General features: G+C 44.0%; 1 protein-coding gene across 1 annotated transcript; it reads right to left on the reverse strand.

Annotated features, from left to right (window-relative positions):
• Window positions 1-41,479: 41,479 nt before the first annotated feature.
• RAB38 (RAB38, member RAS oncogene family) lies at window positions 41,480-118,589 on the reverse strand. Its single transcript, XM_030199346.1, has 3 exons — window positions 118,340-118,589; window positions 91,279-91,559; window positions 41,480-41,821 (listed from the first exon to the last, which is right to left on the reverse strand). Exons 1-3 carry the CDS (start codon window positions 118,539-118,541, stop codon window positions 41,669-41,671), a joined length of 636 nt encoding a protein of 211 aa, XP_030055206.1. The 5' UTR covers window positions 118,542-118,589; the 3' UTR covers window positions 41,480-41,668.
• Window positions 118,590-144,179: the final 25,590 nt, after the last annotated feature.

A 144,179-nucleotide genomic window follows, 5' to 3' on the forward strand; every position in this document is an offset into this window, starting at 1 on the left:
GAATGGGCTGGCTATAGCCAGAGATTCAAGAAACAAAATAGATCCTGTTTGGAAGACAGGTGTTTTCCAACCCAAAAGTCACTGTTCTGAGCCTGGCTCGTGCCTGACAGCTATTGACAATGCTTGAGAAAAACAGTGGCGTTCCTAGGGGGGCTGACACCCGGGGCGGATCGCCGATGCGCCCCGCCCCCCGGGTGCAGCGCCCCCCCACAGAACAGCGTGACGCCCCCCCCCCGGGTGCACGCCGCTGGGGGTGGTGGTGCCGCGCACCTGCCGGCTCTTCATTTTCATGCTCCCTCTGCCCCGGAACAGGAAGTAACCTCTTCCGGGGCAGAGGGAGCATGAAAACGAAGGGCCGGCAGGCGCGTGGCACCCCCCCCAGCGGTGTGCACCTGGGGTGGACCGCCCCCCCCCCCTTGGTACGCCACTGGAGAAAAATAACAGAAACTTTTAGGAATTCTGAAATTTTAGGGTTTCTCGTGTTGTGAAATGATAGGAAACTGTCTTATATTTCCCATGTTATTTCTGAGTGTACGTCTTTAAAGTATTTGATGTAAGAGAGCGTGATGTTGCAGAAGATTGAAATTTAATCCAAAGGAACAGCTCATAGGAAATCTGATTCATGAATCATTAGCATGGACCGTGATTTTAGTGATAGCACATGTTATGCTTGTTCGCCTTTCCTCTGTTGCCAATCATGCTTTTCAAGCCACAACTCGGGCATTCGGCACTCACTCAGACATACCTACTTTCATATCCAGGACTACACCAGAAGCTGTTTTCTTTAACAAATGTGGAGTTTATTTAGGCCGCAGCCAGGCCTTCAACATTGCAATCAAACATATAAATGGCGAGTGACCGTACTCACCCGCAAATGCGCAGTAGAGACTTTCTTCTCTGTCCCGCCCCCGTGTCAATACGTGATGACGGGGGCGGGACAGAGATGGAAACTGCGCGAAGGGGAGGGAGGGAACTTCCGACGTCACTACCACTCCCCCCACCCGGAGTTGCCGCCGCCGGCCCCCCCCCCTCCACCCGGCCCGAGCACTCTCTTCAGTATTGAACTTACATCGCCAACATGCAGCAGGCAGATCAGCTGAGCTCCCGTCGGCCTTCCTTCCCTGCCTGTGTCCCGCCCTCGCCGACGTTACATCACACGAGGGCGGGACACAGGCAGAGAAGGAAGGCCGACGGGAGCTCTGCTGATCTGCATGCTGCGTTTCGGCGACGTAAGTTCAATAGTGAAGAGAGGGCCCAGGCCGGGTGGAGGGGGGGACCGGCAGCAGCGAGGGGAGAGGGCCTTGGAAAAACCCCATACTAGCCCGTTTTAATGGGCTCAACGGCTAGTTTTACCATAAAACACATAACACCATCAAATATCACTGGTAAACATAACTTTCACCGGAGTACACAGCCCTTCCTTCTTATGTCCCCTCAGGCTGTGCCGTCCAAACACCCTGTTCTTCCTCAGTGCTGTCTGGCGTAGCACATGATGTCACTTGATGCATCCCGTATAATGAGGCACCTCCAACTTTAAACCCAAGCTCTTGGCCCCCTGGCCGTTCAAGCCAGAGACTAGCTGTGTCTCCATTGTTCTCAAAGCCTGCAGGCATACAATTTGTTTACTGTTGCAACTTTCAACAGCTCTTTTCAACACGCATGTAGTACATCACTTCGCAGGTTATCCGCTAAGGTGCCGCGTACCCGGCACTGTCATTGCATAACTCTCGTAGCCTTACGCCTCGCTGCGACACTGCCCCTTATGCACATGGGCGGGTGGGTGGGTCAGCCGTGAAGCCTCCCGCCTGCTGTCCACAAAATGGCACACTTTCCTCACCTCCCTCCTTTCTTCACTATCCCTCCCTACCTCACCCCCTTTTCTTTTTACCCTTCGCTTACCCTTCTTACACTCTATTCTCCACTCCTCTTTCTCCCCCCCACTCCCCCCCTTGTCTTCATGGGCCTTCAGCCCGGTTGTGATCGGCCCCCTTTAAGGGTGGGCCTTGTTATTTTCATTTAAAATCATGAAGTCCTGTGGTACCAAACAATTTATCTCCTTAAAGGATAGTAAACGGCAGTACAATGTGTTCCCCACCGCTGTGAGGGCTCAGTATTGTATAACTGAATACCAGCTTCTTTGCTTAAAATCTGAGCTTCAGAATTTTAGAAACACATTCGTATGTAGTGAGAACCATTTACATGTGTTTATCACATGCAGATGTAAATACCAGTTTCAGAAAGCCTCTGTTTACATGTGTTTATGTTTATATTTTGTCAACTTGCTATATACTACCTAATCCAACCAGTGGGTCAAGGCAGTTTAAAAAGATATGTTTTAAAAACATAAAACAAATAGTTGCAAAGGAATGAAATACAAACTAATGCATGCGTCAAACTTCACCTACCTGAGCACACAGTTATGGAACGCTCTGCCGCGCAGCTTGAAATCGATCTACGAAAGAACGAACTTCCGCATATTACTGAAGCCCCATCTCTTTGATAGAGCATACCAAAAAGATCAACCCATGTGAATATGCACAACTCGCCTATCTAATTTCAGAACTGTTTCTTAATATCTGCTTGTATATTATTACTTTGTTTTTTATCATCATGCTGACCAAGATCATGCAATACTAAATGTTTATTTTACTAACATTCTTCCACTACTCATGATGTATTGTAAGCCACTTTGAGCCTGCAAAGAGGTGGAATAAGGTGGGATACAAATGCAACAAATAAATAAAATAAATAAAAGAACACCAATTAATCGGACAGGACAGAACACAATCATTGATACAGATGAAGAAAAAAGCAGGAGTTAAAAAAAGGGGACCGTATAGGCTGGATTCAGTGCTTGTTGCTCAAAATTTGGCGCTGGAAAAAATTGGCATTAAACAGCATTCTATAAAGGGCATTCCAAGATGGACTATGTCAGTGAAACTGTAAGAGGGAATTATTATTAAGAGGCCCTCGTATCCTTACTAGATGATCTTGACAGATAGGGGATTTGCCTCGGTGTTAGCACTGCTAGATTTCTCAGCAGCTTTTGACACTGTGGATCATGATATCATGCTAGCACGACTGACACAAACAGATATCAATGGAACAGTACTTGCTTGGTTCAGATCCTATCAGATAGGCAACAATCCATAATGTTTGGCAGCAACTCATCACCACCATGGGTACTGACCTGCGGGGTACCATAAGGATCGATACTGTCACCTATTCTGTTCAATATCTACCTCAAGTCACTACCTGAGCTGATTCAGTCAATGGACACTCAGTTCTACATCAACGCGATGATGTGCAGCTAGTCATACTCATTGAACCTGACTCTGAATAAACTGATAACCTGACTAACATCAATTCAATGAATGGGCTAAACACAACAAACTTTGCTGGAACCCAAGGAAAACCAAGCTTCTCTGTGTCCCTAACACAAGTGGATACATTCCTGACATCAAAATCTCTTTTGGGAACTACAGACTCCCCCTCAAAACACAAGTCAAGAACCTTGGGATACAGTTAGGTTCAACATTTACTCTGATTCCCCAAATCCGAGCAACCTTCAAGAGCTGCTTCTACTATTTGTGACAGCTACACTGCTTCTCTCCTTACATCAAGAAGGTAAATCTTATCCCAGTTGTGCATGCCATGATAACATCAAGATTGGATTACTGCCTTCAATGGTCTGACTACAAAGGGCCTGCACCAGCTCCAACTGATTCAGAATGCTGCAGCAAGACTAATAGAAGGTTGCAAGCGACGTGACCACATTACACCATTTTTGCAAAAACTTCACTGGCTACCAGTATAATACAGGGCTAAATTTAAAACTCTATGTCTGATCTTCAAGGTCCTTAAAGGAAATGGCCCCAAGTACTTGAAGAATAGGATGATCCTTTACACACTTCCAAGGACAGAAAAGTCCTCTCAAGGACTATCACTAACCACACCCTCTCCAAAAGACATTACATGATGTGATACCCACAAGCAAGCCTTCTCCGGAGTAGCCCTCACACTCTGGAATGCTCTCCCTGAAAGGCTCCGCTATCTCTACTTCAGGTGAAAGCTTGGCTCTTCAACCAGGCCTTTAACGGAAGAGTCTATAAAATTTAGGTGTACTTTAGAGTATATGACTAGGCATATTTTTTTTACAGTGTATATTTTTCAGGTGGCATTATATAGAATCTAGCCCTTAGTGTAGAAAGTATGTGTGGAATGAATGTTGTCTTTGTTTGAGGTAGGCTTTCCTATTGCTTTTGGCATTCCATAGCTCAATCTTAATGTATTGTTTTTATTATGATGTAAACCACTTTTTTACTCTTTCGTACCATATCTTTCTTTTACTCTTTCGTACCATATCATAATAAAAACATATATATTTTATTTATTTATTTATTTTATTGCATTTGTATCCCACATTTTCCCACCTATTTGCGGGCTCAGTGTGGCTTACAATACATTGTAAATAATATATAGAATTGCCCTGTAAATATATTGTCTGTGGGAGGCGCTACTTGCCATGCCTTATATAGAATCTAGAGGTTAGAACATATTCTTGATCTCACGATGGTATAGTTTGGGAAGGCCTAAAATCTTCACATGTATTCCCCATTTTACAAAGGGAATACATGCGTATGGTGAAAAAATGTCAGCGTTAACCTTTACACCAGTTCAAAGGCAAGCACAGGTTTTCAAAATGTGCTTCTTTCAGTTACTGCTTAAGAAAAGGGATTAAGGCAATCATTCTCATTTAACCTCCCATGTTTTCTTTTCTACCTCCAAAATGAAACCAAATTACAAATTTCAGCCTCACTACTTAATTGACAGCACGTGTGTAGGTTTACAAAATGGATCAGCTATACACGGAAGTGGTGAAAACACTACTTTCGCTTGCAAGTGCAGCTCTTCCATGTGGAAGCTGTCAGGTCTTTGTATTTTTTTTTAACGTATAAAATGGCTGCTTCCAGGGTTAGCTAGCTACGGGGTTCTTTTACCAAGCTGTGGTAAAAAGGGCTCTGCAATAGCAGCGGAGGCCACTTTTGCCATTCGCCGCGGGCCTTTTTACTGCAGCAGGTAAAAAGGACAAACAATGGCATGGCCATGCGGTAAGATTTCACTTACAACGTGGCCGTGCAGAGGGAGGAGCATTTAACGCCACCCATTGAGGTGGCGTTAAGGGTTCCCAAGCTAACCCAGAAGTAACTGGGTAGCATGTGGCGCTGCATGATTACCACAGGGTTAGCACCATGTCAGGAAATAGCTAGCTATTTTCTCTAGCGCTGCAAATGGTGCACTCTGGGGCTGGAAATACCGCCGGCACCTGCGTTGCACCAGTGGTAATTCCAAGTTTGCATGCGGCACACCTGCGTTGGACTTACCGCCGCTCTGTAAAAGGGCCCCTGAATGCATCTGGTGCGGCCCATCTATTGGCTTCCTTTGCTGATGTCCATGATGGCATGGTTTGGAATGGTTTGGGAAGGCCTCCACTGCTAACTCCAGACTCCGTTCCTTTGATCTTGCTGCACCATATGCCTGGAATAGACTTCCTGAGCCAGTACGTCAAGCTCCATCTCTGGCCGTCTTCAAATCTAAGCTAAAAGCCCACCTTTTTGATGCTGCTTTTAACTCCTAACCCTTATTCACTTATTCAGAACCCTTATTTTCTCATCCTCACTTTAATATTTCCTTATCTCTTGTTTGTCCTAATTAGATTGTAAGCTCTGTCGAGCAGGGACTGTCTCTTGATGTTCAAGTGTACAGCTCTGCGTACGTCTAGTAGCGCTTTAGAAATGATATGTAGTAGTAGTCTTTGGGATTCCGGAATCTTGCTACTCTTTGTCCTTATCCCTTATTTGTCTTGTTTGTCCTAATTAGATTGTAAGCTCTGTCGAGTAGGGACTGTCTCTTCATGTTCAAGTGTACAGCGCTGCGTACGTCTAGTAGCGCTTTAGAAATGATAAGTAGTAGTAGTAGTAAAGTAGGTGGGGCGGAATGGGAGCACTAGGGCGCATTTCTGGCTTGTGACACTCCTGGCTGCTCCTGCTGCACAAGCTGGCAAATATGCACTTCTGCGGGTATTGTAGAAAAGACTCTGCATCAGTAGATCTTTTTCTAAAATTTCACCCAAATTTAACACAACCCAACCTGGATATCTGAATTCCAGCTTGTACATTCTATGGAAATGGGACTTTGCAGATGCTGGGAAATGCATTTACATCCTTGCATACATTTGCACCCTAATATTTTTCTAGTTTCTGAAGGACCTCCATTTTTTTCTTTTTAAGTCAGCGCACGTGTACTTTTCTCCTTATCAGTTACTACCGTCTCTTTCATGTGATATGTGAGTTGTACTATTGTTCAAAAGTTGCAAACTTAAATTGATTGAACCATTTTTCTCTTTATGTTCCTATCTTCCCAATGCACTGTGTGCAGATATTTCCATATAGAAGCACTGGGCAACGTTTAGGACTGAGACAGGGTAGATTTCTTTCAACTTTCACACTAAATGAGCTTGAAAAGAAGCTTGGATTTAGAGTTTAGAAAATGACTCAAGTTTGACAGCCGTGGAATGAACTTAGAATTGATTTGAAACCAGATTTTGTGTGAAACTGAAAAGGGAATTGTGTTGCATTTTGATTTTTGCTCTGATATACTTCAGGTTGTAGCTGCACGAAGGACCGATCTCATTTCCCTTCATTTCAGCCTCCTTGTGTAACCTAATTTCCCCACTATTTAGATTCAACTCAAAACTATTCTCAGAGCTAAAGTTTCTCAGACTGGAAGGAGTTTGAAGCATTCAGAAAATACCATATATGCCAATTCATTATTTTTTTCTGCAAGAATTAAATCTGTATCCCATCCGTGTCTCTACAGTGCTGTGGCATAGAAGAGGCATGGTTTTAATACCCTTCTGCATAAGAGCTTACAGTGTGTTCCCCACCGCCGTGAGGGCTCAGTATTGTATTATGGAATACTAACTTCTTAGTTTAAAATCTGAGCTTAAGACCATTATTTTATCAATAGAAATCAAACAAAATAAAACATGGAAAAGAAAATAAGATGATACCATTTTTATTGGGCATAACTTAATACATTTCTTGATTAGCTTTCGAAGGTTGCCCCTTCTTCCTCAGATCGGAAATAAGCAAATGTGCTAGCTGACAGTGTATATAAGTGAAAACATTCAAGCATTACTATGACAGTAAAATAGATACTATTGGACATTCTACATGGAATGTTGCTACTATTGGAGATTCTACATGGAATGTTGGAGATTCTACATGGAATGTTGCTACTATTGGAGATTCTACATGGAATGTTGTTGCTATTCCACTAGCAACATTCCATGTAGAAGGCTGCGCAGGCTTCTGTTTCTGTGAGTCTGACGTCCTGCACGTACGTGCAGGACGTCAGACTCACAGAAGCAGAAGCCTGCGCGGCCACATTGGTGATCTACAAGGGCTGACTTCTACATGGAATGTTGCTAGTGGAATAGCAACATTCCATGTAGAATCTATAGAAATCAAACAAAATAAAACATGGAAAAGAAAATAAGATGATACCATTTTTATTGGGCATAACTTAATACATTTCTTGATTAGCTTTCGAAGGTTGCCCCTTCTTCCTCAGATCGGAAATAAGCAAATGAGGTAGCAGATAGTATATATGAGAGAAACATCAAAGCATTACTTTGACTGTCTGACAGAGTGGGAGGGTGGGGGTATGCATGGGGACATCAAAGCATTTTATTTTAGAAACACATTCGTATGTAGTGAGAACCATTTACATGTGTATATCACATGCAGGTGTAAATACCATTTTCAGAAAGCCTCTATTTACATGTGTTTATGTTTATATTTTGTCAACTTGGTATACCACCTAATCCAACCAGCAAGCCAAGGCAGTTTAAAAAGATATGTTTTAAAAACATAAAAACAAATAGAAAAGAACACCAATTAATCGGACAGGACAGAACACAATCATTTTGATACAGATGAAGGAAAAAGCAGGAGTTAACAAAAATGGGACAGTATGGGTTGGATTTAGTACATGGTGCTCAAAATTTGGCACTGGAAAAAAAACGACATTCTATAAAGGGCATTCCAAGATGGATTATGTCAGTGGCATTATAATTTATGAAAGATGATCTGAAATCTTGCATTTTACAATTACATCTGGCTCTTCCAATCTCTGTGTTATTTTTTTATTTATTTGTAAAGTTGTTATACCACCTTTCATTGCTCACATCGGGATGGTTTACAACAGTCACCCTTCAAACTTGTGGCACCAGATGCATGGTTGGCGTGGATGCTCAATCCCCGCCAGCCAAACACATTCGCTTCTGGAGCCCCTGCCTGTACAAGGCATATCAAAACCTACCATGCATCTAACTTCTCCTTCCTGGGATCCCAACTCTGGAATGCTCTACCTAGATACGTTCAGTCAATTAATGAATATCTTCCCTTTAGGAAACAATTGAAAACCCATCTATTCAAACAGGTATACCCAAGTGAGTTGACTTATCATAAACAAACATAAGCTAATCATCTATCTACCGGTTCAAATAACCACTATCTACAATGACTCAGAAACATCTCCTACCAACCTTCTTACCCTCCAAGCTCTTCCCAACTTCTCCTTAATCGTTCCACCGCCTTACATAAGTACATAAGTAATACCACACTGGGAAAAGACCAAGGGTCCATCGAGCCCAGCATCCTGTCCACGACAGCGGTCAATCCAGGTCAAGGGCACCTGGCAAGCTTCCCAAACGTACAAACATTCTATACATGTTATTCCTGGAATTGTGAATTTTTCCCAAGTCCATTTAGTAGCGGTTTATGGACTTGTCCTTTAGGAAACCGTCTAACCCCTTTTTAAACTCTGCCAAGCTAACCGCCTTCACCACGTTCTCCAGCAACGAATTCCAGAGTTTAATTACGCGTTGGGTGAAGAAAAATTTTCTCCGATTTGTTTTAAATTTACTACACTGTAGTTTCATCGCATGCCCCCTCGTCCTAGTATTTTTGGAATGCGTGAACAAACACTTCACATCCACCTGTTCCACTCCACTCATTATTTTATATACCTCTATCATGTCTCCCCTCAGCCGTCTCTTCTCCAAGCTGAAAAGCCCTAGCCTCCTTAGTTTTTCTTCATAGGGAAGTCGTCCCATCCCAGCTATCATTTTAGTCGCCCTTCGCTGCATCTTTTCCAATTCCACTATATCTTTCTTGAGATGCGGCGACCAGAATTGAACACAATACTCAAGGTGCGGTCGCACCATGGAGCGATATAACGGCATTATAACATCCTCACACCTGTTTTCCATACCTTTCCTAATAACACCCAACATTCTATTTTCTTTCCGAGCTGCAGCAGCACACTGAGCAGAAGGTTTCAGTGTATTATCGACGACGACACCCAGATCCCTTTCTTGGTCCGTAGCTCCTAACGTGGAACCATGCATGACGTAGCTATAATTCGGGTTCTTTTTTCCCCACATGCATCACCTTGCACTTGCTCACATTAAACGTAATCTGCCATTTAGCTGCCCAGTCTCCCAGTCTCGTAAGGTCCTTCTGTAATTTTTCACAATCCTGTCGCGAATTAACGACTTTGAATAACTTTGTGTCATCAGCAAATTTAATTACCTCGCTAGTTACTCCCATCTCTAAATCATTTATAAATATATTAAAAAGCAGTGGTCCTAGCACAGACCCCTGAGGAACCCCACTAACTACCCTTCTCCATTGTGAATACTGCCCATTTAACCCCACTCTCTGTTTCCTATCCTTCAACCAGTTTTTAATCCACAATAGGACTTTTCCTCCTATCCCATGACCCTCCAATTTCCTATGCAGCCTTTCATGAGGTACCTTGTCAATCGCCTTTTGAAAATCCAGATACACAATATCAACCGGCTCCCCTTTGTCCACATGTTTGTTCACTCCTTCAAAGAATTGAAGTAAATTGGTCAGGCAAGATTTCCCCACACAAAAGCCGTGCTGACTTGGCCTCAGTAATCCATGTCCTTGGATGGGCTTTGAAATTTTGTTTTTAATAATAGCCTCTACCATTTTCCCCAGCACCAACGTCAGACTCACTGGTCTATAATTTTCCGGATCTCCCCTGGAACCTTTTTTAAAAATGGGCGTTACATTGGCCACCCTCCAATCTTCCGGTACCACGCTCAATTTTTCTCATACCTTCCTTTTTCTCATACCTCTTCTATCCCGTCTACTCCTTGTTCATTTGTCCTATCACATACCCCCTTTGTTGATTCTGCTATTATTGATTGTATTCTCTTGTTACTATATGTAAGCCGCATTGAGCCTGCGATGAGCGGGAAAGCGCGGGGTACAAATGTAATAAATAAATAAATATGAATGAGGAGGGTTTATTGAAAATACTTGTCTCTGGATGTTGCTATAAAGGGGAGTTAACCTAGGGCAGCACTATAAAGTCAGGATGAAGACAGAGATGTAGTAACTTAGAGGCCAGCACCCCTGCAAGTGAAAAGAAAGGAAACTTTTTTTGGAGGGGGGGGGGGGCTTTTTTTTTTTTTTTTTTTAGATGGAGATAAATTCAGCAGGTAGACAATATTAAGAGAAGAAAGCACAGGTAAAAGTATATTACAATCTGAATCAAACCAGACAATTTGAAAAATCTCTGCTAGCCCACTGGGGTTCTCTTGTCAAATCCTGAATAAGGCATTAGTGAATAAGTAGAAAGGACCTTTTAGAAGTAATTTTGTAAATGTATATATTAGTAAAGAGTACATGCATACTTACTCTAGTGCAGCAAACTTTGATCCTGGGGAACCGGACTCGATTCTCATTGCAGCTCCTTGTGACAGGGCAAGTCACTTAACCCTCCATTGCCCCAGGTACAAATAAGTACCTGTATATAATATGTAAGCCACATTGAGCCTGCTATGAGTGGGAAAGCGTGGGGTACAAATGTAACAACAACATGGAATGTTGCTACTATTGGAGATTCTGTTGCTACTATTTGAGATTCTACATGGAATGTTAATGTTGCTATTCCACCAGCAACATTCCATGTAGAAGCCTGCCCTTGCAGCCGCGCAGGCTTCTGTTTCTGTGAGTCTGACGTCCTGCACATACGTGCAGGACGTCAGACTCACAGAAACAGAAGCCTGCGCGGCTGCAAGGGCAGGCTTCTACATAGAATGTTAAGGAGTGGCCTAGTGGTTAGAGTAGTGGACTTTGGTCCTGGAGAACTGGGTTCCATTCCCACTGCAGGCACAGGCAGCTCCTTGTGACTCTGGGCAAGTCACTTAACCTTCCATTGCCCCAGGTACAAATAAGTACCTGTATATAATATGTAAGCCGCATTGAGCCTGCTATGAGTGGGAAAGCGTGGGGTACAAATGTAACAACAACATGGAATGTTGCTACTATTGGAGATTCTAGATGGAATGTTGCTACTATTGGAGATTCTACATGGAATGTTAATGTTGCTATTCCACCAGCAACATTCCATGTAGAAGCCTGCCCTTGCAGCCGCGCAGGCTTCTGTTTCTGTGAGTCTGACGTCCTGCACGTACGTGCAGGACGTCAGACTCACAGAAACAGAAGCCTGCGCGGCTGCAAGGGCAGGCTTCTACATAGAATGTTAAGGAGTGGCCTAGTGGTTAGAGTGGTGGACTTTGGTCCTGGGGAACTGGGTTCAATTCCCACTGCAGGCACAGGCACCTCCCTGTGACTCTGGGCAAGTCACTTAACCCTCCATTGCCCCAGGTACAAATAAGTACCTGCATATACGATGTAAACTGCTTTGAATGTAGTTGCAAAAACCACAGAAAGGTGGTATATCAAGTCCCATTCCCTTTCCCTTTCCCCTTACTCTTTACAGACTTTATTGGATATTCAAATTGAAACTACAGACATACTTCTGATTTGAAAATGACCTCAGGAGAAACCATGGGCACATATTTATGTTTGCCCATTGGCATGCACAGATTTGTGTGGTTCATTTGCATGCATATGATCAAAATATACACATAAATACAAGACCCTTCCCACCTCCACCGAGTAGCTTATCTGCATGTTTTACCAAAGCCCATTACTGTGGATAAAGCACTGCTTTGAAAATTACCCTGAAAGCTCATACTCAAGGTCAAATTGCTGGAGAATTAATTTTATCTAAAGCATATTATTCAACCATGCATGCACCTTTGTCTGCTTGGGCAATAAGTCTTTTCATTATTTTGCATTCTAATTCTCCTTTAGCCTCTTATGTGTGATCCTTTTCCACAGAGACAGTGGCTCATAAATTAATTATTCAGAGCAGTGCTTCTGAACTGTCTCCTGCAGTCAGTGGATTTTTAGGATCACCACAATGAATATGCATGAGACACATTTGCATATATTGAAGAGGCATTGTATGCAAATCTATATTAGGCACGTTTGTTGTGAGAATCCTGAAAATCCCTGTAGCTATGTGTGCCCTAGGAGAGGGATCAGTACTGATGTAGAGGGTAATTTTCAAAAGCTTTCTGTGGTAAAATACTGCGTTTCTGAAAATTTTTGCAAATATAGGTAAAATAACTCTGAAAATTATTTTCAGAAGTGGAAGTTTGTGTATGCTTTTTTCTCAGACTGAATGGTGCAGTTCACAGAGAGAAAACTATGCACAAACCCCTACAGGGGTAAATCTTTAAAAGGTTACCAAAATTTAGGTGCTAGGATGATGTGTGAATTCTATAATAACAGTTGTGCGTGCAACTACCATTATAGAATGCACCTAACTTTAGGTCTGAGCACTTACACCAGCTCAATGGGTGGCAAAAATGTGAGCACCTAACTGTAGGCAGTTAGGCATGTGAATCCTAGTATTCTATAACCCATGCACATAATTGCCTAACATGCCTCTGACCCGCCCATGTCCCTTCCAGCAGGGGCGGACTGAGAGTGGTCTGGGCCCCGCCCCCAGGTCCAGCTGCCACCAACCCCGGTCCTGCTGCCGCCCCCCTGGTCCTGCTGCCTCCCTCTCCCCCTGCCACTGACCTTTTCCTTCAGTCCTGCACCTAAACTGGCCATCTGACACTGGAACTTCCCTCTGCTGCGGCCTGCACTTGTGGAAGAAGGAAGTGACATCGGAAAAGGGTGGGCCATGACAAAGGGAAGTTCCAGCATCAGCAGCAGATGGTTGATTTAGCTACCGGTGCTCCCACCTGTGTTGGGGGGGGGGGGGGTTCAGGAATGGGAGCACAGGAGGAGAAAGAGCAGAAGGGGACATCCCAGTCCCTGTTCTGTAGAAGAGATAAGGATGTCGCAAATCGGGCACATGGGAGGGAAGCACTGGGCCCCTCCATAGCCCTGGGTCCTCGGGCACTGCCCGGTTACCCATATGATCAGTCTGCCCCTGCCTCCCAAGTCCAGCATCCCCTTGAAGTTGCATGATGTGGAATTTAAGTGCACAACTAATAGAATAGCTACTAAGGGCAGTTACATGCATAACTGCTAATTGTTGTCAATTAAGGACAATTATAACTTATTGATCATTAACACCAATTAATCAGCTCATTAAATTCATAAAAATGAAAGTACTTAAAGCAGACTGCTGTGAGAACTTGCAATATCACAGGATATCAGACCACAGGTCTTTTCTATCACTGATATTTCACCATTAAAAATGAGCAACTATATCACTTGGAGGTTATTAGTTTACAATAGTCATAAAGGAAAAGGCTTAGTGAGGTGGTAAGAACAAGCATTTAATTAGACATCAATCTTTTTTTTTTTAAGAATTTTTTGAGCTCCATTGGTAGAATGAGATATACTTTAAACTGTGAGAAGACTGAACTACCTCCCTTCCAGCACCTAATGTCAATGTATCAAACATAGGGTTGTGCTCTAATGGTGTCCATTTGAAGGTTGAAACAGAATTGAAAGTATTAAGGATCTTTATTGATAAGCATCTATCACTGGACAAACATTGCCAGTTATTAGTTAAAAAGGCTTTTAGTGTACTTTAAAAAATTAAGCCAAATTCGTCACTGTTTTAGTAATGATAATTTTAGATTGTTCGTACAATTGCTCATTTTATTACAAATTGATCATTGCAATGCGTTATATGTAGGTTGCATGGTGGGGCATTTCCGATATGACATCTAAGTCTAACTTTAGATATTTTGCTATAAACGTCCAAAATTCAAGTGTGGTATATAGTCATTCTCTAAACAGAAAAAGGCCTATCTCTTTTTTTTGTTGTTGTTTTTTAATGGCTATTTTCTCGATGTTTTTTGTGTGCTGTAAGTATATCTTTTTGGTCCATTTTTGAAAAAAAGAAAGTTCAAGTGAAAAACAGCACAAAATCAAGCCATTGGGATGTAGGAGGAGCCAGCATTCTTATGGCCACACAGACATTCCAGGAGAGCAATGGGGCACCTTAGAGCAGTGCCGTAGCGAGGGCTAATGGCACCCGGGGCGGGTCGCAGCTGCGCACCCCCCCCCCGGGTGCAGCACGGCGCGACCCCCCCCTCTGCGGCGCACACCCCCCCAGAACGCAACCCCCCCCGGACTGCATTCTTACCTGCGGGAGGGCCGATCCGCCCCGAGTGCATGTCACTCGGAGCTGCGTCGGCCCCGCTGGTTCTCTGCTCTCTCTGCCCCGGAACAGGAAGTAACCTGTTCCGGGGCAGAGGGAGCAGGGAACCAGCGGGGCCGGCATCCCCCGAGCGCGTGCACCCGGGGCGGACCGCCCCTCCCACCCCCCCTTCCTACGCCACTGCCTTAGAGGGCACGTCATTGGACTTCAAATAAATGCTTCCAAGTACACATCTCACTATTGCTCCCTGATCTTGTCTTCTGAGCCCCCCCAAACCCCATTTATCTTATTACATGTCCCTGTGGATTAAGATATGTAGGCCAGACTAAACGTATGTTAAAAAAACACGACCTATTGAGCACAAATCATGTATTGTGAATGAAAACCTACACATGCCCTTGGTTAAACATTGCATTCAAGAAGAACATACTTTTGATCAATTAACATAGTAGATGACGGCAGAAAAAGACCTGCATGGTCCATCCAGTCTGCCCAACAAGATAAACTCATATGTGCTACTTTTTGTGTATACCTTGATTTGTACCTGTCCTCTTCAGGGCACAGACCGTATAAGTCTGCCCTATGAAGAGAGGCTGAGAAGGCTAGGGCTTTTCAGCTTGGAGAAGAGACGGCTGAGGGGAGATATGATAGAAGTGTATAAAATAATGAGTGGAATGGATCGGGTGGATGTGAAGCGACTGTTCACGCTATCCAAAAATACTAGGACTAGAGGGCATGAGTTGAAGCTACAGTGTGGTAAATTTAAAACGAATCGGAGAAAATTTTTCTTCACCCAACGTGTAATTAGACTCTGGAATTCATTGCCGGAGAACGTGGTACGGGCGGTTAGCTTGACGGAGTTTAAAAAGGGGTTAGATAGATTCCTAAAGGACAAGTCCATAGACCGCTATTAAATGGACTGGAAAAATTCCTCATTTTTAGGTATAACTTGTCTGGAATGTTTTTACGTTTGGGGAGCGTGCCAGGTGCCCTTGACCTGGATTGGCCACTGTCGGTGACAGGATGCTGGGCTAGATGGACCTTTGGTCTTTCCCAGTATGGCACTACTTATGTACTTATGTACTTATCCCTGCCTCCCAACCACCAGTCCCGCCTCCCACCACCGGCTCTGGCACAGACCGTATAAGTCTGCCCAGCACTATCCCCGCCTCCCAACCACCAGCCCCGCCTCCCACCACCGGCTCTGCCACCCAATCTCGGCTAAGCTCCTGAGGATCCATTCCTTCTGAACAGGATTCCTTTATGTTTATCCCACGCATGTTTGAATTCCGTTACCGTTTTCTTTTCCACCACCTCCCGCGGGAGGGCATTCCAAGCATCCACTACTCTCTCTATGAAAAAATACTTCAATTGCGATGTATTGTAATTGAACATATCAAAGACAATGGTAGACGGGGCGATATTTCAAGAAATTTGCATCAAAAAGAACAAAGATGGATACATTGGTTACATACTGTGTTCCCAGATGGCCTTAATGGCCCAATGGAATGGGAAGCCTTTTACTATTTGACTCTGTTATTACCTAGGTGGCAGGGCCGTGCCAACAAGGTAAGCGAGGTAAGCACGGCAGGAGGGCGCCGTCCTCTGGGGGGGCGCCCCACCGCGCCATGCTTACCTCGCCCTCCCGCGTCCCAACTGCCCGCCCTCTTCTCCCCCCCCAACAAGATCCCTTTGAAATTTACCTCCGTCCGGCAGCGAAGGCGCACCGCAGCGTCAGTGAAGGAGGCGGCGCTCCCGACGTCTCTACTAGTCTTCCCTTTGCTCAGTGTTCCACCTTCTTCTGACATCAAGGAAATGACGTCAGAAGAAGGCGGGACATTGAGCGAAGGGAAGAGACTAGTAGAGACGTCGGGAGCGCCGCCTCCTTCACTGACGCTGTGGCGCGCCTTCGCTGCCGGACGGAGGTAAATTTAAAAAGGATCTTGGGGGGGAGAAGAGGGCGGGCAGTTGGGACATGGGAGCGGGAGAGCAGCGATCATTTTCACGGGGGAGGGGGGGACGCGCGCGCCAACTGTTCGTCTGCAGGGGAGCGCCACAGACCCTTGGCACGGCCCTGCTAGGTGGTTTTCTATCAGCTTGTTTGGGATCACTATTATGAGTCTTCGACGGACATTTTATTCATTGATTGCTACTTTTTGAATGACGTTTTCTAGATGCAGTTTTTTTGGTTATTTGTTAGTAACCTTTGCATTTTTGATTGTGATTTTCAATCTATTTCAATTTTTTCCGTCTTTTTGTTTTTTTCCGTTCTTTTCAAGGAAATGACGTCATCCATAATATTCCTTCCGGTCCACCTATATAAATAGTTGCCATTTTTTGTTTAGAAAGCATATGATACGGAAGATGTTCACATTCTTGCCTGAAGAAGGAACGAAACAGTGAGAATTCTATGGCTGTCGAGAGAGAGAGAGAAGCTTTAAGAGATTAAGAGACTGATTGTTTGTATATCTTCGCAAGTGGAGGCGCCTCCGGTATGCTTTTTTCCCGTGTTTAAAGCTAAGTACTCCAGTTATTATCGAAGTGTTTTGCAACTTTTTCAGTCAATTTTCTCTTGATATTGTTATTTTTTCTCCTTTCCGATTTACATTTTGTCATCTTTATGCTCTTATATTGTTGACTATGTTAACAATATGGTCCAATATTTAAATTATTAACATCAATATCACAACCTCTCTGTTTTTTTACTACAGATTGTTTGAAGTATTTCACTCTGTAGGTTTTTTTCAGAGGGTTGATGGCCCATGATAAAAAGCCTTATCAGGTGTGTCCACTGAGTTGGTACCCTGGGCTATTGAGGTCTCTTTATTTAAAATTGTTTAATATATGGACATTAGCATAGTCACTCTATAGAGCTATTTAGAGCTTATTCCTTAGTTGCTTAAGTACAAATCAAGGCCAGGTATTCATATGAAGTATCACATACCATATGTTATGAATTTATCTTGTTGAGCAGACTGGATGGACCACACAGGTCTTTATCTGCCGTCACCTACTATGTTACTATACTTTTCTTTGTAAATTTGCACATGAATATGCAAATGAAGGATATGTATTTACTGACCCCAAACAACTTAGAAGTTTTCATGTTTAAGCATTTCTAAATCAAATTCAACTGAATGTTAAGTTTACCATCAAGTCACCTTTTAATTTGTGCAGCCTGTACATCCTTGATTGTGAATCTGAAACTTTGGGGTCGATATTCAAAGCGATTTAACCAGCTAAAATTGGGTCCTGGCCTGTTAAATGGCTTGTTTGGGGAAAACTGGTTTGTGCTGGCGAAAATGTTCAGTTAGCGCCCAACTCAAAACCAGCTAGTTTGGAGGTATCCTGAAGGTGGAGTCAGCACTTGGCCAGTTAAGTGTTGATATTCAGCAAATAAGCGGCCAAGGTAACCACATAAAAGTCAGCCCTATCTTTATGTAGTTTGCCATAGGTGGTTAAGTGACAGAATATCGCATCTAGGGGCCCTTTTACTAAGCCGCATAGCCCAATGTGTGTCAATTTGGAGTTACCGCCCAGCTACCATGAGGCCCGTGTGGTAATTTCATTTTTTACGCATGTCCTCTACGCGCACTGGAAAATATATTTTATTTTCTGATGTGCTGTGAAAATTGGGCGGTAATTCCGACGTGACGTGCGTAGGCGATTACCGCATGGTTAACGCGAGAGACCCTGCCACTAAGTCAATGACTGGCGGTAAGGTCTCAGACCCAAAATGGATGTGTGCCAATTTTTATTTTGCCGCACTTCCATTTTCAGAATTTTTAAAAAGCGCTTTTTTTTCAAGTGTGCTGAAAAATGGATCTGCGTGCGCCCAAAACACGCGCCTACACTACTGCAGCCCATTTTTCAGCGCACCTTAGTAAAAGGTCCCTTTAACTGGCTATGGTTTTGCCGGCTCCGCAAACCCAGAAATTCAATCACGGAGCCTGGATATGACCTGGCATTGAATTTCCAAGTATAATGCTACCAGCTGAATATCAATATCTTGACTTTTCCTCTGGATAATTTGATTTCACTACCCACATACCAGTAGATGGTATAAATTTATGTGTGTACTCTTCATGTGTGCCTGCATGTTTTATGAAATATAGGAATATCAAAAAACAATTCCCGCAGTAATCAATTATAATACCCCTTCCGATCTCAGTGGTGTAACTTGCCAGTATACAGCTAAAACCTCAAGATGTACAACACCAACGTCTTTATCGATCAGGCAGTGTAGAATATACTTTTCAATATTTAATATATCATATTTAACCTCAGTACTAATCCAGTTTTCACCTAAAAATATTCAAAAACCTTTCAAATAATACTCACCTTAGCAATGTTTGAAGTATTGTTGGGTGGGGGGTAACTGTCCGACAGGAGTCAAGTTTCACCCCAGCTATTTCAAGGACTTCCCCCTAAAGTTTAAAGCATCAGCTCACTGGTGTACGTTACTTCCACCCATTCACATGCTATGCTTCATAACTCTTCCTCTTGTGCTCAGACTGTGCTGCTAGGAATGCCTCTTCATGGCATATGCCAGTGGTTCCCAAACCTGGTCCTGGAGACACCCCAGCCAGCCAGGTTTTCAGGATAGCACAATGAATATTCATGAGGGAGATTTCCATTCAGTGGCGGCAGTACATGCAAAGCTCCCTCATGAATATTTATTGTGGCTATCCTGAAAACCTGACTGGCTGGAGTGCCTTCAGGACCAGGTTTGGGAACCACTGGCATATGCATAAGCACATTAAAATAATAATCTAGAGCTCATAGATGGTCTATAAGTCTCAAAAAAAACAAATCTCCAACCGGTTCAAAACTCTGCTGCCCGTCTCGTCTTCCGCCAGGGTCGCTTTACTCATACTACCCCTCTCCTCAAGTCGCTTCACTGGCTCCCTATCTGTTTTCGCACCCTGTTCAAACTTCTTCTACTAACCTATAAATGTACTCACTCTGCTGCTCCCCAGTATCTCTCCACACTCGCCCTTCCCTACACCCCTTCCCGTGCACTCCGCTCCATGGATAAATCCTTCTTATCTGTTCCCTTCTCCACTACTGCCAACTCCAGACTTCGCGCCTTCTGTCTCGCTGCACCCTACGCCTGGAATAAACTTCCTGAGCCCCTACGTCTTGCCCCATCCTTGGCCACCTTTAAATCTAGACTGAAAGCCCACCTCTTTAACATTGCTTTTGACTCGTAACCACTTGTAACCACTCGCCCCCACCTACCCTCCTCTCCTCCTTCCTGTACACATTAATTGATTTGATTTGCTTACTTTATTTTTTGTCTATTAGATTGTAAGCTCTTTGAGCAGGGACTGTCTTTCTTCTATGTTTGTGCAGGTAGTAGTAGTAGTAGTAGTAGTAGTATAGTGACCTCTACTAATCATGTGATGTCTACTAAAGTGTTTTACTTATAAAGAGGAAAAAGCCTCAAACCCAGGCAAATGCTCCTTCTGTTGAACCCAACTTTAGGGAGTATTGCCTGATCATCACTGGCTAAAAAAACCTCTTATATGGTTCTGTGACCCACACAACACTTTCAAGAATTTGTAACAGAGTCTGAGGGTTACTTATCTTACTGCCGTTAAGCTACTGTGCAGTCTGATATGCAGTCGCAGTCTTCTTAATCCCGTCCACGGCCCGACTTCGGCCCAAGTTTTGCCTCCTGCATCAGGGTCCGTAGGATTACCTTTGACTGGTTCGTGACAGTAGGCTCTTTCTGTAAAAGAATATCTTATTAACACCACTAGTTTATCTAATGCCTCTTCCCCATCATTAGATCCTTTCTTACTTAGGATATGCTGTAGTCAGTCTACTACTACTACTTAACATTTCTAGAGTGCTACTAGGGTTACGCAGCGCTGTACAATTTAACAAAGAAGGACAGTCCCTGCTCAGATGAGCTTACAATCTAAAGGACAAAATGTCAAGTTGGTGTAGTCTAGATTTCTGAGTATAGGTGTGATGGTTAGTCTTGTGGTGTTGGGCAAAATGGCGATGTGACTTTTATCCTGTTGACGTCAGACGTGCCTAGCTAGTCTCCTCCCATCTACTGGCTGTCATTGGATCAGCTGACTATAGCGTCAAACTGCTTAGTTCAAATTGCTGGCATGCATACATGTATGTGTGTAAATGGCCACAGAATTTTATGAAAAGCCTTTTCTGTACACATAAAAATCAGCTTTACACATGACAAAAACCATTATAAAATTGTCCCCAGTTTGCACACTAACAAAATTTTGCAGGGTAGACACCTAGGGGGTTGTTTACTAATGCTTAGCGCGAGTTATCTGCAGCAGTGCCCTTAGGAATAAAATGGGCTCTGCTGCAGATAACTCGAGCTAAGCATTAGTAAACAGAGGCGCTAGACAGCCACATGCTAATGATAAAAGAGTCTGTGGTAGATTTGTAGTAAACTCTATTACAGGCTGCAGAATAACAGAGTATTTCATTATTCCAAGCATGGGGCAGAGAGTGCAATGGCCAGATGAGTAAAAATGGAAATACAGTAGCTAGTGGATGTGTTCCAGCAGGGCAGAGGACATTTCCAGAATGAACACTAACTGCATGCTAAATCCATCCTCAGCTAAGCACAGAGAGAAAAGGTTTTTCCATTGTAAAGGGATTGTTGAAGGTTCAATTTACATCTGGATGTTCATGGAATCGTGAGAGAAATGGGCCGAAAATAAAGACAAGGCAATAATAATTATGTGCAAATACTGCTGTTTACATATGCATCTTGCATGCACACAGACATAGGCGCCGACTCCGTGGGTGCTCGAGCACCCCCAATATTTTCCCGGCCGTCAGTCATCCAAAGTTCCGGTTCCAGCGTCCCCAGCCCGACCTACCCGCCCTCTTCTCCCTCAACAGCCCTCCTTGCTTTGCTGCCACCCAGCCAGCGCTTAAAACTCATTTTACCTGACTGAAGTCGTGACTGCAAAAGAAGCAGAGTAGAGCAGGCTCGCCTTCAGCCTTCCTCTAGAAAAATAAAAATATTTTTGTAGTGCCGGAAACGGAGTGCCCCGGGGATGGGAACTACCTCCTGGCTGCTGCGGTAGTCCGGCAGTACTTCCATTTTAGCGAGCGGTAAGTCCGCGTTGGACTTACCGCCACTTAGTAAAAGACCTCCTAAGTGTTCTGCTGACCACTGCTGGTACTATGCCCAGAATTTCAATGCTGCATCGTGTCCAGGCTTTGGCATTGAATTTCTGGGTTTGCAGAGCCAGCTAAAATATAGCCAGTTAAGTGCTAAATTCAGCATTTATCCCCAAATTCTATAAAAGTTGAAAAAAATTGCACCCAATTTGCATGTGCAATTAAATTATATAATGAGCTAATCAGCACCAATAATTGGCTTTTTAATAAGCAATTATTGGCACTAATTAGATTTACTTGGAATTTATGTTGGCAAATTTAGGTGCGGGATCTACACCAAAATTTTATGCATGAGTAAAAAAAGGGGGAACACAGAAATGGGAAGCCCATAGGCAGAATGGGGACGTTCCCAGCATGTACGTGCATGCGGGGCTGGTGGTTGGGAGGCGGGGCTAATGCTGGGCAAGACTTCTACGGTCTGTGCCCTGAAAATGGCAGATACAAATCAAGGTAAGGTATACACAAAAAGTAGCACATATGAGTTATCTTGTTGGGCAGATTGGATGGGCCGTGCAGGTCTTTTTCTGCCGTCATCTACTATGTTACCAAGTTACTATGTTATAGATTAAGGGGGGGATATGCGCTAATTTAGGCATGTACATTTGCACCACGCTTCAGCTGGTGCAAGTGGCTGCACCTAAAGTTAGGTGTGATTCCCAGGCGTAAGTGCTATTCTATAAACCGCACCTAACTTTAAGCGTGGCTTATAGAAAAGCACTTTTTTCCATGCTGATTTTTTTGGTGCCATATATAGAATTCACCCCTAAGTGGGTTATGGGGCACTACATAAAGATAGGACTGAGTTTTATGCCTTTCTATTTATGCAGCTACACCAGCTGGTTAAGGGGTCCTGTTACTAAGGTGCGTTGAAAAATGGCCTGTGGTAGTGTAGGCGTGAGTTTTGGGTGCACGCAGATCCATTTTTCAGCCGCCTCCAAAAATGCCTTTTTAAAATTTTTTTGCTGAACATGGACATGCGGCAAAATCAAAATTAGCGTGAGTCCATTTTGGGTCTGAGACCTTACCGCCAGCCATTGACCTAGCAGTAAAATCTCACACGGTAACCTGGTAATGACCTACATGTGGTAATGACCTATGTGTGTCAAATGTCACTTGGCGCGCGTCCGATACACACGTCTGAAAAATTTTCAGATGCGTGTATCGGACGCGCGCCAAAAATGAAATTACCGCAAGAGTCACATGGTAGCCGGGTGGTAACTCCATTTTGGCGCATGTTGGGCATGCATACAGGGCCGGTCTTAGGAGGGGCGACAGGAGCGGTCGCACAGGGCCTCGCGCCTCCAGGGGCCCAGCGACGCTTCCTGTCGCTCCCTGCCATATTGTCGCTCAGCTGCTTTCCTTCCAGCCGCCCTGCATTTAAAAAGTCACAGTGGCGGCAGCAAAAAATCAGGCTCGCCTCTAGTCTTTAAGCCTTCCCCTTCTCTCTCAGTGTGCACTGATGCAATTTCCTGTTTCCACGAAGGTGGCACAGTGAATGCTGAGAAAGAAGGGGAAGGCTTAAAGGCTAGAAGCGAGCCTGCATTTTCGCTGCTGCTGCCGCCGCTACAACTTTTTAAACACAGGGCGGCTGGAAGGAAAGCAGCTGAGGAAAACTGAGGGCACAGATGGGGCTGGGGCTGGGGTTGGGACCTCAGAAACTCAGGGGGCTGAAAAGGGGGGTAAGTTAAGTTGGGGGCTGGGGTGGGTGAGTCACTGGACATGGAAGGGAGGGCAGAGGAGAATCGCTGGACATGGATGGGATGGGAGGGGAGGGGATGGGTGGGAGGGCAGGGGAGAGAGGAAAGTTGTTGGACATGGATAGATGGAGGGGAGGGCAGGAGAAATGCTGGACATGGGTGGAAGTGAGGGAAGACAGGCAGGAGATGCACATGGATGAAGGGGAGAGGAGAAATTCTGGACACGGATGGAGGAGAGGGGAGGTAAATACATAAGTACATAAGTAATGCCACACTGGGAAAAGACCAAGGGTCCATCGAGCCCAGCGACCAATGCAGGCCAAGGGCACCTGGCAAGCTTCCCAAACGTACAAACATTTTATACATGTTATTCCTGGAATTGTGGATTTTTCCCAAGTCCATTTAGTAGCGGTTTATGGACTTGTTCTTTACAGTGGCGTTCCTAGGGTGGCTGAAATGCTGGATATGGATGGAGGGGAGGGAAGAGAGAGGACGTGAGATGAAGTGAGATGAACATAGATGGAGGGGAGGAGAGAGAGGAGACATGCTGTACATGGATGGAGGAGAGGGAAGAGAGAGGAAGGAAGGAGATGCATACTGACGGAGATGAGGGAAGGAGAAAAACTACACATGGCTGGAGAAAATAGGCAAAAGCTGGGTTCACCACCTCCTCCAGTCAAGTCCACGGAGGACCCAGCTTTTACCTGTGGATGTAGGGCAAGAAATGAAGAAGAAAGGAGGAAAGTAAAGAAATAAATGGAAAGGAAGCCCTGGAACTGGAGTTAAGGGAGCAGATAGAGAACAGCAGAATCAGAGACTAGGACCAACATGATCAGAAAAACAAAATCACAAGACATCAAAGGTAGAAAAAATCATTTTATTTTCATTTTAGTGTTTGGAATATGTCCAGTTTGAGAATTTACATTTGCTGTCTTATTTTGCAATGTATAGAATGTTCTGTTTTTCTGGTATTGTGCTGCATGCAGAATCTGTATGCTAATTTGGTTTGTGTCACTTTGGGTTTACTGGAGCTGTAACAGCTTACAGAAATTATTCATAATGAAAAAAAACCCAAGTTACTTTTCTTCTCCTGTACTGGTGTAATATTTTCAATGATTACTGTTTATATGTGCCATGGCTGGTAATCGGGTGTGGCTAAATGTGCCAACATTATCCAGTTCAGCACACTTTTAGCAGCCAAGTTCATACAAAGTTAATTATGTTCAGTGGAAAATAAAACTGTTGGCTCAGGTTGCTTGCTATCTGAATATTCAATCACTTTCATTATTGCTACCAAGTATTGCATATTAAGGGGATTCATTTTAATTCATTTATCTAGTCCTTACGTGCACATGGTTTTGCTTTTTAAACCCAAAGGTTTCCTAGTATAACATTTTTCATGTTTAAATTAGTTTTAGTATACAAGTTTTGCTTGATTTGTCTTTATTTGAAATAAAAGAAAATGTTTAAAACATATCTTGTCAACAAGGGGCGGGGCTGGGTAGGGGTGGGGCTGGTGGGACTGGGGGGAGCCCCAGCGAACTGGTCTGCACAGGGCCCCGCAGTTGCTAAGACCGGCCCTGCATGCGTAGACACATGGCTTAGTAAAAGGTCCATTATGTGCTGAATATCAGTACTTAACCGCACAAGTACCAACTGTGTCCTTAGAACACCCCCAAAATAGCCTGTTGTGAGCTGGGCACAAACTGGACAGTTTTAGCAGCATTAACCAGTTAAGTGGCACTGAAAATGAACAGTTAGCCCCAAATAGGTAATTTAACTAGCTAGGAGACATTTCTGGCTGGTAAAATCACTTTGAATATCGACCCGATAATTTTTTGTAATGGAATTTTTTTGACCGTGTGTTTCTTTGTCCTATTGTGTTTTTAAACCAGGGGGTATGTTTACTAAGGTGCGTTAGCATTTTCAATGCATGTGCAAATTTAAGGCGTGTTAAATGCTGACGCACCTATACATTTCTATGTGCGCGTTAGCGTTTAACGCACGTAAACCATTTATGCGCTTTAAAAACGCTAACGCACCCATAGCGCCGCTTAGAAAACCTACCCCCAGGTCTTTTTTCTCCATTGAGTTCTTCAATTCTGCTTTTTCATTGTTTTGAAAACTTTTTTTGCAAGCAGTTTGGATTATCTCAGGAGGACACTCAGAACAAATAATATGAAATGTGATTCCTAAATGGATCTGTCTGTGTTAAAGCAGTTGCAGATCTAGGGACTCTGAGGTTATTAGTCACTTCCTCTTTGATATACACTGCTTTTTTCTTTTTATGCTACAGATGGTAGATTGTAGAGAATTGTTATTTTGATATTATTGAGGATTATATAGTTTATCTGCTTCCTAAGGGGCCCTTTTACTAAAGGATTGCCATGCGGCAACCCATCCTGGAACTACCTCCAGCGCAACGTAGGTGCTGGTAGTAGTTCCATTCCATACACAGTGCGTACCATTTCTGGCTCTAGCAGAAATATTAGAAAAATATTTCCACAGGGGGTTACCTGGTGGCATAGGCGCCAACTCCGTGGGTGCTGTGGGTGATCGAGCACCCCAAATATTTCACCCACCGGAAGTTCGTTCACCTACCGGAAGTTTGTTCCCTTCCTCCCTCCTCCCATCGAGTTCCAGGCCCCCTCCCTCCAAATTTTAAAGGTCATCTATTTTACCTCATCAGGGTTAGGGCGGCAGCAGCGATAAAAAGCATGCAGGCTCGGCTCAGTGCTTAGTTGTTTTCCCTTCTCTCTCAGCTCTGGTTCCGCCCTCATTTCCTGTTTCCGCAAGGGCGGGACCAGAGCTGAGAGAGAGAGAAGGGAAAACAACTAATCACCAAGCCGAGCCTGCATGCTTTTTACCACTGCTGCCACCCTAACCCCGACGAGGTAAGATAGATGACTTTTAAAATTCGGAGGGAGGGGGCCTGGAACTCGAAGGGAGGGAGGGAGGAAGGGAGGGACGGCGACCCTAGAACTGGGAGGGAGGGACCGACCCTGGAACTCGGAAGAAGGGAGGGAGGGAGGGAGGGGAGCCCTGGAACTCGGAGGGAGGGGAGCCTGGAACTCGTTTGGAGGTGGAGGGGGATGAGGGAGGGGGGACAGGGGAGAGGGAGGGGGTCAAGGGGGAGGGGGGAATGCACCACCTATAAAAAAAAAAAATTCAGCACCCCCAATCATTTTGAAAAGTTGACTCCTATGCCTGGTGGTAATTGAGCAGCATCACGCTCTGCCTGGTTATATCTGGGTTAGTGGGGAAGCCCTTACCGCCACCTCAATGGGTGGCGGTAAGTGCCCCCCCCCCCAAAAAAATGGCTGTGCGGCAACTGTAAACTTACTGCACAGCCATTTCATTTTTGCAGTAAAAGGGGGCCCTGGCGCGTGGCAAAAATGACCACTGCCGCTAGAGTAGGACCCCTTTTTCCGAAGCTTAGTAAAAGGGCCCCTAAGTTTGTTGATTATCATAGACTCCCCCATGATCCCCCCTCCCCCCCCCCCCAGCCACAACCTCAATCATGAATATATGTAAAAAATACTGAAGAAACTAAGGGCTTGTTGTATAAAGCTGCACTAGCGATTCCCGCGTGGCAATTTGGAATTGTCTTCCTCTCATTTGTCACACAGGAATCACTAGTGGAGCTTTGTAAAAGAAGCCCTAAATCAAAATATACATTGAATACAAGCCAAACAACAAAAAGGATCAGACACCACACTGAATTTCATAGAGAGAACTTCTCAATCACAATAATTGGAGAAAGCAGCAGTAATTAAGTGATAATGAAGAACACAGTGTTCAAACTGGAAGCACTTGTGAATATATGAAGAGAACAATAATAAAGCAGAATTATGAGGCAGGAAATCCCAGAGCAATAAACCTCAAAAAGATTAGCAAAAATTATATTGAAAAAAATGTAATAAAATATGCTAACCAATAATAATAATAATTTAAAAACCCAACTGCAACGAGATGTGAAATAGGGTAGCAAAGATAAACTAAAATCTAGTTCCTGGACTTACCGCCCGACTACCATGTGGCTCTTGTGGTAATTTCATTTTTGGCACGCGTCCGCTAGGCGCATCTGAAAAATGTTTCGGATGCGCGTAGCGGACGCGCGCCAGGTGGCATCTGACGCATGTAGGTTCTTACCGCCCAAATTCTTTACCGCTAGGTCTATGGCTGGCGGTAAGGTCAGAGACCCAAAATGGGCAAGCAGCAATTTTGATTTTGCCGCACGTCCATTTTCGGGGGGGGGGGGGGAAGAGAGGCCTTTTTTTACAGGCAGGCTGAAAAATGATTCTGCGCACACCCAAAACCCACGCCTACGCTACCGCAAGCCGCTTTTCAGCGCTCCTTTGTAAAAGGACCCCTTGGTTTCTTTTCTTAGCACTCATGGGACTATATATATATAATCAATAAGCTAAAGGAAATCTCCTTCTAATTCTCTTAACAAAATAATAAATTCAAGTATGGAGGAGATATATGAAAAACTACATCAGCTTGATTTTCTGACCAAAAAATATACATTAAATAGATTAAAGGAGATGTTGCCTCAAGAAGCCCCCGGCTCTATTGTATATGGAGCTCGTGAGGGCTGGACCGCTTCATCATTGGCAACACCCCCCCATATATGTAAAGCAGCCTATATCCAACATATGTTTTTATTCTTGTTTTCATATAAATTTTTCGCATATGATGGTCGCGTCCAGCATGTAACTCACTAACTAACTAAAGAAGGATCGGACCATGTAAAAGCTAAGTAGCCGATACGTATTAACTTTACGATTGCCCATGGGAGAAGAGGATATTTCTCTGGTAAGTGAACAAATTTTGCTTGTGCTTTCGGAACTTGAAGATTGGGGTTTAAAGGAGGAACTGTAAGTTAGTGATAGGCTGATATCCTTAATACTTTAGCAAGTTTTAAATTACGGAAAAACTCAAAAAACACTAAGATGGAGTCAGCAGTCCAGCAGCGAGAGGGGTGCTATCCAGTCTTTTGCATTGAGTGTCACATGTATGATTATCTCCCAATTGGTGAGGTGTCATATGTGTGTGCCCGATGCAAAGAGCTCCTAGCTCTCAGAGAACGTGTCCGTTCCCTTGAGGCTAGAGTAGCAGACTTGATGGAGCTGAGGGAGACAGAGAGGTACATAGAGGAGACCTACAGGGATGTTGTAGAGAAGTCCCACCTCCAGTCAGGTAGCCCCTGTGCTACCTTGGAGGAGGGAGGTCTCCTAGAAGGAGAGCATCACCCTGGTGAAGTAGGAAGTACTCCTGTAGCCAGGACCTGCCCACCAGGGGATGTATTATCCTTTCGCACCGAGGATATATCTCCAAATGTTGCCCGGGAGGGAAAGGTTAGGACAGCTGTTGTACTTGGTGATTCGATCATTAGGCATATAGATAGCTGGGTGGCTGGTGGACGTGAGGATCGCCTGGTGACTTGCCTGCCTGGTGCGAAGGTGGCGGACCTCACGTGTCACCTAGATAGGATTCTAGATAGTGCTGGGGAGGAGTCCGCTGTCTTGGTACATGTGGGTACCAATGACATAGGAAAATGTGGGAGAGAGGTTCTGGAAGCAAAATTTAGGCTCTTAGGTAGAAAGCTGAAATCCAGATCCTCCAGGGTAGCATTTTCTGAAATGCTACCTGTGCCACGCGCAGGGCCCAAGAGACAGGCAGAGCTCCAGAGTCTCAATGCGTGGATGAGACGATGGTGCAGGGAGGAGGGCTTTAGATTTGTTAGGAACTGGGCAACATTCTGGGGAAGGGGGAGCCTATTCCGAAAGGATGGGCTCCATCTTAACCAGAGTGGGACCAGGCTGCTGGCATCGGCGTTTAAGAAGGAGATAGAGCAGCTTTTAAACTAGAAATGGGGGGAAGGCCGACAGTCGCTCAAAAGAGCATGGTTCGGGATAAGGTATCTTTCAAAGATATCACCATAACAGGGAAGATAGAGTATCCTGATAGTGAGGTTGCAAAAGAGATTGTAGTAGATCGGGTATCTTTAAATAACAATAAAAATCAGACAAAAGATTGCCAGTTAATACTGTCAAGTACTAAGCATGATGTACTTAGGAACAACAAACATAGTTTGAAATGTCTATATGCGAATGCCAGGAGCCTAAGAAATAAGATGGGGGAGTTAGAATATATTGCACTAAATGAAAAATTAGATATAATAGGCATCTCTGAGACCTGGTGGAAGGAGGATAACCAGTGGGACACTGTCATACCGGGGTACAAATTATATCGTAGTGATAGGGTGAATCGGATTGGTGGAGGGGTAGCATTGTATATTAACGAGAGCCTTGAATCAAATAGATTGAAAATTCTGCAGGAAGCAAAACACTCCTTGGAATCACTGTGGATTGAAATTCCATGTGCAAAGGGGAAAAGGATAGTGATAGGAGTGTACTACCGTCCGCCTGGCCAGGACGAACAGACGGATGCGGAAATGTTAAAGGAAATCAGGGACGCAAACAAACTGGGCAACACAATAATAATGGGGGATTTCAATTACCCGCATATAGACTGGGTTAATGTAACATCTGTACACTTAAGGGACATAAGATTTCTTGATGAAATCAAGGACAGCTTCATGGAACAGCTAGTTCAGGAGCCGACAAGAGAAGGAAAAATACTAGACTTAGTCCTTAGTGGTGCTCATGATCTAGTGCAGGGGGTAACGATACGAGGGCCGCTTGATAACAGTGATCATAATATGATCGGTTTTGATATTGGCATTGAAGGAAGTGAAACTAGGAAATCAAGTACGCTAGCGTTTAACTATAGAAAAGGTGATTACGACAAAATGAGAAAAATGGTGAAAAAAAGACTGAAAGGAGCAGCTCGCAGAGTAAAAAACTTGCATCAGGCGTGGATGCTGTTTAAAAACACCATCCTGGAGGTTCAGGACAAATATATTCCACGTATTAGAAAAAAGGGAAAAAAGACTAAACGTCAGCCGGCGTGGCTAAACAGTAAGATAAAGGAAATCATTAGAGCCAAAAAACAATCCTTCAGAAAGTGGAGAAGAGAACCAACTGAAAGTAACAGGACAGATCATAAGGAATGCCAAGCCAAATGCAAAGCGGAGATAAGGAGGGCAAAAAAAGGACTTTGAGAAGAAATTAGCGTTGGAAGCAAAAATACATAGTAAAAACTTTTTTAGATACATTAAAAGCAGGAAACCGGCCAAAGAGTCGGTTGGGCCGCTGGACGAAAATGGTGTTAAAGGGGCGATCAAGGAGGACAAAGCCGTAGCGGAGAAATTAAATGAATTCTTTGCTTCGGTCTTCACCGAGGAGGATTTGGGGGGGACACCGGTGCCGGAAAGAATATTTGAAGCGGGGGAGTCGGAGAAACTAAACAAATTCTCTGTAACCTTGGAGGATGTAATGGGTCAGTTCAGCAAGCTGAAGAGTAGTAAATCACCGGGACCTGATGGTATTCATCCCAGAGTATTAATAGAACTAAAAAATGAACTTGCGGAGCTACTGTTAGAAATATGCAATCTGTCCCTAAAATCGAGTGTAATACCGGAAGACTGGAGGGTAGCCAATGTTACTCCGATTTTTAAGAAAGGTTCCAGAGGAGATCCGGGAAATTATAGACCGGTGAGTCTGACGTCGGTGCCGGGCAAGATGGTGGAGGCTATTATTAAGAATAAAATTGCAGAGCATATACAAAAACATGGACTGATGAGACAAAGTCAGCACGGATTTAGTGAAGGGAAGTCTTGCCTCACCAATCTAATGCATTTTTTTGAGGGGGTAAGCAAACATGTGGACAATGGGGAGCCGGTTGATATTGTATATCTGGATTTTCAGAAGGCGTTTGACAAAGTGCCGCACGAAAGACTCCTGAAGAAATTGCAGAGTCATGGAATCGGAGGTAGGGTATTATTATGGATTAAGAACTGGTTGAAAGATAGGAAGCAGAGAGTAGGATTGCGTGGCCAGTATTCTCAGTGGAGGAGGGTAGTTAGAGGGGTCCCGCAGGGGTCTGTGCTGGGTCCGTTGCTTTTTAATGTATTTATAAATGACCTAGAGATGGGAATAACTAGTGAGGTAATTAAATTCGCCGATGACACAAAATTATTCAGGGTCGTCAAGTCGCAGGAGGAATGTGAACGATTACAGGAGGACCTTGCGAGACTGGGAGAATGGGCGTGCAAGTGGCAGATGAAGTTCAATGTTGACAAGTGCAAAGTGATGCATGTGGGTAAGAGGAACCCGAATTATAGCTACGTCTTGCAAGGTTCCACGTAGGAGTTACGGATCAAGAAAGGGATCTGGGTGTCGTCGTCGATGATACGCTGAAACCTTCTGCTCAGTGTGCTGCTGCGGCTAGGAAAGCGAATAGAATGTTGGGTGTTATTAGGAAGGGTATGGAGTCCAGGTGTGCGGATGTTATAATGCCGTTGTATCGCTCCATGGTGCGACCGCACCTGGAGTATTGTGTTCAGTACTGGTCTCCGTATCTCAAAAAAGATATAGTAGAATTGGAAAAGGTACAGCGAAGGGCGACGAAAATGATAGTGGGGATGGGACGACTTTCCTATGAAGAGAGGCTGAGAAGGCTAGGGCTTTTCAGCTTGGAGAAGAGACGGCTGAGGGGAGATATGATAGAAGTGTATAAAATAATGAGTGGAATGGATCGGGTGGATGTGAAGCGACTGTTCACGCTATCCAAAAATACTAGGACTAGAGGGCATGAGTTGAAGCTACAGTGTGGTAAATTTAAAACGAATCCGAGAAAATTTTTCTTCACCCAACGTGTAATTAGACTCTGGAATTCATTGCCGGAGAACGTGGTACGGGCGGTTAGCTTGACGGAGTTTAAAAAGGGGTTAGATAGATTCCTAAAGGACAAGTCCATAGACCGCTATTAAATGGACTTGGAAAAATTCCGCATTTTTAGGTATAACTTGTCTGGAATGTTTTTACGTTTGGGGAGCGTGCCAGGTGCCCTTGACCTGGATTGGCCACTGTCGGTGACAGGATGCTGGGCTAGATGGACCTTTGGTCTTTCCCAGTATGGCACTACTTATGTACTTATGTACTTATGAAAAAAAGAAAAAAAGAATAAAAACATATGTTGGATATAGGCTGCTTTACATATATGGGGGGGTGTTGCCAATGATGAAGCGGTCCAGCCCTCACGAGCTCCATATACAATAGAGCCGGGGGCTTCTTGAGGCAACATCTCCTTTAATCTATTTAATGTATATTTTTTGGTCAGAAAATCAAGCTGATGTAGTTTTTCATATATCTCCTCCATACTTGAATTTACTATATATATATATATATGAACATTTATACCCCACTTTTTTCCACTTCAAGCAGACTCAAAGTGGCTTACAATGCACAGAAGAATCAGTTACAATTACATTAGATAGGGGAGAAAGAACAGGATAAGAAGGGAAAGGAAAAGGGAAGAGAGACAAGATGGACGGTGGAAATCCAGACGCTGAGATGGCCCAGAGTGGCTCGAGCAGTTCACGGCAAGGCGAAGTTGCAACAGAGACCCAGCTGATCGTGTCCAGTATGTTATTTTATGCACTGCTTTGATCGCCCTGCTTTAACAAAATGTGTATTGGACTGTGTGAATCTACCTATACTCACTGTTCATTTGAGTTCAAAGGTATTTTACAATGCAGAAGACCGTACAATAAGGATAAAAGCATAAAGACATTTATTCATTATTGAATGTCTTCGGCCCTAAAAGATGGTCAATAAAGAATAGCCACAAACTGAAGACATTCTGTATTCAGCTAGTGTAAAGCTGCAGCTCTTTCCACCCTGAATTGGAAATCATTCAGAACTAGCAAGGCACCCATGCCAATGTGCTTTGTCTTTCGAATCACCTTGTCATAATACATTATCAGCTAAATAGCTTTTCTGACCTTCATTGTTCCATGTGTTGAAGTATGAGGATGCCAGAACAAAGTCATAACTGAAATGAAAACAAAGGCTATTCATATTAATTTAGCTTCTCATATTGGAGGCCTTTCTACTAGCCTGGCCTGGGGGTCTATTTTTAATAGCAATGAGTATATTAGGAGTCCTTTTAGCAAGCTGCGGGAAAAAAAGGGCCCTGTGCCAGCAGCAGGGGCTGTTTTTCCCGTGCGCTGGGGCCCTTTTTATCGCAGCGGGTAAAAAAGCCCCCAGACACACATGGCCATTCGGTAAGAGAACTCTTACTCCATGGCTATGTGGCGGGGAGCCCTTACCACCATCCATTGAGGTTGTGATAAGGGCTCCCATGCTAACCCAGCAATAACCGGGCACCACTCGGTGATGCCCGATTAGCGCCGGGTTACCGCCGTGCAAGCCATTTCTGGGGGTTTTCTTTTTCCCCCCAAAAATGGTGCGAGCTCGAGGTGGAACTGCTGCCGGTGGCAGCGTTGGGCTGATGATAGTCCCTGAAGAGCGAGCGGTAATTACCACCGCTGTGTAGGGGGGCCCCTTATTGACTACTCATAGCCAGGAAAGGCTACTTCAACTGTTGCTTCCCAATAATCTGTTAAGGCTAGGAGCAGTGGCGTCGCGAGGGCAGCTGACACCCGGGGCGGCCACCCTCCCCCCTCCGTAGCGCAACCCCCCCCCCCCCCCGCGAGAACATACCTGGAAGGCGGTGAGGGGCGGGAGGGCCAATCCGCCGAGTGCACACCGCTGGGGGTGTCGGCGCCTCGCTGGTTCCTTGCTCTCTCTGCCCCGGAACAGGAAGTAACCTGTTCAAGGGCAGAGAGAGCAAGGAACCAGCGAGGCGCCGACACCCCCCAGCGGCGTGCACCCGGGGCGGACCGCCCCACCGCCCCCCCCCTTCCTACGCCACTGGCTAGGAGTGAAATTTTAGAGCTCAAGATACTGACAACACCATTTTACCCTGGCAGGACCCTCCTAAATGAATGGTTCCCTTTTTATTTACTTGGTGAGGCAGGAATAGGGTAAACTGTGCTTGTGCTCAACATCCAAGTATTTATGAGTGATCCATTCAGAGGTGTTGTGTTGCAGACAAATAGAGCCTCTTTTGGTTTCTCAGCCCTTTGGAATTACAGGACAAGCATAGGCGTAGTTTGACTGTTTCATTTGGGGGGGGGCAAAGAATGGGCGGAGCATATTAGCATATCATTTGCATATATACATATGCAAATGAATATGCTAATATGGAGGAAGGAAATGAAATTTACAGGCAAAATATCACAGATGCACATTTCAAAAAGCTGACACATTTCAATTAATAAATTATGAATAAAATACTTTTATTTACCTTTGTTGTCTGATCATTTAGTTTTTCTATTCGCTTTGATCCCAGTGTCTTCTGTTTTATGCAGTGTCTTCTTTCCAGTAGGCTTCCCTCTGCTCCCCACCCTCCCAGTCCCATCCATCTCTTGCTCCTTCCCTCTGCTCCCCACCCCTCCCAGTCCCATCCATCTTCTGTTCCTTCCCTCTGCTCACCATCCCTCCGTCCCATCCATCTTCCCTCTGCTCCCCACCCCCCGCGAGGTCCAAGATGGTGACTCCGTTTACCCCTCTCTTCCTCCCTCCCTCCGGCGCAGGCAGCAGTCTTTTCCAGCGTTCCTGGCAGCGGTAGTGATGTACACGCTGCCTTCGGTCTGCCCCGGAAGCCTTCTCTTCAAGTTCCTGTTCCCACCTATGCGGGAACAGGAACTTGAAGAGAAGGCTTCGGGGCAGAGCCAAAGGCAGCGTGTACAACGCTACCGCTGCCAGGAACGCTGGAAAAGACTGCTGCCTGCGCCGGAGGGAGGGAGGAAGAGAGAGAGGTAGACGGACACGCTCCTCTCCGTCCGCTTGGCTTCTCTGCCCTCTCTGTCTGCGTCCCGCCCGAAAGGAAATGACATCAGAGGAAGGCGGGACGCAGATAGAGAGGGCAGGGAAGCCAAGCGGATGGAGAGGAGCGCGTGCCTGCATGTGGTTTTTTTTTTTTTTAACTAATGGCGCGGCGGCACCTCGCGTCGTTTCCCCTCGCCCCCCCCAGTCTACGCCTATGAGGACAAGTAAAGGGAAAGAGAATCTTTGTGGGTAAAAGGGGATAAGAAGACTGGAGGAAAATAAAGGGAATAGAATTCCAACCCATAATGCAGCAGATTTGTAAATCCTGAGCGTAAAACCCTTCAAGCTATCCACAGTCCCCGAAAAGCCCTTGCAGTTGTTGGGGCAAAAGTACTAAAATGCTCTGTTAATTCCACAATCTAATTTGCATATGTCAACATAGCTTTTTAAAGCACACGAAATAGCTGGCAAGAGTTTTAATATAAAAATGATGCTAGAAAGGTAATGGATGCAAAACTATGCAAAATTACTCATTACCTAGTAGTGCAACACTTACCATCTGTCTTCTTTGCACGCCAATCATATTGGCTGTTAGTACACACAATATACTCTTTGCTTAGGTATGTTAAGGGCGGATGGTAGAACACTTTCATGCATTAGCCCCATAATTTCGAAGCAGGCAGTACTTTGTTTCCAAGTTTAAGATTTTGGAGGTGATTGTTTTCAGATTAAATCTAAATTACAACTGAAGGAGAGACAGCTTGATCATCTGAAGGACGTCATGATAAACAATGCCCTCTATCAGTGAAGGTATTTATCGCTATTTAAAAATAACGGAATTAAATGATCAGTCAGCTTAAATGATTTCCATTAAATCCTTTATATTTTCTAGTTGTCGTAACGGAACACAGATCATATACATCGTTAAAAAATGTTAAGATAATAAGTGACACATTTTTCATTTATACAGTATTATCGAATCACTGATGAGTTAAGGAACATAAACAAATCATTTTTCTTGAAGAACATTTTAGTTTTATTGGATGAGGTGGGACTGACTGTAGTTTGTATTTCATGTGAATTGAAAGGTTCATTTGCTGTAAATTAATATGCTAATGGACTTTTCTAAAATTCATCAGAAACATGGCCATGGCAAACATTCCGCTGGCACAAGACGCCTCCATATCATATTCCATCAGAAAAGTGTCTTTTTTGACATTTGCCAGGGTACAGTAAATAACTGTCCCTCATTCCTGCTTAATCTTGCACAAATTTAGAACTGTCATCTGTCATGACTAGGAAGGCACTGAGATTTTCAGTGAGTGATGGATGTGGATAGTTGTTTTCTTGTAAGGCCGTCTTCTTACACAAAATTGAGTACTTCGGTCTTGTTGACATAACCTGTCAGATTTATTTTTTTTTTCATCTGTACAAGCTGCAAAAATACATTAGGGCTATAAATCTTAGGTCTTCATATTTGGATGAGGAGAAAATAATGTATGAATTCAGTCTCATAAAGTAAATTGTCCATATTCTTTAGGGGGTCCTGTTACTAAGCTGCGGGAAAAAGGGCCCTGTAGTAGAAGTAGAGGCCATTTTCCCATGCCATAGCGGGTAAAAAGCCCCTAAAAAATGGCTGTGCGGTAAGATTATTCTTACCGCGTGGACATACGGGGGAAATACTTACTGCCATCTACTGAGGTGGTGGTAAGGGTTCCCGCGGTAATCCAGTGGTAACCAGGTAGCATGCAGCGATGCCCAATTACCTCTGGGTTAGTACCACACTCGAGATGGAACTACCGCTGGCAGACATATTGAGCCGGCAGTAGTTGTAGGTTACCATGCAGTAAGCCTGCGGTGGGCTTAATGACGTTTTATAAAAGGGCCCCTAGATTACTTTTTGATAGGGATTCATATTTGTTAGTGCATATTTAATTTGTTGAGGGGCCCTTTTACTAAGCCGCATAAGTGTCTATATGCGCCCAACACACGCCAACATGGAATTAGCACCTGGCTACCGTGTGGTTCTTGTGGTAATTTCATTTTTGGCACACATCCGATGCACGTGTCCGAAAAATAATTTTTACTTTCGGACTGATGTATTGGGTGCATTTGATGTATATAGGTCATTACCGCCGGGTTACTACATGAGACTTTACTGCTAGGTCAATGGCTGGCAGTAAAGTCTCAGACTCAAAATGGATGCGTGGCAATTTTCATTTTGCTGCACGTCCATTCGGCAAAAATTTAAAAAAGCATTTTTACAGGTGCGCTGTAAAATGATTCTGCGTGCGCCCAAAACACACGTCTACACTACCGCAGGCCATTGTTCCATTTTTTAAAATGAATGTGTGAAATTAGTCTAAAAAATTAATGTAAGGTAGAGGGATGCAAATTTTCTAATAACAAAAATGCATTGCCTACTCATCTATATTTTTGTAGTTTTTTTTTCTTGTCTTCTTTTTTTTTATCAAAGATATGTCATATTAAATTATTCATCTAGAATCCTCTGATCTCCTAAATGTGCTGTCATTTCTCTTCAGCATTTTATTCTTTTGTTATTGGTTGTGAATAAGAGACAAATAGGCAGTGTTGTTTATAGAACTAGGTCAAAGTACTTCAGTAAAAGTAAAGATAAATGCATATTTTGTTACTTTAGTAAAAGTAAAAAGTACAATGACAATAAGGGGTCCTTTTACTAAGATGAAGGAAAAAGGGCTCTGCGCTGGCAGCAAGGGCTGTTTTTCCTGCATGCCAGGGTCCTTTTTCCCACAGCCAGTAACCCCCCCCCAAAAAAAAAAAAAAGATGGGGAGCACTAAGGGCTATGGCACCAACCAGGCAGTAACTGGGCAGCATGCGGTGATGCCCAATTACCACCCTGCTAGCCATTTCTAGGGGGTTTCTTTTTCCCCTAGATATGGCACACGCGCAGGACAAGACTATGATTGGCGGCCATATTGGACTGGTGATAGTCCTGAAAGAGCAAAAGGACCCCTAAGTGCCTAATATTATATCAGCCTCATTGGGATTACTTCTCTCTATATGCTACTATATATTCGTCCCAGAGTTGTATTCTCTTTTCCGGAACCTTATCAGCTTCCTTGCACCTACTGTTACTCTATTTTCCACTCTGTATATATTCCTGGAGTTGGTATTCTCCTCTCCGGAATCTGTAAGCCACATTGAGCCTACTACTATGTGGGAAAACGTGGGATACAAATATAATAAATAAATAAATAAATAAATAAAGCAGAACGCTAAAATATGGCCATGTGAGGTTTGTTAGGTTGATGAAATTGATGTTATTTTTAGAGTTTATTTGTACCAATAAATACATTACTTAAATCTCTCATGTATTGTTCACAAGGAAGGGAAAGGGGAAGTTCAGGGAGAGGGAAGAGTAGATGGGGAGTGCTTGGAGACAGGGAAGGTAGGGAGATAGTGCAAGGAGGAAGAGAGGAAGGCAGCGAGTGAGAGGGAGTAGCAGGGAAAGTATAGTGCAGGGTTGGAAGGCAGGGGAATGAGGAGGAGAATGAGAAGGAGAAGAAGAGTTTATGTGTGAGTGGCAGGCAGAAGGGGGGATTGGCAAAGGGAATGGAGAAGGACAAGAAGTGAAGGTAGAGTGAAAGAGAAACTTGCATACCTACAGTCACACACACACAATACCAACATACACCTACCTCAGTTACAGGAGAGAGTACAAGAAATGAAAGGATGGTGACCGGGAAGAGATAGGAAAAGAGGTGGGTGGCAGAAAAGGGTGGGGAAAGCAGGAGGGAGGGTGACATAGAATAAAGAGGGCAAGGACTTCATGAAGGTGGGAGGAACAGAGTGAGTGCAGGAAACATGAGAGTAGCCTACACCCCACCCCTTTTTCTCAGATTCTACATATCCATCTCCCCCACCCCAAACCTCCTCCCAGATACATATCTCTCCATGCACACATTCACATACTCCGAACACACATATCCCCCTTCATACACCTACTCACATGTTCCTATCCGTTTCCGCATACAGTTCAAACTCCTCTTATTGACCTATAAGTGCATTCACTCTGCAGCTCCTCAGTACCTCTCCACTCTCATCTCTCGCTACATTCCTCCCCGGGAACTCCGTTCACTGGGTAAATCTCTCTTATCTGCACCCTTCTCCTCCACCGCTAACTCCAGACTCCGTTCCTTTTATCTTGCTGCACCATATGCCTGGAATAGACTTCCTGAGTCGGATCGTCAAGCTCCATCTCTGGCCGTCTTCAAATCTAAGCTAAAAGCCCACCTTTTTGATGCTGCTTTTAACTCCTAACCCTTATTCACTTGTTCAGAACCCTTATTTTATCATCCTCACTTTAATATTCCCTTATCTCTTATTTGTCCTGTTTGTCTGTCCCAATTAGATTGTAAGCTCTGTCGAGCAGGGACTGTCTCTTCATGTTCAAGTGTACAGTGCTGCGTACGTCCAGTAGCGCTATAGAAATGATAAGTAGTAGTAGTAGTAGTTATCCCCACACGTTTGATTCTTTTTGGGAATTTGTGCACTTGACACTTTTTCGACTACTAGGGGATCTCCGGGTTTGCCTCTCCAGATTGGTGGGTTACAGTAATAGAGAATTTGAAAGTACTCTGCCCTGTTCTTCTCTTAGGGGCCTTTTACAGTAGAGTTACCATGGCCTAGTTGCACACCAATCCTACTACCACTGGCCTTCCACAGGAGCCGACGGTGGTGCCGCCCTCAGAGTGTGCTATTTCTAGCACAACAGGAATTTTTAATTTTTTTTTTTACCGCTGGGTTAGCGCGGGAGCCCTTACTGCCTCCTATATAGGTGGGGGTAAGGCCTCCCCCTGGAAATGGCCACATGGCAAGTGTGCACTTACCGCACAGATATTTCTTTTTTTTTTTTCTTTTACCTGCAGCAGTAAACGGGGCCTCGCTACACACCGATTCTACCCAAGGGCCCCTTTTACCACAGCTTGGTAAAAGGGGCCCTTATTTAATTCATATTTTTCCTTTATTCTCCTCTATGTTATGAGAATTGGACCTGCTAATAGCAGTGGACTTAACAGAATAATTTCTGGTTATTTTCATTGCTTAATACTAGATTTTCTATGATAGCCTTGTGCTTATTTGAATCATATTTTCTGTACAAGTTTTGCTTGATTTGTCTTTATTTGAAATTTTATAAATAAAAAAATTAAAAATATTTTAGAAAAATCTTGTCAGCAAGGGGTGGGGCTAGGTGGAGGAGGGGCTAGACAGGACGGGGGGGGGGGCCCATAAACTCACAAACTGTTTTGCAGAGGGCCTCGCAGTTACTAAGACCGGCCCTGCTTTCCATTTCCATTTCCAGTGGAGGAGTGGCCTAGTGGTTAGAGTGGTGGACTTTGGTCCTGGGGAACTGGGTTCAATTCCCACTGCAGGCACAGGCAGCTCCTTGTGACTCTGGGCAAGTCACTTAACCCTCCATTGCTCCAGGTACAAATAAGTACCTGTATATAATATGTAAGCCGCATTGAACCTGCTATGAGTGTGAAAGCGCGGGGTACAAATGTAACAACAACATGGAATGTTGCTACTATTGGAGATTCTAGATGGAATGTTGCTACTATTGGAGATTCTGTTGCTACTATTTGAGATTCTACATGGAATGTTAATGTTGCTATTCCACCAGCAACATTCCATGTAGAAGCCTGCCCTTGCAGCCGCGCAGGCTTCTGTTTCTGTGAGTCTGACGTCCTGCACGTACGTGCAGGACGTCAGACTCACAGAAACAGAAGCCTGCGCGGCTGCAAGGGCAGGCTTCTACATAGAATGTTAAGGAGTGGCCTAGTGGTTAGAGTGGTGGACTTTGGTCCTGGGGAACTGGGTTCAATTCCCACTGCAGGCACAGGCAGCTCCTTGTGACTCTGGGCAAATCACTTAAACCTCCATTGCTCCAGGTACAAATAAGTACCTGTATATAATATGTAAGCCGCATTGAGCCTGCTATGAGTGGGAAAGCGCAGGACACAAATGTAAGAAAAAAAATAAAAATTACTCCATTCAGTCCTCAGGATCTGGTTTATGAAGCTCCTGTCCTGTAAATGATGAGCCTGCCTCATTTGGTTTAGTAATATTCTTAATATATTTTTTTCTCTTCTGCCGTTATATTGTAATAAAATTCCATATCAAAGACCTTCAACACAAGAGATGAAATCATGATTTATTAAACATTTTTTTCTCATAGATACAACATAAGATAATCCAGGCGGTTGGTGCTATTTTACAAATACTTCTTTTGCCATGATGTGAAATTCAGGGTGTAAATTTCCCATCTCTAAATTAAACATGGGGAAAGAACTGCCAAGCCGCAAACACAGTTCAGTTTTTTAAATTCTTATTTTTTAATTCATGTATTGTTAAGTGAAAAAAGCTTTCTAGGATTTGAAGCAGCCAGAACAACTAACAATCTTGGAAGGATTCATTTGAGGTTTTACAATATCAGGCTCTGCAGACGGTGTGATGTCATTCTCACTTGCCATTATGAACTTCACCAGACATCGGGCGGCTTCCTCAATATTTACGTTTTCCTGGAAAGAAAGAGAAAACAGGATGGAATATTTTTTTTTTAACATGTGCATAAGATCCTTGAAATCTGAACGTTGTCTTGTGTCCGAATAGATACATTTATATCAAAATAATCATGGACAGCACTTAGAACTCAGTCGGGCCATACCAATGCTGCGGTTATGAAATTGAGGGCTCTACATTCGTTTCATTTCATTTCATTTTGTTAATGCTTTTCATTCAGTTTTTTGTTTCATGTATTTAAAATAAACTGTACCATATTGGGGGGAGGAGGTAATTATCAAGCTATGCTAGGGCCTTAAGTCATGTTATTTGCCCTTTAACTATGTAAATACCATAATGCGACTTGCGGTGATACACCACAAGATGTGTTAGGGCCATAAATCAGTTATTTTACTGCCCGGTAGCATCAGGTTGCAGTAAGCAGGTCCTGATGTCATCTCCCCTCCTAACCCCCCAATCCAGCCTCTGACCTCCCCCATCCAGTACCCCCCTCCCCAGAACACATCCTCCACCAAGAACAACTAAACAATGTCTAGAATAAATTCACAGCAACTGCAAAGCCTCAGTATTAATTGCTGGACTTATGCCCAACATCTTCCCATACAGGTAACCAGGAGGCAATATGCTTATCACATGTTAACTGCCTTAGATAATCCAGATACATTTAATGCAACCTACAGAGATGCCATTAACTGTTCTACATTATCTGTACAGAAAGAGAGTGGGAAATGGACCAATGACTCCAGGAGAACGGGAGATAAGATTTCAAAGAACCACTTTATTCAATGACTCGACACAGAAAACTGTGTTTCGGCCAAAAGGCCTGCCTCAGGAGTCTAAAAACAATAAATATTTAAAAACATAAGTTCAAATAAACAACAATAATAAGAAAATTATACATCAAACAAAACTAACAGTATATATATAGTTAAGAGATAGACTAGAGTAAAAGCATATATATATAAAAAAAATATATATATACAAAATTATTAATATATATAGAGACATAATTTTACAAAAAAATATATATATAAATAATGCAGAATGATAAAGGAAACGAACTTATATGGTCTAAATAGGAGATAAAATAAAATAATGGCACATATATATACATATATAATTACATGTCTCTATGTTTGTTTTTTCGTGGGGACTCTATATGGTATATCGGATATAGAGAACATGTTCATATATTATAGGGTGATAAGATATATATATATATATGCTTTTACTCTAGTCTATCTCTTAACTATATATATACTGTTAGTTTTGTTTGATGTATAATTTTCTTATTATTGTTGTTTATTTGAACTTATGTTTTTAAATATTTATTGTTTTTAGACTCCTGAGGCAGGCCTTTTGGCCGAAACACAGTTTTCTGTGTCGAGTCATTGAATAAAGTGGTTCTTTGAAATCTTATCTCCCGTTCTCCCGGAGTCATTGGTCCATTTCCCACTCTCTTTCTGTGCTGTTATTTTTACGTGGGAGTTAGTGTTCATCCACTTAGGTGGATTACTCTCTCCTACATTATCTGCTGCATTAACAGTTAACACATGCTATCATAGCACGCTATCCCACGGATTCTATATATGGCACCCAAAATTGGGTGCTGATATTTGGGCACCAATCCAAAATGTGCCTAACTAAGGGCCCCTTTTACTAAGCCGTGGTAGTCTCTACGCACACCCAACATGTTCCAAAACTGACTTACTGCCCGACTACCCCATGCCTTTTGCGGTAATTTCATTTTTGCGCGCGTCCGCTATGCGTGTCTGAAAATATTTTTGGATGCACATAGAGGACGTGCACCAAGTGGCATCTGACACGTGTAGGTCCTTACTGCGCAGATTCCTGACCGCTAGGTCTATGGCAGGCGGTAAGATCACACACCCAAAATGGACGCGCGGCAATTTTGATTTTGCTGCACGTCCATTTTCGGCAAAATTTTTTAAAAAGGCATTTTTGGTACATGCGCTGAAAAATATTTCTGCACACGCCCAAAACCTGCACCTACACTATCGCAAGCCACTTTTTACTGTGGCTTAGTAAAAGGACCCCTAAATTGGATAATGAGCCAATTAGTGCCAATTGGCAATTTGGATTTGTGTGCACATTTTCCTGCACACTATTCTATAACAATGTTCACCCAAATCCCAAAGTACACATCCCAAAAGTGGGCGTGGCCATGGGAAGAGCATGGACATGTGTACAGTGTTATAGCCTGCAAATAGGTGGGAAAATGTGGGATACAAATGTAACAAATAAATTTATAAAATAGAATATTGGGGATGTGCACTCAAATTGAGCACCAGGAATTACACCTGGTTTCAGCAGGCGGAAGTCCTGACACTGAAATCAACCCTCAATGCTATTCTATAATGGACGCTCATCTCTGAGTGCCCATTATACAATAGCTGTGACAGAACAGTGGATTTTTTTAACCCTTTAAAACTGCCTTATTTCCTGAAGTGTATTTCTTCTAGTGGCCAGCAGGAGGTGCATGTGTTATATTAAAGCTTCTATAGAAACGTGAATGTTCCCTCTTTAGTTTCACTCAGTGAGGAAATAATCTACAGTACAGTGAGCAGTATACTTTTAAAACTTGTTGTTCTGGGCTTTGATTGGCCCAGGAACTCAATTTCATTTGGACTTTACTGGCTTTTCCCCCAGTCTTAGCCCAGGAGAAGAGAGAGACAGATCTCTTTGCTGAGGCCCTGTAATCAGTCATATTTGATAATCTATGAGCAGCGTATTTTCTGATCTTCCCAGGTATTTAGAAAGTAAACAAATGTCTAGATATTTTTTTAATTGATCCATATTTCAGTTACTTGTTATTGTTTCTGATTGTACTTTTTCTGTTCATTATTCAATTTTTAAGACAACAAACAATGTTCAGTTTGTTGACTTTGCCTGTCTGGACTGATAAAGAGTCATGATGGTTTGTGTGTTGGGTCTGTGAGTGCTTTCTGAAAACTGTGGGACCACTGGGAGCCTGGCCTCCAGTAACCTAGAAATCACTGGGGATAATTTGAGAGCGGGAGACTCGCCCAGAGGCAGTTGAGACTCAGTCAGTGGGAAGAGGGTGCTAGTATAGAGCACAAGCGGCAGGTGCAGGTGGACCTGAGCTGTGCTGGGGGTAGACTCTCTAAGTGGCCGCAGGGTAACCCCAGGCAGGAAGGTAGACATTTTGTGACAATTGCATTGAGCATCAATTTTGGTTTTGGCACATTTACTGAATCTAGCTTTATATGTAAAGCTTAGTCCCCACTCATTCCCACCTCATGTTCTCTGTTTGTCAGTTTACAAAGGAATAAGCACATGGAGGGTAATTATATAATAGGGAACCTACTAGAGGTGCTGGTTATGTTGCCTATTTAAGGAGCCTTTTTACTGAACTGCGGTAAAATGGGCCCTGCGCTACTGGCGGAGGCCATTTTTGCCTAGCGCTGAGATCCTTTTTCCCGTGGTGGGTAAAAAGGCTGAAAAAAGACACGGCCATGTGGTAAGATTGCACTTACAACATGGCCATGTGGGGGAGCAATTACTGCCACTCATTGAAGTAGAGGTAAAAACTCCCGCGCTAACCCCATGGTAAATGGGTAGCGCACGGCGCAGCCCAATTACCGCCGGGTAACTCCCCGCAGAAATATTTTTTGAATATTTCCACTAGTGCCGTAAATGCTGTGCGCTGCGGGTGGAGCCACCGCTAGCGCTGGCGTTGGACCGGTAGTAGTTCCAGATTAGCATGCGGTAAGCCCGTGGTGGTCTCACTGCCGCTTTGTAAAAGGGCCCCCCTGTTTTTTTCTGTGAAGAAATGTAGGCCCTTACATTTCTTCATAGAATGCTAGCCCAAAAGCATGTACTCTAAGATGCGACCTCTTACACCAGTTCTGTAGCTGATGTAAACACCTGCATTTAGATGATAGCACGTTGCCTTTAGTGCACAGCCATTAAAAACAATTACTGCATGAGCACTTGCTGCCACCCACAGTAATGTAATAATGTAGATGCGCTAACTGATTAGCACAGGCATACCCACTCTCTGATCCCCACACACACACACATCCTCAACCAAAAATTAAGAGTGATTTTTTTTGTATATGGGTAGCTGTATTGCTATATACATACAACATCACTGGTCAGGAATTTCAGGCCCTTATCTCATCAGCTGGGGGGCCCATTGCAGCGAAGGCCCAAAGTCTCCATATGACCAGGAACAAGTCTTTTCTGCATGATGCGCCCATCTGCCAGTGGCGTATCAAGGGGGGCGGTGGGGGCGGTCCGCCCCGGGTGCACGCCGCTGGGGGGGGTGCCACGGCGCGCGCCTGTCAGCTGAGTTCGCTGACTTCGCTAACTTCACTGCAGCTCCCTCTGCCCCAGAACAGGTTACTTCCTGTTCCGGCCGGGGCAGAGGGAGCTGCAGCGAAGTTAGCGAAGTCAGCAAAGTCAGCTGACAGGCGCGCGCCGCGGCAACCCCCCCCCCCAGCGGCGTGCACCCGTGGGGGGGGTGTCATTTCGCAGGGGGGGCCGCGCTGCACCCAGGAGGGGGGGCGCATCGGCGATCCACCCCGGGTGTCATGCCGGCTAGGATCGCCACTGCCATCCACAGAATGAGCCCCAAGGCTCTGCTGCAAAAAGCCCCCTTTTTATTAAGCTAAAACTTATCCAAGAATGTACATGAAGTTTCAGTCATATGTTCTCAGTTCAGGTAAACAAACCACTGGCCAGGTGGCTTATCTCCTGAACCTCAAGCATACCCCACCTCCCTCCTGCACAAGATGGCTTCAGAGGCATTCCAACCTGTTCTTGAGATGTGCCTTATCTCATATATTGTTCTTAAGATGTGCTTTATCTTATACACTGTTCTTGAGTGTGCCTTATCTCATACATTGTTCCTGAGATGTACCTTACATTCCAGCCTGTTCTTTGAGATATACCAGGAAAGTCACTTTTGGTCAAAGACAGGGGATTTTAAAAAATGTATTATCGATTAAAGCAAGACTGAAAAGCAATTTTTAATATTTTCCATCACAGTAGCTCATGCAAACTCGGAACTTACCGCAGGACACCTGAGCACATCTTTTAAGCTGCCGTAAGCATGCACTAGCGCTTACAACAGCTTAGTAAAAGGACCCTTTTAAAATTAAAAAACATTTAAAAGAAAAGGAAGTCCTTCATGTAAAAGAACAGGAAAGTAAAGATAAAACAGTAAAAAAAAAAACAAAAAAACCCCACATATAAACATATAAATGAAACAAGTAGTTTTCATACCCTCCCAGGCTGCTGTGAAGGGAAGGAGTATTATAATTATCAGGTGTAGCAATAAAAGGATAAGCCTGTTGAAGTAGATAGACTTTTAACCTAGATTTAAATTTCAAATTGAACGTTCGGTTTGAAGAGATAACGGAAGAGAATTCCAAATTAGAGGTGCAGCACAGAAAAAGGCTCTAAGCCTAGTAGATTCAAGATGGGTGAGTTTGAGTGAAAGAAAGTAAAGACATCCATTGTATAATTTATATAATGTATAATTTAAAATGAACCAGAAGCCAGTGATGCTGTACAATGTGCAATGTTATTGAAATTATGGTTTTGCAGGCGTATATGCTTTTTTCTTATCAGCAATATAAAGCTGACTCGGTCCTGGCATCCATTCACTTCTTTTCTGAGAAACTAATCTGACTGAAATATTTCCTTCTTTTTCTTTCTCCATTTTCTGAGTATTTCTATTGAAAAAAACAAAATATATCCATTACAGAAAGAGAAGGTATGGATCAAAGCAGAGTAAAGAGGAAAACCACAAAAGACTGATGATACTCACTCTGGAGTTCTGAAGGCACAGAAACTGCTGACCTACTGCTGGTAATCTTTAGCCTATCATTACATCTTGTCGCTGTAACTGAGGACTGCCAGATGGACAATATAACACCAGTTTTATTTTCTTTTAATTACAACATACTTTTATTGAAAATAAGAACGTAAGTGTTGCCATACTGGGACAGATCAAAGGTCCATCAAGCCCAGTATTCTGTTTCCAGCCATGGCCAATCCAGGTCACAAGAACCTGGCAAGATCCCAGAATAGTAAAACAGATTTTATGCTGTTTATCCTAGAAATAAGCAGTTCCCAAGTCCATCTTAATAATGGGTTATGGACTTTTCTTTTAGGAAATTATCCACTTTGTACTTAGACAACATACAGCTACATCCAAAACTTTTGTCTTTATTTATAGTTGTATCTCAGCCCTCTCCCCTCCTCCCTCCCCGTCTAGTCTGAAAGCCCCTTCCCCCCACAACCTCCAAATTGTCATTGCCACCAAAATACACTTCCATCCATAGGTGGTGGATTTCATACCCCCTGCAAAGTTGCACACGTACAGAGAGCGAAAACTGCCGACTCCAACCCTCTTACCCTTGCCCCCATTCCACCTCATGTGGGTTAACTCACTACCTAGCCATTCGAGGTCTACAATCCTTCAACTACTATAACACCAGTTTTTCATAAAGGACTTCAAGACTGTTCTAGGAAACAATAGATTGGTGACTCTGATATTGCTATCAGGCAAAATGGGAGAAGCTACAGTTAATAAAATTCACCCTTTTCTTTCTGAGCACGTTACCAGAACCCTCATCCACACTCTCATTACCTCTCGCTTAGACTACTGCAACTTGCTTCTCACAGGTCTTCCACTTAGCCATCTCTCTCCTCTTCAATCTGTTCAAAATTCTGCTGCACAACTAATATTCCACCAAAGTCGCTATGCTCATATCAGCCCTCTCCTAAAGTCACTTCATTGGCTCCCTATCCATTTCCGTATACAATTCAAGCTCCTCTTATTGACCCTTAAGTGCATTCACTCTGCAGCCCCTCACTACCTCTCTACCCTCATTTCTCCCTACACTCCTTCCCAGGAACTCCATTCACTAGGTAAATCTCTCCTAACTGCACCCTTCTCCTCCACCGTTAACTCCAGACTCCGTTCCTTTTATCTTGCCGCACCTTATGCCTGGAATAAACTTCCTGAGCCGCTACGTCAAGCTTCATCTCTAGCCTCCTTCAAATCTGGACTAAAGGCCCACCTGTTTGATGTTGCTTTTGACTCCTAACTTTTCACTTGTTTGTAACCTTTATCTTGTCTTCCTCTCTTCAATAGTCCCTTATCCCTATGTGTCCTATCTGTCTGTCCTACCCTTACCCTTAATTGTTCTGTCTGTCTGTCCTGATTTAGATTGTAAGCTCTCGAGCAGGGACTGTCTCTTCTTCATTTTCAATTGTAAAGCGCTGCGTATGACTGGTAGCGCTATAGAAATGATTTGTAGTAGTAGTAGTAGTAAAAGAGGGGCCCTTTTACTAAAAGCTTAGCACATACTAAGAGGGAGATTCTATACATGGGGCCTAAAAAATCCGCGTGGAACACATGTCCACTGAGTGTATTCTTGAAGATTTACGCGTGGTATATGGAATACACTTAGTTGATTTTATAACGCCTAAAACTATGGGCATCCATTTACGTCAATGAAAACTTGGCGTAAATCCCAGCGTGTAGATTTACACGCACTGGGCTATATTTTATAACAAAGCATGTAAGTTTCAGAATGCCCATCAAATGCCCATTTTCCCGCCCTTAACCATGCCCCTTTTGTACTGTACGCATGAGATGTTAGGTGCAGTTCATTACAGAATGAGTTAGCGATTTGTGCGTGTAAATTCTAATTATTGCCAATTAGTGCTCATTATTGCTTGCTAAGTGCTGTTAAAAATGCTCATTGGCTTATTAAGACAATTAAGTTACATGCATAGTTAAAGAATGCACTTGGATTTCAGCATGGATCTCTAGGTGAGCTATATAGAATCCCCAGGGAAATGCGTGTCCTATTTTAAACCTATGGGCCACATGTCACTTAGCACACGCTAATATCCATTAACACGCAATAAGCTTTAGTAAAAGCGCCCCAAAATGATTCCCTGACAGGCTTATTTTCAAAAGAGAAGGACACCCATCTTTCGACACAAATTGGGAGATGGGCGTCCTTCTCCCAGGGTCGCCCAAATCAGCATAATCGAAAACTGATTTTGGGCGTCCCCAACTGCTTTCCGTCGCGGGGATGACCAAAGTTCCCGGAGGCATGTTGCAAGCGTAGCGAAGGCGGGACCTGGGCGTGCCTAACACATGGGCATCCGCGACCCATAATCACATCATATCACATCACTCATACCTTTACTCACAGAAAGTTATATACCATATGACTTCATGTCTTTTTATCGCCCCTAAGCTACCATTGTTTCCTTCCAAAGTTGCAATACCTATGTTCCATTATTACATCCCTTAACGACACCTCAATTGTTTCGCTTAACCCTGCATAATATAATCCCTAACTATCTGTAACAAATTGTATTTCCAACATTCAACTCATATTGTAAGCCACACTGAACCCGCAAAAAGGTGGGAAAATGTGGGATACAAATGCAATAAATAAATAAATAAATAATCGAAAAAAAGGGCATTCCTGACGAGCAATTGGGCGACCAAGCCGTCAAAGGGTGCCCAAACTCACCAGATGACCACCGGAGGGAATCGGGGATGACCTCCCCTTACTCCCCCAGTGGTCACTAACCTCCTCCCACCCTCAAAAAAAAACTTTAAAAAATATTTTTTTGCCAGCCTTTATGCCAGCCTCAAATGTCATACCCAGCTCCATGACAGCAGTATGCAGGTCCCTGGAGCAGTTTTAGTGGGTGCAGTGCACTTCAGGTAGGCGGACCCAGGCCCATCCCCCCCTACCTGTTACACTTGTGGTGGTAAATGTGAGCCCTTCAAAACCCACCAGAAACCCACTGTACCCACATCGAAGTGCCCCCATTCACCCTTAAGGGCTATGGTAGTGGTGTGCAGTTGTGGGTAGTGGGTTTTGGGGGGCTCAGCACACAAGGTAAGGGAGCTATGTACCTGAGAGCAATTTATGAAGTTCACTGCAGTGCCCCTTAGGGTGCCAAGTTGGTGTCCTGGCATGTCAGGGGGACCAATGCACTACGAATGCTGGCTCCTCCCACGACAAAAGGGCTTGGATTTGGTCATTTCTGAGATAGGCGTCCTTGGTTTCCATTATCGCCGAAAATCAGAAACGACCAAGTCTAGGGACGACCATCTCTAAGGACGACCTAAATGTCAAGATTTGGGCGTCCCCGACTGTATTATCGAAACAAAAGATGGACGTCCATCTTGTTTCGATAATACGGGTTTCCCCGCCCCTCCACCTGGACGTTTTGCGAGGACGTCCTCAGCAAAACTTGGGCGTCCCTTTCGATTATGCCCCTCAAGATGTAGAAAATCCCACACACACACAAAAAAAAAAAAAAAAAGGAAAAATAAAATAAAAAGGAAAAAAATGTTTTGTGCACATCTCAATTAGTCATATAGGGGTCCTTTTACCAAGCTGCGGGAAAAAGGGCCCTGCGCTAGTGGTGGGGGCCGTTTTTCCCGCACGCCGGTTCCATACAACGGGGAGCCCTTACCACCACTCATTGAGGTGGCATTAAGGGCTCCTGCAGTAACCTGGTGGTAACCAGGCAGCGCAAAGTGATGCCCAATTACCGTCGGGTTACCACCGCGCAAGCCATTTCCAGGTGTTTTCATTTTCACCGGAAGCGGTTCTCACTCGGGGCGGGACTACCATCAGCAGATGTGTTGGGCTGGCGGTAGTCCCGGAAGGACAAGCAGTAAGCCCACGTTGGGCTTCCCGCCACTCTGTAAAAGGGTCCCATAGTTTTTGAATGCATTTAAATGAATATTCCATTTAATCTGAGCCACAGGTTAGAGTGGTGAAATAGGGATTCAAATCCCACTGATGCTCCTTGTGGCCTTAGGCAAATTACTTCACCTTCTGCTGCCTCAATTACAAACTTAGAGGAAGTCATTTTAAAAAGCATTTTCACTGATGAAACAGTGTTTTGTGCACAGAAAAGCCTCTTGGTTTATGGTATGTTAAAATTGCTCTAGCGCTATAGCTAGCTGGCAGATCTCGGCGGTTCACAATAAACAAAATATAAGAAAAAAGGAAAGGAACTACAACCAGGGGTGTAGCCAGACACCCCATTTTGGGTGGGCCTGGGCCCAAGATGGGTGGGCAGAAGAATTCCGCCTTGACCCACAAGTGATTTGGTCTCGCCCTCTCTCGCCAGCGTGCCATATGGTCTCTCAAACACCCCCCCTCCCCTGTATACCTTTTAAATAGCAGATTTTCACTGGCAGCGAGCAGCAACTAATACACACTGCTTATGTTGGCCCCACAGCCTTCCCTCTGATGCAACTTCCTGTTTCCGCATAGGTGGGAATACGTCAGAGGGAAGGCTGTGGGGCTGGTGCGATGAGTATGTATCAGTTGCTGCTCGCTGCAGGCAAAGATCTGCTATTTACAAGGCTGGCAGGAGGGACAGTTGTTGGAAGTTTTCAGCTGGAGGGGCATCGGGATCCCTGCCAGCCACATCATAGGTGTGCTGCTACTGGGTGGGCCTAAGCCCAAATTGGATGGGCCTGGGCCCACCCTTGGCTACGCCACTGACTACAACATTCATAGGAAAGAGGGTAGATCATTCATTCAGGTCTGATATGAGTAGGGTTACCATATGTCTCCAGATAAAGGACAGGTTGAGCCAGTCTGGGTTTTACTTTCATCAATGGAAGTAAAACCCGGACTGGCTCAATCTTGTCCTCCTTTATCTGGAGACATATGGTAACCCTAGGTAAGAGACAGGGTAGCAGTGGCAGGGAGGAGAGGGGAGATGTTGCACACAGGATGGGGGGATGGTAGGGAGAGTGAGAGGAAAAGTTGCTCTCCCAAGTACTGGTGCTCTAGATGGATGCCTACTCCACCTAGTGGCAGAGATGACCTTGGGATTGGGCAAAGGATTGTCATTTACATTTATATTTTATAAGTCACATGCTTAAAATTAGCTAGGAATTTGTGTATTATAATATCAGGCCTAAGTGGGTATGTGTACTTTTGCCATGGAGTAATTTTCAAGGGGAAGTATGTTCCTATTTTCCCTTAGAAAAGTGATATAATCTATATTATTATTTATTTATTATTTATTACATTTGTACCCTGCGCTTTCCCACACTGCATGTAAAACTGCAAAATTTAGGAAGTCCATTATAAAATTGCTATATCTGAATATAAACCCTCTGGATTGGGAAAATATCAACTGTATGTAAATGTTAATTGCCTTGACCTATCATTGTGAAAGCATGAGCTAAATCCAAAGAAAATAATAACAATCCTTTACTCCCTGGTTTTTCGGTGACTGACAGTTTATTTAAATTACGTCGATGTGCAGAAACATAAGAGATTTTCTCAGGAGCAGCTAGGTTAATCCAGAAAGGGGGGGGGGGGGGGGGGGGAAACGGAATGCAGGAAAGGAAGAAAACTTGCCAAATGTAAGTTTTCTTTTGTGATGCTGCTTGTGAGAGGCCAAGAGAAAGGTTCTGTTGTATAACCATTATACATCTAGCCCTTCTTATCTCTTAGATGTCAGCCTAGATAGAATAATTCTAACAAAAGAGATAAAAATAGATATATTGCTATTGTTTAGCTGAAGCCCATGACTTAGAATATGATTCCAGTTATATATCAAATGCAACTGCAGGATACCAGCTTTGGATCCAGTTCAATAAAGCCCCAAGCCAGGAGAAGGCTCTTAAATTCCTATGGAGCCAGCAATATTCCTTTCAAGCTGTGCAAGATGTCCTACATTCATGACAGTGTGTGTGTGTGTGTGTAAAAGGGGGGGAGGGGGGTTGCTATTTCAGTATCACGTTTTCAGTGCCTTAGCAAGGGCAGCTGACACCCGGGGCGGGTTGCCGCTGCGCATCCCCCCCAGGTGTAGCGCGGCTCACCCCCCCTCGGCACGCACCCCCCTGGAGCGCATTCTTACTAGCATAGGAAAGTGGGCAGTGGGCGGGAGGGCCGATCCGCCCCGACTGCACATCGCTGGGAGCTGCGTCGGCTCCATTGGTTCCCTGCTCTCTCTGCCCCAGAACAGGAAGTAACCTGTTCCGGGGTAGAGGGAGCAGGGAACCAGCGGAGCCGACACCCCCTCCTCGAGCGGCGTGCACCCGGGGCGGACCGCCCCCCCCCCCCCACTTCCTGCGCCACTGCACGTTTTCAATAGCAAGCTCTGAAGGACTCCAGGGAGCCTGTCTGTCCCCTAGAAATTGAAAACATGGTACTGAAGTACCACCTGCTATGGAGTGGAGGGGGTAGCCTAATGGTTAGCGCAGTGGACTGAGAACTAGGGGAACTGGATTCAATCCGCACTGTAGCTCCTTGTGACTGTGAGCAAGTTGTTTAACTTTCCATTGCCCCAGATACAAAACAGTACCTGTATATAATATAGAAACCACTTTGATTGCAACCACAGAAAGGTGGTATATCAAATGCCATCCCCTCTCCCCTTTCCCTGTTGGCAGAAATGCAGTTGGAGGAGTCCCACACAGTTTAGAGGGACCGTTGGGAGACAGTCTGACCGACAACTAGCAATTTAGCTCTGGTGGTTCGTTTGTATACCTTTAAGAAATACATGATATCACTCAAGATTTCCATCAGGTTTGAGTAATTACTACTACTACTACTACTATTATTTATAATTTCTAAAGCGCTACTAGACGTATGCAGCGCTGTACACTTGAAAATGAAGAGACAGTCCCTGCTCGAAAGAGCTTACAATCTAATTAGGACAGACAAATAGGACAAACAAGAGATAAGGGAATATTAAAGTGAGGATGATAAAATAAGGGTTCTGAACAAGTGAATAAGGGTAAGATAAGAGAGATTTACCCAGTGAACGGAGTTCCCGGGGAGGAATGTAGGGAGAGATGAGAGTGGAGAGGTACTGAGGAGCTGCAGAGTGAATGCACTTATAAGTCAATAAGAGGAGTTTGAACTATATGCGAAAATGGATAGGGAGCCAGTGAAGTGACTTGAGGAGAGGGCTAATATGAGCATAAGGACACTGGCAGAATATTAGTCGTGCAGCAGAATTTTGGACAGATTGACCAATATTCAAAAGCATTTAACAGGCCAGGACTGGCTGGTTAAATGCCCTCAAGCCGGCTTGCCAATATTCAGCAGGGGATAACAGGCTATCTCTCGCTGAATATCACCAGTTAGCATATAGCAGATAGCCAGTTATATTGTGCGATATAACCGGCTATCCACCAATTTATAGCGTAGGTTTGGTGGCTATGTTTGGCCATGTATATAGCTAGTATACCTTTGACCGGTTTGAACTTAACTAGCCAGCGACAAATATCAGCTTGGCTGGTTAAGTTTAAACTGGCCAAAAATAAACTGAATATTCAGTGCAGGTCAGCAGAAAAAAAAAACACAACTAGGTAAAGTCATCCAAGGGTTCGTCAGGGACGTCCTTGTTTCTTTCGATTATGGGTCAAGGACGTCCAAGTGTTAGGCACGCCCAAGTCCCGCCTTCACTACGCCTCCGACATGCCCCCTTGAACTTTGGCCATCCATGTGACGGAAAGCAGTTGGGGACGTCCAAAATCAACTTTCGATTATTCCGATTTGGACGACCCTGGGAGAAGGACGTCCATCTTCCGATTTATGTCAAAAGATGGGCGTCCTTCTCTTTCGAAAATGAGCCCAATAGTCTCCTTGTTGAAACATAAATGCTAACATACTGGATTTTTTGTGTGTACCTACTCCAGAGATTATATCAAATCTGATCATGTTATGTTTGCTGTTATCAAGTGGCTCTAGCACCATTACCTCCTGCAGCAGATCATGTGCTCCACTAAGGACTAGGTTTAGAATTGTCTCCCCTCTTGTCGGTTCTTGAACCAGCTGATCCATAAAGCAGTCCTTGATTTAATCAAGGAAGTTTACCTCCCTAGCATGCCCTTATGTTAGATTTACCCAGTAAATGGGCTGGGGTAATTGAAAACACCCATTATTATTGTGTTACCCAATTTGTTAACCTCTCTAATTTCTACTAACATTTCTGCATGTGTCTGTTCATCCTGGCCAGGTGGAAGGTTGTACACTTTTATCACTATCCTTTTCCCCTGCAGAACTTTTAGTCTATTTGATTCAAAAATCTCCTTAATTTATAATGCTACCCCTCCACCAATTCGATCCACCCAATCACTGCAATATAATATATATATATATATATTTTATTTGTACCCCGCACTTTCCCACTCATGGCAGGCTCAATGCAGCTTAGGTACTTATTTGTACCTGGGGCAACGGAGGGTTAAGTGACTTGTCCAGAGTCACAAGGAGCTGTCTGTGACTGCAGTGGGAATCGAACCCAATTCCCCAGGACCAAAGTCCACCACTCTAACCACTAGGCCACTAGAGAATGTGGTAAAGACAATTAGCTTAGCGGAGTTTTAAAAAGGTTTGGATGGCTTCCTAATGGAAAAGTCCATAGATCATTATTAAATGGGGAAAATCCACTATTTCTGGGATAAGCAGTATAAAATGTTTTGTACTTTTTTAGGACCTTGCCAGGTATTTCTGACCTGGATTGGCCACTGATGGAAACAGGATGCTGGGCTTGATGGACCTTTGGTCTTTCCCAGTATGGCAATACTTATGTACTTATATCTTCCTTCCACCGGGTCTCAGAGATGCCTATTATATCTATCTTTTCGTTTAGTGCAATATATTCTAACTCTCCTATCGTATTTCTTAGGCTTCTGGCATTTGCATACAGAGATTTCCGTGTTTGTTGTTCCTACTTACAGCTTGCTCAGCAGCTGACAGCGATAATTTCCTTTCTGTAAAATCTGCCTGCTCTTTATTTAAAGGCTTCTGAAGCGTGTTTTCAAAGCACTTAGACTTACAAAGTTATGGAACATTGTAAATCTAAGTGACCTATGGTCTCTATTGCAACCTCGCTATCAGGATGCCCGATCTATGCCACTGCCTTATATGGCATCCTTTTCTGTTCACATTCAGCCAGATCTCTAAGAATTAAATCTAGAAATGTCTATATAAAAGTATCCATATTACCAGGAGGAATCCAGTTCAATTTTGGAAAGACAGCAGATGCATCCACGTTACTACTATGAGTAGAAACAACAATCTCAATTGAAGCTTGTGAATGAAACATCGAAATCCTAATTGTAATTTAAATGAATCATATTTGACCATCAGAACAAAGGACAACCCTAAGTTGAGCACCTCTTATTTATTTATTCTAAAATTTATATTCACACAATCCTTGGTGGATAACATTAAAACATACACAATAATAACTTAACAATATCGCATATCCAAACATCATACATGTTAACACAATTCAATAACAAAAATCTAAAAAAAACCTCATGTGCAGCTTCAAATATTATCCAGTTTCAACTGCATGCTGAAATAACATAGTTTTCAATGCCTTTTGAAACACCTCATAGATCGTAAAGAGAAGGGCAGTGTATCAGTGGTGTAACTACGGGTGGGTCTGGGTGGGCCTGTGCTCAGGCCAAACTAGTGGTAACACCACACTGCTCTCTTCCCCCCCCCCCCCCCCTCTCCTCCATAGCATCCCGACATCTGTGCTCCTGTCTCTGAACCCCGTTCCTCCCCGGTGACAGTACAGGCATCCTCGGTGCCTGCAGCAATTCATTCCACCTGCAGCATTCCGCCAGACAGGAAACAGGCAATGATGTCAGCGAGGGTGGGACATAGCAGATGGAAGCCTGTGGGTCTGACGCAAGCAGCAAGAATGCCTGTGTGGTACGCTGTGGAGGGATGGGGTTCAGAGACAGGAGCACAGATGCCGGGATACCACGGAGGAGAGGGAGGAGATGTAGGGTAGGTGAAAAAAAATCTGTGTTTTTAAAAAATATCTCCGGGAAGATATTTGTTGTGTGGGGGCGGGGGGGGGGGGGGGGGGAGGGGAGGCGGCACAAGTGCCTGGAAGGGCCCATCCAAAATACAGAGTCTGGCTATGACTCTGCAATGTATTCCAAATCTTTGGTCCTACTATGTGAAGAATAGATGTTTTATATTCTTCTAGGTGATCTGAGCAAAGAGACATCAAATAAATTTGATGAGGCAGAATACAAGAGTCTGTACGGTGCAAGCCTGAGGAAATTGCTATTAGATTTTATTAGTCAAAACTTTAAAAACCAGCAATAAAATGTTATATTAGACTCTATATTCAATTGGTAACCAACCAATGTACGTGCATCAAAGTAAGAGAGATGTGATCAAATTTTGATAGGCCACACAGTGAACCTACTTTTGTGCTATCAGTAAAGACTTCAATACTTTTCTAAGTGCTGCAGGGGGTAATGGTGCTGGAATTAGAAAAGGTACAGAGTAGGGTGAAAATGATAAAGGGGATGGGATGACTTCCCTATCAGGAAAGGCTAAAGCGGCTAGGGCTCTTCAGCTTGGAGAAAAGACGGCTGAGGAGAGATATGATAGAGGTCTATAAAATAATGAGTGGAGTGGAACGGGTAGACGTGAATTGCTTGTTTACTCTTTACAAAAACACTAGGACTAGGGGGCATGCAATGAAGCTACAAAATAGTAAATTTAAAATGAATCGGAGAAAACGTTTCTTCACTCAATGTGTGATTAAACTCTGGAATTCATTGCCAGAGAATGTAGTAAAAGCAGTTAGTTTAGTGGGGTTTAAAAAATTTTGGATGACTTCCTAAAGGAAAAGTCTATAGACCATTATTAAAATGGACTTGGGGAAAATCCACTGCTTATTTCTAGGATATAACAAAATATTTAAACACACATGAATACAAGTGTATTGCTTCTTCAGCTTATTGAGAGTGGAGTAGTCTCATATATAACACACGATAAAGATTATTTGATTTTTCACCCAATGACTGGGTGTATTATCTGTGTGTATTGTCTAATCATTGACTTAACCTCCACCTCCCTTTGCTAATCTTATATATGAAAATATATTTCTGTTTATCAATATGCTATCATCTAATTTTATGCAGCACTTAGCTTGAACAAGTTGGTGCTCTTAAAACCCCGACAGGTCCCCGTTTCGTGGCTACTTTTTCAAGGGGGAGTCACCAGTTCTAAAACCAAAAACAAGATGCAGCACAAAGTTACTTACAAAATTATTCTAAAAGGCATATTAGTTGGATAATTACTTGTATTCTAAATAAAAATGCTGATGGCTTACCAAGTAACTGTCTCAAGTGCAACTGCAGCATTACTCTGTCTCTCTCAAAATGGCCACGGCGTCTTTTTGTTAGTGCTCAGCCGTGCCAGCTGATTATGAAGCTAACTTCAAAATAAAAGTCCTAAACAAAGAAGAAGCTGAAGAAGCAATACACTTGTATTCATGTGTGTTTAAATATTTTGTTATATTTTGATGCTCGACAGAGCACAGGCACAATTGTTTATTTCTAGGATAAGCAGCATAAAATGTTATTGTACTTTTCTGGGCTCTTGCCAGGTACTTGTGACCTGGATTAGCCACTATTGGAAACAGGATGCGGTCGCATTTTAATGTTCTCCTACTATGCCATTTAAGCATGTGGTTAAAGAATAGTGCTTAGGAACACTATTGCCATTTCTGTGAGTAAGAGTAAAACTAGTCCAGTGCTTCTCAAACCTGGTCCTGGAGGGAGGCACCCCAGTCAGTCAGATTTGCCTTCACTTCATGCATGTCTCTCACAAATATTCATTGTGGATATCCTGAAAACCTGACTGACTGGGGTGCCTCCAGGACTAGGTTTTGGAACCACTGGACTATTCTATAAATGTAAGCACGCAACTTGTTATAGAATGAGGGAGTCATGAAGAGATGGACCAAGAGCTGGTTTTTACCACAGCCTGTGGCAATGTTTAAAGGGAAGGGAAAGCATGAAGGAGCGGGATGGAGGAGCAGACCATACTCCCATGGCTCCTAGGGCCACTTGTGACACTGCTACACTGCTTGGAGTATAAGGGAAAGGGTTACCATATGTCCGGATTTACCCGGACATGGCCTCTTTTTGAGGACATGTCCGGGCAACTGGGCAGGTTTTGCCAATCTGCTCGTTTGTCCGGATTTCTGGACAAATGGGCAGATTGCTAGCCTCCCCTCCCCTTAGTTACTACTGCCCTGGTGGTCTAGTGACCTCTTCCGCCTTCGGGGCAGGAAAGAGCCCCCTCTTTCCTGCCCGGAGCGCAGCCCTGCATGCATCCTTCCTGTTGGTGATCTCGGGTCTGATTCAAAATGGCCGCCAGGAGTTGAAGTGACCTTGTGAGACGTCAACTCTCGGCGGCCATTTTGAATCGGTGCCAAGATCACCAACAGGAAGGATGCATGCAGGGCAGCGCTCTGAGCAGGAAAGAAGGGGCTCTTTCCTGCCCCGAAGAGGTCACTAGACCACCAGGGCAGTAGTAAGGTAAGGGGAGGGGGGTGACGGGGAGGGGGGGTGATGGGATGTGTGACAGGAGGAAGGGGAAAATGTGACGGGGCGGAGCGATGGTGTGAAAGGGGGTGGGGCGTGGTGTGTGGTGGGGGCAGGGCATGTGTCCTCCTTTTTGGGGGACAAAATATGGTAACCCTAATAAGGGAGGCTCTGCTTCATAACAGGTAACCCTTCAACCTGGCATCAGCATGGGCAGGGAAAATGCTACAGGGTATATGGTACCCCCATTATGTCTCTAGGTGGTGGCTCATTGCAGCTGCAGCCAGGGATTATCACTGTGGGTGATGCTGACCCGGGAGAGAGGAAATCAGTGGACATTGCTCATTGTTCTTGCTTGTTGATTGTCAGAACTGTGAAATACTATTAAAATGTCAAATAAAGCTGTGGACTGATTTGTCACTACCTTTTGGTGTCAGGAGTTATGGGTGAGTGAATAGAGGGAGAGGGGTGTGAATAATGGCATAGAAATTTGCTGTATATTGTTGAACTATGAGCCTAATGATCTAAAGACTTCTCCCATTTTTTGGCACTATGGAAAAAAAAAAACTTAAACGAGGCACCACATTTCGTTCTACTGTTTGATAGTAACCCATTTTAGTGCTTTAAAAAAGGCAAGATTATTGTTATATTGCCCTAGAGATCTAATTAAATCGCACAGCCCCGTGAAAATGACTTGCTGCATAGCTGAGAAATGTAGCAGAGAAGTCTAAAAGCCCCATCCCCCGATGAACTTCGGTTCTGGGGTCACAGACAGTTTATACTGATGATGGGGGTCTGTGCCACAAGTCAGCTACTAGGTATGTGAATAGATGTTGTGATGTTCCTACTTGTTCATGGGCTGCCTGGTGCTGAAAGGGCAGAGATTAAGGATTTGAAGACAGATGTTTGCTTCCACAGGGGAAAAAGAAAAATCAACTACAAAGTCAGCGACTAATTAAAAGGGTTTTTTTTTCCTATCCCAACTATTATTCCATCAGCATGTGAAATGGCTAATGCACTGCTTCCTGAATAAATTAAAACTGGTTTATCTCTTTAAGCTACTGCAGCTTATTATCTTCCAGCACCTTTAATGGTTCTAAATGCTCTCTCGGTTTAAACTGCAGTACAGTAAAGGATACAGGTGGTGAATATGGCAATTATTATTAATAAAGGGGTTCTATAATTAAGATGCGTTAAGCACTAATATACACTCCACTGCAGCAAAAAATAAAAGCAGCCTATCGCAGGACACACTAAAGCGTCCTACATTCATTTTGTTTTAATTCTTTTTATTAGTTTTCCATACAGAGCCCACAACTAGACAACGGACCAGTGGCGTTCCTAGGCTGGCTGACACTCGGGGCAGATCGCTGATGCGCCCCCACCACCGGGTGCAGCGCGACCCCCCCCAGCAAAATTCCCCCCCCCTCCGGGTGCATTTTTACCTGCTGGGGGGGGGGGGGGTGCCGCACACCTGTTGGCTCCAAGTCCGCTCGTTCCCTGGCTGCTGCTCCCTCTGCCCTGGAACAGGAAGTAACCTGTTCCGCGCAGAGGGAGCAGCAGGGAGGGAACGAGCGGACTCGGAGCCAACACGCGCGCGGCACCACCCCAGCGGCGTGCACCCGGGGCGGACCGCCCCCACCCTAAAAAAAAACTTACATTTTTTTTTGCCAGCCTCAAATGTCATACCCAGCTCCCTGACAGCAGTATGCAGGTCCCTGGAGCAGTTTTAGTGGGTGCAGTGCACTTCAGCCAGGCGGACCCAGGTCCATCCCCCCCCCACCTGTTACACTTGTGGTGGTAAATGGGAGCCCTTCAAAAGCCACCCGAAACCCACTGTACCCACGTGTAGGTGCCCCCTTTCACCCCTTAGGGCTATGGTAGTGTTTTACAGTTGTGGGGAGTGGGTTTTGGGGGGCTCAGCATCCAAGGTAAGGGAGCTATGCACCTGGGAGCAATTTCTGAAGTCCACTGCAGTGCGCCCTAGGGTGCCCGGTTGGTGTCCTGGCATGACAGGGGGACCATTGCACTATGAATGTTGGCTCCTCCTATGACCAAATGGCTTGCATTTGGTCGTTTCTGAGATGGGCGTCCTCGGTTTCCATTATCGCCGAAAACCGGGGACGACCATCTCTAAGGACGACCTAAGGATGACCATCTTTAAGGTTGACCTAAATGTTGGGATTTGGATGTCCCCGACCGTATTATCACAATGAAAGATGGATGCCCATCTTGTTTCGATAATATGAGTTTCCCCGCCCCTTCCTGAGGATCCCGTTCGATTATGCCCCGCCTCGTTCACCAAAATGGACTTACCGCCCAACTACCGCCTGGCTCTTGTGGTAATTTCATTTTTGGCATGCGTCTGCTACGCTTGTCTGAATTTTTTTTTATTTTCTGGCGCATGTAACGGACACGCGCCAAGTGGCATCTGATGCATGTAGGTCATTATCGCCCAAATTCTTTACCACCAGGTCTATGGCTGGCAGTAAGGTCTGATACCCAAAAGCCTTTGACCCGGGCGGTAATAGTCTACGCACATCAAATGCCACTTGGCATGTGTAGCTGCCACGTGACAGAAAATAAAAAGAGTATTTTTCAGATGCGTGTAGTGGACGCGCGGCAAAATTACCGCAAGGGCCACACGGTAACCGGGTGGTAGCTCCAATTTGGCAAGTGTTAGGCGTGTGTAGGCGCCTACGCGGCTTAGTAAAAGGGCCCATATCATAGGAAAGAACCTGCCTTGCCTAAATTCAAGAGTGTCATATAAACAAAAAATACACAAAGCTTCAAGTTTCTTTATTTTTTGATATACTGCTAAAGGGATGCACCATCATAGTGGTTTATAATTTCAATAGATAGGAGAGCTATCGAAAGAAATGAATTACAATACGTATAGGAAAGTCAGGAGAATATACTAGCAAAGAAGGGAGGAATAGCCATTATATGTCATAACAAACTCTGTAAGCCACATTGAGCCTGCAAATAGGTGGGAAAATGTGGGATACAAATGCAATAAATAAAATAAATAAATTATAAAAATTATAAAAATAATATAATAAAATAATCCATGCAATTATAAACAATGATTATGATTATATTAGTCCAGAATATCTATGTTCCTATCAATGGAAGGAGCAGCTGTGGAAGACGGAGGAAATAACCCAATCTTGTTTGTCCACGAGTGTTGAGGAAGCTAAGTGAAATGCTACCATCGTTGGTCATGGGCTGTGATTTAAATATATGATCAAGGCTGCAACATTGTCAGTTAATTGCCAGATTGAATTTGTTTACGATATATTACTACAATAAATAAATAAGCAGAATTTAAAAGTAGATAAGTACTTTTCAATCCAGTGGAAGGTTTTTTTATGCCTAGGATGAAGTGTTTAAGTTCGTTAGACTGGTTTCAGGCTTTTTCCTTCCATTGATAGGAGCATAGATATTGTGGACTATTATAATCATAATCATTCTGCCAGATATACAGCTGGCGACAGGCAGTGCTTTGACTGCCTGCTGCCGGCATTCAACCTGGATATTCTTTTTATTTATTTATTCATTTATGTTTCAACTTTTTTTATTATTGTATTATCGAAATAACAGACCATTATACAACACCAAAATGAGTATATATACAACGCAGTCATCTAAATATATCATCAACAACATGTTTGTAATAATTTCCCCCCCCCCATGTTCCCCTTTCTCCCCTCCCACCCTTCCCCCCTCCTCCCCTCCAACAAGCTGATATATTATTGTGATATTATTGTCAAAAGAAGGAATTAACATCATTTACATAATAAAGTGTAATAGTATCAACCTCCGATGACTTATATGTTTTCATTTGTTATCCTCCAGTTTCGGCTATATATTATAACCAATATCACATCTTGATCATAATATCCCCCTCCCCCCCTATTACCTATAATTGAATCTTCTGTTATCACAATTGACACCCAAACAAAACAAAAACAAAAAAAAAAATATTACAGATTATTAAGAATTCGACTTCTCCCTCTGTGAGTCATCCCATCCAGATAACACCCCCAGATTTTTAGAAAGCGCTCTTTACGTTTGTATGTCCCTTTTGCCTCTCTCGCTTCCCAAGTGAGCAATTGGTGCACCTGGTTCCGCCAATGCCAGAAAGTCGGAGGGTGTGCAGAGGTCCAGTGCTGCATTATGCATTTCTTGGCAATGAGACATGTTTTACGGCATAGCATCATTTTATCTTTGTTTAGCCTGGGAAAGGCGTCATGTTTATCTAGTACTAGACATAGAGGGCTCAATGCAATATCACAATTGACAGTTGTAGATAGAAATACAGCTATGTGTCTCCAGTATTTTTTTATTGCAGGGCATGCCCATATCGCATGATATAGCGTATTATCTGCCCTCTGACATTTCAGGCAGGTAGCAGTATGGATGCCCCCTGATTTTAAAAACACCATCCTGGAGGTTCAGGACAAATATATTCCACGTATTAGAAAAAAGGGAAAAAAGACTAAACGTCAGCCGGCGTGGCTAAACAGTAAGATAAAGGAAATCATTAGAGCCAAAAAACAATCCTTCAGAAAGTGGAGAAGAGAACCAACTGAAAGTAACAGGATAGATCATAAGGAATGCCAAGCCAAATGCAAAGCGGAGATAAGGAGGGCAAAAAAGGACTTTGAGAAGAAATTAGCGTTGGAAGCAAAAATACATAGTAAAAATTTTTTTAGATACATTAAAAGCAGGAAACCGGCCAAAGAGTCGGTTGGGCCGCTGGACGAAAATGGTGTTAAAGGGGCGATCAAGGAGGACAAAGCCGTAGCGGAGAAATTAAATGAATTATTTGCTTCGGTCTTCACCGAGGAGGATTTGGGGGGGACACCGGTGCCGGAAAGAATATTTGAAGCGGGGGAGTCGGAGAAACTAAACAAATTCTCTGTAACCTTGGAGGATGTAATGGGTCAGTTCAGCAAGCTGAAGAGTAGTAAATCACCGGGACCTGATGGTATTCATCCCAGAGTATTAATAGAACTAAAAAATGAACTTGCGGAGCTACTGTTAGAAATATGCAATCTGTCCCTAAAATCGAGTGTAGTACCGGAAGACTGGAGAGTAGCCAATGTTACTCCGATTTTTAAGAAGGGTTCCAGAGGAGATCCGGGAAATTATAGACCGGTGAGTCTGACGTCGGTGCCGGGCAAGATGGTGGAGGCTATTATTAAGAATAAAATTGCAGAGCATATACAAAAACATGGACTGATGAGACAAAGTCAGCACGGATTTAGTGAAGGGAAGTCTTGCCTCACCAATCTAATGCATTTTTTTGAGGGGGTAAGCAAACATGTGGACAATGGGGAGCCGGTTGATATTGTATATCTGGATTTTCAGAAGGCGTTTGACAAAGTGCCGCACGAAAGACTCCTGAAGAAATTGCAGAGTCATGGAATCGGAGGTAGGGTATTATTATGGATTAAGAACTGGTTGAAAGATAGGAAGCAGAGAGTAGGATTGCGTGGCCAGTATTCTCAGTGGAGGAGGGTAGTTAGTGGGGTCCCGCAGGGGTCTGTGCTGGGTCCGTTGCTTTTTAATGTATTTATAAATGACCTAGAGATGGGAATAACTAGTGAGGTAATTAAATTCGCCGATGACACAAAATTATTCAGGGTCGTCAAGTCGCAGGAGGAATGTGAACGATTACAGGAGGACCTTGCGAGACTGGGAGAATGGGCGTGCAAGTGGCAGATGAAGTTCAATGTTGACAAGTGCAAAGTGATGCATGTGGGTAAGAGGAACCCGAATTATAGCTACGTCTTGCAAGGTTCCGCGTTAGGAGTTACGGATCAAGAAAGGGATCTGGGTGTCGTCGTCGATGATACGCTGAAACCTTCTGCTCAGTGTGCTGCTGCGGCTAGGAAAGCGAATAGAATGTTGGGTGTTATTAGGAAGGGTATGGAGTCCAGGTGTGCGGATGTTATAATGCCGTTGTATCGCTCCATGGTGCGACCGCACCTGGAGTATTGTGTTCAGTACTGGTCTCCGTATCTCAAAAAAGATATAGTAGAATTGGAAAAGGTACAGCGAAGGGCGACGAAAATGATAGTGGGGATGGGACGACTTTCCTATGAAGAGAGGCTGAGAAGGCTAGGGCTTTTCAGCTTGGAGAAGAGACGGCTGAGGGGAGATATGATAGAAGTGTATAAAATAATGAGTGGAATGGATCGGGTGGATGTGAAGCGACTGTTCACGCTATCCAAAAATACTAGGACTAGAGGGCATGAGTTGAAGCTACAGTGTGGTAAATTTAAAACGAATCGGAGAAAATTTTTCTTCACCCAACGTGTAATTAGACTCTGGAATTCGTTGCCGGAGAACGTGGTACGGGCGGTTAGCTTGACGGAGTTTAAAAAGGGGTTAGATAGATTCCTAAAGGACAAGTCCATAGACCGCTATTAAATGGACTTGGAAAAATTCCGCATTTTTAGGTATAACTTGTCTGGAATGTTTTTACGTTTGGGGAGCGTGCCAGGTGCCCTTGACCTGGATTGGCCACTGTCGGTGACAGGATGCTGGGCTAGATGGACCTTTGGTCTTTCCCAGTATGGCACTACTTATGTACTTATGTACTTATGTACTTATGTATAGTTGTGTCTGGGTAAAATAAGCCCTATGCAATATGCGAAACGCACATTCCCTAAGGTTAGCCCCTCCTACTATTCTGGGTATATCCTGTATTTGTTTTACAATATTCCAACCTGTCAATGCTCTGCCTATATCTATTTCCCATTTCTGACGGAGTTGACTAAACTCTCTCTCAGGCATCAGTCCCCACAATTTCAGATGTATACTGGAGATTGATGGCACCTCCTCAGCTATTTCTTCGAAGAATTTTCTAATTTTCTCACCTAAGTGTTTCTTAATCTCATCTGTATTTAGTGTGCGAATATAGTGCGTGAGGTTGCTATGCGCAAAATGATCCCTCCATTGTGCATTAGTTTGCATTTGTGTTACTGCTTTGATATGCCCATCACCCCCCAATACATCCTGCATAATTGCTATGCCGTTTCTTTCCCACGTGACAAAAGTTGGATTCTCTATCCCCGGTACAAACATCGGGTTGCCCCTAATAGTTAATAACTCTGTATTAAAGGGGTCTCCCCCCAGAAGTTTCCCTATAAATCTCCACGCTTCCCTGGTAGGCTGGAGCAAAACACTATGTTTAAATCTATGGGGGAGTATCTTATTCTGGGTATGTAATAACGCTAGATAATTATATGGGGCGAAGTATACTATCTCATACTCAAGTGGTGTATGATCCGATGTATTCATTACCCAATCTCTAACCTGTCTTAGCAAGCAAGCTATATTGTAGTATTTAATATTTGGAATCCCCATTCCCCCTTGTCTCCACCCTCCTAGCAGGAATTTCAATTGAAGTTTGGCCCTTTTCCCAGCCCAACAGAATTTTTATTTATTCATTTAAATTTTCCAATATATCACCACATAAAGTGAATATGCAATCGGCATTATTTAACATTAGGAAACAAAAATGATAAGTATATATCTTTACAGCCCATTTGTCCACAAGTTAAAGAAATTTGATTCCAAGATTAAGGAAATTAAAAAAGAAAAAAAAAATACAAAAATTAATAATCAATAGATGCTTCCTCTGGTTCAGACCCCAGCCTGCTAAATTAGGGAAGGTTTAATATATTCACATCAACTCTTGCATCAATAAACTCTTTCAACTGTTTTGGATCTACAAAAAGCTCCATGGGGAATCCCACCTCTACCCTTCTCCATTGAGAATAATGACCATTTAACCCTACTCTCTCTCTTTTCTATCTTTTAACCAGTTTTGAATCCTCAATAGGACACGGTCTCCTATCCCATGACTCTCTAATTTCCTCTGGGATCTTTCATAAGGTACTTTGTCAAATGCCTTTTGAAAATCCAGATACACAATATCAACCAGCTCACCTTTATTCACATGTTTGTTCACCCCTTCAAAGAAATGTAATAGATTGTTGAGGCAAGATATTCCTTGACTAAATCCATGTTGGCTTTGTCTCATTTTGTTTTTTAGAATAGCCTCTACCATTTTGCCCAGCACCAACATCAGGTTTACCGGTCTATAATATTCTGGATCTCCTCTGGAACCTTTTTTAAAAATTGGCGTTACAATGGCCACCCTCCAATCTTCCAGTACCACGCTTGATTTTAAAGATAAATGACATACTACTAACAACAGTTCTGCAAGTTCTTTTTTCAATTCCATCAGTACTCTGAGATGAATACCATCCGGTGCAGGAGACTTGATACTCTTCAATTTGTCAAATTGCGCCATTACATCCTCCAGGTTTATAGAGATTTCATTCAGTTTATCTGACTCGTCAGCTTTGAATACCATTTCTGTCACAGGTATCTCTCCTAAATCTTCCTCGTTGAAGACCGAAGCAAAGAATTAATTTAATCTACCCACTATGGCTTTGTCTTCCCTGATTGCCCCTTTTACCCCTCGGTCACGTAGAGGTCCAACCAATTCTTTTGCTGGCATCTTCCTTTTAATATACTAAAAAAAAATTTACTATATGTTTTTGCCTCCAACGCAATCTTTTTTTTTCAAAGTCCCTCTTTAACTTCTTTATCAGCATTTTGCATTTGACTTGACATTCCTTATGCTGTGTCTTATTATTTTGAGGAGGAGAAGTTGTTGAAGAAACAGAGGATACTCTATAGCCAATGGATTCAGATTTTTTTTGATGTATCTAGTTACACAAATGAGCAGATGATCCTAGTGCTCGCATACTGCAACTTAAAAAGGGATTACTGCGGGACATGCTCAGGTGTCCTGCAGTAAGTTCCCAATTGGCGTGTGCTACCCAAGTGCTAAAAATATATTTTTTAATTTTTTCACGGAAGGGGAATATCTAGGACTGGAGAGTGGGCATTTCTGTTCTAATCAGTTAGGACTTCTTTTACAAAACTACGCTAGCGATTCCTGTGCGGCAAATGAGAGGAAACCCATAGGAATTGAGTGGGCTTCCTCTCATTTGCTGCACCGAGAATCGGTAGCATAGCTTTATAAAAGAGGCCCTTAGTGCATCCACATTACTGCATGCTAACTGATTAACACAAGTTTACCGCAGGAGCCTTTACCACCTACACAATATGTCGGCAAGTGACCATTATAGGAAAAAAATGGAAAATCAGTCATTTTACTGCTGTAGTAAAAATGGCTTTTAGCTCATGGGAAAGACCTACGTAAGGCCACTTCTACCACAGCTTAGCAAAAGGACCTCTGGTTACAAAAATAAAAAGAAAGTGCTTCAACTTCTTAGTTGGTAAGTACCTATAAATTGCCTTTGTTTTCATTCTTGTGCAGCACTGCAATGCAAGAATTTTTGTAAAAATGTCCATGACTTGAACTCCTGGGATCTTTAGGATGTTTTAAATATTTATGTACATTATTACTTTTTGTCATCTCTTTCCCCTTCAATTTGTTCAAAATTCTGCTGCACTAATTATATTCCGCCAGTGTCGTTATTAGCCCTCATATTAGCCCTCTCCTCAAGTCACTTCATTGGCTCCCTATCCGTTTCAGTATACAGTTCAAACTCCTCTTATTGACTTACAAGTGCATTCACTCTGCAGCTCCTCAGTACCTCTCCACTACACTCCTCCCCGGGAACCCCATTCACTAGTGGAGGAGTAGCCTAGTGGTTAGTGCAGCGGACTTTTATCCTGGGGAAGTGGGTTTGATTCCCACTGCAGCTCCTTGTGACTCTGGGCAAGTCACTTAACCCTCCATTGCCCCTGGTACAAAATAAGTACCTGTATATATGTAAACCGCTTTGAATGTAGTTGCAAAATACCACAGAAAGGCGGTATATCAAGTCCCATTTCCCTTCCCTATTTGAGATTCTGCATAGAATGTTGCCACTATTGGAGATTCTAGATGGAATGTTGCTACTATTGAGATTCTGTTGCTACTATTTGAGATTCTACATGGAATGTTGCTATTCCACTAGCAACATTCCATGTAGAAGCCTGCCCTTGCAGCCGCGCAGGCTTTTGTTTCTGTGAGTCTGACGTCCTGCACGTACGTGCAGGACGTCAGACTCACAGAAACAGAAGCCTGCGCGGCTGCGTTGCTGATCTGCAAGGGCAGGCTTCTACATGGAATGTTGCTAGTGGAGGAGTAGCCTAGTGGTCAGTGCAGTAGACTCTGATTCTGGGGAACTGGGTTTGATTCCCACTGCAGCTCCTTGTGACTGTGGGCAAGTCACTTAACCCTCCATTGCCCCTGGTACAAAATAAGTACCTGTATATATGTAAACCGCTTTGACTGTAGTTGCAAAATACCACAGAAAGGCGGTATATCAAGTCCCATTTCCCTTCCCTATTTGAGATTCTGCATGGAGTGTTGCCACTATTGGAGATTCTAGATGGAATGTTGCTACTATTGAGATTCTGTTGCTACTATTTGAGATTCTACATGGAATGTTGCTATTCCACTAGCAACATTCCATGTAGAAGCCTGCCCTTGCAGATCAGCAACGCGGCTGCGCAGGCTTCTGTTTCTGTGAGTCTGATATCCTGCACGTACGTGCAGGACGTCAGACTCACAGAAACAGAAGCCTGAGCAGCCTTCTACATGGAATGTTGCTAGTGAAGGAGTAGCCTAGTGGTTAGTGCAGCAGACTTTGATCCTGGGGAACTGGGTTCGATTCCCACTGCAGCTGCTTGTGACTGTGGGCAAGTCACTTAACCCTCCATTGCCCCTGGTACAAAATAAGTACCTGTATATATGTAAACCGCTTTGAATGTAGTTGCAAAATACCACAGAAAGGCGGTATATCAAGTCCCATTTCCCTTTCCCTTATCTGCACCCTTGTACAGTGCTGCGTATGTCTAGTAGCGCTATAGAAATGATAAGTAGTAGTCATGAAGCTGTCATACAGAATCCTTCCAATTTGCAGTTCAACCACCACCCAGTGCAATCCCTGAGGACAAACTCTTTCAGTGAACAAACATGAGCATATTTGTTTACAAACCCCATTCCTATGAAATACAAATGAAGAAATTAAAATGAACTATGATTTGTATTCCAAATCCAATTTGTTCTAAGGTCATAAACAGCAGAGGAGAATGTCATGTGCACAAGAAGATTTTCCTTTAACGTTGCAACTTGGCATTTATTTCATCATGAGCAGGATAACATTTGAAATAGCTGCTAGGCTGAAACATATAGATTCACAGCCTTTTGCTGTGTCAATGCCCTGACAGGCTTGCTATTAAGTTAATAATTGCTTTTACTTTCCTTGAAAGTATATAGTGAATGAGTATTTTCTGACAGGTATGACAAGCATGAACCCAAAACCTCCTGAGAGCTAATTAGACAAACACTGAAAAAAAAACACCATTTCCTATTGGAAAACCCTCCTAGATGCTGAGAAAGCTTCTGTGTTTAGAATGGATGCTATGAAAAGTTTGCATTTCTCGACTTAAGAAGTAGATTTTCATTGCTTCTTTCAAGGGTGAATACTTTTTATTACTGGTGGAGTGACTAGAAATACTGTTTGGAATGAAGGTAAATTCCAGTGCCAGGCCAATATATAATATAAATTAAATTATGCTCGTATTATCTAATTCAAGGCCGAAGCACCATCATAAGAACTTTTCATGTTATTGGCAATGCTTAAGCAAGCATTACTGAAAATGCAAATTTATATTTTTTTATGACTGTTAAACATGGAATTAAGTATTTAATGCATATTAACTAGTTAATGTTGTTGAGTAAATAGCCTCCCTATATTTGTCATCGTATCCTGTTTCTATACGATTCAGAACACATGTGGTGACAGTGCAGTGGGATAGCCTAGAACAAGCCAGGGCAGATAACAAATGTGAATGAAAAGTCGCTGGCTTGGTCAGTCCTTATTTTCTGTCTCTTACAGTCAGATATAAGAGTTGTGCAACAGGACAAAAAAATGCAAAAAAAGTCTGTAAGAGAATTTATATACTCTATTTTGAAATATGTCCTTTTGCCAAATTTTTAAAGGGGCCCTTTTACTAAGCTGCGTAAGTGTCACACATGCGCACCAAAATGGAGTTACTGCATGGCTACTGCATGGCCCTTGTGGTAATTTCATTTTTGGCGTGCGGCCGCTACACGAGCCTGAAAAATATTTTTTATTTTCTGGCGCGCGTCAGCTACGCACGCCAAGTGGCATTTGGAGCGCTTAGGTCATTACTGCCCAGTTACTGCGTGAGACTTTACCGATAGGTCAATGGCTGGCGGTAAGGTCTCAGACCCAAAATGGATGCGCAGCAATTTTGATTTTGCCGCATGTCCATTTTCGGCAAAAGCTTTAAACAGGCCTTTTTCACAGGCGCTGAAAAATGGATTGGCACACACCTAAAACCCACTACCGCAAGCTATTTTTCAGCGCACCTTAGTAAAAGGACCCCACTTGTTTCAGTCAACTCGTGTATGATATAGAGTTGGTATACTAGGACCCCTATTAAAAGTGATTCAGCATATGTGCAGCACCCCCTGCAATCTGGTTTCCGGTCACATTACAATACTGAGACAGTGATGACAGCCTTGCCCAGTGAAATTCATTCCCATCTTGTCCAACATAAAATTGTCTTGACGGTTTCCTTAGATTTATCTGTGGTATTTGTCCTTGTGACTCACTCTCTTCTGCTCTCACATCTTTCTTCACTTGGCATTGCTGGTGAGATTCTTTCTTGGTTTACTTCCTTCCAATCTAATCGTTCCTTTAAGGTTGTTACCCTGTCATCTTCCTCGGCATATAGGGACCACTGTTGCGGTGTTCCCCAGGGTTTGATTCTCTCCCTATTACTTATTAATATCTTCCTTAGCCCCCTTGCGGCTCTTATTCAGACCCCACGTATTTCTGCTTGTTTCTAAGCAGATGACATTCTTCTTCTGTACCCGGTTTACCCTTTTTCTTCTTCTTCCTCTGCTCCCCCAATTACCTCATTTCAAACTCGTCTTGACACTGGTTAACCGATCACCGTTTGCTACTTAATGTGGATAAAATAATTGCCTGTTGATTTTCGGGTTCCCTCACTCCCCTTCCACCCTCATTGTTTGGAACCCAAATCACCCCTGTCACGCATTTCCCTCCTTTTAATCCCAGATCTCCTATTTAACAAAGGTTTCTTTCCTTCTCTTCTGGCAGCTGCACAACCTACATCACCTCTTTGATTAAAGTCAATTCCATGCATTTATACTTTCATTTTTCACTTCCCACATTGACTACTGTAACGTTATCTATGCGGGTTTACCCTGGTTTTCCATGAAAAATCAGCAAACACTTCAGAATGTTGTCATTAAGCTGCTCTGTCATGTCCGCGTTCAGATCACACTACTCTTCTAATGAAACGTCACCACTGGATACCTGCCCAGAAACATATAACGTACAAGATCGCATTCTTGACATTCAACATAAGGGGATCCTACACATGCTATTCTTCAAATGTAGTATGTATCATTCAGTGCAAAAAAAATGTGAAGATGCTATATTGGAGAGACGGGCCAGATGCTTAGGACATGAATCAACTTACACAGGCACCGCATTAAACATCACAGTGCTAACCAGGGTGAGAGAGCATTTTGCAAGAACAGAGCTCTGCATCAATGATATTATGGTGGGAAAGCTAAAAGGAAATTTTAAGACAATCCAGAAACATAAGACCTTTGAAGTTAAAATGATGAAAATATTTTTGGCACCCACCAGATAGGACTTAACACAGATCTGGGTTTCCTATCACATTATAATCCAAAAAATTATACTGCTTTATCGCCCTACTACTACTATTTAGCATTTCTATAGCGCTACAAGGCGTACGCAGCGCTGCACAAACATAGAAGAAAGACAGTCCCTGCTCAAAGAGCTTACAATCTAATAGACAAAAAATAAAGTAAGCAAATCAAACCAATTAATGTGCACAGGAAGGAGGAGAGGAGGGTAGGTGGAGGCGAGTGGTTACAAGTGGTTACGAGTCAAAAGCAATGTTAAAGAGGTGGGCTTTCAGTCTAGATTTAAAGGTGGCCAAGGATGGGGCAAGACGTAGGGGCTCAGGAAGTTTATTCCAGGCGTAGGGTGCAGCGAGATAGAAGGCGCGAAGTCTAGAGTTGGCAGTAGTGGAGAAGGGAACAGATAAGAAGGATTTATCCATGGAGCGGAGTAATCGCCCTCAGATTACCCACCTATCTCTCCCTGTTTCTCACCCCTACCCTCCTCAACTACTCTTTCTTTCCCTATGAGACTGTCAGTGGAATGCTTTTATGTTTCACTTATATAGTCTGATATGTCATTTTCTCATTTCTGATCTGAAGACGAAGATATGCTTTCGAAAGGTAATCAAAAAATTGTACTTAGCCCAATAAAAAAGGTATCACATTTATTTCTTTTCTTGTCTTTGTTTTGTTTTTATTTATTAAATAACATGGCTAGCATATCACTTTACCATTGGTAGAGAAGCAGAAAACAGTGATATATTATATATTTTTAAGTTGTTAGAAATTTAATGCAAAGTATCTGAAAAGACTTTACATGTGATGCAGTGTGTGAACACTCAAAACTCATTCTGTCCCAGTTAATGAGAACCATAAGAAATGTAATTAAAGTTAATTTTAAAAAGCAAATGGAATCAGAAGTTTGTTTTACAATGTGTGCTGCGTGTTTTACATCTAGATGCACTGTTTTCCTTAGCTGATGTCAAGAAAAGAAAAATCACTTTCAATGCAACTAACGTAGACTAGAATTAGATAGCACTCATTTGGCAGTAGCTATTGTTATTAGTACTTACATACTGTGTTTCTTTCCATAGAGTGATTTCATTACAAAAGAAGCTTGTTTTTATTCAATCCCTAAGTTTCAGTAGTAGCTGAGGTCTTCCATTGTTACATGGTAGGGAATTATCAAAAAAATAAATGCGGGCCATGAAAGTTACGTATTTAAAAACATTTATATTCTGCCAATGCAAAGGTTTTGTTCTTTTAACAAACTGCAATAATTTAGATAACAATACAACTAAATTATTAACATAATAAACATAAAAGTAAAACCGTGCAAATCAATAACAAACAAAAACAACTAGGGGCCCTTTTGTTAAGCCGCAGCAAAAAGTGGCCTGCGGCAGTGCAAGCGCATCTTTTGGACTTGTGCCGGACCAGTTTTTGCCACGTCCTGGAAAAAGGGCCTTTTTTTATGGGGCCAGAAAATGGACGTGCGGCAAAATAAAAACCAGCGAGCGTCCGTTTTCGGCCTGAGACCTTACCGCCACCCATTGACTTAGCGGTAAGGTCTCATGCATGTAGGGCCCGCCCACTGCTGTTTACTTCCAGGTAAGCGCCAGGTGGTAGAAAATAGAAAACGTTTTCTACCACGTGTTTTTGGCAAACACCAAATTCCGAATTAATGCCCAGGGCACACGGTAGCCAGGTGGCAATGCTGATTTGGCGAACGCTGGAAGCGCATAGGCCCTTACGAGCCTTTGTAAAAGGGCCCCGTAATGAACTAATAAAAAAACTTTATTTTTACATAGAGTATAGACGTCAGAATTGAGAGGTCCAGGTCGGGACATGCTCAGTTCAGGTGATGTTTTAGAAAAGCATTCGCTGATGCAGAGCCTTTTCTGAAATACATGCAGGAATGCCTGTGTATTTGATGGCATGTGCAGTGGGAGCAGGGCCATTTGAACCACCTTTAGGCCCTGGGCAAACTTTTAAGGATGGTCCCTCTCCCCTTTCCCTGGTACAGTGGCACAGCTTCCTTAGCCCCCTGCCTGTTAAGCCGCTTCTCACCAGAAAAAAAAAAAAGCGGCCTAAAGTTGCAGAGCCACTGTTTAGGCCACACTGCTGATGGTTCTGTGGTTCTGCTCCTTGGAAACAGGAAGTCCACATCAGAAGGAGTGGGATTGGCCTAGTCAGCAGCTCCAGATAAATAGTCCATTTTTGAAATCCCTGAGGCAGCAGTGATTGAACTGCAAAATGCTGGCCAACGTCGGGAGGACAGATGTCAGCAGCTAAATCCTTTCTATACAATTAAAGTTGTTTATGAAATGAATAATGAAAAAAACTGAATGAAGACTTCTATGGTGTTTGTTTGCTGGTGATTGAATGATAAGGCACTAAAGGAAATGCCTGAGTTGATTCTGAGGCTTTATCCTCCTGTAAACCTGATAGAACTTCTAGGTTGGTGTTATCAATAGAAATCAAACAAAATAAAACATGGAAAAGAAAATAAGATGATACCTTTTTTTATTGGACATAACTTAATATATTTCTTGATTAGCTTTCGAAGGTTGCCCTTCTTCCTCAGATCGGAAATAAGCAAATGTGCTAGCTGACAGTGTATATCAGTGAAAACATTCAAGCATTACTATGACAGTCTGACAGGGTGGGAGGAGGGGGGTGGGTAGGAAGTATGCATGGGGACATACACAGCTACCACACTCCTCTACTTAGGTTGGTGTTGAAACCGAATATCTAGACAGGCCCGGCGAGAGGGGAGGGGGCAAGATTCCTCTGAGCACAATCTCCAAAAAGTCTTTTCTCAGTGATGCAAGAATCTTTCTCTCCCTCCCTTCCAATCCATACCCCTCCCCTGTCTTCTACTTGCCACAGCAGCGATTGAGAGAAAAAGGAGGAGAAAGAAGGGAGGCTTCCAGTGGCAGACAGAAGGCTGGCTCTGTCTCCTGGTCTGCCAGCCACGGGTCCTTCGTCCTACCGTGTCCCACCTCCTGTGAAGTAACTTCCCGTTTCCATATAGGCAGGACACGGCAGGAAGAAGGATCCATGGCCAGCAGAGCAGGACTAATGCGATAACCAGGCACATGAACAGGAGACCAATCCAGCCGTCTGCCTGCCACCGGAAGCATCCCTTCACACCCGGAGAAGCAGCAGGAGGCCCGGCACAGGAGCAGGAGACCAAGCAGTAAGTTACTGCTTCATAACCAAATGGTTCATCTGCATTCAAATTATGGAGGGCCCTTAAGATTGTCTTTCCCAGGCCTAGCTTTGTCTCTCGTAAGCCCCATGGTTAAATTTCAGGTGGCAGGTTAAGAGCAGCTATGATTAATTGTATAAATGTAGTAAAAGTTTACAAGGACTTTGTGGAAGAGTTATTCACGTGCACTACATTGAACTGATTTGTGCAAATATTCTTTCAGTGGAACTCATCATGACAACATTTATAGACCTATTTAAAAAGAGATTGGCAGAGCTTGAGGACAAAGAATTTTGGGAAATATGTTGATTCCCTAAGATCTTATGTGATAATACAAATAAAATTTGTAGACAGGAACACAATCCCCCTGATATTTGGCCAATGGCAGTGAATAATTTTACTGCCCATGGCTGGCGTTATTCCCAGATATTCAATGCCAGACCCTGTGCGGGCTTTTGCATTGAATATGTGTTATGGTTTTTTTTTTGAGCTGGCTAAGTCAATATTCAGCCCTTGTCCGCATAAGCCAAACCGTTTTAGGACTGCTATTTATGCGGCCTGATTTAAGTGGTTTACTTATGAGGTGAGGGGCTGAATGTCGGTACTTAACCCGTGTCCGCCCCTGGAATGCCCACAAGTTAACTGCTTTTGGGTTCAGTGCTAACTTTTGTTTATTTATTTATTTGGACTTTGCTCACACCTTTTCAGTAGTAGCTCAAGGTGAGTTGCCTTCCAAGGTATTTCCCTGTCCCTGGAGGGCTCACAATGTTTGTACCTGAGGCAATGGAGGGTTAAGTGACTTGCCCAAGATCACAAGGAGCAGCAGTGGGATTTAAACTGGCCACCTCTGGATTGTAAGACTGGTTCTTTAACCACTAGGCCACTCCTCCACTCAGCAACATTCCATGTAGAATGACCAATAATAGCAACATTCCATGTAGAATCTCAAATAGTAGCAACGTTCGATGTTCCACTGCAGTAACCACTAGGCTACTCCTCCACTAGCAACATTCCATGTAGAAGCCTGCCCTTGCAGATCAGCAATGCGATCGCGCAGGCTTCTGTTTCTGTGAGCAGGACGTCAGGTCAGACTCACAGAAACAGAAGCCTGCACAGTCACGTTGCTGATCTGCAAGGGCAGGCTTCTACATGGAATGTTGCTAGTGGAATAGCAACATTCCATGTAGAATTTCAAATAGTAGCAACAGAATCTCAAATAGTAGCAACATTCCATGTAAAATCTCAGATAGTAGCAACAGAATCTCAAATAATTTATTTGGATTTTGCTCACACCTTTTTCAGTAGTAGCTCAAGGTGAGTTACATTCAGGTACTCTGGATATTTCTCTGTCCCAGGGGGCTCCCAATCTAAGTTTGTACCTGAGGCAAGGGAGGGTTAGGTGACTTACCCAAGATCACAAGGAGCAGTAGTGGGATTTGAACCAGCCACCTCTGGATTGCAAGACCGGTGCTTTAACCACTAGGTCACTCCTGGTCATTTTCAGAAAAGGCAACCGGTTAAGTGCCACTAAAAATGACCGGATAGCCACAAACAAGAGATTTAACTGGTCAGCGACCATTTCCGGCCAGTTAAATCGTTTTGAATACGGTTGGAATGTTTCCACCAGGAGAACAAACATGCTGAGAATTGTATTGTTTTCTCTGGATTCCTACAATGTTTGACAACGGCGGAAGCAGGTTTGATTCTCTAGACTTTCAATCTCCATTCCAAATCATTTATGATATTTCTGTGCATATAATTTGTGAAATTATTAACATGTATTCGTTCCTTTTCCCTCGCTGCACCTTATGCCTGGAATAGACTTCCTGAGCCTATACGTCTAGCTCCATCTCTACCTGTTTTCAAATCTATGCTAAAGACCCACCTTTTCACCACTGTTTTTGGCTCCTAGCCACTACTCAATTTGCCCTCCCCCTTGTTCCTTCTCACCCAGTACTTCCCTTGTCCTTAATTGTTTTGTCTGTCTGTCTGTCTGTCTATTTTTAGATTGTAAGCTCTTTTGGCAGGGACTGTCTCTCTCTATGTTGGATGTTCAGCGCTGCGTGCGTCTGGTAGCGCTATACAAATGTTAATAATAATTATAGCTTCCCATACATTAGGGCTTGATTTAATAAGGCTGCCTATGGAAGAAGTCCAAAAAGGCCCCTATTTTAAGTTTATTTTGTAAAGGCGTGAACAATGTGGTCATTGCCAATGGTGTCATCAGACATTAATAGAGACCGAGTGGGCTGATTCGAGGACAAAGTTAAAAATAATAGCCAAGAAGTCCACAATTTGTGCAAGTTGTAATGTAGTATACATTATTTTTTTTTTTTGTTACATTTGTACCCCATGTTTTTCCCACTCATGGCAGGCTCAATGCGGCAATGGAGGGTTAAGTGACTTGCCCACAGTCACAAGGAGCTGCCTGAAGTGGGAATTGAACTTAGCTCCTCAGGACCAAATTCCACCACCCTAGCCACTAGGCCACTCCTCCTCTGTTGCTACTATTTGAGATTCTACATGGAATGTTGCTATTCCACTAGCAACATTCCATGTAGAAGTCGGCCCTGCAGATCACCAATGTGGCCGCGCAGGCTTCTACATGGAATGTTGCTAGTGGAATAGCAACATTCCATGTAGAATCTCCAATAGTAGCAACATTCCATGTAGAATCTCCAATAGTATCTATTTTATTTTTGTTACATTTGTACCCCACGCTTTCCCACTCATGGCAGGCTCAATGCAGCTTACATGGGGCAATGGAGGGTTAAGTGACTTGCCCAGAGTCACAAGGAGCTGCCTGTGCCTGAAGTGGGAATCAAACTCAGTTTCCCAGGACCAAAGTCCACCACCCTAACCACTAGGCCACTCCTCCACTGCATTTAGCAGTGCAATTTAGTGTATGTGGGATGAAGCAGTCATCCAGTTTGGCTGTAATATGAATCTCGTATTACTATAGGCAGTCTTCAGGCCCCTTTAGCTCAACACTGGCAAGAAAATCAACATGATGCCACAGATATAAGATGGAGAACCATAGATCAGGTTATAGAAGGGTGGGAGGGTGGTCATTATATAGTGGCATCTCTCCTTATATATATCTCCCCTGCTTTCTACTTACTTATACCCTTCTCTTTCCTTGACTCCTTCTTACCCTACTTTCCTATCACTGTTGTAGTTCTGTTTCTTCTTGAGCATTGTAAACCGCCTCGATGGCACGTTCCTTAGGCGGTATATCAAATATAAACTTGAAACTTGATTATGAAAGAAGAACAGAGATGGATTTATTATCTTAATACAATAAACACCCTAATTCTATATATGGTGCTCAAAATCACACACACAGATTTGGGTGCACTCCTAATGGAGGAGTCCTTTTACTAAGCTGAGGGGGAAAAAAGGCCCTGCGGTAGTGGCAGGGGCTGTTTTTTCCACACACCAAGGCCCTTTTTACTGCAGCGGGTAAAAAGCCCCCTCAAAAAATGGCCATGCAGCAAGATAACTCTTACTGTGTGGCCATGCGACGGGGAGCGGTAAGGGCTTTCACGGTAACCCAGCAGTAACCGGGTAGTGCGTGGCAATGCCCAGTTACCAACGGGTTAACGCCATGCTATTAAAAAAAAAAAATTCCAGCACACCGGAAATGGCACACACACAAGCCAGAACTACCACCGGTGGCCGTATTGGGCCGGCGGTAGTCCCGAGTTAGCATGCGGTATGCTTACCAATGCTTTGTAAAAGGGCTCCTTAATTGATACTCCCGATTTCCAAATTTGAGAAGCCATATTTCTATGCTCTTAATTGATAAACAAGCCAACTGTGTTCAGCGCTGCGTGCGTCTGGTAGCGCTATAGAAATGTTAATAATAATAATAATAATTTAAGACTGATAGTAAGGCTGTCAAAATAATTAAATTAAAATCAAAGATTACAGTGGTTAAGGATTTTGCAGCTCTCCTCCTTGCAGTTTGCAAAGATCTCCTAAAAAGATGAGAGGTCTGTTTCGCCAGCCTCCATCCCGAGCCCACCTCTTTACCAATGCTTTTGCCTCCTAAACAATACTCACTTACCCTGTCCTTTATCCTCACCTATTTTTGTTCCCTTACCCTTAATTGTTCTGTCTGTTTGCCTGTCTTATCTAGATTGTAAGCTCTTTGAGCAGGGACTGTCTTTTTGTGTCTGGTGTACAGTGCTGCATATGCCTTGTAGCGCTATAGAAATGATAAATAGTAGTAGTAGTAGTAACTGGCGCCTATAATTGGGTGTTAATTGGCATTAATTTAAATTTGCACACGCATCTTCAACTGCTGGGATACGCTTGTCAATTTTATGTATGCATCCAAAAAGAGCATGGCCATGGGAGCGGCATAGGCGAATCAGGGGTATTCCTGGAATTTGTGCTCACTGTTACAGAATAAGGGACATCTGCATTTAATATAGGCACTAGAATTTACACCAGGTTTCAGTTGGTGTAAATCCTCATGCCCAAACTTGGGCACAGATCCCAACACCAAGTGCTATTGTATAAATGGCACCCAAATCCAAGTGCCAATTATAGAATAGCATTTTGCACTAATTTTTAGCAGTGCCATATACAGAATGTAGTTCTTCTAACCCCTTATGGGTTAAATGCAGAAACTGAATGGATGACATTGGTTTTAATTTTTGAGCCCTGCAATTGGTCATTTAAGATCAGGTGACATATATGACAAAGAATTGAAAAAAAAACAAAAACGCTACCACTATTTTGATAAGCAGTAACGGAACTTCACAATGGCACGGCTTATTTTGTAAAGGTATGTTGGACAATTTAAAGTAGTTTAGAGATGTTGATAAGAGTGGATGGAAACAAAAAAGCACAAAAGGACCTTGAAGACTGGGATAGTGAGACGAAATCTATTCAAAGGATGAAACGACACGGGCCGTGTTTCGGTGAAAGTCCATCTGCATCAGGTCAAGAACGGCGCATTGGGCCAACGGTAGTTCCGAGTTGCCATTTGGCAACCCTTTAGTAAAAAAGCCCCTCTGTGAGGCCTGGGTTGTGGCTGCAGGAAGGCTGTGGGAGCCAGTGGAGGGAGGCAGGTACAGCTATGTGCAGCGATGTTGGACTCGTGGTAGTTGGGGAAGGCAGAGAAATCCCAGTACAGTTCATGCAATTAAAATGATTAATTGTGAAAAGAATTTAAAAGAATTTGCAATTAATCTACAGCCCTAGAGCTTAAAGTCACCCTGGGATGAAAGCTATGCATCGGAATCTTTCAACCTTGAGATCTGTTTATCTAGAATCAGTCCATCATTGACCATCTTTTTTTGTTTCTTCAAGACACTTCAGCTCTCAAGGTACTAACTTCCTTTCTCAATCATTAACATGCTGCATAACTTCCTGAAAATAAGGTGGGCTCTAATTATGCTATGGTGATGAAATTAGCTTCTTCCCTCTCTCCAGTCTGCTAATTAAGTCACTCCCTGTGCACAAAGACCTGCCTCACTGACTCAATAACTTAGACAGTCGTTCACTTCTTATTATTGTATAATTATTTGGCTTACAATATAACAAGAATGGTGGAAATAGATTAGAAAATTGGCATTAGTGTAACATAAGGATCTTGGGTAACATGATAATAATATAACTCGGTAGTACTATAACAAGCAAATATTGTAAGACAGTTCTGAATCTATGTTGTGTACTACTACTACTACTACTACTTGACATTTCTAAAGCGCTACTAGGGTTACGCAGCGCTGTACAATTTAACATAGAAGGACAGTCCCTGCTCAAAGGAGCTTACAATCTAAAGGACAAATGTACAGTCAGTCAAATAGGGGCAGTCTAAATTTCCTGTAGATGTGTAAATTCACATTTGTTGATCTTTGTGGTATGCTTTATTAAAGAGATAGGTCTTCAGTAGTTTGCGGTATATATGATAATAATCTAGGTATATATGATAATAATTTGACTAACAGTTGATTAGGAAGACCAAAGGTACAGAGATTAACTCCATTCCAATTACCCGACAGCAAACAAAGTGGTAATTCAGAGAAAAGCTGGGGGGGAAAAAGTCATTAAATCTGTAGTCATTTCATGTATAACTAAACAAAATAGTCCTTTCAAGCCCTAAAATATGGTAATCATTTCCTCTACAGTTTATTAATACTGCCTTAAAGCCAAGCAAATGGCAAATGATTTACAGCCCTGAAATAATTCAGAAAGTCATGTGTTCAAGGCTGGGTAATTCCTGATAGCTATTAAAACGGGAAAACAACACTGGAATGAAACCTGGCATTTTTTCGGCTTATTGCTGTTGTTCTGGGTCATAAATGATATGAGATGTTGTTATGACCCGGTAGTAGTGAGCCCTTGTGCCCCGACTGAGCACGGCAGAGATTGAGTGACACCGCACTCGGTCAGGCAGCCAGACAACCCCTAGCTTCACCTGGGAAGCAACCACCATTCATCGGGAGTTGAGCTTCCAGCTGCAGGTGGCCATCAGGACTTCTGGAACCGACGGGGTTGCACAGCCGCTGACCAGGCTGGCAGGAAACAGACACAGTCCAGAACTAGTACTCCAACAGGCAAAGAATAGTCAAAATCAGTCCAGGGTCAAGGCAGGCAGCAAACAAGCAATATCCAAGAAAACTAGCCAGGGTCCAGTACACAGGAAAACAGGAACAGAAGTTAGTCGGCGAAAAAAGGGAAAAAAGACTAAACGTCAGCCGGCGCGGCTAAACAGTAAGATAAAGGAAATCATTAGAGCCAAAAAACAATCCTTCAGAAAGTGGAGAAGAGAACCAACTGAAAGTAACAGGATAGATCATAAGGAATGCCAAGCCAAATGCAAAGCGGAGATAAGGAGGGCAAAAAAGGACTTTGAGAAGAAATTAGCGTTGGAAGCAAAAATACATAGTAAAAATTTTTTTAGATACATTAAAAGCAGGAAACCGGCCAAAGAGTCGGTTGGGCCGCTGGACGAAAATGGTGTTAAAGGGGCGATCAAGGAGGACAAAGCCGTAGCGGAGAAATTAAATGAATTCTTTGCTTCGGTCTTCACCGAGGAGGATTTGGGGGGGACACCGGTGCCGGAAAGAATATTTGAAGCGGGGGAGTCGGAGAAACTAAACAAATTCTCTGTAACCTTGGAGGATGTAATGGGTCAGTTCAGCAAGCTGAAGAGTAGTAAATCACCGGGACCTGATGGTATTCATCCCAGAGTATTAATAGAACTAAAAATGAACTTGCGGAGCTACTGTTAGAAATATGCAATCTGTCCCTAAAATCGAGTGTAGTACCGGAAGACTGGAGGGTAGCCAATGTTACTCCGATTTTTAAGAAGGGTTCCAGAGGAGATCCGGGAAATTATAGACCGGTGAGTCTGACGTCGGTGCCGGGCAAGATGGTGGAGGCTATTATTAAGAATAAAATTGCAGAGCATATACAAAAACATGGACTGATGAGACAAAGTCAGCACGGATTTAGTGAAGGGAAGTCTTGCCTCACCAATCTAATGCATTTTTTTGAGGGGGTAAGCAAACGTGGACAATGGGGAGCCGGTTGATATTGTATATCTGGATTTTCAGAAGGCGTTTGACAAAGTGCCGCACGAAAGACTCCTGAAGAAATTGCAGAGTCATGGAATCGGAGGTAGGGTATTATTATGGATTAAGAACTGGTTGAAAGATAGGAAGCAGAGAGTAGGATTGCTTGGCCAGTATTCTCAGTGGAGGAGGGTAGTTAGTGGGGTCCCGCAGGGGTCTGTGCTGGGTCCGTTGCTTTTTAATGTATTTATAAATGACCTAGAGATGGGAATAACTAGTGAGGTAATTAAATTCGCCGATGACACAAAATTATTCAGGGTCGTCAAGTCGCAGGAGGAATGTGAACGATTACAGGAGGACCTTGCGAGACTGGGAGAATGGGCGTGCAAGTGGCAGATGAAGTTCAATGTTGACAAGTGCAAAGTGATGCATGTGGGTAAGAGGAACCCGAATTATAGCTACGTCTTGCAAGGTTCCGCGTTAGGAGTTACGGATCAAGAAAGGGATTTGGGTGTCGTCGTCGATGATACGCTGAAACCTTCTGCTCAGTGTGCTGCTGCGGCTAGGAAAGCGAATAGAATGTTGGGTGTTATTAGGAAGGGTATGGAGTCCAGGTGGGCGGATGTTATAATGCCGTTGTATCGCTCCATGGTGCGACCGCACCTGGAGTATTGTGTTCAGTACTGGTCTCCGTATCTCAAAAAAGATATAGTAGAATTGGAAAAGGTACAGCGAAGGGCGACGAAAATGATAGTGGGGATGGGACGACTTTCCTATGAAGAGAGGCTGAGAAGGCTAGGGCTTTTCAGCTTGGAGAAGAGACGGCTGAGGGGAGATATGATAGAAGTGTATAAAATAATGAGTGGAATGGATCGGGTGGATGTGAAGCGACTGTTCACGCTATCCAAAAATACTAGGACTAGAGGGCATGAGTTGAAGCTACAGTGTGGTAAATTTAAAACGAATCGGAGAAAATTTTTCTTCACCCAACGTGTAATTAGACTCTGGAATTCGTTGCCGGAGAACGTGGTACGGGCGGTTAGCTTGACAGAGTTTAAAAAGGGGTTAGATAGATTCCTAAAGGACAAGTCCATAGACCGCTATTAAATGGACTTGGAAAAATTCCGCATTTTTAGGTATAACTTGTCTGGAATGTTTTTACGTTTGGGGAGCGTGCCAGGTGCCCTTGACCTGGATTGGCCACTGTCGGTGACAGGATGCTGGGCTAGATGGACCTTTGGTCTTTCCCAGTATGGCACTACTTATGTACTTATGTACTTAAGTAACAGCACTCCGACAGCAACTCCTCAGAATAATTGAGGCCGAAGCAACAAAGGACTGGAGGCAAGGCTTTAAATAGAGCAGGAATCAATCCTAAACATGTGCAGCTGAACCAAGATGGCTGCCCCCATCAGCAGAGAAACCCAACGCCCAAATATGGGCTTCCTTCCTGCAGCCGGCCAACCCCAAGATGGCTGCCACAAGTTAAGATGCCCATCCCAAGATGGCCGACCTATCCTGGAGAAACACCACCAAGATAGCCGATTAGCTCTGCCGAACCGGCCGCGCAGGCCTGGAACCAGGTGAGGAACGTAACAGATGTTTACATTTCCCATGTTTTTTCAAATGAATGATGGAATGGTAGTGAGGTCGGAAAATGAAAACCAAGGAGTCCACTGGATGTGCAAAAACTCACTTCTATTTAATTATCAAACACAATAGAAAGGAAACAGTCCATCTATCAAGTGAAGAAGCACAACTGATGAAGCAGACTTGAAACGGCTGTGTTTCGGCATGAATGCCTGCATCGGGTGTCCAATGTTCCAAATGTTTGAGTTTCAACACAGTGATTGCTGTTTTATCACTACGAAGGCAAACGTGTTCAATAATACCAAGAAAGAGGCATAATTATGCCACTAGAGAGCATAATTTGACCATCGTGAATTCAACAATAGTCATGCCAAAACATGGCTGTAGGGCACCCTCTTTTCCTAACAGTACCACCATTCAAACCATTACACATGTGCAAGCCATCGCACGTGCGTGTAGTAACAGGACAAGTGTGTGCACAATTTGTGAAAAACCATGCCATCTTGTCGATAATTCATACTCTTGTGAATGCGTGTGCACTTAGGGGTCCTTTTACAAAGGCGCGCTAGCGTTTTAATCATGCGCTAAAAATAAGCGTGCACTAAACGCTAAAGACTCCCATATATTCCTATGGGCATCTCTAGCGTTTAGCGTGGGCTAATCATTAGCGCATACTAAAAACGCTAGTGCACCTTTATAAAAGACTCCCTCAATGACTTAGCTCCCATGACGACAAAATGGCCAAACAAAAATGAATAATGAACATTTCTGGAAACACTACAGGAAATGACAAGAAATGAAATATTTTGGCTGCTCATCCTAATAGTATATAAATAAATAAACTTCCCTCTGGGAATTTGCCTGGGTACCATTTAGTATATAAATGACATTCTATCAATATTTATTTATGAGAACTTTTAGATTAATTCTTCATCTGGGAATAGAAAATCTTGAAAACTCTATGGACCCCTTTTACCAAGCTGTGGAAAAAAAGGGGGCCTGCATGGGTGTTGGCACGTGTTTTTCTCGCACACTGAGGCCCCCTTTCACCGCAGTGGGTAAAAGGGAAGACTCTCCTGCAGAAAATGGTCATGCGGCAAGCAAAGCACTTGCCGTGCAGCCATTTTGGGGGGAGGTGGCGGTAAGTGCTCCCATGCTAATCTGGCGGCAACCGATTACCGCTGGGTACACTCCGGTGCTACAAAACTAAATTTATTTTTGTAGCACCAGATATGGCGGCATGCTGGGGGTGGGAAGTACCACCAGCTGCTGCGGTAGCTTGGCGGTACTTCCTGTTAGCAAGCGGTAAGCTCGCATTGGGCATACCGCTGCTTAGTAAAAAGGGATCTATGAGAGGATTGAATTTAAACATGTTGAACTTCCCTTGCTCAAAGTTCTTGCTTCCACCTAGCCAGTCAGGTTTTCAGCATACCCACAATGAATATGCTTGAGATAGATTTGCATACAATGGAAGTAGGGCATGCAGATCTCTCTAATGCATATTCATTGTGGATATCCTGAAAACTTGACTGGTTTGGTGCATCCCAAGGACTGGGTTGAGAACCTCTGATCTAGAGGCTGGTTTACCACCTTTGCAGAAGATCTATTATATACCTACTAGGACAAAAAGGCCCGTTTCAGAAACTAATGAAACGGGCGCTATCAAGGTATTGCCTTTCTGCAATTAATGTTTTGAAAGGGATTGTTAGGCTAAATGTGTTCTCACCCTCCCTAAACTTTCTCCGAGTTGCAGGACCGTTCCCTCCCTCCGTCCCTCCGAGTTGCAGGGCTGTCTCCCCCCTCCCTCCGTCCGAGTTCCAGGGTCATCCCCTCCCTCCCAGTTCCAGGGTCTCCCCTCCCTCCAAGTTCCAGGGTCCCCCTCCCTTCCTCCCTCCCAGTTCCAGGGTCCCCCCTCCCTCTGAGTTCCAGGGTCCTCCCGTCTCCCTCCGAGTTGCAGCAGCTGTTGATACTCCTTACTTTTTTAATGGCCATCGTTCTCTTAGGTCCGTGATGCATCTGACGTAACGTTTCGTGGCGTACCAACGGGTGAGTGATGCGATTTGGCGAGTGTCAGTGCTCCGCCCTCGATGTCATCACGTTGTGACGCGAGGGCGGGGCAGACACTCATGGGCAAACAGCGATCTACACAACTACAGCTTCCGGCTTCGGCTTCTGGCTTCATTAGAACGTTGGAGGTGCATTTTATATAGAGAGATATTTTGGAAGCCATTACAGGGTGCTGAGATACAGGCACCAATAGAGGTGTCTGCAGATAGTCTAGATGTTTCAGCTCATCTGGAGAAATCAGAGGAAGAGACTTGATTTTAGATATACACTCCTGGTATCTTTTGTATTCCTTCAGGACAGAGAGGTCTTACTATGATTGTACTTTAGATACCTCAAGCGATTTTTATGGAAGATTTAGGTCTTTCCAGATGTATCACGTTGAACCCAGGAAAGGAGGAAAACGTTCCTAGTGACATCTCTGGGTGCTCATTTCCAACTTTGATTTCTTTGTAAATGTGTAGTTCATTGGGTCCTTTTACTAAGCCTTGTTAACTGCTGAAGTGCACCTAACGCTATGGGATGGGCTACAGCATCATATGGTGATTTTAGAATGAGCACATGCTCATAGGAGCCGACTCTGTGGGTGCTGTGGGTGCTTGAGCACCCCCAATATTGAGAACATTCCTTGTTTGTGTCCAAGGAAGGGTTATTTTCACTGGGCTTAGCACCCCCAATAATTTTGAAAAGTTGGCTCCTATGCACATGCTAACTGTCTGCTAAATAATTTGTGCATTTTTTGGAAGGGGTTTGTCAGGGGCGGAGAGTGGACGATCCAGTGCTAACCAATTAGTGCATCTACGTTATCACGCACCAATTGGTTACCGTTGGATAACACAGGAGCTCTTACTGACTACAAAATAGGTATGGTAAGTAGTGCTGCGATAATTTTAAAAAGTGGCTGCATGCTAATAGCAGGTGTAAAAAATCCACTGAAAGCGGAGGAACAAAAGAAATTCACAAGGAAACACATACAAAGAAAACAGTGGGTAATGGACATTGACTCAAGAATCTTCAACCATTAATAAAGATGGTCTTATTGATGACTTGAAGTCCCGTTGCTTTTACGAAGAGTATTGTCCATTACCCACTGTTTCCTTTGCCTGCATGCTAATAGCGACACACCAATCAAAGGTAGTTGATATTTAAAACATACCACCGAGCATTACTATATACTGGGAGGAAAAGATTTCAGAAGCTATATTTGCTTAATATACACAAAAGAATGAAAAAGAGCAAAATTGGTAGCCTCGCATCGTTAGTCGGAAAACCTCCCGATCTTCATTATATAGTGTGCATTAATACTATGAGGGTCTGCTCCTGAGGAAGCTCCTACTGTGAAACGATGAACCCCGTTGAGCGTTGCCTTCTCAGATAAGTGGCCACTTGTATTCCAAGCTTGCTACGGTGCCGTTGAGTTGTGTTTAAAAGTTAAAAACTCATTCAAATATTGAGCACACATTGAAGATAATGGTTGTTGTACCTTCACAGTGTCATTGTTAGAGTAGCTGGTGGATTGCCTCTTTATAGATTGTATTGGTTTTGCACTCTAATAGCAACATTAGTGCATAGCCATTAATTACTGTTTTTAGACCGCCATAAAAACGACCTTGATGTACAGGAAAGTTCCATGTAAGGGCTCACTAAGGCCTATTTTTACTGCAGCTTAGTAAAAGGACCCCTTAGAGGATAACATTTTTGATCCAATTCGGCTGCATAGTTTCTTGAACTCTCCTCGGTGATTTCTGAGATCTGTCCAGGTTTGAGAAATAATATGATGGGACATAAATATAATCAAGGGTTTTAAGCCCTACTTATTACCCATTGTTCTGTTTATTTCTTTGGATTTTCAGATTCCCCTGGAATTTGGTCATGGATCCTTTAATGTTGTGGACTAAGGTCTAACCCTAGGCTATCTGATTTTTTTTTTTTATTAATAACCTTTTGATGCTTTATTTTCAGAGTATGTGACAGTTTCTGTGCAATGATTTTTCTTTGTAATTACTTTGATTTCTGATCAAATAAAAAACAAAAACAAATAAATTATTTATAAGAACTCTAAGCTTTAACAGCGACTGAACAGCTAGAGGATTGAAACCATTGTACTAGTGGACAAAAGGGTTAATTCGAATGATCATAATGCTTAGTTCAACCATACAGACACAGACTATATTCAAAGTGGTTTACATATATTCAGGTACTTATTTTGTACCAGGGGCAATGGAGGGTTAAGTGACTTGCCCAAGGTCACAAGGAGCTGCAGTGGGAATCAAACCCAGTTCCCCAGAATCAGAGTCCACTGCACTAACCACTAGGCTACTCCTCCACTAGCAACATTCCATGTAGAAGCCTGCCCTTGCAGATCAGCAATGCGGCCGTGCAGGCTTCTGTTTCTGTGAGTCTGACGTCCTGCACGTATGTGCAGGACGTCAGACTCACAGAAACAGAAGCCTGTGCGGCCGCGTTGCTGATCTGCAAGGGCAGGCTTCCACATGGAATGTTGCTAGTGGAATAGCAACATTCCATGTAGAATCTCAAATAGTAGCAACAGAATCTCAACATTCCATGTAGAATCTCGAATAGTAGCAACATTCCAGAATCTCAAATAGTAGCAACAGCAACATTCAATGTTGAATCTCAAATAGGGAACTGGAAATGGGACTTGATATGCCGCCTTTCTGAGGTTTTTGCAACTATATTCAAAGTGGTTTACATGTATTCAGGTACTTATTTTGTACCAGGGGCAATGGAGGGTTAAGTGACTTGCCCAGAGTCACAAGGAGCTGCAATGGGAATCGAACCAAGTTCCCCAGGATCAAAGTCCACTGCACTAACCACTAGGCTACTCCTCCCACTTTACAGCTACCACTATGGTCTTGTACTTAAGTAAATCAATCAATAATTACCTTTGCAGAGGTTTCATACCAGCCCACGAAACCATTCTCCTTGCAGAACTGGTCCATTTTCATGCCATTGTTCATATGTACATCTTTTCCCTGGTCACTTTTGTTAGCTAACAGCACTGTTGCTACAGGCGCACCATTGGGCAAAGTTAGTTTAGAGTCTAAATCCTCTTTCCATTTCATCACTGCTTCAAATGTTGAAGGCCTCGTAACATCAAACACAATAAATGCCCCCACGGCTTCTCGGTAATAGACCCTTGTCATGTTTCCAAATCTTTCTTGCCCTGTGATAAGGAGAAAAAAAGACAAACTTGTTTTAGAAACATCATGGGCCCGATATTCAGACTGCAGGAGTTAGCCAGGCTGACTCTCGTTGTTGGGCCGCATTGAATATGCAGGTGGTTTATTTGACGAGTTTCAGCAAATGGCCAAGCCGATATTCAGCGCTGGCCGGTTAAGTTGAAATCGACCAAAGATAGGCCTGCTATTTTGGCGGCAGAATTTGGCTGCCAAATTTAGGGGTCCTTTTACTAAGGTGCCCTGAAAAATGCCTGCGCTAGTGTAGGCGTGTGTTTTGGGCGCGCACAGATCCATTTTTCAGCACACTTGCAAAAAAATGCCTTTTTTGGGGGCCAAAAATGGACGTGCAGCAAAATGAAAATTGACACGCGCCCATTTTGGGTCTGAGACCTTACCGCCACCCATTCACTTAGCGGTAAGGTCTCATGCATTAACCGGGTGGTAACAGTTAACGCACGTACAATGCCTTTTACTGCGAGGTTAGCGCCGCATGCTGGAAAATAAAAATTATTTTCTGGCGAGCATAGGGGACGCGCGTAAAAAACGAAATTACCACCTGGGCCACACAGTAGCTGGGTGGTAATTTGAAATTGACACATGTTGGGTGTGTGTAGGCTCCTACGAGACTTAGTAAAAGGGCCCCTTAGCTGGCGATGCACTGAGTGCGATATAACCGGTTATCTGCTGAGCACTAATTGGCAATATTCAGCAGGAGATAACCAGTGATCTCCCACTGAATATTTCCAGATAGCTAGTTGAGTGCCATTTAACTGTCCAGGAGCCGTTCCTGGATGGTTAAATGATTTTAAATATCGGGTGGCATGTCTGTACAACATCATACCTTACACTATAAATTTAGGGGCCCTTTTACTAAGCTGCAGAAAGCACTAACGTGTGCTTATCACAGGTTAAAATGCATGACTGCAGGGCACGCTCAGGTGTCCCACTGTAGTGTTTGCATGTGTGTGTGTTACCTACACGCTAAAAATAGCTTTTACCTTTTAGCACTGGGGTGGGTCTGTGGGCAGAGAGTAGGCATGTTCTGTGCTAATCGACCTGCACAGCTACATTGTCATGCGCTAACCGATTAGCACGTGGTTAGCGCATGAGTCCTTACTGCCTACAAAATGAGGTGTCGATAAGTGCTCATGTGCAGTGGCGTAGCAAGGGTGGGGCGGTCCGCCCCAGGTGCACACTGCTGGAGGGTGCAGAGAGCAGCCGCGTGCGCCTGTCGGCTCCGCTGGTTCCCTGCTCCCTCTGCCCTGGAACAGGTTACTTCCTGTTCTGGGGCAGAGGCAGCAGGGAGCCAGTGGAGCCGACAGGCGCGTGGCTGCTCTCTGCACCCTCCAGCAGCCAAGAACGCACCCATGAGGGGGGGGGGCTTGATTCGCCGGGGAGGGGGGTGTCATTGCACCGGGGAGGGGTTTGATGCGCCGGGGAGGGGGTGTCATTGTGCCGGGGGAGGGGGTGTCGTGCTGCACCCTGGGGGGACGGACATTGCTGCACCCGGGGAGGGGGGGGATGCACAGTGGCGATCCGCCCTGGGTGGCAGCCGATCTAGGATCGCCACTGCTACTACTACTACTATTTAGCATTTCTATAGCGCTACAAGGCGTACGCAGCGCTGCACAAACATAGAAGAAAGACAGTCCCTGCTCAAAGAGCTTACAATCTAATAGACAAAAAAAAAAAAAAAATTAAGTAAGCAAATCAAATCAATTAATATGAACGGGAAGGAAGAGAGGAGAGTAGGTGGAAGCGAGTGGTTACAAGTGGTTACGAGTCAAAAGCAATGTTAAAGAGGTGGGCTTTCAGTCTAGATTTAAAGGTGGCCAAGGATGGGGCAAGACGTAGGGGCTCAGGAAGTTTATTCCAGGCGTAGGGTGCAGCGAGACAGAAGGCGTGAAGTCTGGAGTTGGCAGTAGTGGAGAAGGGAACAGATAAGAAGGATTTATCCATGGAGCGGAGTGCACGGGAAGGGGCGTAGGGAAGGACGAGTGTGGAGAGATACTGGGGAGCAGCAGAGTGAGTACATTTATAGGTTAGTAGAAGAAGTTTGAACAGGATGCGAAAACGGAAACGGAGCCAGTGAAGGGTCTTGAGGAGATCCTGCAAAGTCTGCAGAGTGAAAGGCCTACATTACCTACATTACATTACTGCTGACATGGTAATGGAAAAACTAGCCCATGGCCATTATTGTAGAAACAGAAAAACTGGCCATTACCACAGATTAAAAACCACTACCACAGGGCGCACCTCAGGAGTCCCGTGCTAGTTTCAGGATCGGCACACACTTCCTATGTGCTAAAAAAAATAGATTTTGTGTTTTAGTGCTGGGGGCGTGTCTGGAGGCAGAGAGTAGCAGTGTACTACGCTAATTGTATCGCCATGTGCTAACTGATTAGCATGTGAGCCCTTACTGCCTATACACTAGGTGTAAGTAAGTGCTCATGCGTTAATGGTCATGCATTAATGGAGAAATTAGCACATGGTCATTAATAGGCAAAAGGGAAAATGGGGCCATTTTACCACCACACTAAAAGTGGCCAAAGCGTTGGATAAAGCTCCGCGTTGGAGATTAGTATTGACCAGTTTTTAGAACAGCTTAGTAACAGAGCCTCATAGGCACCTGATGACGAAATTCAGTGCCACATTCCTAACCCACTTTTTTGGCTCTCAAATTTAGGGTTTTAGTTAAATTTTGAGTATAAACTTTCAAAGGGTCAACCTAAAATTCTAACTCTCCAAGTTAGGAGCCTAGAGGTTTGAATATTGTCCTCTGATTTTCAAAAAAATATAAATGTCTGTAAATGTAAACTTGTTTTTCTTCTATTGCCTAATAGTGGTGCTTCTAAAAAATAGATGGATAATACTTTGAAATGCATTTTATATATTTGGAAACTATGTTAATTGGAACATTTAAGCACCTCAAGCATTTCACACTTTGAACACTAATGTCTCTGTTTAAATACTAATAGTGTATGCATCTATATACTATTCCTCACGTGTCTATGGAAAAACATCTTTCTTAAATAAGGCTTCAGGGCCTCTTTCACAAAGCTTTTCTCCCACAGACACACAGGCTTCTATTTCCTATGCTACACTATTAAGATAATATGCATTATATGCCAGATAGCACTAGTTAACCGGCTGTAATGTACATTATACTGCAGCAATGCAACTTTAATGCCACAGGAATCCAACCCTACTAAGCAGCTCATGTTTTACAAATTGAAGTGTGGTTTCGAATACATAAGTACATAAGTATTGCCATACTGGGAAAGACCAAAGGTCCATCGAGCCCAGCATTCTGTTTCCAACAGTGGCCAATCCAGGTCACAAATACCTGGCAAGATCCCAAAAATGTACAAAACATTTTATACTGCTTATCCCAGAAATAGTGGATTTTCCCCAAGTCCATTTAATAACAGTCTATGGACTTTTTCTTTAGGAAGCCGTCCAAACCATTTTTAAACTCCGCTAAGCTAACCGCCTTTACCACATTCTCTGGCAACGAATTCCAGAGTTGAATTACACGTTGAGTGAAGAAAACCTTTCTCCAATTAATTTTAAATTTACTACATTGTAGCTTCATCGCATGCCCCCTAGTCCTAGTATTTTTGGAAAGCATGAACAGACGCTTCACATCTACCCGTTCAACTCCACTCATTATTTTATAGACCTCTATCATATCTCCCCTCAGCCGCCTTTTCTCCAAGTTGAAGAGCCCTAGCCACTATAGCCTTTCCTCATAGGGAAGTCGACCCATCCCCTTTATCATTTTCGTCGCCCTTCTCTGCATCTTTTCTAATTCCACTATATCTTTTTTTAGATGCGGCAACCACAATTCAACACAATATTCGAGGTGCGGTCGCTCCATGGAGCGATACAAAGGCATTATAACATCCTCATTTTTATTTTCCATTCCTTTCCTAATAATACCTAACATTCTATTTGCTTTCTTTGGAAAGCTCCATTATCTTAGGAAAGTAAACTAAGGGACTTTTTTTTTCTAAGGAGCTAGAGCAGGGTTTACTATAAGGTAGACATTAATGTGGACCCATGCTAACAACTACTGTGTATTAATACCAGATAGTTACATTTAAAAACAAAATCAAGCTAGCTGCTTAATGTGAGTGCAGATCATAGGCATGACAAAGATGGAGGGGAGGTGTGGCCAGCTGTGACAGCACACAGGTTGATGCCACACTCTAGATGTCAAGATTACTGATATCATGGCTGCACTTAGTGCCATCTGGAGAAGAGACATGAAATACAGCAGTGCATCTAGCAGCCTGATAGTGCCCCAACTGTAAAAAAAAAATAAAAAATAAAAATAAAGCCTCTGTGGCAGATTTTCACCCCCTTCCAATCTACCTTAAAAAAGAGACACCCCCCTTTCCAATCCCCTGAACATAAGTACCTTCCCTTATAATCCCCCTCAAACACAAGCACCCCTCTTATGATCCCCTTGAACATAGAAAGTTCCTTTCTTTCTGATCCCTCCTGAACACTAAGACCTTCCTTTTCCTGATCTTCCCCAACTACCTCCCCCCGAACAGAGATAAGCCTCCTCCTACTTCATAGTAACATAGTAAGTGACGGCAGATAAAGACCTGGACGGTCCATCTAGTCTGCCCAACTGTCACTCTCATTATCGATTTATGAATAAATCAACAGTGAATGTGATGTAAAATACCTGATCATGGCCTTTCTTTGGTGTTTCTGGGACATAGACCATAGAAGTCCGCCTAGCCCTGTCCTTACGTTCCAACTACTGGAGTTGCTGTCAAAGCCCACTCCGGCCTATCTTTCTTGTCATTTGTGTAGTTGCTGCCGAAGCCCTTTCCACCCCATCCTAAACTGAGGAAGTCTTTTGAATGAAACGGGTCTGGCCACCGTCGGGTGTCAGTTAAGTGCTCTACCGCTCTCATGTTTCATAGTAACATAGTAGATGACGGCAGAAAAAGACCTGCACGGTCCATCCAGTCTGCCCAACAAGATAACTCATATGTGCTACTTTTTGTGTATACCCTACTTTGATTTGTACCTGTGTTCTTCAAGGCACAGACCGTATAAGTCTGCCCAGCACTATCCCCGCCTCCCAACCATCGGCTCTGGCACAGACCGTATAAGTCTGCCCAGCACTATCCCCGCCTCCCAACCACCAGCCCCGCCTCCCAACCATCGGCTCTGTCACAGACCGTATAAGTCTGCCCAGCACTATCCCCGCCTCCCAACCACCAGCCCCGCCTCTCACCACCGGCTCTGGCACAGATCGTATAAGTCTGCCCAGCACTATCCCCGCCTCCCAACCACCAGCCCCGCCTCCTGATCTTGACTAAGCTCCTGAGGATCCATTCCTTCTGCACAGGATTCCTTTATGCTTATCCCATGCATGTTTGAATTCCGTTACCGTTTTCATTTCCACCACCTCCCGCGGGAGAGCATTCCAAGCATCCACTATTCTCTCCGTGAAAAAATACTTCCTAACATTTTTCATAAACGTCAAGATTTAAATGTCATGAAACAAGAAATCAATTCAATCATTGTTGTGCTAAAAAATTGGGAATTATGGTTTCAATAGAAATTCGTGTGTGAAAAAGAACTTGAAAACCTTAAAAAAATTTTTTTTATAAAAGTGGAAATAATAACATAATAAAAGTAGAAATAAATATAAATGTCAATATCACAAGGTATTTTTTGACCAGTAATGAATGACATAACCCCAGCAGAAGATGCCAAAGTTGTAGTAAGCGTTTGGGTATCTTGAGGTCTTTTTCTTTGTGTTTTAATTTATGAAAACTGACCATACATTTTTTTGGTAGATATTACTGGATTCTTCACTATTTGACAGCTGTTACAATAGAACATACATAAAATAAAACAACATTACAATAATCACATACAATATAAAAACCATAATTTTTGTTTTGCCATCAAATTTTAACATTTTAAATCCCAGAAAAACCTGCAAAAAGAGAAGTTTTTAAAGCTCTTTTAATCTGAAGAAAAGAAGAGCAAAATCTAAAAGGACCAGGAACAGCATTCCATAACACTGGACCCGCAATAGAGAAAGTACTCGAGGGTAACAGAGAAAGCACTCTTAAGTTAGTAGTGTATATGTTTCAAATCTGGAACTACGATCTCCCTTTACCATATCCAATCTTAGTGGTCTAATAGCCTGATAATGCTGGACTGCATTTTTCAAATACACAGGAGAAGGACAAAATAGGCTTTTTATACATCAGCACTAAAATCTTATATTGCATTCTGTACCTAACACACAAACAATGTAATTGTTTCAACACAGGCGAAACACGTTCAAATCTTGGCACATGACAAACCATATGTGCAGTAGCATTTTGAATAACCTGTAACGAGATTGGGTGGCAGAGCCAGTGGTAGGAGGTGGGGATAGTGCTGGGCAGACTTATACAGTCTGTGCCAGAGCCGGTGGTGGGAGGCGGGACTGGTGGTTGGGAGGCGGAGATAGTGCTGGGCAGACTTATACGGTCTGTGCCAGAACCGGTAGTGGGAGGCGGGGCTGGTGGTTGGGAGGCGGAGATAGTGCTGGGCAGACTTATACGGTCTGTGCCAGAACCGGTAGTGGGAGGCGGGGCTGGTGGTTGGGAGGCGGGGATAGTGCTGGGCAGACTTACACGGTCTGTGCCCTGATAAGGACAGGTACAAATCAAGGTAAGGTATACACAAAAAGTAGCACATATGAGTTTATCTTGTTGGGCAGACTGGATGGGCCATGCAGGTCTTTTTCTGCCGTCATCTACTATGTTACTATGTTACTATGTTACTATGTAAGGCCTGTAATTCTAGACTGAGGCAAACCCAAATAAAAAGCATTACAGAAATCTAGTCTCATAAGAACCAAGTACTGTACCACTCTGTGAAAATCATAAGCTTTTAACATCGGGGTTTCAATTTCATAATTAATCACAAATAATAGAAACACACTTATCTCTAAAGCCCAAAAAATTGTAGAGTTCTGTGTGGGATTTTATTACTTGTATACTTCTGTCACAAGCAGTTTCTGATTTTGAACTTGGGGGGGGGGAGGGGTCTGGCCAGCATCGGGGGTTGTGATCTGGGGGTACGGGCAGTGTCAGGGCTATATACATGAGCAATGTTGAGATTGTGATTGGGGTGACAGGCAGCATCAGGGCTGTAATTAGGGGCATTGGAGTGTGGGGGAGGGGTACGAGGATATGTGACTTTGATAGCTTAGGGGCAGGTATGCAAAGGGGGGGGGGTGTACCACCATGGCTGCTCTTTCTTTTTAATTCTTTACAGTGGGTCCTCACCGCCCTTACATGTAGTATCTGATATCCCCCCTGCATTTACCACCAAGGTTTTGCACTTCCGCACATTAATTTTTGTATTACACATGCAAGACATTCCATGCTTTAGTACTATGCCTTCAATATTCTTAATGTAACGCCAATTGTATCTTCTATTCTGAAATGTCGATCTATCATGACACCAAAGGAAGTGGAAAACACAACTTCAAGAGATCAATCCAAGACACCAGGGTGAGATGCTCCAGAAAACAAACTTTATTTGGGTCCAAATAAAGTTTGTTTTCTGGAGCATCTCACCCTGGTGTCTCGGATTGATCTCTTGAAGTTGTGTTTTCCACTTCCTTTGGTGGTGTTGAATTTTTTGTAGAAACTGCGAACCCCATCTGTTTCTGTGGATCTATCATGACATTCACATAACTTATCATGCCATCCATGTACACTATGAAATGACAATTGTACCTTTTACTCTGGAATGGCAATTGCCATGAAGGAACATTGCAAGCCACATTGAGCCTGCAAATAGGTGGGAAAATGTGGGATAAAAATGCAGTAAATAAAATAAATAAAAATAAAGGGCCCCTGGCTCAAATCTATCTTGAACACTCTATTTCACTTCTCTATACTTCCTTCAAGAAAAAGTTCTTTAAAAAAAGGGGGGAGGAGAGGAGGGCGAGGTGATGTGATTCAGGAATATTATAATAGGTGTGGAGGAGTGGCCTAGTGGTTAGGGTGGTGGACTTTGGTCCTGAGGAACTGAGTTCAATTCCCACCTCAGGCACAGGCAGCTCCTTGTGACTCTGGGCAAGTCACTTAACCCTCCATTGCCACAGGTACAAATAAGTACCTGTATACAATATGTAAGCTGCATTGAGCCTGCCATGAGTGGGAAAACACAGGGTACAAATCTAACAATAAAAATAAATAATGGTGAAAGTGATCAATTTCATGGAAATATGAGAAGAACATTATCTTCAAAGCAGGATTACATAAAATGTGTTGAAATTATGCTGATGGCACAAACAGGTCTTGTTCGCTCATTTTGAGTCAAGAAAGTAGGTTGCTTAAACAGCTTTTCAGGAAGGCCCTAAAATGTTTCAATAATTACTATCCAGAGCTGGATCAGATCTACACAGGAGGCAAAATGGTGGCAAATTGGGTGCTAATGAGCTTGTAATGAAGCACGTTGTGCTCCCTTGGCTCAGAGCCACAGAATGCATTAGCTGCATCATTACCCTATGCATGAGTCTGACCTTTTTTCATATGGCTGGTGTAGCTACAACAAATGTATTTTTATATTTAAGTAGCGAAGCTAGACAGTTTCATTAGGATTTACAGGCTGATCTGCTACGATATTGCCTTCACATTAGTGAATTGAGCTCTGGATTGTTATATCTTCCATGGTCTATTCTGGTTGGCTTCAACTGCACACTGGAGAGTCCGTCTTTAAATTTTCATTGTGCATAAATCCCTACTTCCATGGTGACTAGAGTTTATAGTGACCTTGAAAGGGTAATTTTGTCTTGATTAACAGGTCAGAAAGGCAGCTATTTTCTAAAGATACATAGAGGGGCATAATCGAACGTGAACGCCTATCTCCATGGACGTCTATGTCCAAAAACGGGTACGTGAAGAGGCAGGACAGACCGTATTTTCGAAAAAAATGGACGTTTTTCAGCTGGGCGTTTGTTTTTTTTTTAGCGATAATGGAAACTAAAAACGCCCAGCTCAAAAACGTCCTAATCCAAGCCATTTGGTCTTGGGAGGGGCCACGATTCGTAGTACACTCGCCCCCCTGACATGCCAGGACACCAACTGGGCACCCTAGAGGTCAGTGCGGTGGACTTCAGACAACGCTCCCACATGCATAGCTCCCTTACCACGGGTGCTGAACCCCCAACCCCCTCCCCCAAAACCCACTACCCACAAATGTACAACATTACCATAGCTCTTAGGGGTGAAGGGGGCACCTACATGTGGGTACAGTGGGTTTTGCAGACCTCCCATTTACCAGCACAAGTGTTACAGGTAGGGGGGGATGGGCCTGGGTCCGCCTGGCTGAAGTGCACTGCGGTACCCACTAAAAGTGCTCCAGGGACCTGCATACACGCAGGCCTCTAGGACTTGTTGCTGCTGTATAACATTGGCACACCAGTTGACACCTGAAGACTAATCTCTCCGAAAACATCCTTTATTGGAATAAGCACGCTTACTCACAGTTAACTGCAGATCAGAGGTTGTGCCCCACTGGCAACGAGTCTCACTGGTACTGAGATGAGCAGTAGGTCAGAGCTAGCAGAATGCTGTACAATGCCCTCTTTCAGCCACATTCAAGGTAAGAACTAAGTTCTGTAGCATGGCTAACACGTGAAAGGGATCTAAAACTGGCTTACAAAAATGGCCACTACCTCATGGACTACCGGAAACAAAACAGGGCACACTTTGACCTAGTAAGCAGGGGGGAAAGCACCATGGGAGTACAGCCTACCAACTACCAACATCGTGAGCATGTGGCACAAGCTAGTGGAATCACGGAGCCCAATACTCAACACCCACCACAATGCATTGCTGATGTGACTCTGCAGTGCCCTTAACAGAAAAGGTGTCACACTCACCCGAGAGCCACATCAAAACCAGGGAAAGGCTGTCACAGGATAGAACACATTTTGCTGTCATGGAGGTGGGTACGGCATTTGAGGCTGGCATAGAGGTTGGAAAAAAAAGTTTGTAAAGTGGGGTTTTTTTGGTGGGAGGGGGTTAGTGACCACTGGTGGAGTCCGGGGAGGTCATCCCCAATTCCCTCTAGTGGTCATCTGGTCAGTTGGGGCACTTTTTTGGGACCTGTTCGTGAAAAAAAAAGGGTCCAAAAAAGGTGACCCAAAATTGCTGTAAAAACACCTTTTTTTTCGATTATCAGCTAAAGACGCCCATCTCTCCTCGGCCGATAACCACGCCCCAGTTCCGCCTTCACCACGCCTCCAACACGCCCCCATCAGCTTTACCCATTTCTGCGACGGATTGCAGTTGGAAACGCCCAAAATCGGCTTTCGATTATACTGATTTGGGCACCCACGGGAGAAAGACGCCCATCTCCTGATTTGGGTCGCAATATAGGCGTTTTTCTCTTTCGATTATAAGCTGGATAGGTGCCTATGGTCTTTAGTTTAGAAGGTTCCCAATGGCAGTATTAAAATACCTGGAAAGGAAGCTTGACCCTATTACCACTAGAGGTCATGGCAGCCATTTTGATGTGCAGGAGGACATGAGGTGGGAGTGAGTGGACATTGCTCCCACTCCACTAACAACCAGGGATCTCAGTAAATCCATGGGTGGGATGAGAGATTATAGAGAGATTAAAGGTACAACTTTCAAAGGCACTGAGACCCAGGGAGGGGGTGGAGTCAGGAGAAAGCTACCAAGCATGGGGCTCATATCCACACATGGGGGGGGGGGGGCCTTCCATTCCAGGTGAGGTGGAGTTCATAACTATCTCAGTGATGGTGGGGTGGGGCATTTTATGGAGTGGAAGGGTTGTGATGGAGAACGGGGATACTGTGCTGGCAAGAGGGGTCTCAATGCAAGGATATGCTTTTTTTAGGGGGTGGAGGAGTGTTGGCATCACAGGGCCCAAACCTCAAATTTAACACTACCCCTAATGCAGGCACTTAAACGTGCCTTGAAACGGGTCTAACTTCCAATTTCTGTGAAATAAACGTCTGTCTTGTCATCCTGCCTAAGACCAGATGCATTCCACATACCTACAAAGGTGGAAAGAAGAGAAAATGGCAGCCAGCATGGTTAAAAGGTAAACTGAAAGAGGCTATTACAACCAAAACAATGTCCTCCAAAGAATGGAAAAAAGGACCCAAATGAAGAAAATAAGAAGCAACATACGTACGCACTGGCAAGTCAAATGCAAAGCACTGATAAAGAAGTCTAAAAGAGAATATGAAAAACTTGCTGCAGAGGCTAAAATTCACAGCAACAACTTTTTCAGGTACACCAGAAGCAGAAAGCCTGTGAGGGAATCTGTGGGACCGTTAGATCATGAAGGAGCAAAAGAGGCACTCAGGGAAGACAAGGCCATAGTGGAGAAACTGAATGAATTGTTTGCTTCAGTCGTTACGGAAGAACTAAGATGTAAGAGATCTACCAGTATCAGAAATGGTTTTCAAGGGTGATGATGTGAAAGAATTGAAAGAAATCTCGGTGAACCTAGAAGATGTACTGAGCCAAATTGACCAGATGGCATACATCCAAGGGTACTGAAAGAACTCAAACATGAAATTGCTGATCTGCCATTAGTAATATGTAACCTGTCATTAAAATCATCTGTACTACCTGAAGATTGGAGGTGGCCAATGTAACGCCAATTGCTATTGAGCTATCTCCATGCAATTCAAGTTGAAAATTGTCTTCTACAAATGTGATGTTTATTATTACTTTGTAATTTACTAAAATCAATAAAAATGCTTGGATTTTTTTAAAGGGTTCCAGGGGTGATCCTGGAAATTACAGACCAGTAAGCCTGACGTCAGTGCTGGGTAAAATAGTGGAAACTATTATAAAGAATAAAAATTATGGAATAGATAAATAAACATGGTTTAATGGGACAGAGTCAGCATGGGTTCAGCCAAGGGAAGTCTTGCCTCACCAATTTGCTTCATTTCATAAACATAATAGTGATCCAGTTGATGTAGTGTATCTAGACTTTCAGAAAGCTTTTGACAAAGATCCTTATGAGAGACTCCTGAGAAAATTAAAAAGTCATGGGAAGGAGGCAATGTTCTTCTGTGGATTAGGAATTGGTTATTGGACAGAAAACAGAGGGTAGGGTTAAATGGCCATTTCTCTCAATGGAGGAGGGTGAATAGTGGAGTGCCACAGAGATCAGTACTAAGAATGGTACTATTTAACATATTTATAATGATCTGGAAATTGGAACGACGAGTGAGGTGATTAAATCTGCAGATGACACAAAACTATTCAAGGTTGTTAAAACAAATGCAGACTGAAAAATTGCAGGAAAACCTTAGGAAACTGGAAGACTGGGCATCCAAATGGCAGATGAACTGATGCACATTGGGTAGAGTAATCCAAATCATAGTTACCTGATGCTAGGGTCCACCTTGGGGGTCAGCACCCAAGAAAAAGATCTAGGTGTCATTATAGATAATACGCTGAAATTTTCTGCCCAGTGTGTGGTGACAGCCAAAAGAAGCAAACAGGATGCCATAGATTATTAGGAAATATATGGTAAATAAGACCAAAAATATTATAATACCTCTGTATCACTACATAGTGTGACCTCACCTTGAGTATTGTATTCAGTTCTAGTCGCTGTATCTCGAAAAAGATGTGGAGGGGCATTTTCGAAAGGTCGTCCAAGTCTGAATTTGAACGTCCTCAAGAAGACGTCCAAAATAAGGTAGGTATAATCGAAAAATAGTATGGACGTCCTCAGATATTCAAAAATCGCAGTGTGAAACGTCCAAATCAGAGATGTCCAAAGTGTAGTGAAAAGGATGTGTTTCTCGTAGAACTGCAGAAGGACGACCATCTTAGAGAACCGCCGTCCTTCTGCAAGAAACATGTCCTTTGTACTGTACTTTGCACTATGAATGTTCCTTATATTTCCCATACCTGCATGTTCCACAAATACATTCACTGCACTTGCAGAACATCCAGATACTAGAAATATAAGTAACATTCATATTTTATTGTATATATGAAGAGGTTCGCACACTTGATAATGATCCATATAAGTAAGGCTCCGCACGTATGAACACGTACTTATCCATATAAGGCCCCGCACGTGTGACGACGGTTCATGTACGTAATGGAGGTCCATGCGTGATGGTCGTCCACGTGCGGACCCCTCATATATGGGCCAGGACGTCCACATGCTGACCCATCCATATATGGGATGGTCATCCATATATGGAACTGTGCATGTGAGGACGTCCATCGCGCATGGACGTCCATGTAAGGCAATGCATGTTTTACAACTGTTATTCAGTGAGAAAACATGTTTCTGAGAAGAGAGCCTAACTTCAGCGGAGCCTAACGTCAGCGACGCTGAAAGTTTGTGCCTAGTGCACCTTTGCCTGAAGCAGAGAAGGTGCCTATTCATGCACCACTACCACCTGCCACCGAGGACCATCTCTATTAGAGCATGGACTCTAATTAGGGACACTCTGCAAAGGTAAGTGTTTGGGAATGCTCCCCCCCCTCTCCAGCACTGGGCCTGAGCTATCAGGTCCCCCTCCTGTAGCAACACATATAAGAGCTCCCTCAGCAATGTAAGCACTAACTGTAGTCTGCATTCAAGGGTAATCAGTGATATGTGCACATGCACATTCATTAATAGAATTTATGTACTAGAAAGGAAAAACATTCCCACATCTCTACAATACTGCACACAAATGGTACTCTATGTCCACCTCAATGACATCACCTGTACCAATGTAATGTTCCCCCCATCCCATCAGTGTTGTGCGTCTCTCCAATTTGACGTTTGTGTCTAAATGGCAGATGACTTTTAATGTGAGCAAGTGCAAAGTGATGCATGTGGGAAAGAGGGAACCCGAACTATAGCTACGTAATGCAAGGTTCCACGTTAGGAGGCACCGACCAAGAAAGGGATTGCATCGTTGTTGTTGATGATACATTGAAATGCTGTACTCGGTGTGTTGCAGCAGCTAAGAAAGCAAATAGAATGTTAGGTATTGTTAGGAAAGAAATGAAGTGTCTTGTTCACAACATCCAGCAGGGACCGCTCCAGAACAAATGAAGTGTTTTGTTCACTGAACAAAATTATCAATAGTGCAGGGGATCGAAGATTTCTCTTGTTTCTGTCCGCCCTTTTGCTTCACCATCCTGGCTAATCTCAGAGGAAAAAGTGCATGCAGTCAACCTTCAGTATGCAGTGGCCATCTTGGACCTCTTAAGATGGTATTTGAATTTAATCTGAGGTTGCTCAGTGTTTACCTACATTCAGGCCAATATTGAGCCCATAGCAATCAGCTATTACAGAGGCACTGACTGCTGCAGGCAGACTCTGACCTGGATATTCAATGCTGAGCCTTATCCGGGGACTGGCATTGAATATCTGGCTCTGCAGTGGCCACCAGAAGTTTTCAGGCTGCCAGAGATGGCTTAACCTGTGGACCTGGTGAGGCTCTGGCCCAGGGCACCAGAGATAAAGGGTGCCAAACGCCTGTGATGTCACTGGACTTATAGGTTAAGCTGGCCCTGAGGTTACCTGGAGGCATTGCGTGTGCAGTGGAAAAAGACGAGCTGGTAACCCCCCTTCCTCTTTCTGTCTGAGGCCACCTTCCCCCATCTACCCTTAAAGGCAGGTTTCCCCTCCCAAACACAGGTAGTTTTTTCACCTAATGCTACCAACATCAGTGCCCTAGTGTCTTCCTTCTGCCACGCCCCTGTCCCTCCTTAGACATAACTTTTTTGTTTCCACAGGGGCACAGCAGAGGGAAGACACAGGGGCTGATGTACACATCATTAGGTGAAATGCTGTCAGTATGCAGGAGGGGGAAAATACCTTTAAAGGTATGCCTGGGGGATGGCACGGGTGGGAAGCATGCCAATGGGAGGACACCAAGCCAAAAGTTGGCTCAGGACGCCACGGACCCTAGAGGCAGCCTTGCCAGCTGCTGTTTGATATTCAGACTAGTGCCCAGATAACTGCCTGAATAAAGTTAGGGCAGCCTTTTTGCTGTCCTAAACTTATTCAGGCACTCACGTGTTTAATGGATGGAAAATTGCTATTAATCAGGTAAGTCCTGGCTCAAACCAAACTCCATCTCTGGAGCCCTCTGGCATTTAATGCCGTGGAACTCTGTGCTGTTTTTAAGCGGCATTCTCCATTTATGGGCCACTGAATGTTGGCAGTAGAGCTGGCCAGCAAGATTTAACTGGGTAGGAGCTGTCTTAGCTGGTTAAAGCCCACTGACTAGTTCCCCTTTATATTCAAAGTCCATCAAAACTAAGAGGAAATGTTAATAGAAACATAATTGCTAATATAACAAAAAAAAATACACAAAAATACGAAAATTGCTGTCAATTTAGATAAAACGAAGAATGGAAAAACAAAGAAAAACTGGGAAGAGGAAGAAAGAGAAAGTTACAGGAAAAATCATAGAAGTTAACATGTTCTCTCAACTTTTCTAGTCTATTTCCCTTCAACCAATGTTTAAAGCACTTAACTCTGCAAATTGTCTCTGTGTAAAAGCTCCAAAATTCATCTTCCCTCCATTTAAATCCTGCTAATTCTCCACTCTTTAAAAAAAATATAAGCAACTGCTGAGAGCTACATGATCTGCTGGCCTGCAAATTTATCTCTTACCAGTTGAGTCAAAGAGAGTTAAGTTGAGGGAATAAAAACTTGACATCAATATGCAGCTTCAACAACCCTTCAAAGATACAAGATAAATCCCCTGCATGAATTTAGGAGTGGAAGAGTTTCCTAGTGATTAGTGTAGGGTTACGGACCTGGGGAACTGGGTTTGATTCCCGCTGCTGCCTGATGGCCAGCAGTGGGTTAAGATCCTGGGGAACCAGGTTCAATTCTCTCTGCAGCTCCGTGTGACCATGGGCAAGTCACTTAACCCTATGTTGCCCCAGGTACAATGTACCACTTAGACTGTGAGCCCACTAAGGACAGACCCAGTACCTGTAAAATGAAAGTGTAAATCGCTTAGGTCTAAGCGGTATATGAATGAATGAATTTAACTCTAAACCTTGCTAGTTTTCTCAGGGGGCCCTTTTACAAAGGCACCCCCAAAATTGGCCTGTGGTAGTGTGGGCACGTGTATTGGACACAAACTGGACCCTTTCTCCACTGCATCTGGGAAAAGTGGAGGGGGGGGGTTGGCTAGGAAATGGGTGTGCGGCAAAATTAAAACCAACGCGTGTCTATTTACGGCCTGAGCCCTTAATGCCACCCATTGACTTAGCGGTAAGGGCTCAGGCATTACCTGTGTGGTAACTGTCCAGCGTGCCAACTGCCGATTAGTGCTGGGAATGCCCCTGCGGTACAAAATTATTTTCTACCGTGGGTTTTTGGCACACGCCACGCTCGGAATTACCACCTGGCGCATACGCTAGCCGGGTGGAAAAAGCCGATTTGATGCGAGCTGCAAGCATGTAGGCCCTTTGTAAAAGGGCCACTCAGTCTGAATTCTTTGAAAAGAAGTATGCAAGAATTTGTGGGCAGCATATCCAGGGCTTTACTAAGGGACCCTTTTACTAAGGCGCACCGAAAAATGGTCTGCACTGGTGTAGACGTGTCTTTTGGATGCCTGCAGATCCATTTTTCAGCACGCCTGCAAAAAGGCCTTTTTTGGGGGCCAAAAATGGATGAGCGGTAAAATAAAAATTGGTGTGTGTCCATTTGGGGCCTGAGACCTTACCGCCACCCATTGACTTAGCGGTAAGGTCTCATGCATTAACCAGGCGGTAATCATCAGTGAACATACACTGCCGATTACCATCCGGTGAGCGCTACGTGGTAGAAAATAGAAAATATTTTCTGCCGCGCGTAAAAATTGGAATTACCGCCCAGGGCACTCGGTAGCCAGGCGGTAGTTGCAATTTGACATGAGTTGGATGTACACAGGCACTTATGTGCCTTAGGAAGGGCCCCTGCATTTTTTATTCATTCATGGACAGCAGCGGCGTACCAAGAGCGGGGCGATGGGGGTGGTCCGCCTCGGGTACACGCCGCTGGAGGGGTGCAGAGAGCAGCCGCGTGCCTGTCGGCTCTGCTGGTTCCCTCTGCCCTGGAACAGGTTACTTCCTGTTCCGGGGCAGAGGGAGCAGGGAGCCAGCGGAGCCGAGAGCACCTTGGGGGGGGGGTGTCATTGCACCGGGGGGGGGGGGGGGTCGTACTGCACCCAGGAGGGGGGTACGCATCGGCGATCTGCCCCGGGTGGCAACCGACTTAGGATCGTCACTGATGGACAGAGAGTGGGGATAAAAAGTCTGAGAAAACCAGATCCTTGAACAATGATGAACGAACTCACTTAGCAAGTGTGCAAGCATGCTTTACTACAACTACATGCTGTTCATAAAGTAAATTATCAACACATCATTTTAACTTATTTGTGCATAACTGTTTGTGCTACAAAGGCAATTTTCATGATGTGATATATAACCCCCCCCCCCCCCCCCCCCCCCAAGGGTAGACTTTCATTTTTTTAATTTATAGCTAAAATATTTTTCTCTACGGACACAGCAAAACTTTTCACAATGAAAACAAAGAAATATCTAAGATCATTTTGAATTCTTGTGTGCATTTCCTGCCTTAACAGTGTGTAGGGAGTCTTGTGATCTTTCCTTGTGGATTTACTAGACCAGAATCCAAGTCATGCGATATTCAATAATCTCTGCATTGTTGAGCAATTTCTTAATCTAGTCTCCTGAGCCCCAAAGGCAAAAATGTTTTCTGTCTAAACCCTCTGCAGTGAGATTTGCAAATACTTATTCCAGAGGGTTAATGTGTTTAGGATTTTTAAATCTTTAGATAATCTGTTAAGTGAAGAACATTTGACCTTTGGATACAATATACAGGATTACATATATCACGGCAGAATGTAAAACCATTCTATTCCTACTGGTATCTTGGGAAAGAATTTAAGAAAAGTGATCTTTTCTTGTTGTTGGATGGGATAAAAATTCATTTTTGCATATATGTCTACATAGTGTTGAAATCTAAAGCATATCTGTATTAAGCAGAAAGAGGAGACATTCATTTGGAAGTATATTTATTGGCAGCAAAAATGTCTCTTGTTAAAGTCGCAAAGACAATATATCGTGGTCTTCATTTAGTCTCATCTTTGATTCACCAAACATTACAGCTTCACACATTTCTTCAGAAGGAATGCAGAACTCGTCCCATTTTATAGGGAAGGTTGCCAACTAGATTCAGATTTGCCTGACAGGGTTGATGCATTCCTAGGTTTAGCTCATTACACACAGGGACTTGTAGTTATGATTTACCCATTGTATTCCCTTAGAAAAGCAAAACTACAAGTCTCTCTGCATGCAATGAGGTTAACCTAGGACTGGATCAAATCAAGCTGCTGAATATAAGTACTAGAAATCCACCGCAGCTGAAACCGATAAGACTGCATTTGGACAGTTAAGGGGTTAAGGACGAATATCAACACAACCAGTTAAGGGGGTCCTTTTACTAAGGTGTGCTGAAAAATGGCTTGTGGTAGTGTAGGCATGGGTTTTGGGCGCACGCCGATCCATTTATCACCGCGCCTGTAAAAGGCCTTTTTTAATTTTTGGCCAAAAATGGACGTGCGGCAAAATCGAAATTGCCGCTCGTCCATTTTGGCTTTGAGACCCTACCACCAGCCATTGACCTAGCGGTAAAGACTCACATGGTAACCGGGTGGTAATGACCTACGGGCATCAAATGCCACTTGGCGAACGTCCAATATGCACGTCTAAAAATTATTTTTCAGGTGCGTGTATCGGACGCCCATCAAAAATGGAATTACTGCAAGAGCCACATGGTAGCCGTGCGGTAACTCCATTTTGGCGCATGTAGACGCTTACGCGGCTTAGTTAAAGGGCCCCTAAGTGCCAACTCTGCCCCCAGACTACCTCCTAAATAAATTTTCTGCTCAGGCTGTTAGTGCTGATATTCAGCAGGCTCTATCCGGGATAGCACCACTCAGTTGACTTAACCAGGCAGGAGCCCCTCCTGCCCACTTAAATCCCTTTGAATATTGACCTCCTTATTTATAAGAGAAATAGGTTATTTTAGAAGGTTTGTATGGCATTAACCCATGTACACGCCCCACACATTAAAACGGTGATAGTAGAAAGGTGTTATTAATGTGTGTAGGGCTTCAGCCTACATGGTTTTGAAGGAGACATAGGTGTGGTTCAGGTAAGCTGAGAAATTAGGTGTATAAATTTCTTTTTCATTATTATTGTATTTTCAAATATAAGGAGAAAGCATAACAAACGTTCCCCTCTTTTACAAAGCCGCGTGGCTTTATAAAGAGTGTGGGGGTGGGGGTGGGAAATTGATAGGAAAAATATAGTTTCCCAAATAGTACAACAAATAATTCCCGAATTTAAATCTTACCCCTTAGTATGTTAGCCCACAATAAATGGAGACCAAGAACTAAGAAAACAAGAACTATAACTATAACTATAAACAAACGTATGGGGGCTTCAATTAAGAAACTTTATTATTCAGCCTTAGTTTCAGAAATCATAGATGTTAGTCATAGATGTCAGACATCATTCAGGCTTAGTTCCCCTTACCTTCTAAGAAAAACTGTAAATAGGAGGGTTAAAAAAAGAAATTCTTTCCCCTTCCCTCTCCTCTTGCCCATATCAATTATGGACCAGGAGACACTCTGAGCCAGCGACACTACCAAAGTCCGGAGCAGTAAGTCCAGCCCCTAAGGCACCATCTTGGATCTCATCTCTTCATATCTAAATACTTGTAAAAAAGATCTTTAGGTGTTTCAATTATAACATAAGGAAAGCTTAATAATCTCAAGTTCAAAACCTTCATATAGTTCTCAAAGCTCTCCATTCTTCGATATAACACCATCTTATTCTGAGCAAATACAGATTGAATAGTTTTCACCTATTGTAACTGTACTGCTGTCTTCAACTTTCAAAATCAGCTTAGCGAGGTCCTCTTCCACCTTACGATTCTTTCCCAAATCTTATACCACTGCAGGTAAAATCATTGAAGAAACTTTATATGCCTACCAGATCACCACCACTGTGATTTTTGCAAGTTTTATCAGCAAGGGCAAAGTAATGGACTTCACTACTTGGCTTCTCAATCTCTCTCCCAGCAGCATTATACCCTGAGGTCAAACCTCCAATGAAACTCCTTGCTGCAAGTTTCCTAGTGGCATCCCACTTTCAGCCACAAGGAGCTACACCTGCTGCATCTGATCCATAGGCACCGACATTTCTCTCTCACTAGGACACAAGGAGACACAAGGAGGAGGCAGGCCTATCAGGCTAAGTGTCATGTTGCTCCCAAGGCTCAGACTTTTCTCTACTGCCCGAGAAGTCGGTTCGCCTGAAGAAGTGCTTCCAAATGCTGTGACCTCCATCTGCTGAAGGTGAGGGAATACAACCTGGCGAGTAGATATAGTAACATAGTAAATGACGGCAGATAAAGGCCTGTATGGTCCATCCAGTCTGCCCAACAAGATAAACTCATTTTACATGGTATGTGATACTTTATATGTATACCCGAGTTTGATGTGTCCTTGCCATTCTCAGGGCACAGACCGTAGAAGTCTGCCCAGTACTGTTCCTGTACTAAGTTCTGAAGCTAACTTCGAAGCCCCTTAAAATTTACACTCCAGCCCATCCCTATCTATTCAGTCACAATCAGGGCGTAGACCGTAGAACTCTGCCCAGCTCCTGTTTTGTTTCCCCAATTACTGGCGTCGCTACCCATCTCCGCTAAGATTCCGTGGAACCATTCCTTCTAAACAGGATTCTTTTGTGTTTATCCCATGCATGTTTGAATTCCATTACCATTTTCATCTCCACCACCTCCCGCGGGAGGGCATTCCACATATCCACCACCCTCTCCATGAAAAAATACTTCCTGACATTAGTCCTGAGTCTGCCCCCCTTCAACCTCAATTCATGTCCTCTAGTTCTACCGCCTTCCTGTCTCCGGAAAAGGTTTGTTTGTGGATTAATACCTTTCAAATATTTGAATGTCTGTATCATGTCACCCCTGTTTCTCCTTTCCTCCAAGGTATACATGTTCAGGTCGGCAAGTCTCTCCTCATAAGTACGGTTTGCAACGCAAATCCCATACCATTTTTGTAGCTTTTCTTTGCACCACTTCCAGTCTTTTTACATCTTTAGCAAGATATGTCCTCCAAAACTGAACCCAGTACTCCAAGTGGGGCCTCACCAAAATGTCTTTCCCCTTCATTTGGAAATATGTGCATATATCTGATTTTGCCACAGCAATACATGTGTACGTAAAGAAAACTAGGCATTGGCATTGAAACCTGCTCCAAGGCAGGTGCATTAGCTAACTGCACATTTGGATCTCAGGTCTGGATGAATGATTGGGAGGCAAGTAGGCTTATCTCTCTGATGTTGAAAACCACTCTAGAAAGTTTTTTCACTTGGCTTCTCAATTGGCTCTTCCTGGATGTTTCAGTTTTGTAAACATCCAGCACTGAAATTCAATAACCCCCCCCCCCACCCCCCCACCCCAAAAAAAAGTGATCCTCAGGGTGGACTAACATTGGAACAATAGGGCAGTGCTCGAGGGCCCACTCTCTTAAAAGAGTTTGCATTCTTATTGGCAAATGATATCGTTGCAAATGAATGCCCATCCCTATAAGAAAGCAGAAGGTTCGACAAGCTCTATATATGAGATGGGAGAATTCCAAGGAAAGCCAAGTTTTAAAAAATGTGTAGTGTCATTGTTCAAAAGGGCAGCTCTTCCCTTGATACTCTTATTAAACCAACACCCCGGCATGGTGTATGAGGATCTTGTGATATAGTCAGGGCACCGTTTTTCAGAAGAAAAATGTCACATGACATTGCTCACATGATTGGTTATGGTAATTATAGTATTCTGGCTCAGTTCCAGATACTGTAAGTGACACCATTTCCCAACTGAGCTTTCTTCAATAAAAAATAGTTAAATGCTGAAAATCTTAATGTTCTGTGTGCTGTTTATAATACATTGAACAATATGAAAATATTAGATAATTATTATTATTATGTCATATTTTCTATGTTCTTATATTGGGAGCAAGGGTAAAGACTTTGCAGTGAGGTTTCATCTTCCATCTAGAGACCTTTAAAATGTAAAGATTTGTTATAAAATGACATGAGATTTTTCATTAGAAAGTACACCACTGCATGAGTGGAAGGCTAGTTTTCAGGTTGAATATACTATTTTGTCTTTGTCACATATGATCCTGGCTCATGTGGAGGGGTATAATTGAAAGGGGCGCCCAAGCTTTCCTGAGGACGTCCTCGCAGGACGTCCCGGCGATCGAAACAAGATGAGCATCCAACTTTTGTTTCGATAATACGGTCAGGGACGTCCAAATCGCAAAATTTAGGTCGACCTTAGAGATGGTCGTCCTTAGAGATGGTCGTCCCCGATTTTCGGCGATAATGGAAACCAAGGATGCCCATCTCAGAAACAACCAAATGCAAGCCATTTGGTCATGGGAGGAGCCAGCATTTGTAGTGCACTGGTCCCCCTGACATGCCAAGACACCAACCGGGCACCCTAGGGGGCACTGCAGTGGACTTCATAAATTGCTCCCAGGTGCATAGCTCCCTTACCTTGGGTGCTGAGCCCCACAACCCCCCCCCCAAAAAAAAAAAAAAAAACACTACCCACAACTGTACAACACTACCATAGCCCTAAGGGGTGAAGGAGGGCACCTACATGTGGGTACAGTGGGTTTCTGGTGGGTTTTGAAGGGCTCACATTTACCACCACAAGTGTAATAGGTAGGGAGGGATTGGCCTGGGTCCGCCTGCCTGAAGTGCACTGCACCCACTAAAACTGCTCCAGGGACCTGCATACTGCTGTCAGGGAGCTGGGTATGACATTTGAGGATGGCATAGAGGCTGGCAAAAATATTTTTTAAGTTTTTTTTTAAGTGTGGGAGGGGGTTAGTGACCACTGGAGGAGTAAGGGGAGGTCATCCCCGATTCCCTCCGGTGGGCACCTTTTTGAGGCTTGGTCGTAAGAAAAAATGGAACAAGTAAAGTCGCCCAAGTGCTCGTCAGGGAGGCCCTTCTTTTTTCCATTATCAGTCAAGGACGCCCATGTGTTAGGCACACCCCAGTCCTGCCTTCGATATGCTTCTGACACGTCCCTTGAACTTTGGTCATCCCCGCGACAGAAAGCAGTTAAGGACGCCAAAAATCGGCTTTCGATTATGCCGATTTGGGCGACCCTGAGAGAAGGACGCCCATCTCCCGATTTGTGTCGAAAGATGGGCGTCCTTCTCTTTCGAAGGTAAGCCTGAAAGTCTTTTCTTCCGTTCTGTTGTGAATGGATCATTTACGAATCCAGTCCTTAATCTGCTATTCAAAAAAAGGAACATTATAGAATAAAATGCCCAAATTATTTGAATTCTACAGAAATATACTTTGATGTCCCAATTTTGATTGTTATTTTCCATTGTAGATTCCATTGCTGCATAGCATTTACTGAAACCTCTTCTTCAGAAACAGTGGTGATTGAGGTAATTACTAGTTCAATCATGTAGTTACTGAGAGAAAAACAGCCCCAGGCGAAGTGCTGCACAGAGCAGGCTCTGGCTTTTAAGTTTGAGTAAAGGAACCACACTGGGCTACTCAATTTTCAGAATGGTGGAATTCAAACATCTGATTCTTCTGGACTTGAAGGGGAGTAGCTAGAATAAATGGAGAGACTTTAGGAAAATAAAAATGGAAGCACATAAGGGTAAGGGCAAGGGTAATGCATTTGATATACCACTTTTTTGTTGTACAAGCAAAGCAGTTTACATATTATATACAGGCACTTATATGAACTGTTCTCCAATATATGAGAGAATTCTTGCTTTTCCAAACTCTTGGAAAGGACTAGAAGTTTAGTCAAGGTTGTCAAGGGAGTGTGCATGGCTAACGAAAAATGAGATATAATCTGAAATATTACTACTACTACTTATCACTTCTATAGCGCTACAAGGCATACGCAGCGCTGTACACCATACATGAAAAGACAGTCCCTGCTCAAAGAGCTCATAATCTAAATATGGAATGTTGCTAGTGGAATAGCAACATTCCATGTAGAATCTCAAATAGTAGCAACATTCCATGTAGAATCTCAAGTAATAGCAACATTCCAGAATCTCAAATAGTAACAACATCCTATGTTCCACCGCACTAACCACTAGGCTATTCCTCCACTAGCATCATTCCATCTAGAAGCCTGCCCTTGCAGATCATCAATGCGGCCGCGCAGGCTTCTGTTTCTGTGAGTCTGACGTTACTTTTCATTTATTTGATATCGGCTAACAAGAACATTGTAAAGATATCCCCCCCCCCCCCCCCCATGTTTATTAAGCCACATTAGCGGCTCCCGTGAGCTAATGCTGACATAATCCATTCACTTTGGGGCCCTTATGCTAAGCAGCGGTACGCCTGCCGTCGGCTTGCCGCACAACAATCTGGAACTACTGCCAGCCCAGAAGAAACCTGTCTTCGCAAAAAACAATAGTAGTCACTACCAATAAATGCTAACGCTGTCGTGCTGATATTTGAGCTAAATATCTTTATATTGCTTGAATTAGGATTTCTTTCAACGATTTGTGTTCAATTTTACACACAGCCTTTTTAAAGGCAGAGTGTTTATGAAGGCACGTCCAATCGAAAACCTTTTAAAGACCGATATCATCAAATAACATTGACTTGGTGGAGCAGACTCCTGACGCAGGCCAGTTGGGCCGAAACACAGCTGTGTCGAGTCATATCACCTCAATAAATCTACATTGCATTTTTTTCATTCTTTTCATTTTTTCTTGTGTCGTCTTCTGTTTTATTTTTCATTTTTAGCGTTGTGTGTTTTTGCTGTTCATTTTTCTCTTTTTCCTATTCCCCTTTTTTTTCACGTCATCTTCGCTGTTTTTGACTACTACTGCCAGCCCAACATGGGCGCCGACAATAGTTTCACCCCCAGCGGGCAGCATATCCACAGGAGGTTACCCGGAGGTAAGTGCTGCCTGGTTACTGCCAGGTTAGCGTCAGAGCCCTTACCGCCACCTCAGTGGGTGGCGATAAGTGCTCCCTCCCCCTGAAATGTCCGCACATTTTTACCCACTGCAGTAAGAGGGACCCTGGCGTACGGCAAAAACGGCTACCGCCGCTAGTGCAGGGCCCCTTTTACCGCAGCTTAGTAAAAGGGCCCATTTGAATGGGCCGTGTCGGCATTGCCACATGGCTTAGTAAGCAGATGGGATTGTAAGGTAAAACAGATGTGAATAGCTTGGTGGGCTACAGAGAATTTTAGAACAGGATATGGCCAGGGGCAGAATGACCATTCGGACAACCAGGCAGTGCCCGAGGGCCTAGAGACTCTAGGGAGACCAGATGCTCTTCCCGGTTGCCCACCGCATACTACAGCCCTCCCTGGTCCTACCTTTAAAGTCGCGCCACTGGTGATCTAGTGGCTTCTGTGGGGGGGGGGGGGGACATGATCTTTCTTGCCTATTGTGCTGCCACCATTCCCCCTGCCCAGCACCGCTGTATTTTAAAGATGGCGTCCAAGACTGTTGAGACCAGCGAGACTACCACAGGAAGTCTCGGACGCCATTTTGAAAACACGGCAGTGCCGGCAGGCGAGGGAATAGTGGCAGCACAGCGGGCAGGAAAGAACGTGCTCCCCCCCCTCCCCCATGCAGAGACCACCAGGGCCCTTCAGATAGGACCAGGGCAGCAGGAGGGTAGCAGTGTGGCGGTAGGGGGGGGGGGGGGTGTCAGGCAGCGGCCACCCTTAGTGCCCCGGAGGTCCAGACCACTCTTAGTCCACCCCTGGATATGGCCATCTCCAGTGTTTTGGCCAATAAATTTAGAACAGACTTATAGTTCCCTACAGGTAAGAGTGAATCTGCCCTGTGTTAGTCAATGGAAATTTCTTTTAAATTTTACTATAATACCTACTACATTTGCTTGCCATTTTCTTTGAGTGAAAGTTAAGATTGTAGATGGTTTCTCTGTTTCAAATAAATAAAACTATTTTCTTTTCATCAATGAAAATACATGGATTTTTGACACAAATCATGCTGAAGTAAAAACAAAAATTATAGCACATTTGAAAATTATAGTCAAATAATTTTTCAATGGTGTATAATGTCTGAAAAAGATTCACATTAATCTACAATTAGAAATTACATTTTTCTTTTTTTTTTTAATTTCAGAGGTTCAAGTTTGCATGGCATAACTTACAATTGACACAAGTAGAATAACAATACATAGCTTCCAGTTTTGTCCACTTAAAATAATACTTTCAAATTCTTTTATGTAAACAGGATCTTGCACTAAACAGCAATGTAATATTTTGGCTAAAGGAACATAGCAAATGAATTCTTGGTCTTCATTTCATTTGATTAAACCTACATAGATACATGAGTTTTCTGCAAAAGAAACAGCATTACAGCTGGAATTCGCAGAATCCTCAGTAACTTCACATATGCATTCCTCTTACTGGTGCTAACGGCCTCTTTAGCTGTACTCTGGCTTGAAAGCCCAGCTCAAGAATCTATCTATCATTATGTGGCTATTTTCAGCACCATTTCTCTTTTGACTTTTAGGTTTACAAATTATATAGCGTAACCAACGGAAGAGAGTGAAATGAATTCCTCCCGTAACCCCCATTTTGTGTACCATCTCCATGACTTGAGCCTACTCACCAGCGATGTCCCATAACTGCAGTCGGACAACAGTCTCCGAGTCCCAGTTCAGCACTTTCAGGGCAAAGTCTACTCCAATGGTGGCACGGTAGTGTGGAGAGAAACTCTGGTGCACATAGCGTTTGATGATACTGGTTTTACCAACCCCGAGGTCCCCGATCACTAGGATCTTGTAGAGGTGCTCTGTCTGGTGGTTCTGCATCTTAGCTCCTGAACTTCCTGCAAACTATGTTGCATGCTTCTCAGTCCTCCTGTGCCTTTCTGACAGGGGTCAGGAGGGATGAGGAAAAGGGAGGGTGGGAGGATAGAGAGAGAGAGAGATTTTTAAAAGAACTGAAGAAAGAACTCTATCCTCCCACCCTCCCTTTTCCTCATCCCTCCTGACCCCTGTCAGAAAGGGGGTGGGGAGACAGTCATGAATGTTGCAACAGAGCAAGGGAACCACAATCAGATCCAGGAAGCTATATCATAGGCATTTTAAAGTGCTTTTTCTATACACAGTTTTCCAAAGAATAGTGGGAAACATTTGTGGGGAGAGGGAGAATTATAAATCTTAGTGAAAAATTTCATTTGCGACACATGTGCATTGCTGTCAATAGAAACAATCAAAGCATTGTTTCAATGAAGTTAGTGTTAAGAATAGGCACCATTAAAAAATGTAAATAAAGCATGAAGGATTTAAAAATTCCTCGTTCCATCGTCTTCATTGGACAATAACGATGACTTCTTTAGAAGGCAATTTTCAAAACCCCATTTACCTGGGGGTAAGCTGAGGTGAAAAGGGCCCTGCGGTTGCGGCAGGGGCCATTTGCCCCATGCGCCAGGGCCCTTATCACTACAGCGGGTAAAAAGCCCCTTATAAAATGGCCTTGTGGGGGGGGGGGGGGAGCACTTACTATCACCCATTGAGGTGGTAGTAAGGGCTCCCGCTGTAATCGGATGGTAACCGGGCAACACACGGCGATGCCCGATTACCGCCAGATTAGCGCTACATTATTAAATTTTAAAAGATTTTCTGGCACGCCAGAAATGGCGCATGCTCGAGCTGGAACTTCTGCTGGCGGCTGCGTTGGGCAGGCAGCAGTTCAAGGATAGCGTGCGGTAAGCCTACGTTGGGCTTACCAACACTTTGTAAAAGCTCCCCTCAGTTAAGTGTTTGAAAATCGCTCACTCCTTAACAAGTTAAAAGAAAGCGCATCAATCAACACCACGTATGCGACATGGATGGATGTCATTTTTGAATGTTGTTTCCTATGTTGTTTCCTTTGGCTTTGTAAACAAAACAAAATTTTGTCTTTTTATTATTTCCAGTCAACCCTATCCCCACCAACTAAACGTGTAATCTGAAAATTTAAAACCTCCATGTCGGCTTTCCATCCTATCAGCCACACCAGAGCTCCAGGATCCAAAACAGCAAGAAGTGAACCATGCAGGTGCTGTACTACCAAATGAGGGTAGAAGAAAGAGGACAAACCAGAATTTTATAGTTTTTGTTGTGGATTTAATCAGTGGAGGTGGCAGGGTTGGCTGCCAGCTTTTTAGTGCATGCCGTTGGGAAATAGTGTGGATAAAAATTTTTAAAAAGGAAAATGAGAACAAAAAAAAAAAAGAAGGAAGAAAAAAAGTGTAAAACCTGTCAGTGAAAAAAAACTAAAACTAGCAGAAAACTTTTGCACATACAGAAAAAAAACAAGTGCAAATCTGTGCAGAAAATTTTTCCCAGAGCAATTTTCAAAGGGAATGCACTGTGGGGCCCTTTTACAAAGTGTCAGTAAGCCCAACGCAGGCTTACCGCATGCTATCCTTGAACTACCGCTGGCCCAAAGTGGCCACCAGTGGTAGTTCCGGCTCAAGCGCACGCCATTTCCAGTGTGCCAGAAAATATTTTTTAATTTAATAGCATGGCACTAACCTGGAGGTGGCATCACTGTGTGCTGCCCAGTAACCATGGGAGCCATTACTGCCACCTCAATGGCTGGCAGTAAGTGTTCCACCCTGCATGGCCACATGGTAAAAGAACTCTTACAGCATGGCCATTTTTTTAGGGGCTTTTTACCCACTGCGGTAAAAATGGCCCTGCCGCTACCACAGGGCCCTTTTCCCCGCAGCTTAGAAAAACGCACCCCTGTATGTTCTACTATTTCTTTCAAAAGTATTGTAAAAACCATGCATTAATTTTCTCGTGAACCTGACATCTACATAAGCACACCAGAAAATTGCCCCCTTATAATTTTATAGCAAAAACCTTTGAATAAAATGATAAAGAGTAAAAACTAATTCACAATAGAAATCCAAGACACAAGCACATCTTGAACACTGTGAGCAGTGTTGGTCAGCCCATCACAAGAGGGACCTGCAATAAAGCATAGAGAAAGGTGACAAAGATGACCAGATTCCATACCAATAAACACTAAAAACAAAACTGGAAAATGACCAGGGGAGATATCATAGAGATACATAAAGATATGAAAAATGTACAGAAAGTAAAAAAGGAATGGCATTTAGAAAGATGCAGGGGAGCAGCTACTACCGAGTGAGCCCATCAAAATGCCAAGGGCCACTTACTGGTAGAGGCTGCTTGCTGCAAGTCACCCCTCCCCCTCCCTTCTCCCATAGTATGGCTCTTCCTCCACACCCCTCCTTTCCCCATGCCTGCTATCTGGCACTCTCCCTTTCTCACCCCCTCCTTCCCCGCACCACACAACTACCTTCAAATTTATCTTTTACCACTAAAGGTCACTGGCAGCCGTAGCCCTTCACACCCACTCCTTGCAGTCTACCACCCTTTTCCATTAATAAATATTTCCTTGGGTTAATTCTGAATCTATCCCCTTTCAACTTCATCCTATGCCCCCTCATTCCAGAGCTTTCTTTCAATTGAAAGAGACTCACCCCCTGTGCATTTATGTATCTGAAGTATTTAAAAGTCTCTTACCATAACTCCCCTTTCCCACCTTTCTTCCAAAGTATAAATATTGAGATCTTTAATTCTGTCCCCATACACTTTATGACGAAAACCACTGACCATTTTAGTAGGCACCCTCTGGACCAACTCTTTCCTTTTTATATCATTTTGAAGATGCTGTCTCCAGAACCGTACACAATATTCTAAATGAGGTCTCATCAGAGTCTTATACAGGGGTATCATCATTTCCTTTTCCCACTGGCCATTGCTCTCCCTATGCACCCAAGCGTTCTTCCAGTTTTCACCGTTACCGTTTCTACCCGTTTGTCTACCTTAAGATCATCACATACCATCACACCCAAGTCTTGTTCCTCTTTTCATGCACAAAAGTTCTTCAGCCCCTAAACTGTACCGTTCTTTCAGGTTTTTGAGCCCAAATGCATGACCCTGAATTTTTTTTAACATTTTTCCTCTAGCTTTGCTACATCCTTCCTCATGTTATCCACACCATCAGGGGTGTCTACCCTATTGGTATCATTTTCAAAGAGGGAAGCCTTACCAGATAGCCTTTCTGCAATATCATTTACAAAAATTACAAACCAATATTCAAACTCAATGCCATAAGGAAATTTTATGTTTGAAAATTAGCAGGGATTGAGCAGCTTAAAAGTACAAAAATAGGTGCCAGGTAGGTGCTCAACAGAAATGTTGCCTCTTATTAAACTCTTTCCCTTATTTAGGCGCCTTCTCATTTGTACTGGTCTCATACAACCAAAACCTTATCCATGGTTAAGAGAACACCATCATATTATATGAAAGTTTCCAGACCGCCAACATAGAAAAGATACATATTCTAATGTGTGACCTTCATTTCCATATTTATCACATCAATTCATGTAGGAAATGTAATTATGAAATTATTGTGATTGTGCTCCTCATTCTTTCTCGAACTATTTGAAACCATCCCTGTTCAATTTCTTTGCTTGGCTAGGAATGATTTTCATCCTTTCCAAAGGGTCATCTATGTCTTGAAAGCATATGTAGAATGTCTTTGAATTATTCGTAGACTGATCCTATAAAAATAAGTTTTGTGGTGGGACTGCAATTCATAGCTTTGATGATTGCAGTTACAGCAAGGATAGATTTATAGTTCTAAGGAATTGAAAATGGTCAGGGAAGAGAAATAAATTGCACAAATCAAGGAAATCTCATTAAGTTGGCGTTATTCTTGCTCTGCTTTGCTGAATGTTGTATGCACTGGTAGTTGTTCTCTCTTCTTTCTTCTCCTATATCTCTCTGACTCAGTTACCAGGGCTTTTTCATTTCCCTCCCCAGGTAAAAGTGAGAAGCATTCACTTCCGTCCCTCTCCCCCAACTACCATTAAGGTCTCCTCAAAATCCTAGGATGCAGCGTTTCTGGTTCTATTTCTTTGCATTTTAAGTTTTGCTAGCTCTGGCTAGTCTCTGTTTTTGCTAAAGGATATACTCTCTGCCTCTATCTGCTCACCTGTCCGGCTTTCCTTTTCTCTACAAATAAAGCACTCAACTATTAGTTCAGCATTTCTGCTTTAGCTGGTCTCCTGATATAATAGCTACTTTTATTCAAACACAGAAGTGTCAAGGCTACGATCAGAACATTTTATTATAGTGAAATTTAAATGGTCCCTTTTACTAAACCATGGCAAAAAGTCTTTTGGGCACGCGCTGAACCAGTTTTTGCTGCATCCTGGAAAAAGGGTATTTTTTAAGGGGCCGGAAAAGGGACGTGAAGCAAAATAAAAACCAACGTGCATTCATTTTTGGCCTGAGACCTTACCGCCACCCTTTGACTTAGGTGTCATGCGCTACCCAGGCGGTGGGCATGCAGCACGTGCCCACTGCCATTTACTACTGGGTAACCGTCTCACAGTAGAAAAATATTTTCTACCGTGTGTTTTCGGCTGGACACACATAGGCCCTAATGCGCCTTTGTAAAAGGGCCCTTAAATTTTGCAGTTACTGCACCTTAATGAAATACATTAACATGTGGTACGTGCAAATTTAGGGATCCTTTTATGAAGCTGCAGTACGGCTACCGCACGGGTAGCGTACGGCAAAACAGCACTACTGCTGGCACCCTACAGTAGTACTGGCTTTGCCGCGCACCATTTCCTGTGCTAGAAAATAATTTTTATTTTGTAGCACAGGGGGCAGGGAGTAGGCGTTCCCAGCAGTAAGTTGCCACACGCTGTCCAATTACCACACAAGTAGCTAGTGAGCCATTACGTCCTACTAAATAGGAGGCAGTAAGGGCTTAGGCAGTAATTTCCACACACTGATTTTGAAATTAGCGCGTGGACATTAATGGGAAAAACTGAAATTTGACCATTTTAGAGCTGCGCTAAAATGTGGCCGGACTGTGTGGGAAACCCACTCACTATAAACCACCGCCGGCCACTTTTTTTTAGTTCGGCTTAGTAAAAAGAGCTCTTAATGTGTCAACTATTGGGGAGTGTGACCAGCATGTCCTTTTCAGGTACCCTGTTAAAATGTTCATTAGTGCTTGATATACTGGTCGCAATTAGCTTGGACGCACGTCACAATTGTTGGTCTCCCCACACCCATTCTCCACCCATGCCCTGCCTAGTAACCACCCCTAACACAAAATGCCCTTAATATGTGAATTAGCACGCTACTATTACTATTACTTATCATTTCTATAACGCTACTAGACGTCAGTGGTGTAGCTATGTGGGGCCAGGGGGGCCTGAGCCCCCATAGATTTGGCCCTGGACCCCCTGCCGACGACCCGCCGCCAACCCGCCATCGCTGTTGCCTGCCTATGCTGGCGTGGGACCCCAACCCCCGCCAGCTGAGGTCCTTGTCTTCTCGCAAAAGGCTTCCTTCTGTTTCTGATGTCAGAAACAGAAGGAAGCCTTTTGTGAGAAGAAGAGGACCTCGGCAGGAAGCCTTTTGCGAGAAGAAGAGGACCTCGGCTGGCGGGGGTTGAGGTCCCCCGCCAGCAAAGGTAGGCAACGGCGGGTTGGCAGTGGGAGGGGGGTCGAGAGGGTCGGCGGCAATGGCAGGGGGGGTCGGCGGCACCAGGGGGGGCTAAAACGTGCCCCCTCACCTCAAGCTCTGGACTCCCCTCCCGCCAAAGTCTGGCTACACTCCTGCTAGACGTACGCAGCGCTGTACACTTGAACACAAAGAGACAGTCCCTGCTCGACAGAGCTTACAATCTAGGACAGACAAACAGGAAAAATAAGAGAATAGGGGAATTACTAAGATGGGGATCCACAATGAATATGTATGAGCAGATTTGCATACAAAGGAAGCAGTGCATGCAAATCTAACATGTTAACTGTTAAAATAACACAGAACCAGTTACCAAGCTTGTGCGATAGCAGTTAACGTATGCTAATTCACACAGTAAGGGCCAGATTCTATATAAGGTGCCTAAAAAATCCGCACAGTAAACATTTCTGCCTAAGCATGTTCTATAAGCAGCGCCTAGATTTAGGTGCGGTATATAGAATATGCTTAGTTGATATCCCAGTGCCTAAAACTACGCACCTCTGTTTATACTAATGAAAATGTGGTGTAACTCCCAGCACATAGATTTACACACACTGGGTCATATTCTATAACTACGCACGTAACTTTTGGAATGCCCACAAAATGCCTATTTCTCCGCCCAAAACCACACCCCTTTTGAACTGCACATATTTGAATTTAGGCACAGTTCATTACAGAATACGCTTAGCGAGTTGTGCGTGCAAATTCTAATTATTGCCAATAGCTCATTATTACTCGTTAAGTGCTGTTGTCAACACTGATTAGCTTGTTCAGTCAATTAAGTTACACGCATTGTTATAGAATACACTTGGATTTCAGCACGGAACGCTAGGCACGATACTTAGAATTCGGGGATAACGGCCTACCTCATTTTAGTAAAAGGGCCCCAATGTGTAGATAAAATTAATGGGCCTGATTCCAGGGCCAGTGTTAGAGATGCAGGGGCCCAGGACAGAAATTTGATAGGGTAACCCAAAGCCCACTGGTCGGCTGTTGCCTCTTCAGTTTTGGGCATGGTTGGGGCCCTCTTTGACGTGAAGGTGTTGACCTTTCCTGATTAAAACCCTAGCAGCTATGAAGCACCAGGGTAATTTGCACAGAGTGGCAGTTACAGTTCCATCAGTTATGGTATAATTCTATCAAACTTATGAAAAAGCATTGAAGAAACTTACACAGAGTGACAATGACAACCCTAAAATACAGTGGTAGCGCTTTGAGAGGGAAAAGGAGTAGTCTAGTGGTTTGAACACCAGTCTTGACATCCAGAGGTGGCCAGTTCAAATTCCACAGCTGCTCCTTGTGATCTTGGAGAAGTCACTTAACCCTCTATTGCCTCAGGTCAGTGGCGTAGCTACGTGGGGCCTGAGGGGGCCGGGGCCCCCGCAGATTCACCCCAGGACCCCCTTCCCGGCGAACCTGCCGCCGCCTAACTTTACTTTTGCTGGCGGGGGATCCCACTCCCCGCCAGCCGACGTCTTCTTCTCAGTCCTTCCTGCTCTTCAATTTGTTTGCTGACATCCTGCACGTAATTGTACGTGCAGGACGTCAGACTCGGAGAACAGTTCTGTTCTCTGAGTCTGACGTCCTGCACGTACAACGTGCAGGACGTCAGCAAACAAATTGAAGAGCAGGAAGCGACTGAGAAGAAGACGTCGGCTGGCGGGGAGTGGGATCCCCCGCCAGCAAAAGTAAAGGTAGGCTGCGGCGGCGGCGGGTTCGCGGCGGGAGGGGAGGGCGGCAATGTCGGCGGTGGGGGGGCGGCGCCGGGGGGGGGCTAAAATGTGCCCCCTCCCCCCGGGCTCTGGACCCCTCCCCCACGGAAGGCTGGCTACGCCCCTGCCTCAGGTACAAAATTAGATTGTGAGCCATCCAGGGTCAGAAACATACCCAGTGTACCTGAATATAATTCACCTTGAGCTACTAGTGAAAAAGGTGTGAGCAAAATAGAAATAAATATGGGAATATTTCTGCTCATCTACACAAAGTAAGATAAATTTGCTGGGCAGACTGGATGAACTGATCTTTGTCTATTGACATTTATTATATCATTATGTAGATAAAAGGGACAAGTGCAAATAATAAGAAAAGGTAAATTTGCTAGGTCTGAATCGATCCCATCCAAAATAATAAAGCAATGAATTCATAAAGTGATTTTCCCTCACTGTCATTCAGCTGGAGTGGAAACGAAAATAAACTGCAGTAATATTTAATGTTAGAATTTGGCACTGCTCAGAGCTGGTGGCAATTTACATAAAAAGGCATAGAATCATATACTTATAAAAATAGCAAAATTATCAGCTACATCAGTGGTTCCCAAACTATGCACCATGGCAACCCAGGGCAATGCAGCGAACTCACAGGGATGCCACGGCATATTTTCTGCACCTCCCTCCTGCCGCAGCTTCTCTAGATGAGCAGTAGCCAGCAGCAGCAAAACAAGCTTAGCTGTGGTCTTCCTCTTAAAAGTGTCCCCCCCCCCCATCTTAATAGGGAACTAACCTTCTTGTTCCAGGTTGCAGGTTGGTTTGTTATGCTGTGGCTCCAGCTCTCAGTATCAGTCTAACCATGGCACACAGTTTGGGAACAAGAAGGTTAGTTTCCTATTAAGGTGGGGCCATAGGCGGTCGGTGGCCCAACTGTTTGAGGCGGGGTTAGGGGTGGGGCCAGGGGTGGAGCTTAAATCCATAATTGTCTGATAACACACAGAAAAAAATAAATAAATAAAAATAAGTCACAATACCTTTTATTAAATTTAGATATTAGATATGTATCATATGTCACAGAATAAAGTGGTTGCTCAAAGCATATACTAACCACAATCGCTCAACTGCAAAACACTATGCACAACTTTGTGCAAAAACACACTCAGAACCTTACTGTACCATAAATATTACACTGGGTAGACCTAATACACCGATATACCACCCATACGGAAAATGCAGACTGTCAACAATATGAAACAAGGGATCATATCATCACAATTCTCATGTAGAGCCACAAAACACCCTAATTCATGTTTAATGTGGGATAAAATGCCATAAATAAGTAAATAAATGCAAACTTTTAATGTTGAGCACCTGATTCTCAAAGTGGACATATTCCAAACACTATAATGAAAATAAAATGATCTTTTCTACCTCTGTTGTCTGGTGACTTTTTCTGATCATGCTGGCCCAGTATCCGATTCTGTTGCTATCTGTCCTCAGTGCAGGTCAGGAAGTCATCCTCCTTAAATATCTCCCTGGCAACACAGGACACCTCCAGCCACCCCCCTCCCCCGCTCTCCCAGCAGTAAGGTAAACAAACCATAAACCAATTTCTACAACTGCTTACAAAAGGCTAGAGGGCTTTCACTGCAGCTCCTGCTGTGAGGATGGAGGTAAATCAACTATTTAAACCCCTCAGAGCACAGCAGGGGAGGCTTAGCCTGTCCAAGCCTCTTATACCGGGCGCCTATGGGTGGGGCACAATTTTAAACTTGATTTACCACTGCTGCTGGTCTACAGAAGCAGCAGTGGTGACAGGGATGTGTGTGTGTGGGAGGGGGGAATAGAGGAGGCAGATGCTAGATTGCAGGGGGAAACAGAGGACTTGGGCTGGATGGAAGAGGGGAGAGGAAGTGGGCAGAAGCTGGATGGAAGAGGAGAGAAAGAGGGCAGAAGCTGGGTGGAAGGGGGAGAGGGGATAGAGGCTGGATGGAAGGGGGAGAGAAGATGGGCAGAAGTTGGATGGAGGAGGGAGAGAAGGTGGGCCTCAATACCATCAGCCTTGGCAGCAGGGGAGGGGGAGACTTGAGAGTAAATGTGTAGCCCAGGGGTGCCCGTGACCTGAGAAAGTTTGGGAACCACAGAGGTACACAAATGGAAATTATAGGACAACTGAATCCTCTGAGATTTAGCTTAGTTCTAAAAACGATGTGGTTAATATTTTGTTAGCAAAATGCAGCTTTGTGTGATGTCTTTTAATATATTCCTTGTATTTTCTTTTTTTATTTCAGCTTTTCAAATTAAAAACATATAAACAAAATTAATTCCATCCATGGAGAGTCATGCAGCAAACAATAATAAAAGTAATTATCCATTCAAGGAAAGTAAAGAGAATACCTCCAAAAGCCACAATATCCCCCAAAGAAAGGAAAAATGAGAAGAGATGAAGCAAAACAAAAGCTCCTCCCTGTTTACTAAGCAAGGCAGCAATGCTGACACAGCCCATTCAAAATGAATGGGGCTATGTCAGCATTAGTCCACAGTAGCCTTTAGTTGGCAATAGTAAACAGGGGGGGAGGGGGGCCTTAAATCTTTGACAAGTATGAGGCATATATATATTTAATTTAGTTGTACTTTTGAAACAAAACAATACAAAATAAAGATAAAACAATAACAATGAAACAATAAAGAACTGTACATAACCTATGCTTTGCGTATGCTTTGTAGCGCTATATAAATGCTAAATAGTAGTAGTAGTAGTAGTAGTCCTATAGGACATGGTTATGGGGCCTGTTTAGTAAACCACGTTAAGTGCTAATACGTGCTTAAAAAGGGGGGGGGGGGGAAAGATTACAGCAAAACTCGTTAAAGCATTTTGTGGTAATTTGCCTGATAGTGTGTGTTAATTGCATGCTATTTTGAAATATTTTTAGGAGGGCACATGTTGTAGGCAGGGAATAGGCATGGAAGAGTTATTCCACCAAATGTGTTTGCATTAGCAGGTGATAACTGGATAACTTAGACTTAACATGGGAACACTTAAGGGTAGATGATCAAAAGCCCCACGCTGTTCCGAACAGCACTCTAAAAATAGCACTTGAACCGTGCGGGACTTTACCGCACCTATGATCAGAGATAATTGTTTGCATTTCTTTCTGATCATGGGGTAGAAGTGCGGGAGGATTGTGCCTGAGTACCCTATATGGTGTGAAGCCCTGCCCAGCGCATCCCAGGATACACTGGCCACATCCCTCCTCCAACTCAAGGTAAGGGAGTGGGGGGATTGACCACAGCCAACTGGGTCACCAGGGACTTCTTACAATGCTGGAGGTGGGTTGGGGGGCTGGAGACCCACCGGATCTCCAGCCCCCCCCCCTGAACCTGTGTCAGGGAGGGAGTTGGGGGACCGGAAGTCTGCCGGACCTCCAGCTCCGTCAATGGGGGAGGGTCATCGGTTGGGTTGTCAGGTCCTTTGGGGGTCCTCAGTCAGGTCCTCAGTTCTGTGTGTGGGGGGGGGGGGTTGCTGAATTGGGAGGAATGGAGACCTGCTAGCATGCAAAAACATGCTGGACAGGGCTCACCATTCCTCCCCAATGGTCTGCAAATCCTAATGCCAGATCCAAGCTGGTGTAGGGTTTGCCGCGGCCAGCGAGCCAGTCTTTGGTGCGCTGGTCGCTGATCATTGGGGATGAATAGGTTTAGCATGCATTTACTTGCTATTTGCGCTAGCCCTGTTTTGTATGCATTTGCATGCTAATTGCGTTCAGAGCCCACGAGCGTGTTGTTTCATGCGTTCGGGGTTCTGATCATGGGGCGGTAGCAAACTCAGGTGCTAGTATGGTACTAACAGCCTCTAGCATCTGCGTTTGCTACTGATAATCGGCCCATTAGTGCCTCCTAAATAGGAGACGGTAAATGCTTCCTCGTTAATATTTTTGCAGATCTCACATGCTAATGGAGAAATTAACACAGGAAAACATCCTGTTTTATGGATGCATTAGAAATGGGCTTAGCACATGGGAACGTCCTGCATGAAAACACATTAAACCCATTTCTTAGTGTGCCTTAGGACCCTGTTTACAAAGGCGCGCTAGCGTTTTTAGCGCACGCTAACCGGGTAGATGCCCATAGGAATATTATGGGCATCTATAAGGTTAGCACACACTCATTTTTGGCGCACACTTTAAATCACTAGTGCGCCTTTGTAAACAGAGCCCTTAGTAAAAAGGACCCTATATTCCTTGTATTTCACAGCAAAAAAGTTGTTTTTTTTTTTTTTTTTTACTAACAGATAGATACCCAAGTGAAAATCATTCATTGAACAAATGTTGAACTTGACTGATGAGATCCAGGGCAATGCTACCGGTCATGTGCTCTGAAATCAGATGGTGTAACTTTCAGTCACGCAGCTGAAGACCTGAGGGCACAGAACTGCTACAGTAACTGGAGTATAGCAAGATCTCTGCAAGATTCAGCATCGCATAGAAAAGATATCAGCTCAGCACAAATTCATAAGTGTATGGATTGATTTCTTAAACTTTAATTACATTACATAGCAGGAGTGACATTAATTATACAGCGACAACCAACACGGCGCTAGACAGGAACTTGCACTTGATCACAATTCCCGCTTCCAAGAATTATCACTTAAGGCTCTCTTCAGCAGTAACTATTGACTACTTAAGCAAACTTAATGATACTTAAAGGGGCATTGGGAACGAGCGCTGCGAAAATGTGAATGGCTGACATTTATTTCCAGTTTGTACATCCAGAATCTTTCTAGGGTGTGATACCTTTCAGAGGACCAATAAGATAGATGTGGTAGGACATGAGCTTTTAAGACTAAAGAATAAGCCTGCTGAAGTCATGGTTCTTCGACATATAGTCAACCTAAGTGGATCGCAATCACTTCAAAAACAAATTCAAGTAAATACCATAAAAAAGAAACATCTAATTACTACTACTACTACTTATCATTTCTATAGCACTACTAGACATACACAGCGCTGTACACTTGAACATGAAGAGACAGTCCCTGCTTGACAGAGCTTACAATCTAATTAGGACAGAAACAGGACAAACAAGAGATAAGGGAATATTAAAGTGAGGATGATAAAATAAGGGTTCTGAACAAGTGAATAAGGGTTAGGAGTTAAAAGCAGCATCAAAAAGGTGGGCTTTTAGCTTAGATTTGAAGACGGCCAGAGATGGAGCTTGACGATCCGACTCAGGAAGTCTATTCCAGGCATATGGTGCAGCAAGATAAAAGGAACGGAGTCTGGAGTTAGCGGTGGAGGAGAAGGGTGCAGATAAGAGAGATTTACCCAGTGAACGGAGTTCCCGGGGAGGAATGTAGGGAGAGATGAGAGTGGAGAGGTACTGAGGAGCTGCAGAGTGAATGCACTTATAAGTCAATAAGAGGAGTTTGAACTATATGCGAAAATGGATAGGGAGCCAGTGAAGTGACTTGAGGAGAGGGCTAATATGAGCATAAGGTGGGCTTTTAGCTTAGATTTGAAGACGGCCAGAGATGGAGCTTGACGTACCGGCTCAGGTACACTAATTTATTTATTTATTTATAGCATTTATATCCCACATTTTCCCACCCTTGGGCAGGCTCAAAGTGGCTTACATCAGTCTGCAAAAACATACATCAATTCAGCAAACAATCAAATTCATTGAAGTTAAAGAGATTAGTGAGTAACAGCAAAGGAGAGGAAAAGGAGAAAGTAATAGAGTTCAATATGTCGTTACGACTGCAGCAGTTCAAAAGTTAGAGATACTAGGCGGGTCTGTAGCGTAAGCTTTTCCAAATAATAGGGTCTTTAGAGATTTTCTGAAGGCCAAATGATCTTGAACAGATTTTACTGGTTTTGGTAAACCATTCCACGAGTGAGCGCTAACATAGGGAAAGGTGGATGCGTAGGTGGTTTTATACTTGATGCCACAACATGTTGGGTAGTGAAGATTCAATTACGTGCGAGACGATCTGGAAGAGTTCCTAGGTGGTAAGCTGATAAGGGCATCCATATGTGCTGGAGCTTCACTGTAGAGAATTTTATGCACCAGGATGCAAACTTTAAAAGTTATCTGGTCCTTGATAGGAAGCCAATGCAGTTCCTCACGCAGCGGTCTTGAACTTTCAAACCTCGATTTACCATAGATCAGTCTAGCAGCTGTATTCTGGGCGGTTTGTAGTTTTTTATGAAGCAGTGCTTTGCACCCTGCGTATATTCCATTGCAGTAATCAATGCCAATTAGTTTCAATAATTGCTTGTTAATTGGCAATTATCAGTGTTGATTGCACAAGCAAATACAGAATATGACTGTATTTACATGCACAACTTAAGTCGTGCTATCTAGAATCCGGGGGTTAGTGCACACTTTGCTTTAATGTGCATTAAGGCCCTAACACTGCTTGGGACTTGTGGAAAACCCACTGCTTATTTCTAGGATAAACAGCATAAAATGTATTGTACTTTTTTGGGATCTTGCCAGGTACTTGTAACCTGGATTGGTCACTGTTGGAAACAGGATGCTGGGCTTGATGGACCTACTACTACTACTTAACATTTCTAAAGCACTACTAGGGTTACGCAGTGCTGTACAATTTCACAAAGAAGGACAGTCCCTGCTCAAAGGAGCTTACAATCTAAAGGACAAAATGTGCAATCAATTTGGGGCAGTCTAGATTTCTTGAATAGGGGTATAATGGTTAGGTGCCGAAAGCGACATTGAAGAGGTGGGCTTTGAGTAAGGATTTGAAGATGGGCAGGGAGGGGGCTTGGCGTATGGGCTCAGGAAGTTTATTCCAAGCATAGGGTGAGGCGAGGCAGAAAGGGCGGATAACATGTATTGTACTTTTTTGGGATCTTGCCAGGTACTTGTAACCTGGATTGGTCACTGTTGGAAACAGGATGCTGGGCTTGATGGACCTTTGGTCTGTCCCAGTATGGCAACACTTATGTACTTATGTAAGTTATCAAGCGCAGAGCAAAATAATGTCACTTACCCAGAGAAATGTCCTCTTCTCTCAGAACTTCTCAGGAATTTTGTTTTCTTTGCTTAAGCGTGAACATGAGGTGGCGAAGCGGAAGACGAGGAGAAGGATGAGGGCTGGAAAAAGAAGAGATAGATGTCACGGACTATTTTTAATTGGATGTCGGTGTTTAACATTTGTGCCAGTTTTTTGGGTGAGGCTAAGCCTGCCCTCTATCCTGGGCTTACTTGATTTTGCGGGCTTACTGGTCATACGTGGTTGAATATGGCTCAACTACAATGAGCATTTTCGGAGGCGTCTTGTAAATCTATTTCATTGATTTCATGCTAATAAAGCTGCGGCCAAGATTTGTTCCACTTGTATGCTTTGTGACTATTATTTGGGTGAAGTTTGTTGGATGAAAGCGAGGTAGGTGCGAGTGCCAATGTTATATATTCACATTAAAAATCTATACACAGCTACAATTTTTTCCCAATACCAAAAATATTTAGCATTCCAGCACATGCCCATATGTATGTCCACGGAACTACAAGTTCTTATACCATTTTTCATGCATGCAAAATATAGCTGCTGCTAATGCAGACTCATGTCCACATTCTTTTGTACATAGTCGTGCCGATATTTAAGTGATTTAAGTGGGCAGAAGCCTCTCCTGCCTGCTGGAGTGGAGGAGTAGACTAGTGGTTAGTGCAGTGGACTTTGATCCTGGGGAAATGAGTTTGATTCCCACTGCAGGTCCTTGTGACTCTGGGCAAGTCACTTAACCCTCCATTGTCCCTGGTACATGGTACAAAAATAAGTACCTGAATACATGTAAACCGGCAGTATATCAAGTCCCATTTCCCCTTCCCCCTTAAATCACTTCCTGCCACCTAAGTGGGGATATTCAATTAACTGGAGAGTGCATTGAATATCCCCACAGCACCTGCATAGCTAAATGGCTTAATTTACAACAGCTCGAAAGCTATCCTACTTAAGACCGCTTAGCTATGCAGGTGCTGGCACCCACATAACTTAAAAAAAACCTGGAGCTCCCCTCCCGTCCCCCTTCCCGTCCCCCCAACATCTCCTCTTTCCCTCTCCCTCCCCCAGCTCATGCCAATAAGAAACCCCCTCTAGCCTTCCAGGTAGTTTCCTCACCCCCAGGCCTACCTGTATCCCTGGTAGTCAAGTGGTGGTTGTTGACGGCAGAAGCGCAGCCCCCTTGCTCCTGCCCTTTGCGGCGCCACTCCAAAATAACTACTGCGATCTCTTGCAGCAGCCATTTTTGCATGCCTAGCACCGATTCCTATGCCCTAAGTTTGGGCACCAGACTTTCGACGGCTGAAACTTGGTGTAAAAAATGCTGGTGCCCAAAGTTGAGCCTACTGACCCATTATTCTTAATGCACACAAATATTCAGAACCCTGACTTGCCCATGCCCCTCCCATGGCTATACCCCCTTTTGAGGTGTGCACTACAGGATTTGGGCACCCGGTGTTACAGAATAACACACAGCCAGATGGGTGCGCAAATCCCAACTGTTGTCAATTAACATCAATAATTATCAAATTACTGCACATGAATGGCTCGTTTGGCAATTTTGTTGCATGTGCATCTTGGGATCACACCCAAATTTGGACACCCAAATCTGGGCGCCATACATAGACTGGGGGTTGGGGTGGGTAGAGGGGGGTGGGAAGTGTATTGGACCTTGGGTATATTTAAAGTGATTTAAGTGGGCAGAAGCCTCTCCTGCCTGCTGGAGTGGAGGAGTAGACTAGTGGTTAGTGGAGAGCCCTTAAACCTTCCATGGCAGTGAAGTGTTCAAAAAATTAGACATTAATATAACATGTGATTTGTTTTCTGCTGATTTATATACTGTTATTGTACTTTTATTACAAGACCATCTGAGCACCTTACAGCACTGTTTTAATGCTGAAATTATTAGGTTTTTTTTTTTTTTTGCAGAATTACTCAATACTACTAGTACTACTACTACTTATCATTTCTATAGCGCTACCGGACGTACGCAGCGCTTCACACTTGAACATGGAGAGACAGTCCCTGCTCAATAGAGCTTACAATCTCATTATGACAGACAGACAGGACAAGTAAGGGATAAGGGTTAGGACAGACAGGTCATATCAGGGATAGGGGACAGTTGAAGGTTTAGGTGTTAAAAGCAGCATCCAAGAGGTGGGTTTTTAGCCTAGATTTGAAGATGGCCAGAGATGAAGCTTGGCGTACCGGCTCAGGAAGTTTATTCCAGGCATACGGTGCAGCAAGATAGAAGGAACGGAGTCTGGAGTTAGCGGTGGAGGAGAAGGGCGATGGGCAGCCGTAAATGTTCATTTCATCTCATTTCCCATGCTGTTTACAGGAATTTTCATTTTATTCAAGTTTGCTCGGCCAGTTTGAACATATGACACAAAGAGCGATGACCCAATGAGTGAACACTATCTGCAAAAAGAGCACAATCGTTTGAGGGAAAGAAAGTTGCACTATTTGTGAAGAGTGCATTCTAGAACCCACCTATTCATCACCTGTTCCTATGACAACGGCAATGACTCAGACCACGCCTCCTCCAATTTTCCCTATGCTTATCCTGGCCCTATCCCTGATTATCTCAATCTAACCTAATACTAACACCTCCTCCTACCTCCGCTACCCCCTCTCCCTTATAATATTACCTATCCACACATCCCCATTACTCCGCTAAGCTTAGCCTGTTTTTCTCTGCATTATACTTTGTAATTTTACTACTATGTAAGCCGCACTGAACCTGCTGTGAGTGGGAAAGTGCGGGGTACAAATGTAACAAATAAATAAATTATCAGGGGAAAAACATGTCCACCCAGTACTCAAATCATCTTAACAGGAAGTGCCACTGAATATCACCATAGACCGCCTCTGCATTGTCTATTTAGTGCCAGGTTGGTCCATGGGTCGAGCTTCGGCAGAGTGTGAGAGGAGCTGGGACTTAACCAGTTAAGAGCCATATTCAGAGCACTAACTCATTATGTAAGCTGCTAAAGTTTGGACAGCAAAAAGGCAGTCCTAACTATAGCCACAAAGCCAACCAGACACCAGTCTGAATATTGGTTGGTGCCTGGTTAACTTCCAGCTTGCTGCCACGAGTTTCCAGTGCCCCACTTCACTATCCTACGATAGCTGATCTCCTTTCAACCCATCCCTCTCCCAAAAGCAAGCAAAGCCTACCGAGTCCACCCCCATAGGCCCCCCTGGGTCTACTGTGAAGAGTCCTGGTGGTCCAGTGGTTCTTAAGGGCAGGAGCGTGGTGGCTCCTTGTCCAACATGGCTGCCATAACCTCTAGTGACAGTCTCTGTTCATTTTTGTTTGTTAATGACATGCAACAACAATATGGGATATGTTGTTGGCATTTAATGGGTGTCTCAGCATTTGCCACCAGCTGATTTCTACCGTGGCTTAGAAGACCCCCTTGATTAATCTGAGATCGAAACAACAGAGTGGAGTTCAAAAGGACACTCAAGTTTCAAGTCTTTAATCACGATGCCAGAAAGCAAGATATCTGATGGACACACTGCAGTGGTCTCAGATGCAGTGGCGTTCCTACCCTCAATGACACCCGGGGCGGATCGCCGATGCGCCCCCCCCCCCCCCGTGAAAAGACACCTCCCCCCCCCCTGGTGAAATGACACCCCCCCCCGGGTGCATGCCGCTGGGGGGGGGGGGGGTGCCGCTGCGCGTGCCTGTGGGCTCCGAGTTCGCTATGCTAACTTCGCTGGTTCGCTGCAGCTCCCTCTGCCCCGGAAGTAACCTGTTCCAGGGCAGAGGGAGGGAGCTGCAGCGAACCAGCGAAGTTAGCGTAATGAACTCGGAGCCCAAAGGCGCGCGCTGCGGCACCCCCTAGCGGCCTGCACCCGGGGCGGACCGCCCCCACCGCTCCCCCCTTGGTACGCCACTGCTCAGATGTCGAAAACAAACAACACTTCTGTTTTAGAAATGTTCAGCTGCAATTGGCTGTTGATCATTCAATCCAGTATCCCTTCAAGCATAGATTACAAACGGGTCACCGCAGCGGGGATAGATAACGTCAGAGGTCGAAAAAGTGAATACCATCTGCAAAAATATGATAAGAAACTCCAAAGGATTTCAACAGCTGGAGTGGCCCTGGTGGTCAGAGCACTGGTCTTGATATCCAGAGGTGGCCGGTTCAAATCCCGCTACTGTTCCTCCTGATCTTGGGCAAGTCACTTATTGTGAGCCCTCCTGGGACAGGGAATTATCCAGTGTACCTGAATGCATCTCACCTTGAGCTACTATGTCAGGAAGTATTTTTTCAGGGAGAGAGTAGCGGATGCTTGGAATGCCCTCCCGCGGGAGGTGGTGGAAATGAAAACGGTAACAGAATTAAAACACGCGTGGGATAAGCATAAAGGAATCCTGTGCCGAAGGAATGGATCCTCAGGAGCTAAGTCAAGATCGGGAGGCGGGGCTGGTGGTTGGGAGGCGGGGATAGGGCTGGGCAGACTTATACGGTCTGTGCCAGAGCCGGTGGTGGGAAGCGGGACTGGTGGTTGGGAGGCGGGGATAGTGCTGGACAGACTTGTACGGTCTGTGCCAGAGCCGGTGGTTGGGAGGCAGGGCTGGTGGTGGGGAGGTGAGGATAGGGCTGGGCAGACTTATACGGTCTGTGCCAGAGCCGGTGGTTGGGAGGTGGGGCTGGTGGTTGGGAGGTGGGGATAGTGCGGGGCAGACTTATACGGTCTGTGCCAGAGCCGGTGGTGGGAAGCGGGACTGGTGGTTGGGAGGCGGGGATAGTGCTGGACAGACTTGTACGGTCTGTGCCAGAGCCGGTGGTTGGGAGGCAGGGTTGGTGGTGGGGAGGTGAGGATAGGGCTGGGCAGACTTATACGGTCTGTGCCAGAGCCGGTGGTGGGAAGCGGGACTGGTGGTTGGGAGGCGGGGATAGTGCTGGACAGACTTGTACAGTCTGTGCCAGAGCCGGTGGTTGGGAGGCAGGGTTGGTGGTGGGGAGGTGAGGATAGGGCTGGGCAGACTTATACGGTCTGTGCCAGAGCCGGTGGTTGGGAGGTGGGGATAGTGCGGGGCAGACTTATACGGTCTGTGCCCTGAAGAGCACAGGTACAAATCAAAGTAGGGTATACACAAAAAGCAGCAAATATGAGTTATCTTGTTGGGCAGACTGGATGGACCGTGCAGGTCTTTTCTGCTGTCATCTACTATGTTACTATGTTAATACTGGTGTGCACAAAATCTAAATAAATACAATAAAGTGTGCAGGCACAAATTAAATAGTACTGCTGACAATGGCAAACCCTGTGGTCAGAGCTGTGCTCAGATCGACATTGGTAAGAATGATTGAAACCATTTCAAGAAGGTGCCCACCAGGCCACATACACATAATCTGATCAACAATTTGATAGTCAAATGTGTCATATGCTGCAGAAAATATGTAAAAAAAAAATAATTAATGTGATGATCTAGTCCGCAGACCTAGTGTGTCCACAGTTGCAGCAACCAAGGACTCAGCTATGGGCCTTATAGAAACCATATTGATAAAGGATCTAAAATAGAGGCCTGTGATAAATAGTCATCTAGTTGCAAGAACAGTGACTTTTCCATAGCCAACACCAGCAAAGAGGAAATGGGACACAAATTATATACCTTTACATCCCACAGAGGGGGTTTTCAAGACAGGACACACAATAGCAAGCTTCCAATCATCAGGAAACACGCCATTTCTGAGAGTGGAATTCACAATTTTAGTTAGGTTTATTTGGGAGGAGGGGGGAGTTTTTTGTCTCATTGCTTTTGCTGGCAGAGTAGCCTAGTGGTTAGAGCACCGGTCTTGCAATCCAGAGGTGGCCGGTTCAAATCCCACTGCTACTCCTTGTGATCTTGGGCAAGTCACTTAATCCCTCCATTGCCTCAGGTACAAACTTAGATTGTGAGCCCTCCCGGGACACAGAAATATCCAGTGTACCTGAATGTAACTCACCTTGAGCTACTACTGAAAAAGGTGTGAGCAAAATCTAAATAAATATTGAAGATTCTACATGGAATGTTGTTATTATTGGTGATTCTACATGGAATGTTGCTACTATTTGAAATTCTGTTGCTACTATTGGAGATTCTACATGGAATGTTAATGTTGCTATTCCACTAGCAACATTCCATGTAGAAGCCTGCCCTTGCAGGTCAGCAACGTGGCTGCGCAGGCTTCTGTTTCTGTGAGTCTGACGTCCTGCACGTACGTGCAGGACGTCAGACTCACAGAAACAGAAGCCTGCGCGGCCGAATTGCTGATCTGCAAGGGCAGGCTTCTACATGGAATGTTGCTAGTGGAGGAGCAGCCTAGTGGCTAGTGCAGTGGAACATAGAATGAGATTCTACATAGAACATTGCTAGTGGAGGCACTCCTAGTGGTTAGAGCACCGGTCTTGCAATCCAGAGGTGGCTGGTTCAAATCCCACTGCTGCTCCTTGTGATCTTGGGCAAGTCACTTAATCCCTCCATTGCCTCAGGTACAAACTTAGATTGTGAGCCCTCCCGGGACACAGAAATATCCAGTGTACCTGAATGTAACGCACCTTGAGCTACTACTGAAAAAGGTGTGAGCAAAATCTAAATAAATATTGAAGATTCTACATGGAATGTTGTTATTATTGGTGATTCTACATGGAATGTTGCTACTATTTGAAATTCTGTTGCTACTATTGGAGATTCTACATGGAATGTTAATGTTGCTATTCCACTAGCAACATTCCATGTAGAAGCCTGCCCTTGCAGGTCAGCAACGTGGCTGCGCAGGCTTCTGTTTCTGTGAGTCTGACGTCCTGCACGTACGTGCAGGACGTCAGACTCACAGAAACAGAAGCCTGCGCGGCCGAATTGCTGATCTGCAAGGGCAGGCTTCTACATGGAATGTTGCTAGTGGAGGAGCAGCCTAGTGGCTAGTGCAGTGGAACATAGAATGAGATTCTACATAGAACATTGCTAGTGGAGGCACTCCTAGTGGTTAGAGCACCGGTCTTGCAATCCAGAAGTGGCTGGTTCAAATCCCACTGCTGCTCCTTGTGATCTTGGGCAAGTCACTTAACCCTCCATTGCCTCAGGTACAAACTTAGATTGTGAGCCCTCCTGGGACAGAGAAATATCCAGTGTACCTGAATGTAACTCACCTTGAGCTACTACTGAAAAAGGTGTGAGCAAAATCTAAATAAATATTGAAGATTCTACATGGAATGTTGCTACTATTTGAAATTCTGTTGCTACTATTGGAGATTCTACATGGAATGTTAATGTTGCTATTCCACTAGCAACATTCCATGTAGAAGCCTGCCCTTGCAGGTCAGCAACGTGGCTGCGCAGGCTTCTGTTTCTGTGAGTCTGACGTCCTGCACGTACGTGCAGGACGTCAGACTCACAGAAACAGAAGCCTGCGCGGCCGAATTGCTGATCTGCAAGGGCAGGCTTCTACATGGAATGTTGCTAGTGGAGGAGCAGCCTAGTGGCTAGTGCAGTGGAACATAGAATGAGATTCTACATAGAACATTGCTAGTGGAGGCACTCCTAGTGGTTAGAGCACTGGTCTTGCAATCCAGAGGTGGCCGGTTCAAATCCCACTGCTACTCCTTGTGATCTTGGGCAAGTCACTTAATCCCTCCATTGCCTCAGGTACAAACTTAGATTGTGAGCCCTCCCGGGACACAGAAATATCCAGTGTACCTGAATGTAACGCACCTTGAGCTACTACTGAAAAAGGTGTGAGCAAAATCTAAATAAATATTGAAGATTCTACATGGAATGTTGTTATTATTGGTGATTCTACATGGAATGTTGCTACTATTTGAAATTCTGTTGCTACTATTGGAGATTCTACATGGAATGTTAATGTTGCTATTCCACTAGCAACATTCCATGTAGAAGCCTGCCCTTGCAGGTCAGCAACGTGGCTGCGCAGGCTTCTGTTTCTGTGAGTCTGACGTCCTGCACGTACGTGCAGGACGTCAGACTCACAGAAACAGAAGCCTGCGCGGCCGAATTGCTGATCTGCAAGGGCAGGCTTCTACATGGAATGTTGCTAGTGGAGGAGCAGCCTAGTGGCTAGTGCAGTGGAACATAGAATGAGATTCTACATAGAACATTGCTAGTGGAGGCACTCCTAGTGGTTAGAGCACCGGTCTTGCAATCCAGAAGTGGCTGGTTCAAATCCCACTGCTGCTCCTTGTGATCTTGGGCAAGTCACTTAACCCTCCATTGCCTCAGGTACAAACTTAGATTGTGAGCCCTCCTGGGACAGAGAAATATCCAGTGTACCTGAATGTAACTCACCTTGAGCTACTACTGAAAAAGGTGTGAGCAAAATCTAAATAAATATTGAAGATTCTACATGGAATGTTGTTATTATTGGTGATTCTACATGGAATGTTGCTACTATTTGAAATTCTGTTGCTACTATTGGAGATTCTACATGGAATGTTAATGTTGCTATTCCACTAGCAACATTCCATGTAGAAGCCTGCCCTTGCAGGTCAGCAACGTGGCTGCGCAGGCTTCTGTTTCTGTGAGTCTGACGTCCTGCACGTACGTGCAGGACGTCAGACTCACAGAAACAGAAGCCTGCGCGGCCGAATTGCTGATCTGCAAGCGCAGGCTTCTACATGGAATGTTGCTAGTGGAGGAGCAGCCTAGTGGCTAGTGCAGTGGAACATAGAATGAGATTCTACATAGAACATTGCTAGTGGAGGCACTCCTAGTGGTTAGAGCACTGGTCTTGCAATCCAGAGGTGGCCGGTTCAAATCCCACTGCTACTCCTTGTGATCTTGGGCAAGTCACTTAATCCCTCCATTGCCTCAGGTACAAACTTAGATTGTGAGCCCTCCCGGGACACAGAAATATCCAGTGTACCTGAATGTAACGCACCTTGAGCTACTACTGAAAAAGGTGTGAGCAAAATCTAAATAAATATTGAAGATTCTACATGGAATGTTGTTATTATTGGTGATTCTACATGGAATGTTGCTACTATTTGAAATTCTGTTGCTACTATTGGAGATTCTACATGGAATGTTAATGTTGCTATTCCACTAGCAACATTCCATGTAGAAGCCTGCCCTTGCAGGTCAGCAACGTGGCTGCGCAGGCTTCTGTTTCTGTGAGTCTGACGTCCTGCACGTACGTGCAGGACGTCAGACTCACAGAAACAGAAGCCTGCGCGGCCGAATTGCTGATCTGCAAGGGCAGGCTTCTACATGGAATGTTGCTAGTGGAGGAGCAGCCTAGTGGCTAGTGCAGTGGAACATAGAATGAGATTCTACATAGAACATTGCTAGTGGAGGCACTCCTAGTGGTTAGAGCACCGGTCTTGCAATCCAGAGGTGGCCAGTTCAAATCCCACTGCTGCTCCTTGTGATCTTGGGCAAGTCACTTAACCCTCCATTGCCTCAGATACAAACTTAGATTGTGAGCCCTTCTGGGACAGAGAAATATCCAGAGTACCTGAATGTAATTCACCTTGAGCTACTACTGAAAAAGGTGTGAGCAAAATCTAAATAAATAAATAAATTCATTTGATATATATATATTTTTTAATTAAACAAACTGGAAAAAAAAGTGACAGAACAACTCTAAGGAAGCAATGGCCATTCTCACTTCCAGATGCTCCTGCCCAGTGTTACCAGGTGGGCGGTTTTACCGCCCAATTGGGCGGTTTTCCGCGACCCGCCGCGGGAAATTTTTGCCCGCGGCGGGTTGCGGTTTTTTGGGCTGGTTTTTGGGCTTCAGGGCGGGGTTTTTTTCGGCCGCGGGGGGCGGGGTTAGTGACGTTTTGGGCGGGGCCGATGACGTGGGAGGCGGGGCCGGTGACGGAGGAGGCGGGGCCGGTGACGGGGGAGGCGGGGCCTGTGACGGCGGGGGTGGGGTTGATGACGGCGGGGGCGGGGGTGATGACGCGGGGGTGGGGGTGTCAGGGGCGGGGTTTGTGTTTGGGCGGGTTTTGGGCTGTTTCTTGTGCGGGATTGGGTGGGAAAAAAATTTTCCACCTGGCAACCCTGCTCCTGCCCTACTGGTTCAACTTTCAAAATGGCATCAATCAGCCCTGAGGCTGGTGCCATTTTGTGGTATGATTGTAGCACAGCTTATGGCCATACAACAAAATGGTGCAGGCCTCAGAGTCAACCAGCAGCACCATTCTGAAAATAGGACCCAGTGGGGTGACTAGGGATCCTTTCTACCTGTTTTTTATGGCGACTGCACAAAAGGGGTAAGTAGGCTCTGAAGAGGGTGGGACAACAGAGCAGAACCAGAGGAAAGGGGGGTGGGGGGGGGATTTTTTTTGCAGCAGAAGGATCCTGTTTTTATTTTGGATGGGCCTTGAATTTTTGTTTCTAAAATGAACAGGAGTAAAAACTACTCCCCTGAAATTTGAAGGGGATTGCTTATATTTGTTTTCTAAGCTTTATAGCTGTAGTGTTCATTTTGCTTTCTGCCTGTGTATATCATTTGTGGCATCCTCAAGTTTGTTTGTTTTTTATGTTTTTTTTTCATGGTCATGTGCATGATATTGTAGGGGGAGGAGTAATTATAAAACTAAACTGTCACCTCTACAGCAGCATTGTGGGTAAATTTCTTTCATTTGGAGAAAGTGGAAAAGATCACTGCATGAAAAAGTGCAATCCTCATTTCAGGGATCTACACCTTCAATCATGAATAGACGATTCAGCTCTTCCGTACCTTAGGATTTTGAAAGAAACATGGATTAGATTTTTGTAAACTCCAGTGTCGCACACCACGGTTTTTCATGGTGTGGAACCTGGTTATCTCCTTTCTCAGCTTCATCAAGTTTTCTTTCCAGGAAGCCTGTAAACTCATTATCCTTTCATTAGGGATGCTGAGCTAGAGGTGTAAAATGTGGTCCCTGGGGAGGGGAAGGCTGCAAATGGCCCCGATTTTCAGGATATTCATCAAGCATATTTGCATATATGTGGTTCTGAGAACCAGCTTAATTTGCATGCCTTTATCATCCAAAAAAACAAGAGCAGCAGTTAAGCAATCTCACTTCATTACTGAAATTAAATGCAACAGTAGCATCAATAAATTGAAAACATTTTAGCTGTTGGTGTCCCAGTTGGATGTGGTACTCTGATGAGGGACAATTACTAGGCATCGCTCAGGCTCAGAT

The sequence above is a fragment of the Microcaecilia unicolor genome, chromosome 4, assembly GCF_901765095.1.
Source record: "Microcaecilia unicolor chromosome 4, aMicUni1.1, whole genome shotgun sequence".
Classification (NCBI taxonomy): Eukaryota; Metazoa; Chordata; class Amphibia; order Gymnophiona; family Siphonopidae; genus Microcaecilia; species Microcaecilia unicolor.

Bases quoted from the DNA above. Each gene is read 5' to 3' on its own strand.
- RAB38 (XM_030199346.1), bottom strand. From the start codon at position 118,541: ATGCAGAACCACCAGACAGAGCACCTCTACAAGATCCTAGTGATCGGG. The intron at 91,560-118,339 runs GTGAGTAGGCTC...TCCTTATCACAG, and splicing joins GCAGTTATGGGACATCGCTG to GGCAAGAAAGATTTGGAAAC. The intron at 41,822-91,278 runs GTAATTATTGAT...CTTTCTTTCCAG, and splicing joins GGTATGAAACCTCTGCAAAG to GAAAACGTAAATATTGAGGA.